Source organism: Cupressus sempervirens, chromosome 11 (assembly GCF_028749045.1).
Source record: "Cupressus sempervirens isolate cs-2001-9-10 chromosome 11, ASM2874904v1, whole genome shotgun sequence".
NCBI classification, from domain to species: domain Eukaryota; kingdom Viridiplantae; phylum Streptophyta; class Pinopsida; order Cupressales; family Cupressaceae; genus Cupressus; species Cupressus sempervirens.
In genome coordinates this window covers 822,576,285-822,720,463 of record NC_143128.1, presented here as the reverse complement: position 1 = coordinate 822,720,463, position 144,179 = coordinate 822,576,285, and the positions used below count along the sequence as shown (strand labels likewise).

Genomic DNA, 144,179 nt, shown 5'->3' with positions numbered 1-144,179 from the left:
AAAAAGGCCCAAATAATTCAAGACCTCCCCATACCTTCAACCCAAAAAGATGTATGGAGTTCGCTTGGTCATGTTGGGTACTATAGGAGATTTATTCAAAACTTTAGTAAGATTGCTTCTCCTTTGTTTGCTCTGTTAATTAAAGATGTTATTTTCACTTGGACCCCTGAGTGTCAAGAAGCCTTTGAAACTATTAAGACCAAGTTGGTAACTACTCTTGTTCTTAGAGGTCCTAATTGGGAATTACCATTCCAGATTTACACCGACGCTTCTAATTCTTCAATGGGAGCAGTACTTGGACAAAAGAAAGACAACATCTTCTATTTAATCTACTACATAGCAAGAACTTCACTGGTGCTAAGGTAAATTATACGGTAACTAAAAAAGAATTTTAAGCTGTTGTTTATGCTATTAATAAATTTTGCCACTACATTATTGGTTATAAAGTGTTTGTTAATACTAATCACTCAGTGATTCAATTTTTAATGAATAAACCTATAGTAACTGGTAGGGTTATTAGGTGGTTTCTTTTATTACAAGAATTTGATGTCACTATACTTGATAAGCCTGGTCGAGAAAATATGGTTGCAGATTTCTTGTCCCAGTTACAGTAACCTCATAATGAAGTTGTTCCTACTAATGACTCGTTCCCTGATGAACACCTCTTTGCAATTTTGGCCAAAAGTCCATGTTATGCTAACATTGCTAACTATTTGGTTATATGCAAGTTTCCATCACACTTCTCTCCTCATGAGCACTATAAGTTGGTGGGCCTTAGTGGATAGTATACTTGGATCAATGGTCTTCTATTCCATACTAGCATTAATAACATGATGCGTCGATATATTCCTAAAGAAGATGTCTTTGATATTCTCTGTGCCTATCACACTGAACCTTGTGGCAGACACTTTTCTACTCAACAAACTGCTTAAAAGATTCTTACTACAGGTTATTACTGGCCTACACTCCATAAGGATTGCAAGCGTTATGTTCAACATTGTGACTAGTGCTAGCATATAGGTTGTCCTATACGATATGATGGAATGCCACTTCACCCTCAGTTCTCTATTGAACCTTTTGAAAAATGGGGTCTCAATTTCATTGGACCTATCGACCCACCTTCTAAAAACAAGGAATATATTCTTGTTTGTATAGATTATGTTACAAAATGGGCTGAGGTGGTTGCACTTAAGCATGCTCGAGATACCAATGTTGTTGAATTCCTATATTCTGAGATCTTTACTCGCTTTGGTGTTCCTCGTGAGATTACTATTGATCAAAAACCCCAATTCACTTTAGACCTCATTGTTGCATTAATCAAAGAATATGAAATTCACCACAGAAAATCATCACCTTATCATCCTCAAGCCAATGGACAAGTCGAAGTAACTAATTGGGAACTAGAGAATATTCTTACTAAAACTATTGCAATTCATAAGCGTGATTGGGCCTCATGGCTTCCTAAAGCTATGTGGGCCTATCGCACCATGTGGAAGAACACCACTAGCCTAACCCCTTATGAAATGATTTATGGTAAGAAGGTAATTCCTATTGAGTTCAAGATTAAGACTCTTCGAACTGCCCTTCAACTTAGATTGAGTCTCTCTGATGCTCAAAAGGAATGTATAATGTGACTCCACTTCCTTGATGAGTTATGTCAGGAAGCACTTCTTCAAATTGAATTTGTTCAGGATCAACAAGCATTGTGGCATGACAAACACATTCGCAGGCATTCTTTCTAGCCTGGGGATTGGGCACTTCTATATGATTCATGATTCCAAGATTTCAAAGGCAAGTTTCATACAAGATGGCTTGGACCTTACGAATTTAGCATGTATATGACAATGGTGCAGTTTAGCTCTGCACTATGGACTCTGAATGTCACAAGCTCCTTGTTAATGGTCATCGATTGAAGCTATACAAGAAGCCTCTCTCTAAGGAAGCTTTCTTCCTGGAATTTGTAAAGGAACTCACCATGGTTCCCTTTGGTCTCCTTCAGCATTGCTAGCATATATTTATATATTTATATTAAAAATAAATAAAAATCCAATAGTGAAAACCAGTTTCTAGCATTGTTAGCCAACTACTTGTTGAAAACTGGTTTATCCAATGACTTGTAGTTGTCAAATTCCCTGGTAGTGAAAATTGGTTCGCCAGTGCTTCCAGGTGGCACTTGATTGAAAACTAACTTCTTTGTGGTCTAGTGTCGTAAGTAAATTTTTTTTAAACCTCTAGTAATAAACTCTAATGAATGTGATAGAAAGGTCTCTTTATTCTTGTCACCCTGCTCTTAGTGTCCCTTACTCGTGACCCTCCTATCGCTCTGGGTTTTGAAGTGGACTCCATTGCTATGCATTCCACATGTTTCTAATTGATATCTTCAGCTTTGATGCTCGTTCCTTCTCAAATATTTTTGCTACGGGTCATTATTTACTCCTCTCATGTGACTATTATCTCTTCCCTTGGGGTTGGCAACAATCTCCTTTCCTTGATGGGCAATCTTATTGGATTTACTGACATCTTCAGTTCTTCCTTCCTCACTATTGCCATGTTAGGGAGTATCTTGTTACCTTATGCTTTGTTTTATGCATTTTATTTCTTTTTGATGATTATTTGGCATGACCAGGATGGATCTGTCGCTTAAGTCAGGGGGGAGCAGGTTCTATGCTAGGTCATTCCTTCCACATATTCTCATGAGTCTTTTTGGATCACGATATTAATTATGATCCCCTTTCCATTATTATCATTTGTGGGTTTTGTGCTCGGTCATTTCTTACACAAGTCCTTTGTCTTAATATTAATTAAGATCACCTTGCCATTATTACCACTTTTCATGGTACCATTCCCATTTATTCTATTTTGTATTGCTAAAACTATTTGCACTTCCTATCATTTTTGGTATTTCTTTCTTTCCTATTTCCCACTGTGTTAAATTCACTTTGAACTCTGTCGCTTGTCACCATGGGGGGTAAGCACCTTCATTTTCATCCAGACTCATTGGATAAGTTGAATGCTGATGAAGAAGCATTAAAAATCTTTTTTCATTCTGGATGGATGAAGTTCTTTGAATGTTTGTGTGGTTTGATACTACCATAGCTACGAAGTTTGCTATGGGATTTCAGGGAACTAATGCTATGGTCTGAGGACTACAATTTCCTGTGAATTAGCAAACTATTGCAAAGGTTGTCGGCCTACCCCAAATTGGTGACCATTTCTTTCCCAATTTTTCATTGAGGGTTATAGATTTAAATCCTCATAAGAAGTAGTTTCTTTAGTGAGGTGAGTTAGTTGAGAATGTCCAAGGGCAAGGAGTAGCGCAAAAATCTCTGCCAACGCCATGGGATGTCGTTGCTAAATTCCTAATCAATTACATCACTTGTGGAGGACACTACAAAAATGTATTTGCCCACCATTTTCATCTTATGTTACACTTACGATATGGTGTTCTTGTTAATCTTCTACATTATCTATTCTGTTCCCTGAAGCAATCTTGTGACTAGTGTAATCGGGGTCATGTTCATTCTTTAGCTAACCATGGGTTAATTAAGCTGATTATAGACCATAACCTCTATCTAGCTTAACCTATCCTAGAGTGGGATGCCTTTGTCAAACAAACTAATATAGGAAACCCTTAACTCCCTACTACTGATAATATGTGAAATTTTTGCCTTCTCCAGGCCCAAAGAAACATAAAGTCATTAGACCCAAAATTTCTAAAAAATAGATGAGAAATGATGGAAATTCTAGGAACAAAGCAACCTTAGACAAAGAATGATTAGTTTTTAAGAAAATTGAGAAGTCAACAGCGTAGGAACAAAAAGAAACGGTAGGAAAAAGAGGACCTTACAACTGAGGGTCTAATTTCTGAAGAAGAGGAGGCACCTGAATACTCAAAAATACCTCAAGAACAACGAGTCGAAAATGAAATTGAAGACAATGAGAATGCTACTCAATTTGGTGAAGGAATTGGTGAAGAGATTGAGGAAGAGGCTCGACAATGTAATATGAAAGTTACTAAAGATGAGGGCACTCTAGAAAATCAACAAGAGAATCCTGAGATTGAAAAATTATAGGAAGATGCTCGAAAAACAACCGAAGAGGTATGCCCTACTTCTCATGAGGAAAATACTCAACAAGATGAGGCTATAATGAAGGAACATCCAACCACCAATATTAATATGATTCTTTACCAAGATACACAAATTAAGCATCCTCTTCATGAATCTGCTCTTGCAATGGTTAATCTTAGTGGTAATACACCCCCTGTCACTTTTACAGTTTACAATGATTTCAATCCAATTGCTACAAGAATGGGTGGAACTCATAGAGTTCCTGAAGTAGAATAGGGCATGCCACTTCTCTCTAATACACAGTTATGGAATATTTTTACTGAACTCCAACAATCCAATCAACAACTACAGTTGCAATTGCAAGCATTTGTTTCTCAAAACAGGGGAGCCACCGATTCAACTGGAGTTGAAGAGAATACAAAAATACTAAATGTCAAGCCTATTGGATCTAGCCAATCAGCTCATTTGCATGAGGAAATGCAAAGTCTTTAAGATGAGGAGAATGATGATTGTGCAAATGTGCTTTGTTTTTGTACATTCTTTTTACATTTTTGCCTTGCTTTAAGCTTGTCCTAATCCCTATTATGCCATTAATCATTAAATAATATAATGCATTTAATAAATTTTTAAGGTATGAAATATTTCTTGAAGAGTGGGTGGTTAATGTAGAAATAATGATACATCTTGATTTATTCTACTATAGAAACTACAGATAATGGACGGATGAACATGGACCAATCACGTGAAGTAATGAATAGCTAGGAGCTATTGTTTTGTTATTTCATTTTGAGTAAATCATTTTGTAAATGATTGAACAGAATGGTTAAAGACTTCAAGATCGGTTATATTTTGTTAAAGACTTGAGGCCAAAGGCCAAACCAAATTGTTGCTTATGCATATTTAGGGTAACTACGATTGGCCATTAGAATTTCGGTTGTTAGTTAGTTAAACAAATAGGAATCTATATAAACAAATGTCAAGATTGTAAGATGATATGCATATGATATATGAAAGACTCTATTTAAACTTTCTCTGAAATCCTTGGCATTAACAAAAGTGAAGTCTTTGTAGCAGTTGGCATTAGAATATTGCTCACCACATGGACCAGAGGAAGGGCCCCCTCTTGGGAAACTTGGTGAGATCATTTCAAATTGTGTTACATTGTGTGCTTTTACATATTGATTGGTTATCTGCATTTAAAGTTTATTCCAAATTGAATTGAGTGTGTGCATTTATAAATTGATTAATTTTGTGTACCTATTAGGAAGCTTATTGCATATATGTTTATCAATTAAGTAAGATCTATATAATGCTTGTTGTTGTTAATCAAGGATTTAATTGTCTAATGAAGTAATTAGTTGTGGCATTCTTATTGTTCAACTTATATCATTACTCTGCTACTACATAAAATACCAAACTCTCATCTATTATACTTTCTACTACATTCTTCCTACCGCATCCATCCATTCATTGAAAAACCTCTTGTCGCCATTTATCATACTTCCTGTCGCACTCTGTACCCAAAACCAGTATGTTGTAAACAACTCTGTACCTAGAACTAGTCTGTTGTAAATAACCTCCTGTTGCCACTCAATCTCCTATCGCACTCAAAGTAAATTTCAACTCTTAATCAGACAAATCTTTGCAATATCATTCATAAAAACATTGTGCTTGATGGTTAATTGTTTAGAAGTGTGTTAATGAGAACCTAAACTTTAGATTAGAATTCATTTGTGGTAGTAATCTTAGATGTGTGATAATTTGGATAGTTTAATTTATTAGCAAGCAATAATTTGCATTCATAAACCTCTTCATTATTATTTTCATCCCTTGAGCAAACAACCATTATATCTCTCACAAGTTTATGAATCTTGGATTGACATTCTTAGGGTATTTTTCATTCAATCATATATATAAATATACCATCAAATTGAACCTTAGTTTTACCCTACATGCACCACAAACACTTGTAGAGAAAGAGCATATACCTAGGCAAGAAGAACGTACCATAACACTAGAGTCATGGAGTACTTACGTGAAGCAATCAACTGGCTGACAAAAATAAGAGCATTTCTAGGTTAGTTGGTTGCATTTGAATGCAAGATCACCATATCATCTTTGTTTGGTAGGCCCCAAGTAGCTAGAATTCTGATTAATCATGTGCAAGAACTTGGTGAAGTGATAGTCATATCCAAACAACCATGGCTCATCATAAGTTTTAGGCTACAATATCTTGCCATCATTTTGAGTGAAGTAATTTATATCACAAACAATCGCATCCTTCTCTTGGGAAAAATAGGATAAACCATGGATGAGGTAGGCATAGGGGAAGAGCCTCATAGAAGCTTTCAAACTAGATCTTGGAACTAGGCCATCTAAAAGTCCATCTCCCATAAGTTCATTAGAAACTTCACTTTTAAAATAAAATGCCTCCAACATTTGGGGTGAGATTAAACAAGAAAGTCACGTACTCAATCTTCTCATCAAATGCACAAACTCTAAATTTTGGTTCATCAATTATCACATTATGAATAGCATTGGACTCAACAAAGAAAGCACCAATATCTTGGTATTTGGAAACTAAGGCATCAAGCTTAAGATATCATTCACCGCAACCATACATAGGTTGTCTTCACCATATACCTCGATGATCTTTTGGACATTACCCACTATGTCATCTTCAGTTGTCTCAAGAAGCCGTGGATTATTCACTAAGGGAACTTCTAATTGGCCATCATGTTTTGGACTGGCTATAGTTTCCTTGCTTTATTGATGCATGCTCATGCTTCTAGAATTTTCAATATGATCTTGTTCTTCTTCATTATTATCACATAAACTACAAGGAATGAAGAAAGGATTATCCCTAATTTCAAAATCCTCAATATGTCCAATAGGAGAATACAATGCATTCATGTTGCTCCAAATAATCTCATCATTGAGCTTCTTTAATTGATTCTTACTGATGTCATATCAGCCACATTCTTTCATTGACATGCAAAAGAAAAATTAGAATTCACAGTTTCTTCATGCATGTTACATCCTGAACTATCCTCATGACATATATTGAAGAGCAATGGTTTTTCAAAACTACTTTCAATAATCATAGGACCAAGCTTTGTAGGAGAAACTTCCTTGTTTGAAATGGAATTAAAAAATTCATCTGGTGAAAATACCATCTAAAAATTACAAGTATTCACCTCTTTATCATCACTTACCAATGATCTCTCCATAGTATAAGGTTCTTCTTGCACATGCCACTCTTCTTGTTGAGTCGGTTGTTGACTTCCCTTTTGCTACTGATTGAGATTCCAAATCATGGATGATTCTACAACTAAACTAATTTTTAGGAATTCCTTTGGTTCAAGAGATGATAGAAATATGGACATAATTTCTTCCTCTTCTGAAGGCAAAGCATTGTTCAACATCTACACTGTGGGTGAAACAGGCTAAAAGTTCACTTCAAAATTTCTTACCTCAAAAAGATTTTTCGCATGTAAAGAAAATTTGTCGAGAGGTGTTTTATGTTTGCAAGATTCATTTCCATAATTAAAAGTTTCCTCCATGGGCTAGTCATGAATCTTTATGCCTAGAGAAACCTCTTTATTTACACTTCTAGCATAAACCAAAATTTTAGCTTTTGACCTGACGTTGTTCTGCAATTCTTTTCCATTAAAATGCTCCAAAGTAAGACAACTATCATCTTTTCTAGAACTTTCTATATCAAAAAGCAATAAATTTTTAGGAAAACTTTCCTCTTTATCTAAAGCTTCTTGGGTGTAGATTTGATCATCAAAGACTAAGCAAATGTAAGAGATGGTTATGACTAGAGGTTCTTCATCATCAACCATCAACTCTTCTTTCAACTTTACCACCCATTTTACACATTCTTCAAGTCCTTTAATTTGTGAAATCTCACAAAGAGACTTTTCCACAACAACCAAGATGTGGAGTTCTCTTCCATGCATATGTTCTTCCTAACAGCTGAAGAGACACTTTTTTTTATAGTTGTCCACAAATTCACACAACAATTTATCATCCATTGATAAAGTTCCATGAGAGAGGGATTGAGCTTTGGTCTTCTCATGGCTTTCATATTTGGAAAGGTCTTTATACAGAGTCACATATCTCCTAAACACAGAGATAATCATACAACTAAGGAAATAATTGTTAGGCACTAAATCTTCGATTCGATCTTCCTAGTAGAGTCACCAAAAATCTGTTGGTAAATATATTCGTATTCACACAAAACTTCCAAAATAACCCTTATTTTCCCAAAAATGAAGAGACAAAAATATACCAATAGTTAGGTCACTTTGCCATTAGATTGTGCAAGCACCCTTTGAATTTTATAGGGTATAGCTCCCCGATAAGATTTGCAATGAATCAACTAAACTAAAATTGATAATGTTTTTAACCTCAAAGCAAGAAAGGTTTACAAACATCTATCCATAAATATGACATAGATGTGAAGGGACTAACTAATTGAAAGGAAACAAAAAGCAAATGACATGAAGTTCATTTACCCATATGCTACATGAAAGTAAAGATAGAAAGAAAAACATATCATTCTTCCCAAATACATGAGTAACTACAACTCATAGTTTGAATGATAATCATGATGATGATCATATGTAATAGGTACATGTTCAAAGAAAACCATTATCATCCCAAGATGAATATTAATTAGAAAATAAACATCTAAACTAAAAATTTCAGTATGTTGATATTTCCCCTCCCTAAACACAACAAAATAATAGAGATTTGTTTGTTACTCTACATAATCACTATCTGAGAATAAGATGTTAGGAATAAGGTGTCTCAACGTTGGATAATTTCTATTCTTATTATTTGTTTTGTAAATGTATTTTTTGCAAATAATTTAATTAAGTGTGAGTGTACATGTCTAGTTGGCATGTTGATGTGTCACTCCACTTGCATGTGTCAACATCTTAAATAGTGTGTAAGGAGATCAAGATTGAAACGATTATGATGGATTCCTATGATGTGTAAGAGCTATCTTTGGAAGATATGATGATGGGTGAAGACATGAAGACATGTGGCAATTTATCATTGAGTACTATACACTCGAGTCTCCATCTAGCGCATGGGGTTGAGGGCATTGCCTCAAAAAAAAAATTGGATTCCTACTTTTCCAAAGAATGGTAAAAACCCTAATATGGTTCTTCTTTGGAAGTTCCCCTAAAATGGAAAGTACATGATATAAGTGACTCTAGGGTTGCAGAGAGGAGAGATTGAAAGTGTATTGTTGGTAATGTTTTTGTTGTGATTGGATTTGTCTTCTGTGTCCTAAAAAAACTTACATTGCAAGTGTGTTGTAATCTTTGTGTTAAAGATAATACATTGTGCAAGTTTTGGAGGGGTGGGGTTGTTTTACCAAAAGGTTTTTCCCCACTGACATATCTTTGTGTTTGTGTTTTCTTTCTCTATTTGTTTTATGTATTCATGGTTGACTGCAATATTGTTGTTTACATAATATCGAATCTGAAATTGTAAAGATTTAAATAGAATTTGCACAATATTTTCCTTAAGGGATTAGTGTAGGAAGTTGTTTTCGCACCTGAGTTTCCTTACAACTGGTATTAGAGCTTGATCAACTTTTGATCCTAGTTTTTGGCTAGGGTTTTTCGAGCTAATCTCAAGTTGAGTGAGAGTTTTTGTGTAGAGCATTCTGAATCTTATTTGCAGATTGAGATGGCTGGTTCATCATATGGAAAAATGGAAGTGGAGAAATTTAATGGTAGTAATTTCGAGTTATGGAAACTAAATATGGAAGACTTGCTTGAAGATCATGATCTATGGGAGGTGGCTTCACTTGATGTGAGACCCGCAGTAATATCTCAAGTGGATTGGGATCTCAAGGATTGAAAAGTTAAGGTTCTCATTGGACTCTGTCTATCTAATTCAGTTCTCCTTAATGTTCTTGATAAGAAGATTGCAAATATTTTGCGGACACAACTTGGATCTAAGTATTAGGCCAAATATCTTGTAAACAAGTTGTTCCTACGGAAGAAGTTTTATTCTCTAAGAATGGAGGAAGGAGGATCTATTATAGATCATCTAAATGTTTTTAGTTTACTGATTGCACAATTGGTATCATTTGGTGTCAAGATAGAGGAGGAGGATCGATGTATGACCTTGTTATATTCCTTTTCAGATTCATGGGACCATCTTGTGATGGCCCTTGGGAGTACTTTAGTCACTTTCAAAATGGATGATGTGGAGTCTTCATTGTTATCTAAGGAGGTGTAGAGAAAGTCTTTAGATTCGGCTAAGGAAGCTCTTGCTATTCATGGTAGATTGAATGACAGAGGAAAGCAAAATGACAACAAGTCTAGAAAGGGTGGATCCAAATCCCATGGAAAATCAAAGACTCCTAGAAAGTCCAAGGCAAAATGTTGGAACTGTGATAAGACTGGGCATTTCTATAAAGATTGTAAAGGGATGAAGAAGAAGAAGAAGAAGGCCTCAGATTCAAGTTTAGAAAAATCTCAAGAAGATGGCAATGATTTCATTGCATCCTTGGTAGCCCATGCATCTAATGATGTGTGGTTGATAGACTTGGATGCTTCTTTTCACATGACCTCTCATCGAAGTTGGTTCTCAAAGTATGAAGTTTTTGATGTTGGAAAGGTGTACTTGGGTGATGATTCTCACCTAAAGATAGTTAGACAAAAATGGATCACTATCAGATTCCCTGATGGACAAGTAAAAGAGAATCAACGAGGTAATGCACATCCCTAATTTGGCACAAAACCTATTATCTATAAGTATAGTGAATGATATAGGTGTGCAAATTTTTTTTTCTAAAGATGGATGTAAGATGATGAGAGGAGCTATGGTGCTTGCTAAGGGTAATAGGAAAGGTACTCTATTTCAGCTTGATGCATGCATTTCTCAATGCAATAGTTCTTCTTTTTCAAAGAAGAGAGTAGCTATCACTTCATCTCCACCATCTAAATGAGCAGTAAAAAGGACCATGGTTATCGGTTCCAATGATAGTACAACATGTGTACCTAAGGGTGCAAACACATTGGAAGGAAAGCTTCCTACAAAAAAGACAATGTTGTGGCATATGAGATTTGGCCACATTGGTGAGAAGGATCTCAAATGTTAGTTTGTGGTGATTGATCTGGAAAGTACTGTACATACTTCATAAATTCAAAAAAAAATTGGGTCATGGCCAACATTGTGGCTGACATATGGCCAACGTATGGCTGACATGTTGTAACCCTAAAGTGGCATAAAACTACTTGTATAAAAGGGCTTAGGGTTAGGTATTTTTTATTATGTTGTGATGCAAAATTGGTTCTTGAGGTAGTATTGAGTTGTAAGGGATTACGGATTGTAATTAGGTTATAATCACTAGATCGTAATAATATCAGACTTGTTGTTTGGTGGACGTAGCCCAGGGTTTGGGTGAACCACATTAAATCTTGGTGTCTTATGTTCTTTTATGTGTGATCGATTATTTTTTGTTATTGGTTATATTTGCATGTAATTGTTATTTTTGTATGTGGTTTAGTCGTAACATTAGAACCCTAAAAAAAAGAACCTTATTGAGGGGTTAAATGATTGTAATCTCGAGTTTGACTTCTATGAACATTGTGTCTATGGTAAACAAAATCATGTTCAATTTTACTCTAGTTCTCACAAATCTTCTAATGTTTTGGATCTTATTCATTCTGATGTATTTGGTCCTACAAAAGTTCCTTCAATCTCCAAGTCTATATTTTTTGTATCTTTCATAGATGATTACAGTAGAAGGACATGGATTTATTTCCTAAAAAGTAAGACACAAGTCTTTAGTCAATTCAAGGAATTTAAAGCTCTTGTAGAGAAACAGACTAGTAAGAATATTAAGTGTGTGAGAACTGACAATGGTGGTGAATTTTACTCAGTAATGTTTGAACAATTCTATAAAGAATGAGGTATTGAGAGGCATAAGAAAACTCCTTATACCCCATAGCAAAATGGATTTGTAGAAAGAATGAATAGAACACTGATGGAGAAGGCTAGGAGTATGCTTAGTGGAGCTGGTCTTGAACAAAAGTTTTGGGTTGAAGCTGTAGCCACTGCTTGCTATCTGGTTAACAAATCTCCTACATCATCCCTTGTTGGTAAGACTCCCATGGAGGTGTGGTCTGGTAAGAAGCCTTCAATTAGAAATCTTCATGTTTTTGGTTGTGAATCTTATGCACATGTTCCAAAGGAGAAAATATATAAGTTGGAAAAAAAAGTTGTCAAATGTATTTTCATCAGATACGATGTTGGTGTAAAAGGATACAAGCTTTGGGACCCTGTGACTAGTAAGGTGTTGTATAGTATAAATGTTATTTTTAGAGAGCTAACATCTTCTCCTATTGTGTTAGAACTAGATGAAAAAGAAAAGAAGGAAGATATTGTTCAGTTGCCTCCTACCCCTGAAAAGACTAAATAGAAAGACCTTGTTGGGTCTAATGATGAGGAGAACTTGAGTAGCTCTGATAGTTCAGAAGAAGAGGAAGAACAGCCTCAACCTTAGCCCTTGAGGAGATCCATGACAGTAAGAAAGTAGCTAGAAAGGTTTGGTTATTCTATGTTAGATTTTAGTTGTTCTTTTGCTTTGATTACTAACACCGATGAGCCTAGATCTGTGAAAGAGGCTTTGGATATGGAAGATGCAAGTTCTTGGATTGAGGCCATGGATGATGAGATGGATTCATTGGATTTTTAAAAAAAATTGGGATCTTGTACCTTTTCCTAAAGGACATAAACCTTTTGGTAGCAAATGGGTGTTCAAGAAAAATTTTTGTGCATATGGTAGTGTTGAAAGGTACAAAGCTAGATTGGTTGCAAAGGGGTACTCATAGGTAGAGGAAATAAATTATGGTGTAATATTCTCTCCTATTGCAAAGTTGACATCTATTAGATTTCTTTTATCTCTTGCTACATCATATGATTTAGAGATAGAATAGATGGATGTGAAGATAGCTTTCCTTCATGGTGATTGGAGGAAGAGATTTATATGTCACAGCCTAAGCACTACATTGTTAAAGGTAAAGAATCTTTGATTTGTAGATTAAAGAAGTGTCGATATGGTTTGAAACAATCTCTTAGGATCTGTTACCTTAAGTTTGATGCCTTTGTGCTGTCAATTGGATTTGTAAGATCAAAATAAAATCATTGTGTTTATTTCAAAGTTGTAAACAATTGCCTTCTTATTCTTACATTATATGTTGATGATATGTTATTGTTTGGGAAGGGTAAGGGTATGATTTTTGATTTTAAATCTTAGCTATTAGCACAGTTTGAGATGAAAGATTGTGGGGTAGCAAGGTACATCTTGGGTATGTTATAGTTTGGGAAGGGTAAGGGTATGATTTTTTATTTTAAATCTTAGCTATTAGCACAGTTTGAGATGAAAGATTGTGGGGTAGCAAGGTACATCTTGGGTATGGAAATCAATAGAGATAGGTTTAAGAGAAAACTTTGTTTGAGTCAAAGTAAGTATGTGAAGTTTGTATTGGGCAGGTTTAGCATGGCAGATTGTAGACCATTGTGTATTCCTATTTCTATGGGAACAAAGTTATCTGTAGATGATTGTCCAAAATCTCCTAGTGAGATGGAGGACATAAGTAGAGTACCTTATGCTAGTGCAATTGGAAGTCTTATGTATGCTTTGGTCTGTATTAGACCAAATATTGCCCAAGAAATGGGAGTTTTGAACCATTTTATGGCTAATCCTAGATAGGTACATTGGGATGCAATTAAGCAAGTATTCATATAATTGAGGGGTGCATCAGATTACTCCATTTTCTATCATGGCAACTCTTTTGGAGCTCCACATTTAGTTTGTATTTATAAGTTTGTGGATTCAAATTGGGCAGGTGATATTGATAGTAGGAGATCCACCGGTGCTTATGTGTTCACTGTGTTTGGTGGTGCCATCAGTTGGATGAGTAAGCAACAACATGTGGTTGTGTTGTCCACTACAGAAGCTAAGTACATGGCTGCTACTCATGCTTGTAAGGAATCCATTTTGCTTAGGAGATTGTGTTCTAATATTGGTATTGATATAGGACAGATTACTATTTGGTGCAATAGTCAAAGTGTTATTTGCCTTGCAAAGAATCCAACTTTCCATGCCAGAATGAAGCACATTGATGTGGAGTTTCACTTTGTGAGAGATATGGTGGAAGATGGAAAGGTAAATTTGGAGAAGGTAGATACTATAAAGAATGTTTCAGATGCATTGGTGAATCCAATGGGCATAGAGAAGTTCAAATGGTTTTCGGACTCTATGGGCCTTTTAGCCTATAGCAGTTAGTTCCTATTATGTTCTTGTTTCTCTTACAAGGTGTTTGACAAGTGGGAGAATGTTAGCAATAAGGTGTCTCAACCTTGGATAATTTCTATTCTTATTATTTGTTTTGTAAATGTATTTTTTGTAAATATTATAATTAAGTGTGAGTGTACATGTCTAGTTGGCATGTTGATGTGTCACTCCACTTGCATGTGTCAGCATCTTAAATAGTGTGTAAGGAGATCATGACTGAAATAGTTATGACCGATTCTTATGGCACGTAAGAGCTATCTTTGGAAGATATGATGATGGGTGAAGACATGAAGACATGTGGCAATTGATCATTGAGTACTATACACTCAAGTCTCCATCTAGCGCATGGGGTTCAAGGCATCATCCCAAAAAAAAATTGGGGTTCCTACTTTTCTGAAGAATGGTAAAACCCTAATATGGTTCTTCTTTCGAAGTTTCCCTAAAATGAAAAGCGCATGATATAAGTGACTTTAGGGTTACATATAGGTGGGAGAGAAAGTGTATTGTTGGTAGTGCTTTGTGGTGATTGGATTTGTCTTTCGTGTCCTGAAAGAACTTGCATTGTAAGTGTGTTGTAACCTTTGTGTTGAAGATAATACATTGTGTAGCTTTTGGAGGGGTGGAGTTGTTTTACCTAAAGGTTTTTCCCCTCTGGCATATCTTTGTGTTTTTGTTTTCTTTCTTTATCTATTTTCTATATTAATGGTTGACTACAATATTGTTGTTTACATAATATTGAATCTAAAATTGTAAGGATATAAATAGCATTTGCACAATATTTTCCTTAAGGGACTAGTGTAGGAAGTTGTTTCCACACCTAAGTTTCCTTACATAAGATACCCCTTTCCCTACATTATAAATAAAACTAAAGCTTCTTCCTTCCTATGGCACAAAGTCTACCTTCAAAAACTAGAACCCTAACCTTCTCTTCCTCTTGCGTATTTATCCTCTTTTGTTGATCAACATCTCCCTTGTCAGTTTTTGTAACTTTCCATTTCTGGAAAAATGACTGGTTCTTGATTATCACCACTTCTTCTTATATGATCTAAATTTTATGAATGTTATGTCTATAAATATTATAATGAATATAGCTGGTATATAATTTTAATTAAGCTTTATATCATCACTTAAGTGTGCATTCTAAACATAATCACTGAGCCACATAGATTCCTACTCGACATCTTCGGGAGATTCTCACTTGTAGACTTCTCCATATGCTTTATTCAATGTAACAATCAAACTTAGTCCTCATATAGATCGAGTCCTTTACTTCGATACACTCTCTATACTATGAGACACTTTGTGATTTGGTTAATCTCTTCATTGATTACCTCCATGGCTTCTTGTGCTCATTTACACTTTATAATATGATGAAAGGGGTCGCAACTTCTTCCTACTTCTTCCAGCTAACAAGGTAAAGTCAACCATCCATGCTAAGTGTAGGAGAGAGCATTCTATAAAACAATTCATTAGGATTCTCCATGGACACATGTGCAGCTCATTTCTACAGAGAAGACTGAAAGAAACCCAATTGAATGGATAATTTAAGATTGCCTGATCGAGTGTAATCGTGTTTAAGAATTCTTGGTGAGTGCATCTGGATGAGCATCCTGTCAAGCAGTTTGCTTATCATCTTACAATGTATCCCCATTCACCATATGAATGATATCATGTTTAAAACTTCTGATATTGACCATTACATCTCTCAATATCACTATTCCTCCCAACTGTAAGATTCAATCCATTTCAAGTAAAATATCACTTATGCCACACATGTCTTCATACATGCTGAAATCACCACTATCAAGAATCAAGTCATAAGTTCTTGGATATGTTGAAAAGCCTCACACCAATTGTGATAAGTACCAATCAATCCACATTTGTAGATGACACCAAGAGTATTTAGTTTTGCATCAGGTAGAACCACATTCATGAATCATGAGCGACAATCTAAGGCATTTGATTTCTCCTATAGAATTCTAGAACAAAGCATCTATTTTCATTTTAGCTTGGAGTTTGATAGTTATTTTGAGATCAGAGGGCTTCTGATGCTTGGTTGATCATGTCTTCTTGCAATCCAATTGTCTTATTTCCATGTAGCACATCGATCTCCTTGATTATTCACGACATCCACTAATGTATGTTTTCGCTACCAAATACTTAGACAGAAATTTTGTACATGAGACATATTCTTGAATGATTTGCACAACTCCAAGGACTTCCTACCTTCCCTATTTTCATGAAATCCATGTGAGATTCAGACCAATGGGACAAAGTGATAACATCATCATACAATACATTAGCAGACTCGATAATTATCACTATTAACAATATTAGGATTGATTTTGTATTATTTTTGTATCCAAGGTGATTGTGCCACATGAGTCTTCTATGATTCTATCTGTTGCCTTGATTAAGAGTCCCTCTTAGTCTATGGCCTGAATTTCTTAAATAAGCTGCCATGTGGGCCTACTCCATGTCATTCACTGCTATTATCAGATGAACTGGGTCATCATCGATCCTCGAACTTCTCAATCTTTTCATCATTTCCATAGAACTTCCTATAGGTTATACTCAATTGATCAGATGTTTATTATGTAGGAAACTATCAACTGAGATAAATTAATTCATAAAAGTTGTAAAGAACCACATCTAGACTAACTGTGCCACATCAACATTAACCAGAAATTGCAAAAGAAAAACCAATTGCATAAAAGTGGAAAAATCAAACTAATCATCAACAATAATTAATGAGTACAACATTTAAATGCTGAGAATCGATTACTCTTTTATGTATCCATGTTATGGCATGCATCATTTATAAATTGTTGATCAAACATACAACATTTACATGTATTTACAAATTTGTTGATCAAACATACAACATTTGCATGTATTTACAAATTTGTTGATCAACATACACCATTTACATAATTTGGGTTACAATGACATAAATAATTACATTTCAAAGATGAACGATGCAATCAAACAGAGATGACATTTTTGTTGTATTCTTCAGCAAATCTAGTCTCCAAAGTTATAGGATGTCTCCCACCTGCTTCCTAAGATGGAAGTGTGGCCCAGGCACTTTAACCTCACCAACCATAGAGTGAAGTACTCCCCCGGGATTCTTCCTAACATGAAGAATTCCCCGACCTTGGCACAAGAAGCCTAGCTTCCCAAAATAGGATGGATCAAATGGATCTTGTGTGACTATGAAACATTTCTACATTGCAACCATGTGCCTAGTAGTCTAATCAAGGAATGAAGCAAGGAATAAAAATAAACTACACATCTACACATATGTAGTAAAACCAAATAAGCATAACCATGTACATATATACAATATCTGGAAACAAAATGGCTTGGCCAAGCACTTTTAAAATCTAGAATTACCTGTAGAAGAAACAAAAACAACATGTATCCATTCTACAAAATTGGTAGATAGAGAAACTAAACATGAAGATATCCATCTATCTGTCCCATAATTGCTACATTACACCCAGCCATGAAGGAAATACATGTCCACACGCTGATTTTCAACAAGAGTTTTGAACTTAAGCTATTTCATGACTAAAATTATACCATGGAATGTGTATCTATTTTTCCTATGTTTCAGTCTAGCACAACAATGTTGATGGAATAATTATGCGACTAAAGACAACCATAATATCATTGAAATGCATACAAAAATAGTCTCAAACAGCCATTGAATGTTCCATTAAACATTTGATATTAAAATGTTGAATTGCATATGGAAAGTCTCAAATGGACATTGTCTATTCCATTAGCATTTGATTGTAAATTTTAATGAGAGAAAAATACTCACAAAATCATTAAGAACTTAAATGATTATACACTGGAATATCTAACAGCGAGACTTTCTAAAAGCTGGAAACATAACCTTTGAGGTTCACTCAAAATTTACTAGTGAAGTCATAATATTGTCAATAGTAATCATTAGAGAGGCATTCAGACTCTTAATTCAACTATCAGATCATTGCCTACATCTATCATGCAGAGATACTTGTTTCATTTCCATACTCTAACATATAGTTGATGCTCATGACTATCCACTTAAGTAGAACTAGAGTTTGTGATCATATAATTACTCACAGTGTCTATAATAAAGTTAGTAACAACAATATTTCTAAGGGAATATAGTACATATTTTTAGCAATAGCACTTCAATCTAATTACTCAAATTAATATGTTATGACAAGCTCAGGTCAGAAAACTATAATGCTCCCAAGAACGCTTCATTTCATAGAGGGTGTCCACTTCCACACACGGCAATGGAATTACTTCAACTATCACTAATGTGAGATATGTAGAGGGTTTAAGTGCAGAAATAAAATGACAATAGGAATATTGCCTTGATATTGGGTAGGGGTTTTATCCCATCTTGCTTAAGTCCCTAAGGTGTTGCTGAATATAACACATAACCCCGACTACATATCAAAGAGACCCTAGTGGTTTTTTCATTAGTGTTAAGACATATAGAACATATCTTCATAATTAAGGGTTCAAATTTCACAATAGCATTACCAATTCACCTTAAGAACCTAAATATGTAGTGAGTTATTAATACCCACTTTCAACTATGGTTGAAGCATACAATGGCATAAGACAACTGGAATCAACAAGTCTAGCATCAAGCAGAGCACCCAATCATAGCACAAAAGGAGCAATATATAGAAAACTAAGAGAAGCCATGGTTGGAATAAGACTCCAATGGTGGCATGTTCAAACTCAAAAAAAAAATTGTAATGGTGTTAAGAAGAAGAAAGAAAACTATAGCTCTCCAAAGATGGTAATAAAATGCAGAGATTAAACCCCAGTTTTGGCCATTGAAGTGAAAAGAATGGAGAAATTGTATGCATAGGAAAATTTTACTCTACTCATCCATTTCCAAAGAATAAGTTAATGTTGCAATTTTAAGAGAAAGTTCAATCGAATCCAGTCTTTTTAACACAGCCTTAGATAAATAGAGCATAAAGTTAACACTTCTGTTACTAACTAAGACAATTGTTTCCACACTGAGCGACACTATTTCTATAAATAATCTTCCAAAAATTGATTTGCATTACAAAGAAAAATGATTAAAAGAAAGGAACCTATTTCTCCAGTTGCTGCCACCACTACTGTTCCCAATCTCCTTTCGTTTTCTTCTTGCTGTATGTTTTTCCCTTGCTGCCGCACACACCTCTTAAACCCTCAACCTCCTCTTTTAACATTAACTCCCCAAAATGATTCATAACTAACCTAATCTTTTTGGCTTTCCCCCATGAACACAAAATATATTTTTGTTTTGGTGTTACAAACATAACACTATTTAAATTATGTATTTATTATTTGGAAGGTTTTTAAAGGACAATCAATATCTTAATAAAAACATACACACACGTATAGTTATAAAAGAACATTATTTTGCTAAAATCCTTTCCAATAACCAATTTAACTTTTACATATATGTATATATCAAAATTAAACAACAAAACTCTTCCATTAGCAAGTCATTTATTTTCATGTTCTATCTAATCATCTTAAATATACCATCTTTAAATCAAATTAAACATCTAATTCATTTTGATCTTTCAAGGTTAGTTCCAAAATATAACAAACAAAAACATAAATGCTACGTGATGTGTGTGTGGTCGCATGGACATCTTACACATCCCCTTCCACGAGGCTAGCCTTCTCTATCTCAACCACACTTTTGTTGTAACGATCCCTACATCCACTCAGACACTCGCAACCATAATAAAGAGTCGATATCAGTTGAAATCAATGTATCACAACTTAATTACATCATCATTAAGTAGTAATCATTAACTAAATCATAGATATAAACATGACATTTAAGAATACATCAAATTCCATTATCATCGTAATGTAATATCTCATGCACATCCATAGAAAAATAAATCATTTCATTTTTGGAAATCTAAAATATTAACTTGCATTTATTTGAAATTAAGTTTAATCCATTTGACCAAGTCAACATTTGCCACATAAGCAAGAAAAGAAATGATTCTAGGGCAAGACGTGAGAAAGGTGAATAACTCTGACAATCATGTTTAGTAGCTGCTTGTTTATGGATATAATAGGAATGTGGCATTTCCCCATAAAATGAGTGATAATACTTGCTTACCCTGTAATGAGTATGTCACCTACTAGCTTGGTGAGTAAAAACCATCTGATCCCTTTGAATATGAACTATGTCTTTGATCCCGACAAAGTCATGGATTTATAAACTTCTGAATTCTAGGGTTGAACCTAGATTTGGAACTTTACACCTTGAACTTCAAACCTGTGCAACATCGAGTTCTTGAGAGACTTTTAGTTCTAAATCATGCATCTCAAATTTTGAACTTGGATTTATACTTCAAACTTTGAACTTTGAATCATACATTTGAACATCAGGAATCTGGATCTGTATCTTGAATTTGAAACATTGAATTGAACCTCTGAACTTATGAAATCATTGCATATGAGGATCTGACAATGGTCTTGCATATTCTGGAAACAATCATTTGAACACACCCATTGTCTCATATTGAACCAATGAACCTATTTGAAATGTAGATTGAACCTTTGAACTTTTTGAACCTCTAAACAATTAAGTCTTGTCCAATGAGTACAAAGTGGTTCAGGGCCACTTTGAACCTACCTCGATATAGTTCCAAAATTACAAAGGAGAGGCTTGAACTTTAGGCTTGACTATTTTGGTCCACTTTCATGAGATTTCATCCAAAACCTGCCTTCGAAAATATGAATTTACACAACATTTTCAATATAAATTAGAGGAGAATCGTTAAGAAGACAAAAATTCCAAGTCAAAAATTGGGGTTCAAAACACTAGCTAACATGACTCCCTTATCTTTCTACAACTAAGTTACTAAATGTTAATACACATAATATCTCAAGATTGCTTTGTTACCCTAGTTATAGTGAATATCTTGTTCTAACCGAGTTGTGCAAGGATTTGAGTTAATAAGAAGTTTGTACTGACATATAAGGAATGTGGAATTATTTTAGTGGTAACTAATTTACCCGTCCCCTCTTAGTTACTCCTCTTATATTTCCAACTAAGTAGGGTATCCCATAGACAAAGAGTGTTGGTCATTGCATCAAGGAGGCTCATTGTGTGTTATTGAGTTTTAAAGGGTTTTGTATATGTTAGTTAAGGTATTTTCCAAGACAAAGAAGACCATTGTTTGGTCAAGAAAGTTGGTAGAATATTGAGACATAGAGATAAACCTTATATTTATGAGAGAATAAAAATATATTTGTACAAAACCAATTATTCCCTGGATATCATTCTAAATTGCTTTTAATAACTAATTGTGTTATCACGTTCACAACTACCTAATTATGCAATGGTAACCATGATTATGTATTTGGTTTACAGATTCAAGTCATTTGGTATCTACAATCCTTAAAAGGTTCATGAATTAATTGATATTGTGACTACACTTACTTCTCAAAGATACTTCATTCTTTATAAGTCTGGTTGTATCTAATATGGCCCCATTTTCTCAAGACCATTATAAAGATACTAATAACTAAACCCAGAGTTAATTAAATGGATTCATCAAAATACAAATATTTTCTATTAAAGAGTTAATGGTAATTGACTAAAATGAGATTTAAAAATCTTTATAGCCTTTAAAAGGTGGAGGAAGGGGATTGAAACATCTCCAGTTTTGTCAGACAGAAAATTTTCCTTGTTCTTATAATACATAGGTCTTATCAATCATATTGTTTTGTATTCCTAAGTTAGTGATAGAGAATCAATCATTTTATGAATGATAATTCATCTTCTAAATGGATGTTTATATTTATTTTAGAATCTTTAATTTTAGGTTCAACTATATGTGGAAGTCAATGCATAATACAAATGAATAGTTTTTTTTAACATGCTAGCATCAATAGAGGAATATCAAATTTGTCCCTTATAAATTAACTAGGGGACATCACGCTTCTTATTTCTTTATGTGATATAAGTGTTGGTGTTTGCAAAGATTACACCAAATGAGATAAAGATAAACTAGAAACAACTTGGAACGAAACATAAGGGTCTGTTTTAACTTGGAAAGAAACCAATCAGGTTTCTCTTATAGTTTTAACTCAATTTCCATGTATGTAAGACTCCCATAGCCTTGTATGTTTTTAAATATCAGATCTAAAAGGAAAGAGAATGTTGTGATGATCATTAGAAAAATTAAGCCGCTATTTTATGACAATGACAAAAGTTGATTCATGGAAGGATTTTTCCAAGGTACTAGATTTGTGTTGAGTAAGTCATGGAAAATTATGATAATCAAGTTGGAATGAGGTGTTTATTTTTCCTAACTTTTGTAGCTTTGACTTTGAATCTTTCGTATTACATTTTAATAATAGATATGTGGAACTAGAAGGAAACAATTGGTAAGAACATTGTGTCTCTAGTGCTAACCATGTCAGCACTAGTCTGCAAAGTGAATTCACTTAAGATCTCAAAATGGCATATTAACCATTAGGACATTTTCCATTATACTTGAATTCATTGAATCCCATTGTCATAATGGGCTTCAAAATTGCATAGTTTAAACTTGTTGTTCCTACCTTGCCTCTTTCATGCCTTGATGCCTCCATGTTCCTTTCTCTAGTATTGGGTGAAATATCCCAAGTGGATATTTACTCTGTTGCTGCTATAAATTTTATTTAAATAATTATTTTCTCCTGTAAGTGTTTTATTTATCTTGCAGAACTAGATGGAAGTTGTAGAAGGAATGATTTTATTTGATATTTTCAAAATAACTTGGTACATTGTAAAGGTAGTAACAACACCAAGCAAATAACAATAACAATAGCTTGATATAAGCATACGAAATTCTGGAAATGCTTTTATCTATGCCAATTAGTTTGATATCAAAAATAATCAAGTTTGGTACCTCAAATACAATCAGCATCTGAAATAAGAAGCTTCTAACAGCTGTAATCTTCAATAATTATTCCCACAAAATCCAACACCCAGCTACTATAGAACTATTGCACAAATTTGTTAACAATGATCAACACCCAGAATGATGCAATATGTGGAATGTTGTACAGATAGTCTTCACTTTCCCATGCCAATGATATGAACTATTGTAGGAACTCCACCAATGTTGAAACCTTGTGCAAGAATCAACAAATCTGATCTAGTTGAGGGCTACGTCCCAACTCAATCAACTCTCATCCTAGGGTTTGACATCCTAGTGAGGGAATGCTCAAATCAGAGCCAAATGCCAAATTACATTTTCCAAAATGTTCAAAGATACTTTTCCTTTCCTTGCATTGGCCTTATATCATCTTCTCATGTAATTTGAACCCTAAAAGTAATACTTGAGAACTTTATAATATAAAGTTATATTCTTTAACAATTGGCGCCCAATTGCTTGAAAATCATTATTTCACCAATAAGAATAGTTTCAAGTGTTGAACAGTTCCCTAAAGATGATAATTAAATAAAAAGAGGCTGAGCTCTTTTCAATGGACTATCACATGATGGAAAAAATCACTCGATGGAGCCAGAAAACTCCTTATTTGTTCCTAGTGGCTAAAAACTTAGCCTTATTTAAATTAGTAAAGTGCTAACTTAGGATAATATTTAAATATATTAAAATATTTCCCAAATAGTGAACTAATAGCCAAAACACCTCTACGAGGTGAAACTGAACTCATCACCTCCTGTGACTAATGTTGGATAATCTGAAATAACTAACAGTCTCATCCCTCAAAAATAGGGATACTCCTAAAAAAATAGGAACATCTCTGAATCTCTTGAAACTAAAACCATAGAATGATCTCATAGAGGCTCAAGACTATAACCCATCTCCAACTCCTAAAATGTAGGAAACTCCTCCTACAATTAAGGAACTGCTCTCAACTACCCTCCTACTATCAGAAACTCTAGATCTAAACACTATATACCCTGACTGAGTCTCTAAACACCACTGCCAGCCTACGAGACCCCATAATAGGCTAACTCTCATGTCACTGCTAGATAGAGCCAAAGAGGGGACATGACAGTCCTCCCCTCTTGGAGATGCTTTCCCATAAGCAACTACAAAGCTAGATGTTGTAAAATAGTCTCACCCTCCCAAGTGGCATCCTCTATAGGAAGACCTCTCTAGCAAATTAGATACTCTCAAATCACCCTACTTCTCAGATGGTGTTCCCTCTCTTCCAAGATCTCTTCAGGAACCAATGTCAACTTACCTTCCTCATCCAATGTAGGTAAAACTAGAGATGGTATAATATGTTGACCTAGTTCCTTTTTAGACATGACACGTGGAACACATTATGAATCCTACTACCACATGGTAACTCAATCTCATATGCAACCTCTCCAACACATCTAATAATCCTGTATGGTCCATAAAAATGAGGATTGAACTTCTCAGCACTACCCCTTTTAAGGGTGCTCTAGATTGGTAAGGCTACAATCATAGGTAAACCATATCTAGCACCTCAAATATCCTTTCAATACTATATTGATCAACCTAGACATTTTGCTAATTTTATGCCTACTGAAGATTCTCCTAGAGAGATCTCATGATGTCTTGGTTCACTTGCACCCAATCCTGTGCCGAAGGAAACCTGCTTTCACTAACCAACAGATCAACAAAAGATAGAGAATTGTAACCATAGAGGGCTCTAAATGGAGTCATAGCAATTGACATATGGTATGTACTATTATAACAATACTCACCCAAGTGCAACCAATGCACCCATGTCCTTTGCTGCCCTGACACATAAATGTGTAAATACCCTTCAACCCATTTATTAACAATCTTGGTCTGCCCATCTATTTATGGGTGGTCGCTGGTATTAGGTGTCAATTTCATACCTGTGAGCCTAAAAAGTTCTTGCCAAAAAGAACTCATGAACTTGCTATCCCTGTCACTCACTATGGTCTTGTGAAGACCATTTAGCCTAAAAACTTCTCTGAAAAATAACTCTGCTACCTGAGATGCTGTGAAGTCAACTACAATAGGAAAGAAGTGGGTGTATTTAGTCAACCTATCAACTACCACATATATGCAGTCTTTCCTTTGTACTCAAGGGAGACCTATAATGAAATCCATGGAGATTCCTATCCATTTTTTTTTTGGTATTGGTAAGGGATGCAATAAACCAATAGGGTGAGTATGCTCAACTTATTCTATTGGCAAGTCATACATTCCTGAACATGATGTAGAACATCATCCTTGAGACCCTTCCAAGAGAATCTCTCCTAAACTACCCTATAAGTTTTACTATACCTCAAGTGCCCTATTGAAGGAGTATTCTAGTAGGCTTGCAGAATTTTTTCCTTCAATTGAGAATCCAGAACAAGGAAGACTTTGCCTTTGTAATAGATAACATCATCTACTACACTGTACCTATCATCTGAAACTAATCATCCATGACCTCACAAGCATGTTGATCTTTGGAGTACTCAATTAAAAGTTAAGCCTTCCAATCTGTTGAAATCTCACTTAATGAACATGGGGCGACGACTGATGGTTTCTTGGAAAGTGCATTAGCAATGGTATTGTTTTTTCCCTTAATGAACTCAATGTCAAAGTCATAAGCCTAGATCTTTCTCACCCATTTTTGTTGTCTATCATTGAGTTCTACTTGATCAAGGAAGTATTTTAGACTATTGTGGTATGTTCTTACCATGAATTTACTGACAATAATATATTGTCTGAACCTGGCTAATGCATGCATGATAGCCAACATTTCCTTGTCATATATTGATCTATAAACTCCTTGTTATAAATCACTTAGAATTTCAAGATTCACTAGGATACAAATATAATAGAAAGATCGTAACTGATGTTTCTTGTGAACTAAGCAAATAATACTTAGCAATGCAAAAAAAAAACTAAGTAGACAAAACATGCATCAGAGAGAACAAGAGACAAAAGATTTGATTTTGGAGTTCACCCAACTCTGGCTATGTCTCCAGATTTACAAACTCGCAAGATCGATGCCATTATTATGATGCAAAACTTATACATCACCATGGTCTTCCATGGAGTTACAATCTGCTTCTCACTTCTACACTGTAATGACAGGAACTTGCTAGCAACATGTTCGTGCATAACTCCTTCACCACTTTTTACAATGCTAAGCAATAAAACTGCAACTCTCTCTCAATGGGCATTAAGTCTTTACAAAAATGACTTTAAAAGTCATGAAAACTCTCTCAAGGAACTCATCAAGTTTTTATCTCTCAAGAGACCACTTAGCTTACTTACAAGAAAAACTCTCACTTCTCCAAAACTCTTTATCAAGAGTAAAATAACTCTCAAAGAATTTAAGAAATAAGAATACTCTCTCTTCTAACAAGAATTTTCTCCTTAAGAATTTTCTCCTCTCTAGGCTTGTCTTTCAAAGGAAAATAAAATTCCCCTTTTATACTTAATATTGACTATATTTGGCTTAAAACCATATAACCAATATAATTACTATTTTCCTTATTTAAAATAACCAAATAACCCAAATCTCCCAATTTTACTACTATCCTTGATAAGAATGGCCCTTATAATTTTGGACTTACATTATAATATACAAAATATAATAACCCATCCAAAATCATATCCAAGTAAATAACCTCCCTTTTTGGCTTTTATAATTTTAAGTTGTACAAAATAAACCAACCTCTTATCAAATAACAATATATATCCCCTTTTTATAAAATAACAATCATAATAATATATGGTTCATATTAACCACATATTATATTTACGAGTGTACGTTATTTTGAAACTTGTTAAATTATTAAGAGTATAAAATGAGGATGATGATATCATGATGACATCATCAAAACTTGCATTTTTCCTCCAATTTCAAATGATTATAACTTTCACATATGAACTTTATTTTCAATGAAATGAATGTCATTGGAAAGCTCTCAATGGGCTCTTTAATTTAAAACCTATTGTTGACCACTTTGGAGATGGTCAAATTTCACCTTTTTAGTCAACCTATTTGACCAAACATATCTCGAGCAAATACACTCCTTTTGATGCACTTCAAATTGTGTCAGGAATGATTTGCCATGCTCTATACATTGATGCCAATTTGGGAGATTTTGAGTGGGCTGTATTTTTGAGGTCTTCAAGATCCACCTAGATCATATGTGGAATAAAACCTCTCATTATCCTACAACTTCCTACTCTCATAGGTGATGGGGTGCCTGTTTTGCATCAAAATTACTCCTATGCCCACTATAATGCCATGCCCAGAGATCCTTGGAACAAGAATTCAATTTAAGCAAAGATTTTTTTTTACAAGTATGAATGCACATGTCAACATCATACAAGGATCACACAAATCACAATGAAAGACTTCACCAACAATCCAAGCAACCAACGAATTTGCAAACGCCACTATGGAACAAAATGACTGAAAATGAGAGACGCATAACTGAATCTGAATTGGAACATTACGAGTTCAAAATGCAACTCCAAAGGATGGAAGAACACCTAAGAGGGTACCCAAAACACTCCTCGAAAAGTCTAGGTCTTACCGAAAAGTGCTCGCTATCTACCCACACAGGTTTTCACAAAAGCCAGGTGATACTTTAAATCAACACTGGGTGATACTTTATAGTATCACATAACATTTCTCAAGGAGGGTGACACTTTTAGGGATTGGGCAACACTTCTCTTAAGGATGTACGATACTTTACAAGTATCGTACGATACTTCTTCAATGGGGGAAAGTATCACACAACAAAACTCTAAGAGGCATGGGACACAATTAGAGAATGCACAACAAAACTCCAATAGGTGTGTGACATGTTATTGTATCACACCATGCTGACACATGGTCACTTAGGAAAGCAAGAAAACTGCTCTAAGGTTCAAAATGAGGAATGAAATGAGAAAACAAACCTCCACTCTAGGGAGTACTGGATCCACATAGATCGAGGAGCGAACACTCGAGTGCATAAACAACAAGATGTCATGAAACAAGAAAGAGGAACATCTATCCATCTAAACCAAAGTAGAAAAGAACGTACTAAAAGCAACATTGCAGTGAACATAAGCAATATTGCAATGTATAGAAATAACATCACAATAACTAAACAACCAAACTAAGTACATGGTTCCTCCCAACTGTCAATAGCATCATAAGACCATCATGGATCCTAGCCATCTCCTACACGTAACATCCCAAGCCACCGATCAGATCGTCGGTACTATTGTAATAGAGACGTCAATACTAAAACATGCTACAATATAAGCATAAGAAAATCTAACATGCTAGTAGTAAAGCATAAGATAATCCTACGAGTAGATAAAATCACCTATCACGTGCTAATCATCATAATAAGAAAATCTAACATGCTAAACCAATAAGCAATAGATAATCCAATACAGAAATTCACATCATCTAGTCATATGCTAATCATTATAACATAGGAATGCATCAGATAAACTAACATCATCTAAATATAATATCCAAGTATTCCAATGAAAGCATAAATCACAAGAAAGCATACTCTAGAACCCAAAGTACTAAGTGAAAATATCCAGCAACGGTCACACTAAAATAAAAGGCTATCTCTGTACACTAGTCCCTAGCAGTGGTGAAGGTAGCTATCCCTCCCAACCATGTGGCACTCGTAGATCCACACCCACCATGCTGATGGAGATAACGATCTAACCACAAACACACATAAAGCACAACATCCAAGGCTAACACTCATGCCAGATAGTATGATGGTTGTAACCAAGAACCTAAGACAATGCAAGGAGTATAGGTCCTGGTCAGACACTCAATAGGCTATTAAGTAGGAGTTGACATCATCGAGAGTCGCTTGGCATCGAAAAGCCCAAGCTTAGATCTTGTGTCCTCAAACTTAAATAGGTGCTCACAAATTGTGTCCTCAAACTTAATCAAGTGCTCACACATATTATTATCTTAAGTTTTATTACCATGCACACATTTTATTTAGTTATCACTTATATAAAGTTTTCTCTACCAACCCATGGTGCCATGATTGTCGGGCTATGAGATAGAAGCTCCCTACATATGTTACCCTACCCTACCCATGCTCATCCTATGACAAGTGCCCGTGGGCATGCATATTCCCAACCCAACCCCAATGATCATAGCTTCCGAAAAAATTATGAAAAGTCGGGACTCACAAGTCACTCAACAAATGTACGTGCACATACTTGTGTGTGGCGCACCACCATCACGAAGATCATAACATAAAGACTGGATGAGAACACAATGCAAAATAACATTCAACCGAAAACAACTCAGGACAATGGATTCTACATGAATCCCAAGAACCAATAAAACCATACATCATGAAATCACTCAATCAGCCTCAATCTGGGAGTACGGATTCTACACGAGTCTCAATGATGCAACAAGACCAAACATCATGAACTCACTCAACTAGCCTCAATCTAAGAGTATGGATTCTACACGAATCCTAGTGTCCATGAAACAATAACAAAGGTCCAAGAGAAACCATAACAACAGGTATAAAATTACTCAACCAAACACAAAGTCAGGAGTACAGGTGTGACACACATCCAAATGCAACATAAAAGTGCAATAGTGGTCTGACTAATATCCAAATGGATCATCCAAGTCCATGACCCACATTGTGCCAAGAAAACCCAACAAAATAGGGTGGCACGCAAAATGAGGTAAAAATCTTAAATTTTGGAAAAACTTTGAAATTAAAACCCATTTGACTTTTGGGTACAAAAGCCCCAAAAATCCAAAAATAATTGAGTTCAGACACCATATGCAAAAATGGCCAACATAACGATGCAAAACTCCAAACCCTCAACTTGAAAAATAGAGAAATGCACATACCCGACCAACTGGGTAGAACCAACAAACAGAAATGGAGGGGAGCACTAGTTCTCAGCCTCCAAACAAATGGCTACCAAAAAAAGAAGCAAAAATAGAGTCAAAACAATAAAATAGGAAAGCCCTACCTCACAGCCAAAAGGGAAAAACAGGAATATGATCCATAAAATAAATAGCTCGTAGAAGTAGCTGAAAATCACAATAATCCAAAGTTTCCCCAAGCTGGACCCAACGAGCTCAACCTCATGACGATCCCACGCACGTAGCTCCCACAATGAACAAAACAGTAAATCCTCATGAAGAGGATTTTGGGTTTTACTCTCCAACTTTCTAATTCAAAAGTGAGAAGTGAGGAATTAAATTCTTTTTGGATATTTATTCACTTTTCAAGTGAATAATCAATTAGGGAAAATAACCAACCAACCTAGTTAAACCCCGAATCGACCCAAATGAAAATAGGCTATTCCTATAAATAGGAATTCATCTATGAAAAAGTTGCCAGAAATTAAAATAAGTCAATTAAAAAGCCTAAAAAACAAAAAACACATAAATTTCCTTAACAACTTTCGCAACGATGCAAACCTCTAAAAGCATAGACACACTCACTAGGCTAACCACATAATGCAAATGAGTTGGGATTTAATAATCACCAAAAGGTTTAACTTAAACAATTAATTAAAGATACATCAACCATACAGGGATGACATTGGTAAAATATGAATGGCTGAATCACTAACTCCATGTGCCACTGCCAGGGATATAAATCCTACACACTACACAACACAATCAAGTGCAATTGCATATAATAACATAGCCAAAGAAATAAATGCATTAAATCACCTAATTTAACCATTTATTTAATTATATCAAAATACTCTATTTACATCACTCACGTTTGCATAAAGCATAACAACGTAGGAATGAAGTAAATAACCATAGCATTAAATCCATCACATAACATAATCAAGGATATGTCCAAATACCGGATAACCAAATATCATCATAAAACACATTGTCATCTCAAAATGGCATCCACATGCAATATGATCAACTGAACAACATATTAGTCTAACATCAATGATACTAAAATTAAGGCATAACATTTGACCCTCAGGTCACCTCCAATGTAAAACATAACATGAGTAACAAAATATCTCATGGATCAAAATATAACAAGGTAAATATCCGCAACAGATAACCAAATAATCCAACATGGACAATCCATTCATAATTATTTAAGCATTTAATAATGGTTGTTTAAATAACACAAAAAGGCACTTAAAATACATAAGCAAACAAAGTCATAAACATGACTAACCACTACTATAGGAACCTAGTCTAGTGTAGCATGGTAATAGTACGCAATGCAATCTTTGCACACATCTCAGGGTAATCATAGAACAACCTCATGAGACCACATCGATCCTGGTAATTACTAGCACAAACCTCAATGAACCATAAATCACATCATAATCTCATAAATCAGTCAAAGCCTAATCAAAGTAATTGATACATAAACATAAATCAAATCACCTCAACAGTGTAGACCACTCATGGTCACAATCATGATCCATCACAACAAAAGATCAACAAGGTTGCATCCATCAGGATGACTTATAGAAGTCAAATGGGAGAGGCACTACATCATCCCCCCCAAAGACTAGGCTTACTCCTGGAAGCCTACAATCCAAGAATAGAAACCAAACACACCAAGAACCAAAAAAAATCAAAATTGAGCAAATAGGAATGACTCAAAAAACTCTCCACAAGTCAAACTAGATCACTACAATGTTCTCAAACCATCACGTCAACCCCCAAATAGGTCAACCACAAGAGAAGGGTGTCACACTGACACAAGGTCCTCCAACAAGGAACCTTTTATGTGCCAGGAAAATCCATCTAGCCATAAAGTCAACAATACAAGGTAAGGAAAAACCCACTCTACCTCATCAACAGGTGCCCAACTACGCCATGCACCTACCACATGACCACAAAACAAGGTCAAAACACGATGCACTTCCAACAAGAGTTAGAATCATGGGGAATAACAATCCCAATATTCCCAAGAATACTATCATGTCACACACAAACATCCTTGAATCCACATAAACTCAACCTCTGAACAAAATGGATGACAGTTTACCAACAAAATTACACACTCCAAAAGACTACTCACCACCAAGCGTAGGAGCACAATGCCTCTCCAAGGTAGAAAAAATCAACTACCATTGGGAACTAGGGTTACACAACCCAGCCAGATAAGATATCACCTTTCCACAAGGTTGCAATGAATTTTCATCAGTGGACACAATCATGTAATATCTGCATACCAACTCATAAGATGGTAACATGTGTCTAACGATACCATGTCCCTCTAGCACCATGTTGGGAATACCAAACCCAACCTGTCACTAAACTCAATCTCTAGCCTCAAGTCAATGATCAATGAGAAAACTTAACTGAGATAATCCTCTTGAAGATATAAGCTTAGGGAGAAAGATACTACAAAGTATTAGGACTGAGAGGGTGTAACTCTCAACCTCTGCACTAAATCATCCCAACACGCATTAGGGAACTCACAATTCCACCAACCATCAACATACTCAAACAACACTAACTGGGCTAATGGAATAACCATGCTAGCCTACTTTCTCAAGAGAGAAAAGGATACAAAGATATGCCAAAGTCAACATCCTATTGGTGTAAATAAGTATTTACTTATTACATTTACTTAAGTTTACTTAGGTTAATGCATTATTTAATTATTTTGTATTATTTTATTTGTGAGACACTTAGGAGTTTGTGTACTCTTGTGAGTTGTCTTGATGACATCATAGGGGTCTGCACCTCTTTTAAGCACATGTTGTTTACAACACAGGAATCTTCTACACACATATGACACTTTGTCATTCTTATCCATTCATCTAGAATGTTGGATAAGGTGCTTAGTTGTCTTATCTTCTGGTTGTTTCTAGAGACATTCTAGGTGCTTCTTGAGAGGCCTTTATATACAGGCACTCCTAGTGTGTTTAAATATCACATTCTGAATAGAGCAATGTATTCAGACATACTCTAATTAATTGATCATATCCATTTTTGGTCTACTGTGTGCTTGTGTCTAAGTTCTTAGTTCCTAGGTGAATTTTGCCCTTAAGCAAATTCTTACATGGTATCAAAGCAACTTGGAGATTTTCTCATCACATAGTTGTTTGAGACCTTTCTTGCTTCATCACCTCAACTCGAATCTAGAGTACTACAAAAATTGGGAGTGTCCAACATCAGATCTAACCTCACCATTGCATCCGGAACACTGATTTGGTGAAAATCGACTACAAAGCTGCCTACCCTAGGCCAAAGTCGATTGTGAGGCAAATTTTTTTTGCAAATCGGCACCTGAAGGACTGATTTGCAGAATTGGTATGATCATTTCAGATTTGTACATTTAATTTTTAGATCTACATTTATTTTTTCATCTGCATCTCTGTTATTTTTTTAGATTTGCATCATTTTTCAAAAAAAATTTAGGAGAGATTTTTTGCAGGTGAAGATATAAGCTTGTTGGTGCAAATTTGATATTTGCATCACATTTAGAATGTTCAAAAACCCCCAGATCAGATTTTGTTTCATCCAAATCAGACATCTGAGGCAAAATCTAGAGCCATTTGTTTTTTGGAGGCGTGGGGGCGATTCAGAAAAAATAACAATAGCAATGATTTTCAAACAGTGATATCTTCCTCATACGGACTCCTTTTTGTGAGAAACTTTTTTTGTTTTGGGGTAGGATTTCATGATCTACACATTGGTGCAGGTGGTTTGAGATCTCTATTTCTAGAATTTTTTTACAACTCCAAAATCTCAAATTTTGCCACTTAAAATGCTTGGTACGAGCTCACCCGAACTCCAAATTAGGTTTCGTTTTTTTTGAAAGTGCATTTTTTTTGTCTACTTTCCAGATCTGCAATCACATTATAGGTTTTTTAGACAGAAATACTATATCAAAAATAGGCCCTAAATTGGCAAGTGGCTTTCAAGTGCCAACAACATCTTTTTTAGGGGGGTTCTTTGATTCTTTGGGGGTTCATTGATTGATCTCATGGAGTCTTGTCAGATTTGTCAGTTTGGTATTAGACCACAATTGACAACAAGGAACTATTACAAATGGTGGACTTTGATAACTGACCATCTAAGAGAACATCCAGGATTGCTTCCTTATCTCTATTCAATGCCACCACATTTTGATTGGACATATATTATCAAGTTTAATCAATTTCTACGTAAAAGTATGAGTAGGGAATCTTTTGGTCCTCTTAGATTGGCACATTTTCCTTGTGATATTTGGTGGTCTATTTGGGAAGCATATGGAGATCCATGTGATCCTCCATCTCCAGTGGACTTTCTACATCCAGTCACTCCAGTTATGGTTTCTTCAACCTCAAATGAGATCACACCTCTAGCTCTTATTGCTCCTACTGATCCTATTTCAACCACAGATGCTTCAAAATCAGTGCAACAGGATACTTTGTGTCTTCCTACTCTACCTTCATGCGAAGACTTCCTCTCAGACATTGCACCGTTATTCGTGGAGTCTCACATTGAAGATGTGGGAGATATTCTTGATGACATTCATCTTCTATTTGAGGTGGATACTTCATCCTTTTTCGCAGTGACAAATTCATGTACTTCAGCACTGTAGGGTACTCATGGTCTTCCAAGTGACGATTTCTTGCCAAACATTTCAGTTTTGTTCTTGGAGTCACGCACAATAGATATGGGAGACTTTTATGATGATTTCTCGCTTCTCTTTGCTGAGGAGTCTTCTACAGTTGTTGCGAGGGCCCACTCTGACCCTAAACTCCATGCTCTACATGATCAATCCTTCCAAATTGGCATGATTGTGGATTCTTCTTTACAGCATCTGCAGGAGGTCTCTTCATCAATTGAGAAGACTATTGGTTTCCTACGATAGGTTCTACCTCTTTCCTTGTTTGATTTGCTCTTCTCTTCAACAATTTTCGAGGAAGCCATACTCAGTATCAACACAGGGACTTTTGAACAGGTTTTAGAGATACCAGTCATCATAGAGATTCCTTCTCCATCCAGGGGATGCATCTCATAGGTACCCTTGCTCTTGTTTCTTCCAAAGGGAAGGAACATCATTCAAAGTTTGTGGATCAGCTTCTACATAGGAGCATTTCTCACTGTTCGGCACACTACTTTTAAGGGGGGGGGACTACTACGTTGTCTCCTTCTTCTCCTTTTTGGGGGGGACTTTTTCCTCATAGGAGGTTTTTTCCTACGCCATTCTTTCTTGTATATACATGGATGTATGTCATAATGGGGGGTTCTTGATTACTCCATCCATCCATGCATCCCTTTTATCTCTCTTTTTAGGGGAGGGTTTTTCCCATGAGGTTTTCCCTCTTTCCCTGCTTTATGAGAGATTTGCATCTTCATTATGTACATGGGTACCTAACATGGCCTAGTAGCCGGGACCCACTTTGCATCTTCATCCTAGTTTTGTGAGCTTAAGGGCATTCCCCTAAGTTGCACTTAAGGGGGGGTGTTGGTGTAAATAAGTATTTACTTATTACACTTACTTAAGTTTACTTAGGTTAATGCATTATTTAATTATTTTGTATTATTTTATTTGTGAGACACTTAGGAGTTTGTGTAATCTTGTGAGTTGTCTTTATGACATCATAGGGGTCTACACCTCTTTTAAGCACATGTCTACAACACAGGAATCTTCTACACACATATGACATTGTCATTCTTATCCATTCATCTAGAATGTTGGATAAGGTGCTTAGTTGTCTTATCTTCTGGTTGTTTCTAGAGACATTCTAGGTGCTTCTTGAGAGGCCTTTATATATAGGCACTCCTAGTGTGTTTAAATATCACATTTTAAATAGAGCAATGTATTCGAACATACTCTAATTAATTGATCATATCCATTTTTGGTCTACTGTGTGCTTGTGTTTGAGTTCTTAGTTCCTAGGTGAATTTTTCCCTTGAGCAAATTCTTACACATCCAAAAAGGAGAATCTAGACTCATCAAAGAATTGAGTCACTCCCAAATGACAAGGCAACATCATCCTTAAACAAGGAATGCTCACAAACCACACTTCACCTCACAAAGGTGGGTCGGTGCAATAGGAAACACACAACCCAAGCATGAACTCCAAAAAGTAACTAGTAGATTATGAAGACTAGACAACTCTTACATTATGAATAACATGAAGAGTTAAACTTCTCCAATGGCCATAAATATGATATGTCATGATTGAATTGGCCTCTATTGGAAATAGGTACTCAAAACATCGATCAACAACTCTAGAAGTGTGAAAGAGTTACTTCTTGTTCCCCAGGTAAAAATTTGCATTAGCAAAGTCTCACGCAAAGTTTCTTAGTAAACTAGGTGAGAAAGTGCAGTGAACTAGTTGAGAAAGTGCATGACCACCAGTTTCTCACACGAAATTTCAAATCAGCACAAAAACTACCTTCACTCCAAAGACCATAACTCTCACATTTGGAAACGGATTGACTCCATTCGAAAAGCATCAAAAAGATATCAACGAGGAATACAACATGATGGAGCTAAGAGAGTCCTAAGACCTAAGAGTTTGAGTCACCACTCAAGACAAAACCAAATAGGCAAAACAACAGTCTCGGTTACCAAGACAAGCAACAACAAAATGTCCAAAACCATTCAAGAACACACATGCCTAGAACAACATAAGCCATGGAATGACAGGTAATTCACACACTAAAACCATCATTACTTCTCTTTCAAAATTTTATTAATTAAACATAACATAAGCACTAATGCAAAATAAAACTAAAAGGTTTTCAAAGCAAGGTTTCAAAGTCACCATAAAACAAGTACATATCTTTTCAAATTTCTTTCCAAAGAATCATTATGTTTAAATCCACATTTAAACCATCCAATTACTTTAACAACTTTAAATCTATCAAAGACACACTAGCATGTTCTCCATGATATTATCCCTTATACATACTACTAGAGGTTCGAGATGAACATGATAGAGTCACAACACACAACAGGGCAGCAGTTAAAACACATTCATAATAGTCATCATGAACCAAAACAAAAATCCCAAATGAGGAATTGTCAATTCCAATAGTAAATATCAAAAAGTGCACATTTCAACAATAAGTCAAATGTGACAAATATTACAAAGAGAGCAATAGATATAATTTGATGACTATTCCAAGAGAGGAAAATATTGAAAACCAATACTAGCCCAACAACATGAGGAGAGTACCTCCATGCAAATAAAATAAGACATCAATCAAATCACATTACATGTGATGACTAAGGACAGTCACATAAGAGGGATAAATCACCGCACAATGCTAAGGAATACATCATCCTAGCAATGTTAGAGAACACACACACATCAAGCAATATACCTTCAGTAATCTCATGCATATGTAGACAACAATAATTTCCTTAATTATTTTTCCATGCAATGCAATATTTAAATATTCATCAATTTAATGCAAATTTCCATAAGCTTAAGTAGTCAAATTGGGGACTTAAGTCATTAACCCAAAAGATCTAATGCAAGGCCTACTCCTTTGCAATGATTCACAATAAACACTCATTTCTCAATGAAAGGAACCATTTCATTACTATAATGATATAACATAGAATCAAAAATAAGATTCATTTATTTACTTACAATTAGGAGAAAACAAGGAAAATAATGCACCTTTCTCCACAAGGAGAAACAAAAGAGGCACTCAAAGCCAACACATATACACCAATCAGTGGTTCCATCCAATAGGGTCACACAAGAAACCAACCAAACAAGGCACATCGATTTCATCTACAAAACAAGGGAAGACTCACTTCCTTCTCCTCACACTGATCTAGTTGCATCTACTAGATAAGCAAGTCCATCCCAAGTGGACACTGAAGCAACACAAGATCATGAGCTCTTCTCCAAGACACTCAAACTCAACCAACGTAACAACAACAATATGGGCAACATATATGCAAAGATCCCAATGTTTGAACATGGGCTCTGATACTAGATGTAATGCCCTGCCCGGAGATCCTTGGAACAAGGATTCAATTTAAGCCAAGATTTTTTTTTTTACAAGTATGAATGCACATGTCAACATCATATAGGGATTACATAGATAGCAACGAAAGACTTCACCAACAATCTGAGCAACCAACAAATCTCCAAATGCCACTACCGAACAAAATGACTAACAACGAAAGATGCATAACTGAATCTAAATTAGAACATTATGAATTCAAAATGTGACTCCAAAGGATTGAAGAACACCTAAGAGGGTACCCAAAACACTTCCCAGAAAGTCTAGATCTTACCAAAAAGTGCTTGTTTTCTGTCCGCACAGGTTTTTACAAAAGCTAGGCGATACTTTAAATCAGCATTGGGTGATACTTTATAGTATCGTGTGACATTTCGCAAGGAGGGCAACACTTCTCTTAAGAAAGTACGATACTTTACAAGTATAGTATGATACTTCTTCAATGGGGGTGCGATACTGGAAAGTATCGTATGAAAAAACTCCAAGAGGCATGCGACACAATTAGGGAATGCATGACAAAACTCCAATGGGTGTGTGATACTTTATTGTATCACACCATGCTGACACATGGTCACCCAGGAAAGCAAGGAAACTACTCTAAGGGTCAAAATGAGGAATGGAATAGGAAAACAAACCTCCACTCCAAGGAGTACAGGATCCACATAGATCGAGGAGCAAACACTCGAGTGCATAAACAACAAGATGCCATGAAACAGGAAAGAGGAACATCTATCCATCTAAACCAAAGCAAAAAAGAACGTACTGAAAGCAACATCACAGTGAACATAAGCAACATTGCAATGTATAGAAATAACATCACAATAAGTGAACAACCAAACTAAGTACACGATTCCTCCCAACTATCAATAGCATCATATGACTATCATGGATCCTAGCCATCCCCCGCGCATAACATCCCAAGCCACCAATTAGATTGTCTGTACTATTATAATATGGATGTCACTACTAAAACATGCTACATTATAAGCATAATGAAATCTAACATGCTAGTAGTAAAGCATAAGATAATCCTACAAGTAGATAACATCACCTATCACATGCTAATCATCATAATAAGGAAATCTAACATGTTAAACCAATAAGCAATAGATAATCCAATACAAAAATTCACATCATCTAGTCATATGCTAATCATCATAACATGGGAACATATCAAATAGACTAACATTATCTAAATATAATATCCAAGCATTCCAATGAAAGCATAAATCACAAGAAAGCATACTCCAGAACCCAAAGTACCAAGTGAAAACATCCAGCAACAGTCGCACTAGGATAAAAGACCATCTCTGTACAACAGTCCCTAGCAGTGGTGAAGGTAGCTATGCCTCTCAACCACATGGCACCCGTAGGTCCACACCTGTCATGCTGATGGAGATAATGATCCAACCACAAGCACACATAAAGCACAACATCCAAGGCTAACACTCACGCCAAATAGTATGATGGTTATAACCACAAACCTAAGATAATGCAAGGAGTATAGGTCCTAGTCAGACACTCGATAGGCTACTAAGTAGGGGCTGACATCATGGAGAGTCACTTGGCATTGACAAGCCCAAGCTCAGATTGTGTGTCCTCAAACTTAAATGGGTGCTCACACGTTGTGTCCTCAAACTTAAATGGGTGCTCACACGTTGTGTCCTCAAACTTAATCGGGTGCTCACACATTTTATTATCTTAAGTTTTATTACCATTCACACATTTTATTTAGCTATCACTTATATAAAGCTTCCTCTGCTAAATAATGGCACCATGATCACCAAGTTGCAAGATAGAAGCCCCCTCCATATGCTACCCTACCCTACCCTACCCATGATCATCCTATGACAAGTGCCCATGAGCATGCATATTCCCAACCTAACCCCAATGATCATAGCTTCCAGAAAAACCACGGAAAGTCAGGACTCGCAAGTCACTTGACAAATGTATGCACATGTACTCGTGTGTGGCGCACCACCATACTGAAGATCATAACATAAGGACTAGATGAGAACACAATGCAAAATAACACTCAACTGAAAACAACTCAGGAGGATGGATTCTACATGAATCCCAAGAACCAATAAAACCATACATCATGAAATCACTCAACCGGCCTCAATCTGGGAGTACGAATTCTACATGAATACCAATGATGCAACAAGACCAAACATCATGAACTCACTCAACCAACCTCAATTCAAGAGTATGGATTCTACACGAATCCTAGTATCCATGAAACAATAACAATGGTCCAAGAGAAACCATGACAGTAGGTATAAAATTACTCAACCGAACACAAAGTCAAGAGTACAGGTGTGGCACGCATCCCAATGCAACATAAAAGTGCAATAGTGGTCTAACTGATATCCAAATGGATCATCTAGGTCCACGACCCACATTGTGCCAAGAAAACTCGAGAAAATAGGGCATCACGCAAAATGAGGTAAAAACCCCAAATTTTGGAAAATATTTGAAATTAAAACCCATTTGACCTTTGGGTACAAAAACCACAAAAATCCAAAAATAATCAAGTTCGGACACTGTATGCAAAAGTGGCCAGCATAATGGTGCAAAACTCCAAACCCTCAACTTGAAAAATAGAGAAATGCTCATACCCAACCAACCGGGTAGAACCAACAAACCAAAACGGAGGGTAACACTGGTTCTCAGCCTCCAAACAAATGGCTACCAAAAACAAAAGCAAAAACAAAGCTGAAACAATAAAATAGGAAAGCCCTACTTCAGCCAAAAGGGCAAAATGGGAATCTGATCCATAAAATAAATAACCTGTAGAAGTAGCTGAAAATCATGGCAATCCAAAGTTTCCCCGAGTTGGATCCAATGACCTCAACCTCATGAGGATCCCACGCCCATAGCTCCCACAACATGACTAACCACTACTACAGGAACCTAGTCTAGTGTAACATGGTAATAGTACGCAATGCAATCTTTGCACACATCTCAGGGTAATCACGAAACAACCTCATGAGACCACATCGATCCTAGTAAACACTGGCACAAACCTCAAAGAACCATAAATCACATTATAATCTCATAAATCAGTCAAAGCATAATCAAAGCAACTGATACAGAAACATAAGTCAAATCACCTCAATGGTGTAGACCACTCATGGTCACAATCATGATCCATCACAACAAAAGATCAACAAGGTTGCATCCATTAGGATGACTTATAGAAGTCAAATGGGAGAGGCACTATACCCACACTTGAAGCGTCACACTCTAGCACAAATGGCTGTGAGAAATCAGGAAGTGCCAAAACTGGACAAGTACTCATAAGCTCCTTGAGTTTGTCAAAGACCCCCTATGTTTGTTCTATCCATCTGAAAGCTTCTTTCTTTGTGAGGTCAATCAATGATGTTGCCAACTAAGAGAAACCCCTCACAAGTCTCCTGTAATAAGCACATAAACCAAGGAATCCACACAACTCAGTAATGTTCTGAGGGTAGGGCCAATCATGAATCGCCTAAATTTTCTCCTCATGCACCTTCACTCCATCAACATTGATCACATGTCCCAAATATAAAGCATCTCTAAGTCCAAACTCACATTTAGATAACTTAGCAAATAAATACCGACTCTCCATGATGCTAAGTACCTCCTCATGTTTGAGATGGTCCCCCCAAGTATGACTGTAAATCAAAATATCATCAAAGAATACCAATATTGATTTCCTCAGCTACTTGTTGAAGATGTGGTTCATGCATGATTGGAAGGTGGCCGGTGCATTAGTAAGGCCAAAAGGCATCACAAAGAACTCATAATGTCCATAGTGGTAGCAAAAAGTAGTCTTGTGTACATCCTCTAATCGTACACAAATCTAATGATAACTTGAACAAAGATCAATCTTAGAGAAGTAGATAGTTCCATGAAGCTCATCTAACAACTCATCAATGTGTGGGATTGGCTATCTATTCTTGTCTATATTTTTGTCCAATGCTCTATAATCTATACACATCTGCAAGGTCCCATCCTTCTTCTTGACAAGTACCATAGAAGAAGTAAAGGGGCTAGAGCTGGGGTGTATGAAGCCCATGTCCAACAACTCATGAATGGTCTTCTCAATCTCATCCTTATATGCCCTAGGATGACAATATGGAGTGGTGATCACTAGTTTAGCTCCATCCTCCATTTCTATCCCATGCTCAAACCCTCTATCTGGAGGTACACCAGGAGGTATGTCACCAAAAACTCTGCCATGTTAGTCCATTACTGACTGAATATCAACATGAAATGTTTTTCCATCCTAAGGAGTAGGTATTTTGGACTTCAAAAAACAACATGTAGCCCAAATCATATCATCATGTCTAATAATAGACTCAATCCTATGAGAAGTCACCTCCTTAGGTCCACCATTTGAAGTTGCTCTCAAGATCACCTTCTTCCCCCCAGACAAAAACTCTAACTGCATGTGGTGGTGATCAGTAATATACCTTTTGATACCCTGTAGCCACTGCATACCCAAAATAACATCATAATCCTCCAAGGGTAGAATATAGAAGTCATCTGTCAAAGTAAAATCTTCCATCTGAATACTTAGCTATGAGATCCTCCTAGTGTAGCCAAAAATTGCACCATCTACAACCTTTACTCCACAACCCTCAAATATCTCAGATTGTAGCCCACATTTCTCAACCAATTTCTGATCAATAAAGTTATGTGTAGCTCCTATATCGACCAAGCTCATGATTCACTGGCCCTATAATGTACCTTTCAGCCGAAAGGTGTGGAATTTGGGATAACCAAATAAGGTAGTCATAGTCACTTTAGCTGCAGCCAATGAATCTGGCATGTCTAATTCCAACTAAGATTGCTCCTGATGAGTCTCCTCAAGACTATCCTCAGTGTTAGTGTTAGGTATCTCCTCATCGCCAAACTTAGATGTTACCTCAATCAAATGAACCTTGCCCTTCCCCATGCAACGGTGCCCAGGCTCCCAAGGTCGTTTGCATGAGAAGCATAATTTTGTGAATCTCTGAATGGCCACTTATCTAATTGATAAGTAGGAGTAGTGTCCAATCTCAATGTCACATCAATAGCATCCTTAAGAGTGGCCAACTAGACAGTGCAAACCAAAACCTTTAAGCATGTCCTACAATCCCTCAATGAATAGCATCACAGTACACTTCTGGGGCATATTAGGTACCATAACTAAAATGTGTTGGAACTCATTAACATATGCCTCTACATGTCCAGTCCATCTAAGATGTGCCAACTCCCTGTAGTAGAGTTCGGTGTCCTTTCTGTCAAACCAGGTAATTAACCACTCAGTGAACTTAGCATAAGAATGAATCAAGGTGTGATCCTAGGTAACCAAACCATGGTGCCACTAATCATAGACAACCCCATTCTAAATGCAATACAACAAACTATATAGCCTCTCTCTCTGGCATAGGTTGTAAGGATAAATAAATGTCCAGCTTGTGAACCCAAACTCGTGCACCAGAATTACTAGTTCCATCATAAGTAGCCAATGAAATCTTCCCAGTTGCTCTACTAAGATCATTTTTCTACTGTGGCCTATTAGGTCTCTCTCTCCTCTGAACCTGGTAGTATCCCTGCACTATGAACAATATTGGGGAAGAGGGAAAATATCCCTAACCTTTGGGGGTAGAGCTCTCCACTCAATTGTGGTTGCCATGATGGATTCCTGGAATCCCATCTCAAGTGGATCAACCTGTGTTGGCCGCTCACCAGGTAAACATTGTGGTTGCAAGGGTCTATCTATAGCGATTATATGAGGAAATTCCTATCTTTGGGAGTGAAGGGAGCTCCCAACCGATGTATGGGATCTATGACTTCTAGCAACTGACATAGATCTGTTGTATCCCTGTCTGCCTCTTCTCCTATCCAATGCCATCCGCTCTAAATTTTCTTGTAGCCTCTCAAGTGTCTGGACTATTATAGGTTGAGTACTGATGAGATTCCTCAATAATTATTTTTCATCCTCATTAGTGGTGTTTTTTATGTTTACTCTTTGTTCATCTGCCATAGTATTTCCCTGTTCAATTCCAAAACCTTACTCAAGTTGAGCTCTCCTACACATATAAAATCTGTGTATCTTAGCTCTTGGATGCATAGATTTGTAATCAAATCCATAGGTTGGCAAGATTAGACTCGAATAACACTAAAATATCCCAAGTGGATATTTACTCTGCTATTGTTATAAATTTTATTTAAATAATTATGTTCTCCTATAAGTGTTTTAATTATCTTGCATAACTAGACATAAGTTGTAGAAGGAATGATTTTATTTGATATTTTAAGAATAACTTGTTACATTGTAAAGGTATTAATAGCAACAAATAGATAACAATAACAATATCTTGAAACAAGCATATGAAATTCTAGAAATGCTTTTATCCGTGGCAATAAGTTTGATATCAAAACTAATAAAGTTTGGTACCTCAAATACAATCAGCATCTGAAATAAGAAGCTATTAACAGCTACAATCTTCAATAATTATGCCCACAAAATCCAATGCCCAGCTAGTATACAACTATTGCACAAATCTGCTCATAATGATCAACGCCCAGAATGATGCAATCTACGAAATGCTACATAGATACTCTTCACTTTCCCATGCCAATGATATGAACTATTCTAGGAACTCCACCAATGTCAAAACCTTGTGCAAGAATCATCAAATCTGATCCAGTTGAGGGCTACGTTCCAACTCAATCAACTCCTAGCCTAGGGTTTGATGTACTGGTGAGGGAATGCTCAAATCAGAGCCAAATGCCAAATTATATTTTCCAAAATGTTCAAAGATACTTTTCCTTTCCTTGCATTGGCCTTGTATCATCTTCTCATGTAATTTGAATCCTAAAAGGAACCCTAAAAGTAATACTTGAGAACTTTATAATATAAAGTTATATTCTTTAATAATTGGCGCCCTTGAAAATCATTATTTCACCAATAAGAATAGTTCCAAATGTCAAACAGGTCCTTGAAGATTATAATTAAATAAAAAGAGGTTGAGCTCTTTCCAATAAACTATCATATGATGGCAAAACTCACTAGATGGAGCCAAAAAACTCCTGATTACTTCCTAGTGGCTAAAAACTTAGCCTTATTTAAATTATTAAAATGCTAACTTAGGAGAATATTTAGCCAAAAAAACCTCTACAACATGAAACTAAATTCGTCACCTCTGTGACTGATGCCAGATAATCTGAAATAACTGACAGTCTCATCCCTCAAAAATAGGGATACTCCTAAAAAATAGGAACATCTCTGAATTTCCTAAAATTGAAACCATAGAATGATCTCATAGAGACTCCAGACTATAACCCATCTCCACCTCCTAAAATGTAGGAAACTCCTCTTACAATTAAGGAAATTCTCTCAACTACCCTCCTACTATCTGAAACTCTAGATCCAAACATTGCATACCTTGACTGAGTCTCTAGACACCACTGCCAACCTACGAGACCCCATAATAGGCTAAATCTCATGTCACTACTAGACAAAGCTAAAGAAGGGACATGACATTGGGTGATCTTACACTATTTATTTAATGAATATTTTAGTGCTTAAAATGTAATTGGAAATGTTAGTGTTGCAAGATAGATGATGGTTTAAGGTGCATTTCATTCAATATCATTTCATTCTTATCCAAATATTCCTCGTAATAAACCAAAGGGATACAAAAAGATGTTGAATAACTAAACTTGATTTGACATCAATTATGGTGCAGAAGCTCCATGAGGCTAAGGAACACTCCCAAGATCACATGAAGGAGATAATGAAAGTATTTTGCAAAGAGTGACATTTTATGTGGTGAATTTTCATTATGTGGATCTCACAGTAATTTCTCAAAGGGTTTTCACCATTTCTTTGTAGGAATTTGATTGGATGTCTTAACCCCGCGTATCAACATTGTTTTACACTTGAGATCCATAGAAACAAATGGCTATAGGAATGTTGGAATGTGAACCAGACAAAGTGATAGGTTACTATAACATTCGAAAGACTCATGCATCACAACTATAACCTTCAAATTGAGCTCTTTAATTAAATCAACATACTTGCATACCAAATACATGCTATTAATTTAGAGGAAGTTATTCAAAAAGCCCTCAATATCTAAATTTATTAGCCATCCCAAATAAAGTTGCCCAAAAGTTTACTTTGAATCAATTTCCATCTCAAAATCACATTGCAATTTATTAGTTCCTGCATAGCAAGAACTATTGCTTAGGCTCCACCATAACTAGTGATTAATCTTCCATTCTACCACCAATCAAATTGTTTCATTATCCTTTTGCATTGGTTGCTTTTAATTTTTTTTCTCTTAAAATAGACAAAAGATGAATGACCATTACCGATAGACTGTTCAATATGCTTGCTGGTGAATTTCTTTTTGTCAGATCATTTTTTTTCATAGATTTCAATGAAAGAGAAGAGGCAAAAATCAAAAAATCATTGTTTAGGTTGTTGTGCTTGTTGGCACATTTTGGCATGAGGGAGCAAGTACCAAAGTGTTGGGCCTATCATTCTCGCAGAAGGTGCTCCTGAGCTTCCCATTTCTACAAATGGTGTGACATTTGTTTAATTGCATGTTTAGTTTGGCATGTAGATGAGCATGTGTAATATTTTTCTTGCAGATCTATTTATTTTTCTTGTAGGGAGACATAGCATAATAAAAGGAAATATAGTTAAAAGTACTTGTTTAGAGGTCATTTTCAAATTGTTTGAAAGATCACTCAGGTCATTGTTTAAATGTATGGATTTGTGGTTTTTTCCTGTCAATGCAAATCATGTTGTTGTTAGTAGGCTTAATTCCTTTTGATTACTATCTATGGCATTTTTTCATCTTCTTCACAGGGGTAGGAAAAGCCATACAAAAAGTTTTAAGCAGTCAGTGTAGCTTCTATTATTGCTCAACTAGTTAACAATATACCAAACAAATGCATCATTTATCCATCTATATATTTTTACTAATTTTCTTAAGTTGACAATGCTTCTGTTGAATCTATTTATGTTAAAGCAAGATGTATCAGCATTGACTGTAGTAGAAAAACAAGTTACATAGATGAAAACTTCCATTGTTGCACTTACAGCTCACATTTGACACTTGGAGTTGATATGCACTTTGAGGTGGATGATAACAAAGAGCTCATTGATTTTCACTCTATTATCTTTTGGCTACAAGTCTACACCATTCTTCACTATTTTTTATTTATAGCTAATACAATTTTATTTTTCAAAATGTCTATCATTGCCACAGTTTTTGACAGTTGGCTTCTTTGTATTAATGCCTATAAGGAGCCATTAGATATTGGAAGGTAAAGGTTATAAATCTCAAGTAGTTTGTCTGCGAGATTTCTTTTGGATTTGGCTATGTTACATGAAATGCTGAAGTAATGTGCATATCAAATATATAGTTGTGGGTTTTGTGTTATGTCCAACTTAGACATGGGCATTTCTACCTGTGGTTACGATTCTATGCATGATGAGCTCGACTTCATTTTTCATGCCTGGCAATGGGAATTGTTGTATGTGCCTCATAGCCTAAATTTAAATCTGGTTTAGGAGTTTGACAAGAGAATTGTGTAGAATATTACAACTTTTGAGTCTGTTGTACTTGGTCTCACTAACGTTGATAAGCTTATGAGATCTAGGCCCTAGTGCCCCAAACTTTGGGTCCAAGATTCTAAATCATTTTCCAAACAATAATACTAATTAGGGTTTTTTTGATGGATTTTTTGGAAAATATTTCAATGGCAACACATATAAATTTTCAAGTGGCTGGAGATGAGCAATTAATCAATTCTTGTTTTATTGCATGTTTTCTCTCCTGCTAGTTGGGATTTGTTTCTCAATTCATATTTGATACTACTCTTCATCTTTCTTCATATAACAATTTCTCACATAGTCTTTTTTAAGTTGTTGCTTGAATTCCTATTTATCTGTTCGTAAGTTGCCTTTGCCTAACACTTTTTCTACCTTTTCATTTAGTTATAATAAACTGAAATGTCTCCTATGAACTTTATATTCAAGCCTCAATCAAAGAACATATTAAAATATTTTTCATGCCACTGACATGACATATAAGTGACCTGAAACTAATTATAATTTAAAACAAGAATCCATGGTTGCCCTTCTCTATTACGTACTCTTTGAGTTTTCCATTATTAATAGTCATATTAAGTTCCTTGGGATCCTAGTAGGGTATCTTCAAAAATGACCTGTATTTTGACAACATTATGCCAGCTAACTGATTCGATTATAAGTTCTTAGGAGAACAGGAGAAGAATATATAGTCCAACAAGGAAAGCTTAAAGGAAACTAAAACTTTGGCAAAAATAAAATTAAAAAATCATCTGAGTTTATCCAATTTCTAGATTTCTTGGGAATTCAGTAGAAGCTCCTCTATTGTCTTGAGTATTTCATGCCAAATTATGGGCTCTCTTGTTAAATGAGCATACACAGTTTAAATGGTTTACTCTTACAAACTATTAGCTCTTTTGTTGCTCGCTTAGCTAAATTCCCTATAGCTATGAGCAAAAATTAACAATAAATATTTGACATATTATCAGTGTTGATCTTCTTAAGTTGGGCACTAGTTTCAACCCATTCTGATTGATTTGTACAGATTCTTATAACTAGTTCCATATATTTAATTACATTTAGACACTATTTTTTAATGCTTTATTTTAGTGTGCTACATATTCTATTTCATATTTGTGATATATGTGCAAGGAAGCAAAGGTGTGCGAAATCGCTTCCTACGCTAATCTTTGAGAGGATGATTATGCACATTCAACTAACTATTGTAGAGATCTCAAGAAATGCATAATAACATAATCAAAATAACAATGAACACATAACATAGTAATTATTGTGGGGAAACCTTTCCAAGAGAAAAACCCCACCCTCCAAAACTTGCACAATGTATCATCAAACCAAGATGATTACAATACACTTGTAATGCAAGTTCTTACAGGAGCGCATCACCACAACTCAAACTTGGAGAGAATCCTAGCACCAGCCTTGCAAATTGAACTCAATTAAACAAACACCTCCCCAAGCCCTCCTTTTATAGTGATTTTACAACCTAGAAACCACTTGTGGTTTTACAAAACCATGGGCAAAACTACCATGCCACATGTTACCCATTTTTGACATTTACATTTCCAATATGGAAAAACAACTGAGTTAAAATAGTAATCCCGTCCACAATTTTGTCTCTTAGTTTAGACCCCCATAAAAGTCATAAAATAAGCTAACTATGCTCCAAAAATGGCCCTCCTATATTCTACTATGGATAGGGCACCTTTTGGTATTTTATACACTCTTTTCCAAGATATAAACAAGTGGAAAACTTCCACAAACAAATTCTAGAATTTTCTAGAAAAAGATTGCAAGGTTGAGACACATGTTCTCAACATTCTCCCACTTGTTGAACACCTTGCAAGAGTCAGGGGATCCTAAATATCATGAACTTAATTGCTAGGGGCCAAGAGGCCCATAGACTCTGAACACCATCTGAATTTCTCTGTGCTCACGGGCTTCGTTAATGCATCAACAATATTCACCAAAGTCTCTACCTTTTCTAGCTTCACCTTGTCGTCCTTGATCATATCTCTCACAAAATGATATTGTATATCAATGTGCTTGGTCCTCGCATGAAAAGTATCTGAAAACTCTTTTTACTGCATCCCAATGTGCTCTTCCTAGATTAGACATATAACAGGAAAGTACTCCCACTACTTGGGCAATGTCTAGTCTTGTATAGACCATAGCATACATCAAACTTCCAACAACACTCTGATATGGTGCTTGACTCAACTCTTCCATCTCTAATGGGGATGTAGGACACTGTGAGCTAGAAAGCTTTGTTCCCATAGTAACAGGAACACTCAATGCTCTTGAATCTTGCATATTAAACCTTTTCAAAATAGTACCAACATACTTACTTTGGCCTAGCCAAAGTTTTCTATTATGTCTATCATATTGTGTGGCTAAAGTCAGATTTGTGGGCCTTGACTTTTTCTCATCAATCACATCCCATAGATCCTGATCAGTCAATACATATTCCATCTTCAACTTCCACATCTCAAAGTTCATGCCAAAAAACTTTTCAACATCAATTTTCCTTGACATGCTTGCCATCGTTTCAATCCTGCAACACATAAATGAAATACTTTTCATAAGCTCCCACTCAAACCTTAATTAGCTCAAAAACCCTTGTACCCAAAAAATAGAACCAAAATTGGCCAGGCTTTGATACCACTTGTAAGGAAGCAAAGGTGCACGAAATCGTTTCCTACACTAATCTTTGAGCGGACGATTATGCAAATTCAACTAACTATTGTAGAGATCTCAAGAAATGCATAATAACATAATCAAAATAACAATGAACACATAACACAGTGATTACTGTGGGGAAACCCTTCCGGGAAAAAAACCCCATCCTCCAAAACCCGCACAATATATTATCAAACCAAGATGATTACAATACACTTGCAATGCAAGTTCTTACATGAGCACATCACCACAACTCGAATTCAAAGAGAATCCTAGCACCAGCCTTGCAAACTGAACTCAATTACAAAAACACCTCCCCAAGTCCTCCTTTTATAGTGATTTTACAACCTGAAACCACTTGTGGTTTTACAAAACCATGGGCAAAACTACCATGCCACATGTTACCCTTTTTGACATTTACATTTCTAATATGAAAAAATAACCAAGTTAAAATAGTAGTCCCGTCCACAATTTTGTCTCTTAGTTTAGACCCCCATAAAAGTCATAAAACAAGCTAACTATGCTCCAAAAATGGCCCTCCTATATTCTACTATGGATAGGGCACCTTTTGGTATTTTATACACTCTTTTTCCAAGATATAAACAAGTGGAAAACTTCCACAAACAAATTTTGAAATTTTCCAAAAAAAGATTGCAAGGTTGAGACACATGTTCTCAACAATATGATGAAAGTATTATTACATATGGAGGAACAGTCCATGAGTGGCGTGGCCAATTGAAATGGTTTTAGGTTCAATTTTACACCATTTCATACAAACAATCAGTTTACCAATCGACCCCTAGGTTCATTCCATTTGCAGTAAAATCTTCATTACATAGAAAATGTTCACAAAATCTATGTCAATGCTCACACATCTTCTTGGACTTACACAGGAACTATGCTGCCCTGTAGCTCTTGTTTCAATATTATTTCATTTCAAGATTTCCATAAAGAACTGGTACTAATTAAAGTGGAATCTAGATCAAATTTGATAAAGTTGATTCTATTCCAACATATTCAAATTCTCAACACATGTTATCATAACATGCATCGGTTTCCATCAGTCAACACAAAGTAATCTAATATCGAATCAATTCCCATGTTGGATTTATTTACCCAAAACTTCTTAAATTCCAAATTTGAGATTAGACATACTCTAACTTATGAACCACATTTTAATATCCAAACTGATAGAAAACAATCCAAATTAGGCCAAGCATCCTTAATCAACATAAAATTTGATAGACCCAATAGCATGCATGGGTGAATCAATGCCACATTATAAATTTGTAGTATTCTAGAAACCAGTTTTATCTCTTCACATGTACATTTTTACATGGCGTGTGGCTTAGGGTCAGAGGATATATTAAATAAATATATGAATGTTATAGAATGAGTGTGTTGTATAGATGGGCCAAGGGGTTGTGCTTTTATTGCAAATCAGTGCCGACAAGAAGTCATCCTAAAAATATTAGCATCACAAATTGTGTCGCTAAAATAAGACAACGGTTCTTAGAGCATAATTGATGGTATTTTTGCACAAATGTTTTACAATTTCAAGGGATATGCATACTATTTATGCACAGTTCTTTCAAGCGTCATTGTTAAGGAAAGGGTCTTGTAGAAGGAATATTTTTTCGCATGGAGCGTAAGTTGTCCTTGTGATAATAAAAAAATGCAGGGAGAAGAAGAAGATAAAGAAACAATAAAGAAAAAATAACAGAGGTACTTATAATTCCCCAAAATCCCCAACATTCACCAACAAGTTTCTTACTTGAAAACAAGCCTTCAGTGCCTTGAGAGCTTTAGCAGACTTTGGCACAAGAGATTTTGTGTGCAACTACAAAAATAAATTTGGGGGTTTCTCTTTTTTTTTAATGTTCTCCCAGGAATGTCAGATTTATGATGATCCCCAAAAATGTTGTCATAATTCTAACATTATCAGGCACAATTGGGAAAAAAATCACAAAATGTTCCCCTCTGTCAGAACTAGCCATCAGAAAATGGGCCCAAAAGTATTACTGGAAAGGGACCCTTCTATCCCAACCTCCTCGAAATCAAGTCTCAACCACGCTTAGCTTGGCTTGGTTGGATGCATGATTTTAATATTCAAGGGAGTTTGCTTGTTATAAGATGAAAAGCCAAATAAGGATACCTAAGTTGGTTGTAGTGAAATATTTTGATGATATATACTTCATGGTAGATATTGATTTTATGTATGCACAGGTAATAATACTGAGGGTTGCATGGCTAAGGCTAATGTAATATGAATTAAATGTTGATGACGTTACAAAAATAGTAATTGCATTGCTATTTGAAGAGATTGATACAAATGTCAAGCCATTCGACACATATGTCACAGCCAAGGGTTCAATGATATTAGAGATAAAAGTATCCAAGATGGATCGAAAAAGAAAGAAAATGATAAAGGATCTTGAGGGGAAACTTGGCGAACATCAACTTTAAATCACTAAAGGAAAAAGGAGAGGATGGGGAATCCTAAGATGAAGCTGAAGCCGAGTCATCTAAGGGCAACTAGATTGATGTTTCTAAGCTCAAGGCAATAAAGTAGAAGAAAGTAGTAATTGTTGATCCAAAAGTAAAAGAGGATCTAGAGAAGGTTGTTACAAAGGTTATTATAACACTTGAGCTAGAGTATAAAAGAAGAGTGATCACAAGGTCAAAGGCAACTCAGTTCCCAACTATAAATGAGAAAGGAAGTCCAACAAAGAGGAAGTCGACCAAGACACCAAAGTAAAATATACCTAAGAGGCCAAGGAGAAAATTGGTTGTAACATAAGAGGAGGATGATGATGAAGAAATTGAGAAATTGAGTTTGATAATCTAAGAAAACTTCAAATTGTACCTAGACCACCTCCAACAATTGTTGACCAGGTATGTGATAAAATAGAAGAATCAATAAATATAGCAGTATTAAAGACAATAAGTTTTGATTTTTTAAATAAAGATGACCAAGAGAAGCTTGAAAAAGATATAATAGAAGTGAATGATACAATTAAAATCTACAACTATAGAATTAGGTCAAGGCATTCCTGAGAATTTGTATACTAAAGTTGATGCTAAGTGAAAGTGTGCATTATCCATTGAAAGACATATTAGGATAACACTTTAGCACATACAATGCTAGATTTAGGGAAGACACATATGTCTATAGCCCTAAAAGATTTTGTGAAGAAATTTATGCCTAAAGAGAGGGCTTAAAAAATTTTGACGAATAAAGCTCATGAAGTTGAGCAAGAAAATATTCTTATATGGAAGGAAGCTTTTGGACTGCTTATTCCATTGGCTAAAAAAGATGAAGAATAAGAAGAAAGAGGTGAAGAAGTAAAAGAAGATGAGGATGATACAGAAGAAGTTACAACACTTGCAAAAGAAATAAGACAATTGGTGAAAGGGTGTAAACAATAAGATGTTGTAACAATTGAGGAAATTCCTGATTTATCCCCACATAATAAAAAAGTGTTGACTGAGGAAGATCTGAAAAATGCTATACCAGATGTCTTAGATCCCTCTCCACCATGCACTAATCCAGTGTTACTACAAGTACAAGACTATCCAAGGATTGAGAGTGCAAGTACTGAAGGTTTTAATGTTACATCAGTTACAACTATTTCTGGCATGAGTGTCGAGTAGTGGGGCAAGGCCATAATTGTGTTACCACAATTTACTCATGTCACAATGGGCCAATCAAATGAGGAAGTGGTAGAAGAAGAGAAAGAGATGACAGGGAAAGAAAAACCCAAAGAACACGAGGCTATTCAAGCTCTCATACAACTATCAAGTGCCATACAAACAAAGACACTAAATGTCACACCTATCAATTAGATTAAGTCAACTCAACATAAGAAGACACCTGGATTGAGTACAAAGGGAAAATAACTACATATATCACTACCTAGTGATATCACCACTCAATCTCAGATGATGACACAACAAGATGATACAACAAAAGAAATATTGAGTTTAGATGAGGTCATCACATTACCTGTGTATAACCTAAATAACATGACATTGGAACAAATAGAAGGATTGAAAACCTTGCTAAGTTGCAAGACAAAGCAAGAATAGTTGAGAAGAGAACACAAAAAGAAACATGTATTGCACAATATAAAGGACTTTTTTGTTGATGCATTTGAGATTTTTGATGTTAATGTGCAACTTCCAATTTTAGATCAGCTAGTATATATAGTTGGTAAAGTTCAGACATAGTATATAGAGGCCAATGATAAATTGACGAGATGGTCTGAGAAGAAATTTGAGCACAAAGTTTTGCAGAATGTCTCAACAAAAATTTCAATTAGGTAAGTTGAGCTTTCTAACGTTACCACTTAGTTGGAAGGAATTTTGAAAGTCATTCATTCTCTATACATGAAACTTTGTGATGTCAAGTTTTTTCACATTGGAGAATCAACATTCTATTGACTTGATACAAGCAAATATGAAGGTGCGTACACTTTCATTGATTAAGAACGCAAGTTCAAGCTCGCCTTCATATAATAAGTTGACATTTGATCAACATAGATTAGCCAAGTTAATGGCTAGAGACAATGGCATAAGGAACAAATTGAGCTCTATTCAATTCACGTTACTACCCCATTTTGAGATAATTCAGAGGGAAATATCTATAGATTAGAATTTAACGAAGAAATAAACACATCTTGCAACAATAGAGAGCTTAATTGATCTAGCTACTCAACCAGAGATTCATATTCAAGCCATGGAATCCACAAGAGACAGATGGAATAAAGGACTTGAAGAAATTTTGTCTAGTAATCAAACATTTTTGGATAAATATACATTAACCCTTGTAAACCCCAAGCCATAAGTGAAAAAAACAAGGGGGAAATATATTTATGACCTACATTAAAAGGGGGAAATATTCAAACAAGAGGGAAGATGACACAAAGGGATAGACAAAAATTAAAAGCAACATCATCAGATGAGACAACATCAAAGTTTACATATATGTATGTACTGTATAGTAGAGATTCAATTTTGAAGACAGAGTTACAATATCAGGGGAAGCATTATTTTTGCATGGATAACTAGTCATGAAAAAGTGTTTTTGCCACTAATGTCAAAGGGGGAGATTGTTGATCTTTAAGCCCAAGTTGCCTATTAGTGTCTAACATTTAGTCATTTCCAAGGCAATGTTGGATGATCATCACTAGGAAAGAGCCATCCAAAGAAGGCTGAGCTACAAAGGACTTGTTTATTATTTATAATATGTTAAGCAAGTCAATGGTTGCTGAGCACCCTAGTAGAGACCAAGTCAACATACATGCTGAGTAACATAGAAGAGACCAAACATTTGGGAAAGTTAGTTAATGTTGAGTGAGTGAGTATATGTTGAGCATATATAGGCCGAGTGACAACATGAATGTTAGTTATGATAGCACGTTAGAACATTTAAGTGTCAAGTAAACTAGTTTTGACATATGAGTTTGTAATTGCACAAACACTTATGTAGATCATTTTAGTCGACTTCTACAAGACATTTAAAGATTGTAGAGATAATTAAGGATAAGATTACACATTAAAAAAAGGCATTAATCCCAAGAAAAGAAAATGAACCAATCAAAAGATGAGAAGGGTAAAATGACAAAATGATGAAATATGGATCGTTGATCCTGATCTAGAACTTCCTACGATTACCTATTTAAGAAGGGTTCCAACCCTAGGACGATAACGATGAATGAGTTGAAGTGAAGGAGTGAACAAGCTAAGTATAAAGCAAATGAAGGCTAAGTTTGAAAGTAGAAAACAACCAGACAAATGAAGGACATAATAGAGATATCAGATAAGGAGATCATATTGATATATTGAAGAGAGGAGATTTGTAATTAGCTTTTAGAGAAAATCGAAGGATCAAGTACTAAATTAGTTTGATGGATTGAGTCAGGGCAAATCTCTTAACAGAGTGGTTCTAACAAACCTTATTTAAATCTCCTAATAGAGTCCTTTGTGTAAAATCTTTTAACAAGGTAAGACCTAAGAGTCTTAAATGCTTTTGACACAACAGACCCCTCATAGGGTAGATCATCAGATATGATCAAATTGTAGCTCTAACATGCAAACTTTGTTGTTACAATAGTAAAGATTTGTGGATTTCATCCCCACCCTAGTTTTACCTTTGACTTGAAGTGTTTCTGGGTTACCAAAATCTTTGTGTTATGAGTTTATATTTTCATGGATGTTATGCTTAAAAAGAGTTCATTTCAACATTACATGTTTATATTTGAGATATGAGATATGAGATGGATTAGGCGTGAACCTAGTAAATTGTTTTATTAGTGAAATTTTTTATAGATCCTAATTCACCCCCCCTCTCAATATCTTGTTTCCCATTAAGATTTCCAACACTTCCTACATCCAAATAATACTATATTATTCTTTACACTTGATATTCAAACCATTGTAACAAATAACTTACATGCATCTTAAATACACAACAATGATATATATGGTTGTTATGCATGACTTTAATTAAGGTGGTATGGTTACACAAATTATATTAAGGTATTTGTTTTGAGTGTAGGATGGTTTAGATTTGATATTGACCATTAATATCATTTTCTAGAGATAGTAGAGAACCATAAGGAGACATTGAAAAATGCTGACACTTGCAAAATTTGGAAGATTTCCTTCCAAGGCCATTCAACATGGAGATTTTTTCTATGGCACAAAACTATTATGTGACAATTCCATACATCTACCAATTTTGTTCACTTTAGATGTTCAATTAAACTGCAAATATATTAATATTAATAGTTTGATCACATTAAATGGAAACATATTACATAATGTATATTTTATCACATGTTGAATAATCTAGAGCTTGATTAGATTGCTTTTATTATGTTCCACATATAGTTATTTCATCTCAACGTGACATGAAGATTTATGGTGTACACTACACAAATTTTTCATATCAGTTTTAAAATGGGTGATATTTTATATTTAGGCTTCTCTCAACATTTGTTTTATAAATGGTTGAGTTAACTTGTTGTCTCTAAATGTCTATATTTTATAATTATTAACACATACTTTTAATCGAAAACATTTAATTATATTGATGATTTCTATGGTTAATAGCTTCAAATAACTATGATTGAGAGGTAACCTATCTAAAATTTAATTAACCTCAAGTTTTTTTAATTTCTATGTATTGAGGCTTCCAATTTCTTCAAATCATCGACTACTATATGTGTAGCTATTGGCTTAATGAAGCGAGTTTACTAAATGATCTACTAATAATCATTTTTTACCGAATACCTTGTGCACCTCTTTGAGATTATCATTGCACAACAATGTGCTAGATATATTTTCTTTCAAATTACTTTTTGTCGAGGTCTGGAGGTGTCCATACGTTTCACCAGTTTTTGCACAAAGAAAGTCGATAATCTTGGAAGGTCCAGGAAAATAAAAGAAAAACTTGAACTGAATGAAAATCAAGATCCCACAGGAAACACAAATTTAGCTATTGAAGTCGAGAAGAAAATCTAACAGACCACTGCGATTCTTCGCAAGATGAACACTCCTCCTCAAAAGTAGCGGAGCTTTGTAAAAATTGAAGGACACTAATTATTAATCTCTGCCCTTATTAATGATGTTCAGTGGTGATTGTTAAGCCAAACTCTCAGTGGATAATACTAATAATATGGGCGCAGCAGATTCCAAGTTTAATGTTTCTCAGGCATGCGGATTCAGACTCATGATATGTTTCTCATGAGATTTCCAAGTTTAATGTTTTACCCTTTTTTTCAACTGCATTAACGAGGTCTCTGATGCTTTTACAATGATTTCCTAATTTTTGTTGTGTAGAGAGCCAGAGATGAAATTACCACGGTGAAGGATCGTGTCGAGGAAGTTGATCCCTCATTGGAAAAACTCAAAGCTCTCAAAATTGTAAGGATGCTCCTTTAGTCATTTTTTCGTGATAGTGTTAAACTAGTGTGTAATTCTTTAACAGTTGAGTTTCGATTAAATATGAAATCAGCTTCCGTTGAATAGTCGCTTGCATATACAATGGAAACCCCAATGCTAAAAGTCGACATTATTCATCTATGATAAAACCCTATGATAATAAATATCGAAGAAAAATGAGTTCTGAATGTTGTTATGTGTGATGCAGGCTCCACCAATACTGAAGTCTCCTCCAACAGAAAGCACCCTTACTGATATTCTCATTCGGAAATCTTCATCGACCTCAGAATCTGGTCAGTATTGCATCAAAAAAATGAATACCCTGGCCTGTGCATTATTGCTTTATAATTGTCAAATAGACACGGTAAAGGTCGTTTTAAGGTCGCTGCCATTTGAGATACTATTGAGGTGTATATAATGAGCATTTCACATGGGATTGTTTTTCAGTCTATCTTACAGACAATTTGGTGTGCGGAACCCTTCTCGAATCGTTTTCATTTACCTTACATAGAGTTTATATATTGTTGAACAAGTTCTAAAGCACTATCTTAATCGAGATCTATGCTACCAAACACGAGAAACGAAAATTGCAACAGCAACATGATAAAAAAGGGGATATTTTAAGAATTTCTATATATCTATCTGTTTTTTAAAACTATATTATATGTCAAAACAATTAATATCATTTTTTTTATGAATACTCTTTTTTCTATTAATTAAAATATTAAAGTTACTTATTTATAGAAAAAGGACCAGGGGATACAAGATCACCTCGTGAGAGTTCACATGACACAAAGGCTGGAAAGCTATAAACTATACATAAAAAAAATAGTAAATAAAAGCCCTTAGGCTGTAAGAGCTTTATCAACTGAGGGAGGAGGATCATGGTAGTCATCGGAACCTCATACATCAGCAGGGTTAACAGGTGGGTCGGGCAGAGACCACCCATCTTCAGTATGTTCCTTCTCCTCTCTCTTTTTCCTCCTCGGCCTTAGGAGGCGAAATTGCCAAGGCTAGGTGAGGGAACGACCATTTTGATGAAGTGGTCTCAAGCCATGTAGAGTCACCACTAGGGGTGGACCAACTAGCAATAGGAAAACAGGAGCAGCAGGTGCACGCGGGGACCAGCCAGAGCCGTGCCACGATGGAGAAGCCGAGCAACAATGCCATCTATCATTCCCAACGACAGGAGAGTGACAGGGAGCCTATGACCAAGGAATTTGGGAGTGGCGGGCAAAGGAATTGCGACCTTGGTAGCAGCCACAAGGTGGAGTTTGGTTGGCAGAAACAAAATCTGATGATACTTTGACCACCGTACAAGGGCCATTGCCCTAGTAGTTGAGCAACTCCTGCAGGTGGGCCACCTCAAGGGCCATCTTATTGGTTTGTACTTGAATTTGCATTATTACATTATTGCATATACAAGCTTTAGTGTACATAGAAACATTTATATCAAGAAAGTCGTGAGTGAAAAGAACAATATTTCTATCTTTCTAAAGAGTAAATAAAATATCCATCCTGAAAGCATGCCAAAACTAAGTGTATTTGTAGGGGATTTTAGGCGAATAATCCAACAAAATCATATGCCAAGAAAAAGGCTCAGGTGGAAAGGGTTTGAAGAAATCATAAATCCAGGGCCAATACTGGTGAGCTCTTCGACAAAACTAGAAGATATAAAGAAAGGTCTCAGGTTGCCCACAAAAGGGACACTCAACCCAGGGGCAAGCTCTGGAAAAGAACACACCATGCAACATGTGCAATCTTCGGCTCAGTGATGGCGGTCCAAATAGTGTTAAATCTCAGTCTCTAGTTTTGTTGAGAAGATTGCAAGTGCCAACGTTGGTTGAGAGTATCAACCATAGGCAAATGTGGCACCAACCAAAGGTTACCCATCTTAGGCTTGTAACTAGCAAGAAGAGTGCACGGATACTATTTCCAGGCCTTCCACCATGACTTAATAGGTTGAATACCCAACTTGTGAAGCATGTGCGGAGGCAAAGTAGAAACCAACAAGTCAAAAGTCTACTGATTTGGGTGAGAGACGAAACTAGACCTTGACGTCTTCCCAGTTTTTGAGGCTCATGGTAGCTCTGGAGAATAAAGCTTTAGGTGTCTTGATGCCACGTTTATAAAAATGCAACACATTGGCACTCTAAACCTTAGCAAGCGGGACCCCTTGAACATCAAAGAGGGGAGACCACCAAATGTTATGTTGGTTCATAGAAAGCCCATCCTTGAAGCTAACCCCGAACCAGCGAAGCTATGACTTGATGGCTTCCGAGGCTTTAAAATTGCTTTTAACAACAAAAGTTCCCTTGATTTGCACTGGTTCAGTAGTGATGAGAAGGGTTTGAAAGCCAATCCCCTTCTACGTCGGTCTTTTGACCTGGAAACTCGAAAAAATACAATGCCTGAGAAGAATTTTCCAAGCCTCATCTCTAGAGAGGTCACGAATAACCCACTTGGCACATAAAGCAATGCCTTGCTTTTGAGTGGAAAGAAGGCCAAGGTCATCAGACTTCTTGGGAAGACAACAGTACTCCCAGGTAACTATGCGAAAACCATGATGGTCAGATCTAGAAGCCCAGAGAAAGTCTATAAGAAGTTTCTCCAACTATATGTAAGAGGGCCTTGGACAGAGCCCAACATGAAGAATAGCAAGCATGAGTAGCCACCAATACTTTGGAGCAAATTTGGAATTTACAAGCCAAAGAGAGAGGCTTGGTAATCCAACAATGAAGCTTCTTCTCAATCTTGGCAAGAATAGCATTCCAAAGCTCCATAGGTGAAGCTTGGAATGCAAAAGGAATGCCGAGAAAGCGAAAGACCTCTTTGTGTTGAATCCCTTTCCAACTGGGAAAGACTGTTTATAGCAAAGGGTCTTGTGCCATTGAGTAGCCGAACCAGAGGATAGACAAAAAGTGTCAAGACACTACAAAGCACTGGAGACATTATCCTCATTCTCAATGAGGGAGAGAAAGGAATCATCGTCGAAGTGCCCATTAACCAGCTGGGTAGGTGACTTAGGCAAGGAAATACCTTTGATAAGGCCAAAAGAGATGGCATTGGCAAGAAGGTACCCAAATCCTTTTGTAGCAAGCACATAAAGAGTCAGAGCCAAGGGATAACCCTTGCAGATGGATTTGAAAAGGCCAAAAGCTTCAGATTGTCTGCTATTAATGGTGATACAAGCAGAAGCGTTGCCGAAGAGCATTTGGACTGATTGGATAAAAATGGGACTAAACCCAAGAGCTTGAAGCATTGCCAGTATGAAGGGCCATTCAATACGGTCATAAGCTTTGCCAAAATAAATTTTGAGGAAGATGGCTTGTTGTTTAGACTTTCGAGCCCATTCCATACCTTCCCAAACCACAATAATACTATCCAGAATAAATCTAGATTTGATAAATCTAGTCTTCTTAGGGCATACAATCAAGGGCAAGAGATGGCAAATCATACCTTCGATACTAGATATCTTGAGGCTTAATCGGAGCTGATAGTCAAAAGATATTAAGTGTCTAAAATGAGGGGTTAACAAGCTTAACTGCATATAAAAAATATTGGCTTTATATTCTAATGTTGAGTTGCCCCTTTTGAAAAATACAACTTAAAAATGACTTTATGTTATGTTTTGAAGTTACTTTATCACTTTAGATTTCATTTAAGTGATTAAACTCACTATAGTGCACTTTATGTTATAATTTGATGTTGAGTTGCTTTTTAATTTATCACTTAAGTGACTTTATGCACTTAATAGTCTAATTTGATGTTGAGATTTACTTTAATGTTTTAACTTAAAACATTTAAATGAATCTCGCTTTTTGAACAAATTTATATATAATATTTAAAATATGTTAGTGTAAATATGTATTTGACCTCTTTAAGTGAGATTCACTTAAGTGAATCAATAAGACATGCTAAATAGAAAACTTAAGTGATGCAACTCCATTACCTGTTATTTTTGAAATGAAATACATGTAATGTATCCACAAGAATCTGATCTTCCTCTTTGCATGTAAATGCATTACATGTAATGACATCGTATAACCATGATTTGCCAAATACATGTAAATACAAGTCATGAAAATATCTAATGTGCCATTCTGACCTAGATTTTGGCTTGGGTGTCCAAATGCATGCAAGTGCATTGCATATTTAAAATATGTAATCACTTCCTCTAACCCCAATTTTTCGAAGAGTTGAAGTTTTGGTCAAACACATGAATTTCATTACACGTAAAGCTCTTTCTAAACTTGATTTGAGCCTTACATGCAAAAACATTGACTTGTAGAGAACCCAATTTGGTCTCCAAGTGAAATATATGCATTTGCATTACACATTTTAAACACAAGGTTGTCTTTGGAGAACCTGATTTTGCTCTTGGAGGAAAAATGACGGACTTATGCATTGCCAATGCATATTTCAAATATGCAATCCAATTAGATAATCCCATTTGAGTCTTCAGGGTAAAAATACTGCATGTTATACACTCTTTTAAACCCAATTTTGACTTGGGAATGAGTTATATACATCTTCATTGCACATTTAAAACATGCATTTGTCTTTGGAGAACCTGATTTTGCTCTTCCAAGGCAAAAACATCCATGCAATAAGAGTTGCTAAACCCAATTTTGGTCTTGGAGAAGAGGCGTTTCATGCAATGGGGCTTTATAAGCCCAATTTTGCTTAAAAATGTTGGAAGAAAAGGAACTTTCAAAGCATTTGCATCAAATACATGCACATGTAATACAACTCCTTGACCACGATTTGCATTGAAGAGGAACATTTCAAACATGCAAATCACTCCAAGAAGTGTGATCTGCACTTAGGAAGACATTTTCAACAACATTGGCAACATCTTGCACATGTATTTTCATCTTCTAAACCCAATTTGAAGCTAAGGTTTGAATTTCTCAAAGGCATTTGATCGTTACATGCAAACACACTTGCAAAATCTGATTTTGGAGAGAACAAATTCATTCCAACTTCTTCTTTCAAATTTTGCCCTTCGCTCTCCAAGTAAGTGCAAGGATCTGGTTTTGTTTGTAGTTCTTCATCACTTTGTTATTTTGTTGCATTCTTTGGCTCTTTATGATGTTGTTCAAATGCAGCCCTAGTTTTTTGCTTCAAGTTATTTAACAAAGTTTGGAACTTTCATTTTTGGCAAATGCAAAAGGTCTCTCATTGCAAAAACAAAATTGCATGCAAAGTAAAGTTTTGAAGTTTATCAAGTTTGAGTCAAAGCAAGAGGTATGCTTTTCTTTTTCTTTTTAAGTTTTTGTATATATTTTGTTTCTTGTTTTGGTTTGTTTTTGGAGAAAAAGTTGGAGATCTTCCCTTAGCAATGTAAGTACATTTCCATGCTTTTACCTTCCATTTTCATCCATCGTCCAAATACATCCAAACTCCATATTTCTAAACATGTAATCTCAATCTCAAAACCCGATTACATATTTTTGTCAAGTAAGAGTTTTACCACATGTAATTGCATCTCCTAACCCCGATTCTGGTCAAAACTCACATTTTTAAACATAAAATCTCTCGTCTTACACGCATCCGTATGCTTCCCACTTGCATTCTAACCCATTCAAAGCAAAAGGCCCATTTGGCCTACATGTAATCCACCATCCAAACCCCAATTTTGGTCATATTTGCCCAAAAACAAGCTGTTCCATTCATTTCCAGCCTTCAAAAGCGTTCAATAAATATCTAATCCATACTTCGAACATTTATCCCTTTATGGATCTGTTGTTATTTTTCGAATCTTGAAGCTTTCATGGATCCAATCCCACCGGATGATGTTTTCATTATTTGGAATCTTCATGTTGCAACAAATTCTTCAAGTCAAGGCATGTCATAATTTCTTCAAAAAATTGAGACATCTTGTGAAGAAAAAATGCTTGGAATAAAAAAAAGCAACATTTATTTGGTCTCCACTTTCCCAATGGCGGCCGTAGAACCTGAGTTCGTGTGGGAATGTGCCAAAGTGGAGAGAGAGAGAGAGAGAGAGAGAGAGAGAGAGAGAGAGAGAGAGAGTTCAATTGAAGATGCTGATGGGAAAATTGTTCCGAGTTTACATCTGGATATATTTGAGAAGGTTTTCAAAGTGTCAGAAATTCCAGAATGTTGGAATCTAACAAAGAAGAATTCACAAGTGTGGAATGAGAAAAAACTTGATTACATCTCGTTTCAAATGACAACTGACAATTCATCAAAGATAATGCAGTGACACAGAATTCAGGAACTCCCAATTTGGAGACCATCCATGATTGCATCATCAAGTGCAAAGCCTTTACTGATAATCTATTAAAGTTGTAGCTTCAATCAAATTGATTTGATCTGATATACATTATTGTTATTGGTAAATCATCATTTGCTATATATACTTATCCATGTTAAATAATATATATTATTGCATATAATACATACATATATATATTATAGTATATACTATATATTATATATTATATATATATTGTTATACATATTATATAATAATATAAAACATATATGGTTGTTTATATTACTAATATATTAATATGTTAACTAGTGACGATTAACCGTAGAGACATGTCTCCTTCTCTCTTATTTGTAAGCCTTCATTTGCATTTGGAACACAATCAATAGAATGGCAATTGTTGGTACATTTGCAACGATCCTAGAAGTCAACATGATATCAAAGCCAACTACAAATGTAAGAGGAAAGATGAACAGTTTATGGTGAGGCTTGTCAATCTTTGTCATTACCTACTGTGGACCAAAGTGACAATGAGTGTGGAGGGACAACACATTGGCTGTTTCGTATAAAAAGTGGGGAGAGCAGAATTACATTATGGTCATTTCTTTGATATGCATAATTGATACTTGACAGGAGATATCAGAAATTAATAAAAGAAAAAGTCAGACTACTCCAGTTCGACAATACAACTACTGGATAATCAAATGAGGAGGCAATAATATTCAACCATTGCATCAGATAGAACAATATATAAGAGGCTATTCAAATCAGAAATGTATTGTTAAAGTGGTCACAAAATTAAGGGGTATTGTTGAAGGGAGTCAAGGATATAAGTATACATCTATTCAAGTTTTGATATGGAGATACATGATCATTATGCATTTGTTATTGTTACAGAGTGATCATCCAAGTTTGAGGATAGCGAGAAAGAGGGAAACAGATGTAAAATCCATATACACTATGATTATTAAGTCCCTGCCAGACTCATAGACATAACACTAAAATATTGAATGAAGTATCAAAAATAAGGTAAGACTGATCTTAAAAAAGGAGGAAAAATAAGAAATGCACAGTTTGCAAACATGTCAAGATAGATATTAATATCAAGTAAAGAAAGAGTGAAAAGATATATACGCTATAAATGATGAGCTTGGAAACCCTCTGAGAATACACAAGGAAGCCACGAGTAAGATTACTGAGGCATAGAGAATGGGAGGATTACACAATGAACAATTGATAAGAGTTATATTAATAAAAGTCAGCCCTTATGAATTTTGTGGATAAGAAGACAGAAGCAGAGGATGATTAGAGAAGTATAAAAGGGAACACAGAAAAAAATAAGACCTTCATATCACTATAAAATGATAGTATCGAAGAGGAGTTACAAAACATGGAAATCGAAAAGGAAGTCAAATCAATATTATGAATATTGATGATTTATAATCATACTTGAAGCAATTTGTTTGATTCTCGACAATATTTTTGTAAGCCTGAATATTCATATCTCCTGTTTGGGCACTTGAAGACACTACTAGGTGTTAATTTCTCTTACAATAAAGGGATCACAACCTATCCTTCGTGGAAGGTCTCAGCAGTAGAACAAATGCTGTTGGTGGAACAACAATATGATTGAAAACAAATATATCAAAGGGAGATCGAATACCAAATAGAGGATAAAATTAAATAAAGACATTATAGTCTTACAAATAACGCACTTGCTACATGGCCCCACATGAATCAAAGGTAAATTAGGATGGTGATGTACAAGTCTATAGACCACATGTGTTATTATTTGATATCGGCACCCATAGTCATATCGAGATCAAAATAAAACAAGTAATGTAGTGTGACGTTTAACGATATTGGGGGTCCACATAGAGTGAAGTAGCATTACCCCATATTTACGCCACTGCATCAATGACTGAAAGGATATCGAGGGTAAGTTAGCCACAAATAGGTAAATAGTTGTTAATGATCGAAATTGGTTGGAGATATTACAAGCATGCAATATATACAACAATGTATTTGCGAATTAAAAGGTATTTTGGGGTACTTCCACCATAAATGGTGTTGATTTTATAAGAAGTCCCTAAGTACACATTAGTAGAAATAAAAGGTAAAATAAGGTATAATCATACTTGGTTTAGTATATATTATATAATGAAAGGTATTGGTAGAGTATAAGTGTATTATATAGATACAATTTATATCATAAAGATATAAATATGCAAAACTATTTATTATCCTTGAGCATTATATTATTCTTTCTTATTTTTTATTTTATTACTTCAATATGTACTATGAGAGCTATTTTCCTTTGAGAATGTTGTTGCAAGAAGAGGGAGATTGAGATTTAGAAGGAGCTTGACATTTCATTAGAGGCAACCTTGAAAGAGAGGGAGCATATAGAGGATATGATTCAACCTTTGGCGATTCAGAGGGAGTAAACCATGTTGAGATGGATTCTCCAGTGATCATTAAGTTGTAACAGTCAAGAGGACTGTGATTCATGAATATACCTCGTGACTGTGATTTTAATGGGCCTACCGCCTGTGTACATCATGAGGAAGTGATGACTTCTAAATGATTTCACTTGTATTTGCTGAAGTTATTGAAAGGTTTAATCAAAAGATCAAACAAATACATTTGCATGAACAAAGGAAATTTGAGATGTTGTGAGACGTTAATGAAGCTTTTAAGAATTCATTTGAACCATCTACGAGTCTCTCTTTGATGAATGAAACTCGACGTATGAGTTGTAGATTCATTCATGTGGCACAATCATACTAAATCAAGATATTGGCATATTGTGGACAAGTTTTAGAAAATGGAAGGATATGTTTGCTTCTACTGTTAAGCTAAATGAATGTTGGACCTTTAATGGGCGAAAAGAGCAAGTTGGAACTTAGAAAGGAGTTGTCAAATTTGATACAAAATTGTTCAACAATATAAGAAAAAGTGGAAATCTTACATTATAGGGGAATAATAGTCAATTTTCCATTCCCACTTGAACCTTATTTAGAGGGGAGATGTTCTATTCTCAAATAATCTAAGAAGACAATTTCTAAATCTTCATCTGTAGATAAGTATTTTTATCTTTTACATTTAACTACTCTTTGTAGTCTCTCTTATTTGTAATTCTATACATACTATAAGAGTTATTTGCCTTGATCTTTTCCTTTATGTTGAGGATATTCTTACAGGAAAAGAATGTTGGTACTTTACATATGCTACCAAATATTGTGCAGACTCAATCTAATGATAGTAGCTCCAAAGACCTTGATGATCAAGATGGATAAAGTGATGCTCTTGAAGCAAACATCTTTGATGATTGAGATTATGAGATTCTTCTACATAAAGAGGGAGTATGATACTTCTTCTAAAGCAATGCAGGAGTTTAGAAGATTGATACTCAGAGGGAGTCTAGAAATACATGTGTGTGATCGCATGATTTTGACCGGCCTACTCCTATGTATATCACGAGGAAGTGATGACCTATCACTAGAAAATCAGAAAATTGATATCAGATTTAGAGTGAGTTTGACAAGAATCCTTTGGGGAAGAGAGCCTCTAAGGGAGTAACTATTGGACCTGACTTCCCAGGATCGTTGTTTAGAGGGAGAATTTTGAGGTGCAATCCTTTGTAAATGATATCTTCTCTACGAGGAGAAGCTCTAAGTGAAATTCTTTGTAATGCATTCTTCTTTATGAGGGAGAATTGAGGTGAAAGCCTTTGTACCACCCTCTAACTTGGTTCATGGTGGTTACTATTTCACATATGATATGTAATGAAAGTTGGCAATTTTGATTGTCATATATAAACAAAAAGTAATCATTGTAAGATGACAATCTTATAAATGGTAGACCTATTATCATGACAGACTTCATTAAGTTGTTGTCCCAGAGTGCTGAAAGTCATGATAACGAATGTAACATAACAAATTTCATTAAGTTGTTGTCACTGCAAGATTAAATTTTTGCATTTGTATATTATGAAAGGTGACGATCTTTCATGTGTGTAAGGTCACTATTGTAAGGTGACGACCTTATCAATAGTTTGACCTATCTCTTAGATACACTACATTCACTTGTAGTACCTAAATGTGTTAGGTGTCTAGAAGCAAGTGTTATCATCGTTCTTTGGGCCGGATTTGCCAGACACCATGATAAACAACTCATCATGGTTCTTTGGGCCAGATTTTGTCGGACACCATGATAACCAACTTGTTATGGTTCTTTGGGTCGAATCTTGCCAGACACCATGACATAGTTCTATTATAGACCACACTTAAGGTGGTGTTTAAGCTTATATTAAAGTTATGGAAATTGCTTCAATTCCCTCCTTGCTAAAGAGGGAGTGTTGAGAAATTTAGCCTTATGGTGAATTGAATATCATACTAAGATGATATCTCTTCATATACTTGAGAGCATAATGTTTTTTACAAATCTTCCCTAGCTACAAAGGAGTGTTAAGGTTGTAGCTTCAGTCGGGTTGATTTGATTTGATATACATGATATACATTATTGTTATTGGTAAATCATCATTTGCTATATATACTTATCCATGTTATATATATATATATATATATAGATATATTATTGTATATAATATATATAGGATAGTATATATATATATATATATAGTTATACATGTCATATAATAATATATTATATATATAGTTATTTATATTACTAATATATTAATATGTTAACTAGTGATGATTAATTGTGGAGACAGGTCTCCTCTCTTATTTATAAGCCTTCATTTGCATTTGGAACACAATCAATAGAATGACAATTGTTAGTACATTTGCAGCGATCCTAGAAATCAACATAATCTACAGGATTGATTCACCAGTTTCAACTTTTTCTTCAAGAGCATTTTCAGTTTGTAGTTGTAGAAGATAGATTACGTGTAATGCAATTGCATGTAATCCGATTACGCAAACCTTTTATGCATGTAATCCAATAAATCTTCTTTCCTAGTTTTTGATGAATAGACCTTTCTTATTAATTAAATATTAAAGATACATATGCACAAAAAAGGGGGCCAGGGGATACAAGATCACCTTGCGAGTTCACTCGGCACACAGCCAGATAAGAGAGCTATTCATTAAAAAAAAACATTAACATAATAAATAAAGCCCTCAGGCTGCAAGAGTAGTGCCAGCCGAGGGAGGGTCTTTATCATCAAAGCCTTAAAGTCCGTAGGGTTGGCCCAACCATTAGCAGGGGCGACAACAACATCATCAATCTCTTTCACTCCCTCCGGCCTGGGCAGAGAGATAGCTAAATCCAAGCGAGGGAAAGCCCACTTAGGGTCTGTGCGTAGAAGGCCAGCTAGCATCAGGGGCAGCAGGAGGAGCCACTGGGGACTAGCTTGGACCCATCCTCCGTGGAGGTGAGGCCGAGTGGCGGCGATCACCGAAACTGCCATTGGGAGAGTAGCGAGAAGGTTGCGGCTTGGGAGTATGCGAGCGGCACATTGAACTGCTCCGACCTCTCCAATGATCGCGAGGAGTACGATCACCGGATAAGGTATCCGGTGGTACTCAAGCAACTGTGCAAGGGGCATTACCCCAATGAGCTAAAAGCTCCTGCAAGTGAGCTACCTTTAGCGCCACCTTATGTGTTTGTACTTGAATCTGCATCATGACATTATTAAAATACATGCTTTAGAGTACATAGCAACATGTATACCAAGAAAGCTGTGAGAGAATAAAACAACATTCAGTCCTTCCAAATAGTAAATAAAATCTCCATTTTAAAAGCATGCCATATTTGAGAGTACTTAAAAGTAAGTCTGGTCGAATCTCCCAGCACATCCATATGCCCAGAAAAAGCCTTTGGGTGGAAAAGGATAAAATAGTCATGAATCCAGAGCCAATAATTCTGGGCTTGTTTGTAGAACCAAAAATATGCAAAAGAAACTTTCCGGCTGGCCACAAAAAGGACATCTAGGGTCTAGGACGCCTAGATGTCGGAGCCGAGGACCCAAAGGCAACCCTTGAAAAAGAAGACACCAGGCCAAGTGAGCTATTTTAGGCTTCGTGATATTTTGGCAAATTGTGGCAAATCTAAGGCTCCAAGTCTTGTGAGAGGACTGCGAACGCCAACGCTGGTTGAGAGTGTCAACCATCGGAAGGTGGGGAGCCAACCACCGATAGCCCAACTTGGGTTTATATACTTGGGGAACTAACCATCGATAGCCCAACCATGCCAAGGATACCACTTCCAATCTTTCCACTATGGGTGAGATGAATGAATACCAAGCTTATGTAACAGATGGGTAGGCACTGCAGAAACTAGAAGATCAACCGTCTGTCGATCTGGATAGATAAGTTTGAATTGCACCTGTAGGTCCTCCCATTAGATCTTTGGGTGTTTTGATTCCCCTTCAAAATATGTGCAACGCGTTAGCTCCTTGAATTTTAGCCAGTGGAACACCTTGAACAACAAACAAGGGAGACCACCACAAATTTTGCTGGTTCATGAAGAGCCCATTTCTAAACCCATTGCTTGCCCAATGAAGCCACGACTTGATGGCTTCCCAAGCTTTCCAAATGCTTTTAGCAACAAAGGTCCCCTGAATTTGCACTGGTTCAATGGTCACAAGAAGGGTTTGAAAGCTAATCCCCTTCCAGGCTGGTTGGTTAACTGGAAAGCCTGAAGAAATGTAATGATGCAATAAGATTTTCCAAGGTTCATCGCTAGTGAGAGCCCGAATGATCCACTTAGCATAGAGGACAATCCCTTGTTTGCGAGTGGAAAGCAGTCCAAGATCACTGGAGTCTTTGGGCAGATACCAAAAGTCCCAAGCAACTCTGTGAAAGTCGTGATGCACAACATTAGAGACCCAAAGGAAATCCCTTAGGAGGCGTTCAAGCTTGAGGTGTGAAGCTTTGGAAGTGGCCCACCACGAGGAGTAATAGACATGTGTAGCAGCCAACACTTTAGAACAAATCTGAAATTTGCTTGCAAGAGAGAGAGGTTCGGTGATCCAATAGTCCAATTGCTTCTCAATCCGCGCCAGGACAACATTCCATAGCTCGACAGGGGAAGCTTGAAAAGCAAAAGGAATGCCCAGAAATCGAAAGATTTTGCCATGCTGAACCCATTTCCACTTGTAACACTGTAGCCATTGAGGGCTTGGCAAGAATGATTATCTATAGCAAAGGGTTTTGTGCCATTGAATAGCATACCCTAAGGCGTTGGCAATATTATCTTCATCCTCCAGAAGGGTGAGAAATGAGTCATCTACAAAATGGCCATTCACAAGTTGCGAAGTGGAATCCGGGAGAGTGATGCCACACACAAGACCTCGAGAGAGAGTGTTGGCAAGAAGATAGCCAAACCCTTCGGTGGCCAAAACATAAAGAGAAGGCGCTAAAAGACAACCTTGACGGATAGATTTGTAAAGCCTGAAAGCTTCAGATTGCCGACCATTTACGGTAATACAAGAAGAGGCATTGCCAAAAAGCATCCAAACTGATTGTAGAAAGATTGGACCAAACCTCAGGGCTTGAAGCATGGCCAAAATGAACAGCCATTCAATCCGGTCATAGGCTTTAAAGACAACCTTGACGGATAGATTTGTAAAGCCTAAAAGCTTCAGATTGCCGACCATTTACGGTAATACAAGAAGAGGCATTGCCAAAAAGCATCCAAACTGATTGTAGAAAGATTGGACCAAACCTCAGGGCTTGAAGCATGGCCAAAATGAACGGCCATTCAATCCGGTCATAGGCTTTGGCAAAATCAATCTTAAGAAACAAGACTTGCTGCTTGGACTGATGAGCCCACTCCATACCTTCCCAAACAACAATAATATTATCCAGAATACATTTGGATTAATGAAGCCAGTTTGTTTAGGACGAATAATCTGAGGGAGCATATGTCGGATTTTAAGGGAGAGAGCCTTGGCAATAATCTTGTAAGACATTCAACAAAGTGATGGACCTCCAATTGCATATGCCTTCAGGATCGCCGACTTTAGGCATGAATTTGATATTACCCTTATTATTAATGCTGCCTAGGGAATGAGAATTATAAGCTTCTTGATATCTGATGTAGATCCAATGTCCTCCCATAAAGCTTTGTAAAATTCACACAGGAAGCCATCACATCCAGGGGCTTTATCATCAGCTATGGAGATGACAGCGTCCTTGAGATTAGAAAGCGTGAGCTTTTGCTCACAAAAGAGATATTGCTTTGGAGCAAGCCCATTGGGAGTAGTGGCAAGGTAGGCTTGTAATGCCTAGTCATGCGCAATAGAGGACCCCTGCGCAGTGAAGACCTTCTCATAATGACGCACAAAAGCGTGAAGAATGCTAGGCAAGTCAGAAAGAACCTGCTTGTTTTCCTGTATGTGTTTGATGCCTATCACAGAATGGCGAGGCCGTACAACATTGAAAAGTTCCTTAGAAGCTTGATCGCTAACCTCCAGCCCAATGGAGATGGGCTTTGATCTGAGCTCCTCTAGCAGCATAACTGTCTGCAACTTGTTTTTGGTGTCGAAGGTTGGCAAGCTGGACTTGTAAATCCGTATCAAACGGATTCATGGTGAGAGCTTCCGAGGCCGTATGAAGATCTTTAGTAGTGGCTTCATAAGATCTTCTGCGGTATGTGGCCAACTATCTCCCTTAAATGCAAAGAAATTGTGTAGTACGTAGGATGACATTATTCCACCATTGAATCCACCCAACATGGGTGTGGGGTCTAGGCTCAAGGTTCCAGACTCAAAGAATGTGAGCAACATAGTGGGCTGATGGGACAACAAGGAAGTATTGAGACAAAAATGAGTTTTGCAAGGACAAGGCTGAGCGGTGTGCCAGGTGATAGAAAAGAGGATGGGGTAATGATCTGACAAAGTCACATTTGACAAAGGGGTGACAGGTAATGCCTGCTCATGTGAAAAAGAAAAAAAGGACTGTGCCGAAAGCATAGCCTTGTCCAGTCTCTTTAATACTCTATCAGACCCAACTCGAAAGTTGGACCAAGTATGCCAAACCTCACCAAACTGACGACGGTTAGCATGGAATGAAAAAGGCCTAGCTTGTTTCGCATGTAAAACTAGGCTTCTCGTTCGCCAACTGCCCATCAAAAAGGAAGAAGCCCCTCCTTGTCAATAGACACATCATATTGAAATCCCCACAAAAAACCCAGGTGGTAGGTGGAAGTGATCTGCCAACCAACGTGGTGTGAATGCTCAACAACATCATTGGGGGCATAGAGGTTAACAATACCATAGGAATGATTCCGAAAAGACAACAAAATCCAAACAACCTTCTGCATGGGGTTAGAGCCATGGGAAATAACTGATGAAAGTAAACGAGGAGAGAGAAGAGTGACAACACCACCTCGTCCAGCCTCATGCTGAGAAGCAAATAAGGCACCATTTGGCCAAATAACACGATAGGATGAGTGAAGAAGAAACCCAACAACTTTAATTTCTTGAAGATACAGAACATCAAGATGACCAAGCCAACGCTTGGTATCACGAACAAAATATTTTCTAGGGAGGTCTGTGAGCCTCCGCACATTCCATGAGAGACAATTCATTGTAACACAACTTGCATGTCTTCCTTGTCCCCAAGAGAGGAGCTGTTGTGCAAAAATGTGGAGGCATCAAACGAGAAGTCTCCAAGAGAGATAACTCGTCGTATCTTCTCCCCATTATTAGATACCTCATCGTGGCCTTTTGGGCTGTGAGAACGACGGAGGGAATTTGATGAAATCATCGAAGCCACCTACGGCGCTTGAACCCATGAAGGGCGAGAGTTAGGGGTATGAATGCCTGCTGACCCCTGGGCACCAACGTTTGAAACAGGTGGAGGCGGGAGCAAAGGGATCGAAGCCTCTGATGGCCCCAGGCTTGAGCTGGGACAACCATTATTCTGAGGCAAAGAGCCTGCCTTAGCTACAGTCGAGCCTTTGCCTTTTTTCACAACAGTAGTCCATTCATCTGTTTTAGCGACCAGAGCCAGTTTGGCTTCCTGGATTGGTGGACAATTGCGTTCCAGTAATGGACAATCCTTAATCTTGTGTTCCATGGACTGGCACTGATAGCAGATATTCGGGAGGTTTAGGTAAAGCACCTTCTGGGTGAAGGTGGTACCATCTATCTAGATTTATACTGATTCTTTGAGGTCCTTGGAGAGGTCGACCTCAACACAAACCCTATGCATTGTCCGAGCATTGAAAAACTTGTCTAGCTAAAGGCAAACAACCTTGTTGACAATTTGCGCAATGGCTTGTAGGACCAGCAAGGGATAGGAAGCCCGAGGAACTCTACCCATACAGAAACCTTGAGTTTGCGGTCATTAGAGACATCAAAATTGCGAGACCAACATTGAAAAACTAGAAGAGAGGACTTGACAGACCAGGGGCCTCGAACAAATACATGCTTAGCTCTGCTAGGATTGCCAAAGGGAAAAAGAAAAAAAGCCTTTGGTAAGGCTTTGAACGCCTTCAAGGCGGACACCTTGAGGTGTCTAGACCTTGGAAATCCCTTCCTGCAGCATGCTTTCAGAAGGAGTACGACCCACAAAATACCTAATCAGGGTTTTTTGTTCTAGCCAAGTGCATGCACTAGCAAATTCCTTGACATTCAAAACAATATCAGGAGAGGAGTTACCTTGTGGAACAACTAGGGATCGAACTTGCGCAGGTGTTTGTTTGGCGGAGCCATTTTCTCAAACAGCAACAACTCCAACACCAGCATCAACTGTTGGGCTGGAGAAGGCCGATGGGCCGGAGAAGTCGAGGCCATTATAACCTAAAGTAATTCCTGCAGTAAATGCGGTATGATAGGCGGCAAACGAGCGAGGATTCAGACGGAAGTCGTACCTTCTTTCCTAGTTTGACTTAGTTAAGGTGGTTGAGTTCCTCCCACCTTTTTCTCTTTTTTTCTCACTCCTTTTTCCTATATAAAGGAGTACCCCTTATTGTAAAAATCATCTTTTAATATATGCAAGAGAGCTTTGCCAAACTTGTGCAATCATAATTGCTAGTGTAGTGCAAATTTGAAAGAAAAGTGAATAGAAAGAAGCAATTGAATTCAAAGCTTTTGACTGGAAGCAATTACGATAGAACAATTTGGAAGTTGTGACTTTGATTTGTTTCTATTATCTTTCGTTCATGTTATTATTATGTTCAATAGAGCATAGTGAATATAAGAAACAATTGGAGCCGAAGCTTTGACTGGGAGCAATTTTGGTAATATATAGAGTAGAAGCTTTAATTGTAGCTTATATTACTCTCTTAAATTCTTGCAAATAGTTAGAAATTCTCTACTTTTGGAAGTTTGTGTGCCCCAATGGTAGAGATTTTTCTTATAGAATAGATAAAATTAGACGTAGATCTAAGCCGATACACTTAATTGGCCTTTGAGTTGGTGTTTGGTATCAGTATCACTGATTCTTGCTTTTAGATATAAGTGAAGTGTAAGAGATCGAACTTGACCATTACCTGCTCCACGAGTAAGTGGATTCTTTCTTGAAAGAAAGAGGAAAGAATATTAGTAAGAACCTTTAACACATCTCTTAACTTTTTGCTTACCTTGAGTTGATCCAAGGAATGGTGAGAAGGGGGAACCTTCCCTTAAAGGTAGGAGAGACTCTATCTCATATGCTGTGGCTGGTCTACCTATTTTGCGATTGAATTTGCATAAACTGTCAGTTGCAAAATATCTACCTAACAGGTCAAGGCCATGTTAGAAATAGGGAATACTGAGAAGGGGGGTGAATCAGTGTTCCACAAGCTTTTGCCCAACTATGGATATCATTAACAATCTTTAAACTTGCATAGATGATCAACTGAAAAGTAAACATAAGCATAACACAATGAAACTCATAACACCATTATTGTTACCTAGGGAAACCTTGGCCAAGGGAAAAACCGGTGGGGATGGTACCCACAAATCAAAAGTATCTTGTGAAAGACTTGACCTTGTTAGGATCTATTACATCCGTATAGTGTACTTGTTCTTGTTAGAAATCTCAACGCTGTTAGGAGTTGTGATTACAATACAAAATAGGAGCTCATTGCTTATACAAATCATATCCAACTTTACAAGTTATATAGACTAATACCAAAACTTGACTGCTGCTGATATCTTCAATGTATGATCAGTCCTTGTACTTCTTCACAAAAGCAATCATACTACCGTTCTGCTCAGTACATCAAATTCTCAGTCCTTGTTCTACTTCACAAAAGCAATCATACTACTGCTCTGCTCACTACATCAAATTCACATCTATACCAGGCATACAAAGTGCGCATATAAACATCATATCATTGCAATACAATGCCATACTTCGCTTATAAAAAAGATAAAAATCTTGTATGCCAAAATCTTTGGTCTAGTCGGCCTTGTGCTACCTTGCACAGTACCAAATCTTCAAATTAGGGTCTGCCACGTATTGGTTAACATCTAGGATGTCGTCCCAACCTTGTTAAGTAATTTTTTTGGCAAGCCAAAATAATTCTTTAACCAAAATGCCAATTCTTTGTTGTTTATCCTGTTCTGTCCTATCAAATTTGTCTCTTGTAAACTGCCCATAGCTCACCCAAAACTCAGCATTACTTTCCGCAGCCTTGAACACATGTACTATGGTGCCTGTACTACCTTCCTCTGAGCCCGCATAACTCATGTGCTTCTAGTGAAGCTCGCCGAACAAAGCTCTCTAACTGTTCCCTGTTGCTCTACATTATACTTAGTCAATTTTCTAAGTGTACGAACACCAAACTTATCCTTAAGTTATGCCATCTCAAAATGAGTGATATGTTTCCATAAATGACAACCATATAAAGGATGTGATTGAAAACTTTATAAAATGGAGCAAGTAGGACTTTTACATTGTGGGGGGAATAACCAATATTCCATTCCCATTGTTTGACAAATGTTTATATGGACCTTCATTGGAGCAACTTGTATAAAGGATGTTGATGTGCAAATACATATTTATTATCCTTGAGTATTACATTTATCTACTCACTGTAGTCTCTCTCTTATTTGTATTTCTTTCTATACGTAACATAAAGAGCTGTTTGCCTTGATCTTTTCCTTCGTCTCTAGGTTTTCTTGCAGGAAAAGAAGATTGGTACAATAGGCATGGTACAAAATAAATGAGGCTCTTGAAGTGAATATCTTTGATGACTGGGATTGTGAATTTCTTGGATTGGACTTGGACAAAGGGAGCAGATATAGAGTTACAACTTAGCCCTTCTCTCAGAGTGGAGGGAGAAACTAGCTTAAGATAGCAATCCCTGCAATTCCAAAGTCAGTGTTGAGATAAACTTAAAATTTCATTGGTTGATGAAAAACAAATTTGGGAGGGGGGGGGGACTGTAGGAAATAGTATCTAATAATAAATAATCATTATATAAACATAATGATTATCTTATCTTTCTTGCTTTGGGGTGTGTGCATTCCCTCTCCTCTTGGTCTCTTTTATTTGGTGAGCCTGTGCTAAATTTGCAACTTACATTGTTTTACACCTCTTGCTCTCTCATCCTGATGATGGATCACGTAGTGTGATTCGAAACGTTGATAAAAAAAATCTTTACACTATCTAATACCAGAAACTTAGTACCATATCAATCAATTAATTAATCAAATAATCATACATCAAATAATATCATTACAATATAATAAATAAATAAATATTAATCAATATATAATATTTATTAGATTAGTTTTGTTAAATATAAGTTTGAAACACATGAATATTATCATAAATAGTTGAATAAAGATTGAATAATTAATAATATAACTTAATTATAAATAATAAATAATAAAATATGAACAGTAAGAAATAATTAAGTGATAGCATATTGACCCCATATATAGAGGCGACTACTATTAGAAGACATTCTAGGTGTCAATGACTGGTATGTGTTGTGAGGTTTTCACACCATTGCCCCAAAACTTTGGGGACCCCCCTTTTTGATCGCCTTGGCAAATTTTTGGATTGTCCAAAATTTTTGATTTTTAAAGAATTTTGAGTCTTGAACACTTCAAGCCAGTGGGAGAGACTTAGCTTATTTTCACCCAGTTTCGCTTGATTTTCCAGAGCAACCAATTTCATCCTTAGGCCAGACAAAATTTAACAAGTAATGCTTGGCAGGATAAAATTGTAAATTTATACTTAGACGCTTTCTTTTGAAAATCCAGATATAACTGTGTAAATTTGAATAATTTTCAAAAGGGAAATTTTGCTAGACTTGAGTTTTGGAAAATCTTAAATTTTTTCTTTGGTGAATTTTTTTTAAAATTTTGTGGAAATGAGGCTAAATTGCAAAATCGATTTTTGACTCTAGAGGCAATTTTTTTTTTTTGTCATAAAATTTTAAATGGCATATTGATTTGGAGGAAAATTGCAAAAATTGGCTTTAATAGATTAAAATTGCCTTGAAAACTTTTAGCCTTTAATGAAATTGGTAATTTAATATTGAAAAGTGGCTTTTGGTTAGCCAAAATCCAATTTTAATGACGTATTAATTACTAAATCCTCATTAAATGGAAATATTTAACATCTCCAAGGCACCATTTAATTTCCTTTTGCAATTTAGAACTAATTGGCAATTTTCCTTTTGGCAAAATTAAATTTTAGCTAAGTATTTAATTGTGAACCATAACTTTGATTTAATTTTTGTTTTTTCTCCCCTCCAGGTCCAAGTCGGCCTGCTAGGAAGACATGTGGAGTTGGGTATAAGAGGAGGTCCTTCCCCTTTTCTCCCTCATTCCTTATTCATTCTTCTCCATGCTTGGGCGAGTTTTTTAGTGAAGAGCAGATTTAGTGTTTGGCGAATTTGTTTCAAGGCAGATTTCTCCATTGTTTGGCAAATTTTCTTCTTGGATCAGCTCTCCATTATGGGGCAATTTTCCTTGCAAGTGTAGAATTTTCTCCATTTTTGGCGATTTTGGTCTTGAGGGCAGATTTCCCTTCCATTGGCGACTTTTCTTAAGAGCAGATTTGGCCCTTGTTTTGGGCGATTTTTGGTGAGAAGGCAGATTTTTCATGGTTTTGGCATTTTTTGCAAGGAGATGTGATTTTTGCCCTAGGTTGGGTAATTTTATTTGGAGATGAATTACAAGGTAAAATTCTGATTTGCAAGTGGATTTGAAGTTCTTGAGGTCTAGTCCTAATTCCGAAAAGTCATTGTCCGGTTATTGGTTAAGGTGAATTTTAATCATTTAGAGTTGAAAGGGGTCCTTAAGCTAACATCCTTCTTTCGTCTAGCCTAAGAATTGCTTCCCTTGGTTCTACTTGCCTTCTGGTCCACCACTTAACCATCCCGTAATAGGGCGACGAGTATGGAGGATGTTAGTGCAAGTAAGAATCTCAAGCGGACAAACACTAAAAAAGACAAAGAGGATATGATGCCCAAAACACCCTTCTTCTCGAAAATGAAACAAATAACATCAATATCGATGTAGTGGACATGATACGGATGAAGGACAAACTAAATGAAGGACAATCCCCCTTGGCAAAGAGGATATACAAAAGTGGAATTGTACACGCGGCAACTTTTCCTCCTACACTGCCGTGTCCGGAATTGATTATGGAATGTGCATCCAGATTTGATCTAAACAGTAAATCCATCATTTTTGATGAAGGGAAGAGTTATATTAGAAGATCATTTAATGTAAGCCCAAGTGGCAAATTTCTCTTTCTTCTAGAATGGGGCAAGTGTCTATTTTTGATTGGCCGTTGTTTTGGTGTCTTCTCATTGGTTGCCACTTTTTGCACTTTTTTCATTGGTCCATTGACGGGGTGGCAGCTTCTCATTGGCCGATGGGGTGGCAACCCTAATTAGGATTTTGAGGATCCAATCTGGATCATTGATCTTGTTTTGATCTCCACCGTCGGTTGTATTTTTGGCCCCTATAAAAGGCCATTTGCTCTCATTTGTAAAGTGTTGGAGAAATTGTTGTAAAATAATGCCAAAATTCGCTATTTCTTTCTCATTGTTGTGACTTGCATGGTGATTAAGAGCCTTTGGCATTATTGCATGTTTTCTACTTCTAAAAAGTTAGAGTTAGATTTCTTTTCAAGTTGTTAAAGTTGGTTACATTTCAAGTTGTTTAAGCAAGAGTAAAGTAGATGGATAGTTGTATGGTAGCATTAGTAGATGTTTGATAGGGATCAACACTATAGACCTCTAGCATCCTAGTGGCTGGTTGGGAAGCCTTGTGTGGTAAACTAGTTTCTTTTCTTTTGAATCATTGCATCTATGGAGGTGGGGCTGCTGGTTAGCCTTCATTAGATTCGATCCCCGTCCATTTGCTAACCTTCCATTCATAAGAGTAGGAGTAGAATAGTGAATAGCTAGGTAGTCGAAGTTTAGAGAAGGAAGTTAGAGACGTAAGTCAAGTATTAGAACACACCCATTCACCCTCCACCACCATCGCTTTCTCATCAACATCATCATTGGCAGAGACATCCTCCATCATCATCACCATCAACATTATCTACCACTCGCATATTTCACAAACCCATCACCATCTCTATCATCCCACCAAAGTCCAAGTTATCCTCAACAATTTGCGTAAGGCCGCCTATGTGATTACTAGCGAATCACATCGATAAAACTGAGTGAATATCCACAAGTGTAAGGAACATTGGAGTTATTCTCATATCCCATGAGCAATAACTTTTAAAGAGAGGAATTGTATGTTTGATATTCCGTATCAGATATCCAATTACTAATATGTTATGTAAGTGATACAAAACTCTCATCAACAGTATGAAATGGAGAATTATCAATTAACCATAGGGGAATAACAAGAGCAAAACGAGAAGAGTCTGTTGGCAGTGATTACACAATGCATTAATAATATTGCTTAAGACAAAAAACTGTTCGGTATCATAACAAGTCAATTTTCTATGCCTTGACAATTGTATCAATAATAAATAAGACAATTAGAGTAATTTGGAATCAACTACCAATTAGATTTGAAATGGTGTGATTAGTATGAAGGAAGGAAGACATTGATCATTCCATCTTGCAATATATAATAAGACATTTTAATCTCACTTCAATGGTAGGGCTGGCGGGAGGGGCTGGATGAGCATAGACAGACCAAGAAAGCATTAACATCAATTATTTAAAAAATGATTTAAAACAGTGTGATATAAAGTAAGATCATATCAGTCTTACATAGTGAAGGTTATCAACTGTGCTATTGGATAATGGTTTCATCTATAGAGGAAGTAACTAGAGAAGAATCTATGTAGATTCGCAACATATGAGAAAGTTATGAAAATCTGCAATCTGTATACACCAGCAAATCTCTCTACAGGATGGTCATCGGATATGAAGTAATGGATACAGTAATAACATAATAATCATCTGTGGTGATTAACTCTAATGCAGTCAATAAGATATATTATAATAGATTATGATATATTAAGGGATCCCAATGATCTAAGTCTTGCCAATCTAAGAAATTGGTCCCATAGACGTAAGACTGTTTTCATGGGGACATTACATAACCCATGAAGACTTGGCTTGAGTAAATTATTGGCTACAAAGATACTTGATATAATACAAGTGCTGCTGCTAATAATTACAATCGGTTCATGGCAATTAGCGACTATATTGAACAACAATATTAAATTTAAAGTAGGTTTGAGTTAATGCTAATGATGCCAATGGCAATATCGATTACGGCAAGAGATATTTTCTCTGTGAACTGTACAGACTTAACACATATTTTACTGTGGGCGACTATAGCTTGGGAGGAGCCTCATTATACTTCATAAATAGAATTATTAATGAAGAACATATATAATTGTTTTGGAGTGATAATATCAGAGGCCTAACATCAGAGAACACAAATTGCAAATGAATACTAAATTTGCAGAAATAAAATAATATGAGACTCGCTGAACTCTTGTTGCAGTCACTCATAGGAAGGGTGTTCAACTCATATATATATATAAACTCTAGTCAGTAAAACTCTATTGAGCAATAGAATTACAAATAGGGAAGCAAATAATCGAATAAATAACATTGGAAAAGGTTTTACAGTAGACTGTGTGCTTTTGAGGAGAATAAATAAGGAATGTGACTAGAATTATATCATAATGCAAACAGAGATATATGATATATCTAATGCGGACTTCTAAGATTAATAATAAAAAACAGAAAACATATCCAAATAAAGATCGGAGACTATATTTGTTTCTTATATATCAGTATGGTATCCAGCTGAAGACATCATGCACATCAAACTCATCTCAGCAACTGAAGCAGAGTCATTCATTTATCATTATAGCAGAGGATATATAATTATTAGTCCCTGCCTTATATAAGGCAGGGGACTAATGTTCCCAGTAGCCCTCCCCCACGAATTGGGATTAATTTTCACTGCGAGTAAACTAATGTTATATTTGAACTTTGAAAGGTTCAATTTTAAAAATCAATTTTTATGTAAAAATTCTGATTTTATGATTGGTCTGTGCATAATTTCCTGGACTTTATTTGAATTTTCACTACCAAAAAATTAGAAAATTTAAAAGCTGTGCTATGGAATAATAAATAAAGCTAATTTATTGCTTGTCAGGTTGTACGCTGGCATCACAGAGATTTTATTTTTGCTGTACGCTGATATCACTCGAATATCCAACTTCACACATTAATTTGACTCTCCATTATTATTACGGCTGTAATATATTACATATTTTTGCTTGAGAAGAAGTCTCCTTTTCAAATTGCATCATATAGTTCTACAAATATTTTAAAGAACTAGTGTAGTTTAGTGCCGGCACTAAACTAAACTACTCGTCTCTTTGTTTTAGACTATAGTCTCAGCCACCATAAAACTATTCACTTCATGTCCGTGGTGTATCTCAGCCACCCTTACTCAATGCACAGTAACTGGTGAAAGGTAGGAGCTTAGCAGCTATTAAAGTAATGGAGTTACCAATAATATGACATGTAAAAATATAATAATTATATTATATAAAATAAATTAATAAATAACTAAATATTAATTTTTTAAACACATTAGGAAAATATAATTGAAAAGACTTTATCATTTTAAATGTGTTAGGTATCACTTTTATTGTTATGATCTCATTAAAATTTAATTTTTAGATAATTCAAAAATATTGTAAAGGGTTTATCATTTACTTTATTAATTATAAAATAGATTTTTTTGTGATGTCTACAAAATTTATTTTTTCTTAAAAGATTTGAAAGAATATTGAAAAAGATAATGAAGGTAAAATTATAAAACACTATATATCTTGATAAGTAGGAGATAATTTAAAGAAAATAAAAATACCAAAAAGTTAAAGAACTAAAATTATGAAATCTATCCTTAAAGACTATTGACAATGATTTTTACATATAAATACTATAATAATGATATTGAATTAATAAAAATATAATTTTATAAATATAATATTTACCAACTCTTGATATACACAATCACAATTACAACTATCAATCCAGAAAGTTATATTCTATTTCACACAAAGGCAGGGACTCTAGCTCCTCAAGAGCTCTTGTTATATCCATTGTCTGAAATGTTCCATTTGGTCAAGAACAGATCTAGTGGGTTTGTCTACTAAAGTCAAATTGGATAAATGTATCAGATACAATCCTTTAGAGTTGAGCTCGAACATATCAAAGTAGCAGATCTGGTAACGATCAACTTCTATAATATTTGATTCATTAAAGTAAGGATGTCATTGCAATAACAAATGTTCAATTGTGACAAATAAGAGAATTGTGTACAAATTTTATGGGAAGAAGTCTCTTGCTATATAATATCATTACCGAATCTTATTGGATGGGACGGGGAATATGATCATAATATCAGTCCCAATTCCACCTTAACCTTTAGTCCTAGGAATATGATCACAATACTTCCACAACGGGTATCTACCCCCACTTGACATTCTACCCAAAAAATAAAAACTATTATCTAATCAGATCTATTCAGGTCTGTTGGCAAAATAAAATTCTATATTCTATATTTTAAATAATATATGATTTTTTTAATTCATTTGAATCATTTCAATTTTTCATTGTCCAATGAATGTTGTTCATTCATTTTTTAAAATTTAATTTTTTATTATTAAATTGAAATTGAAATTTTATGCTGCCACATTTCATAGCAATCAGCACTGAGTAGAATCATAGATGCTTCCACATGTCGCAGACATGTCTGCCAGTGCAAGTCAGCTGGCAAACATATATGTGAAGTGTGGAAGCATTCACATACATGTGTGCCAGCGGACCTGTGCTGGCAGACATGTCTGCAACATGTGGAATCCTGACCACCTAAAATGGTGAATAAAAAATAGGAAGCCCCATCAAACAAAACACAGCCTAGTTGAAAATCAAGCAAATAAAAGCTTAGGGTGGAAGCTCAAGCAAAAACTAAATTTAAAGTTTTTTAAACCTACCTTCCAAATGCCTGTCTCCGGTTAGGGCTTCGTCTGATTGCAAATGGGAAGTTGTTGGGCTTCTGAATGACTAAAGTGACAGTCGAAATAAAATATTTTCTTTTTAATTCGCCTTTTTCTCCAGAGATGTGCGGGAGACTTCTAATTTTGTGGCCACAGACTTGGAGAGTTAGGAAGACTTTGACATGAAGTCTCTAGGCAATTTAGAAGAGTCTGGATTCTCGAAAGGTCTCGGAGATGTGTCTCTATCTTTGAGACATTTCTTGGAGGGCGGGGGGGGGGGGTGGGGGGCAGGAGATGTGTCTCCGGGTGACCTTGTCAATCTTCAACTCTATTCCTGTAACAAGCAAGAATAAAATTTCAGTAAGAATGAATGATATTATTGTTTTCCATTTAGAATAAGAAAAATGATTTGTTTGTCTTCAAAATGTCCTGAAATCCATGTCTTAGGCATTGGGGTGACATTTTTGGGTTTTTGGTGAAAGCCAAAAGTCAAATTAGATGATACGCTAAATTCACTGGATGGGCATGATTGGCAGCCGAATATGCTGTGGGTTCACCTAGGTCAAACCTTCAGGTTGGCACAGGACCTAAAATCGCCCCCCAGTTTGGCTTGGATCTAGATCCATATTTGGGCCAGATTGGACTTGTACAAGCAGGCTTCAACATCCAAATTGGTAACACAGCCTCCTTGGCACGTTCAGGGCAATTCTGATATGCCAATTTGTTGTCTTGCTCAACAGTGACCTAAAAATTTAAAATGCTGGCCACAGTAAAATAGTAAAGAGCATTATGTGTTTTCGGCCATATCTTTTAAGGTATAGCACCTTAAAATATCAGAATTTAAAATTTTAAGGTCACTGTAGCTAGTGTTTACGGCCGTCATATCTTACTGTATTTCCAAAGAGCATTATTTGATAACACCTTGTCAAGAGTTCCATCTCTGCATGGGCTTTCCACTTGTGATGTTCCCAATCTGAATTTTTATGAATTATATGTTTTTGTAATTTCTGATTTTGAAACAAGAAATAAAGTGGAATGGCAAAGCGAACTTGAAATCAAATGCTGATTACATATACAAGTTACTGGGAACTCTGCAACAAACCCCCAAATGCCGGAAGCTTTCAATAAATGCTTTACAAACAACAGAACTGATTTATATATGTCAAATACATTGAGATTCAATGCTTTATCATTATTGATATAAACGTCAGGTTACCAAAAATACTCAGATCTGAATTTAAACAGCAATAGGGGACCCTTGAAATTGATTTTTTCCTCAACTGCAACCTTTAGAAACAATTATAAAGCTGATATGCAAACTGGAAAAACAAATTCTGAAGTTACAATGAAGCATACTCACTCATAGTGTAAAAAACAAGCAAATCTGAATCGTTGATTGATCATATGACTGAAAATGTCTAAATAAACTGCTGGTACGGTTGGTATGGCTATACCAGGTCTTCACAAGACTGGAACAGCAGGAAAAAATCTTGTTAAAATGTCACAAACACAGCTGCAACAACTCTCCAGGGTCAGCTGCTTCACTAAGATGCATCACTCATATGCTGTGCAGACATTCCCATATTTGCCAGAAATTGGTTTCAGTTCTCCCAAAATATGATAGTGCATTCCATAATGATGGGTGATCAACAGCAATGATGTGTGCAAATACTGGCAGCAATTTATGATGATGATAATTCTTTCAAAGTATGGCACTCAAGATCTAACAATGAAATGATTTTGATCGACAACTATTAACTTTATAAATCAACAACGAAGCTCTCCAAATCCTGAATATAATATTCCCTTGCAAATCTAGTTGCTCTACATCTGAAACTTAAGATAACTGGTCAAAATCTGCTCCAATGCAATGCTCATGCAGAGATGTCCTAGATAGAGATGAGGACATTTGTTCGCAATTCTAGTAATGGAAATCCAAGAGAGTTTTTGTCCTTTAATATCTTTGAAAGCCCAAGGGTTTTTGTCACTGGATGTGAAAATTGAACAGGAAGCTTAAATGTTTCTTATGAAAGGTCACCAATTTAGGCCCACGAATTGAAAATTCCTCCAAAATTATTTTAACATACATTGTACTATTAAATGTTTAAATTTTTTTCTTAAAATAATTAAAACAATATTAGCAAGTTGCCTCTTAAATATACAATTACAAAGCCCCGTTTGAAATGCTGTTATTAGATTTCAATCATTTCCTTTGCTTCATTCTTTAGACTATGGGAAATGAAGATAAGCGAGGTCTTCTCCACAGCTTTAATATAGAACAGAGGACAGGAGTATTGCAGTTTGAAATACATCACTAGATATGATGGTCGTAAACAGGCTTTGGTAATGAACATGAGTAGCATTTTTCTATCAGCCTTGCAGGGCACAAGTAAATGTTTACGAGGAATTGATATAACTAGATCACTTAGGTTATTGCTTGCTTATGAATTTCTTGGCAAATGTCATGCAGCTTACACTGTCATTAGCATTCTTGGAACTTCATAGTTGGAATTCCCCTGTGGGTTGTTTTGCTAGAATTTTTGTAACAATTTTCTGGTTACTTCTTAGATTTCAGTTGCACCATATTAGGTAAACTCTATTATAAGCTACAAAAGCAGAATTAAAGGATTTATTTTTAATATGAAGCTAATTTTCTCTTGTATATTTTACCTTTAGTGTCTGCTTTTGCTCCGAGTTGTGACATATGGACATTCTGAATTTTGTATATTATGTGTTTAGGTGCTTTTAGTCCCAAAATTGCAAACGAACTCTTCTCCCTTTATCGGGAATGGCAAGAAATGACAGCGAAAAGAATCAGTGAAGGCCAGGTTTCTTTTTGCTTTTCTTTTATTTGGTCAAAGAAACAAGAATAAAACACAGATTTTTTAACAGTTGCACCATAACGAAGTTAGTGTTGTTTGGATATAATACACAAAGGACAAGGCTCCATAAAGAGAAATGCATGCTTTTGAGTTTCTTAAAACTAGACATTTCTGTTTATCTTTCTATTGGGACATGATAAACATATACCCCTTAGCTATAACATCACACGGAACATGTATATCAATACAAGTAAAACCTGTTATAGCATGCACAAGTACAGTTAGACAATTCCTCAAAGAGTTATTTGCAAATTAGATATGCAAAACAACACCTATCTAATGATTTGTCTTGTGGTAAGTGAAGTAGTGGCTATTTATGCATCCCTGGTAAATATTATCACCAATGAAGATGAAGATCTGTGTATATTACTTTCAAGGATTGATTGAATACCATATTTAATTCTAAAATCTTCCCTTCAATGACCCATTTTTAATGAGTAATTGTTACTTTTAAGATAAACTCTTCTTTCTGATGTAATAGATTCATATATATATAATTTTTAAGGAAATAAACATAGCTTATCCTCTAAAAAAGGATGGAATGGGATTGTTTTGAAGTCATATAAATTGTGTAGATCCCAAGAATTAAGTCTCACTCGTCTCCAGAAGAATAAAACTACAAAAAAGATCCTTCTCTACAAATAGAAAGCATGTGTTCACAATTTCATACGATAATTTGAAAGTTAAGCAGCCGAAATGATTCAGATTGTATCAGGGGCCTTCCCAATTATTTGTGTCACCTAGCATCCATCAAACTAATATTCTCCCTCATCAATGCTGTCATTTCCCCCCTTTTCCATTAGACATCGTGATGTTACTTAAGCCTAGTTTCTTTTTCTTGTAAATTTGAGGAACTAAATTAGGAAATGGCTTTGTAATGCTTAAGTGTGTACTATTTTAAGAGTGCCTAGATTATGAGGTCTTTTGTGTTATGTAACAAGCGTGAGGGAGACTTTGAAATATGCCTTATTGGGCCCACTGTGCATATTTAATTAAAGCCAGTGATCAAAGGTTGTTTTCTTGTTTTCTTCAAATAATTTGGACATCCTGTTCATCTATTGTTAGAGACTGGAGGACAAAAGCCCCCCTAATTTTCTCAAATTGTTTAATGGACAAAAAACTCTTATCTAGCATTGTGGTATTTCTGTGTTCCACGTGGACATGATCCGACTTCTCAGGCCCCTGTCCTCACTCCTTGAGGCATTTCAACGATGGGGGGCATCCCCTAGCAATTAATATATCACAATTCAAAATTCATAGTTGATGCTATAAGTTATGTAAGTTTATAACAGTTAACACTAACAGCAATAATTTGGATTTCTGATGTCATTGCTCCAGAAGTTGCAAACTTCAAAATTTTTGATATGGTGTTAAAGCTGTATTTTCCATAGTGTGATATTGGGAGAAATGCAAACAAACAATTTCTTTCTGGAATGTGGATGGTGTCTAGATTTATGAAGATGCTGCTTAATATGATTTTAACATTGTAATGCTATATTACTGTTGTCATATTGCTGTTCATTGATTCAAAGAAATAATGACTCTATCCATGTGTGCGTGTTTGTTAATCTCCAAAACGCATCCCCTGCCGTACCCAAAATGCCATGGTCCATAGGCAATGCCACACAAGGATTCTATTTGAGCCTCAACAATCTGTTTGGGAGGCATTTATAGGGTTTTTTTTTTTTTGGGTGATATGTGGCTCCCTTATGCCTAGGGTTTGTAAGTTTTATGGTGGCTCCTTTAGTGGCAATTGCTGTTGATCTGCTATATTTTTTGATAATAAATACCTGCTATGATTGTTCAGAAAGTTTGATAAAGCCCAAATTAATTGTAAGTTGAAATCACTTTAAATAAACAAGGAGTATTTTTTAAGTTTTCTTGTTGTGTTTGTTGTTTGCACTCAAAGGGAATCCTTATCCATTTTTATATCTTATATTGAGAATAGTATATGCTGCATTAGACCTGATCTTGTAATAAATCCAGACATTTGTGTTGATTTGAATTGAGTCGAGTAGAAATCATATAATATTTTTATCGGGGGATATAACAATTGGTCTCCAACTAGTGGGAGCATTGTCTTCATGTTCTTGAGGTTGTGAGTCGGAAACTTCAAGTTAGGTTGAGTCAATGAAGCATTTTTCTGCAGTGAATTGGCAACAATTAAGTGAGAGATTTTGTCCCATCTGTTTGGAGGGGCCCACCTGTGTGAATGAGAGGGTGCAGATGAGTGATTTGTAGGTAAGTAATCAATCCACATGCCATCCAACTGGAAATGACTAACCAGAAGGCTGCATGGCTGGTTGAGGGGAAGAGTGTTTTTGGAGACATTGCAAATGGCATGAGTATAGTCTGAATTGTGACTTCCCTGGCCCTATTGGGAGGATCTAGTGTGGAAGGAGAGGATGGTGGCAACATGGTGAAGAAAGATGGGGTATATCTTTGGTCATACAGTAAAGTCTGGAGGTGCAAAATATCTAAAGACACTTGAGAATGTGAGACACCATCAACAACTTGGTGTGAGTAGAAAAAAATATAACAAAAAAGCATTAGTGAAAAGATAAGATAAAACTATTAATGTAAAACAAAAGACCACAAAATGGGTCCACGGGACTGCACAAGGGACCGACCCAAAGCAGGGACACCAAGTGCTAAGGACTTAAGAAAAATTTCCTCTATTTCCAAATGCTAAGGACTTAAAGTTTCAACAAGAACCTCCAATCTGAAAGCAAGCCATAGCTAGGTGAGTTTATTCTGAAATCTAACTCCATTTCCCAAAAAGCTAGGTGAAGTGCTATGGTCAAAACAGTTTGAAGAAAGCATGCATATGTTAGCAGTGCTTTCTGCAGGTTGAAAAAATCTCTGAGATGGCAACTTTTCTTTCTTGTCTGGTCAGAGTTAGGGTTCATGTGTGTGTAGTTACCATGAGAAATCTTCTTGAAAGATGAGAAACCCTAGCTAAAGGATAAAAACCCTCCAAATTTTATGTTTTAAAGTTGCTTTTTATGTAACTAAGAAGAGAGCCCTTATGTCGTGAAAAGGAGTTCCCCTTTTACCTAATGTTTTAAAACATTATGTCTTGACCCTGTGAAATATTTCTTTACAATCGCGTCACTTAAAATAAGGGTCATAATTTCATGTGTTGGGTTCCCCTTATATCCCTAGGCGTTCACAACATTGGTTTATTTTCATCGTGGTCCATACCTTTGTATTAACCTTGGTGAATTTTTGTTTTAAGCCTTTACTTGTGCAAACGAAGTGGGACCAAGATCCAACGATTGTCATATCTTCGCATGACTGGTAGAAACTCATGCGAAGATAGAAGATGCATACGTGTGTCGCATGGCCCCCCCAGGTTTTCAAGTGATGACTCTTACTTAAAGGAAGATCGGATGACTCGTGTTTTCAGGATGTTCTCTCTCCTCAAATGTGAAGACGCAAGATCTTTCCACGTAGCAAGGCCCTGAGTTCAGAGGACTATTGTGGGACTTGGTGAGTCAATGGAGTTATTCCTCCCTCATTGGTCCATCTGGCTCTAGCTTGGATACGGGATGGTGGGTCCAGCACACCGTTGCTAAAGAAGGAAATCTAGCAGCCATCATGTTTTTGGGTTGTTGCCAATAATGAGGCAAAAACACGGGATCATGCCATGTGTCCCTAGGGTTGGAGGAGCATTGTTCAAAGAGGGACCCCATAGAGAAGATCAAATAGTCATTGCATTTTTTGGATGTTTGCAGAAGATCGCACGAAAACTTGAGATCGTGATGCATGTCCGGGACTAATGTGAAGGAAGTGCTTGGTGGGACCTGAGACATTATTGGTTCTTGAGACCTGAGGAGTCAGCTGGGAACACATGAGCTTAAAGGAAGAAAGATCAATGGTTCTTGTGTTTTCGTGAGGTTCTCTCTCCTCAAATACGAAAACACAAGATGTCCCCATGTCTCCTCACAACGCTAAGGGAGTTTGAGCCACTTAAAAGGAGGATTATGCACATGCGCCAAATCAACGGCTGCGATTTAATCATTCACTGAAAAAAATTCAACGCTAAGCAGACATCAGGGATGAAGATCGACGACCTGCGTGTTTTCGTCAGACCTAACATTTGTCTCATGAAAACACTAGATGAGGACACGTGGCCTCTCTTCCCAAAGATGTTGAAATTTCAAAGGAGTCTATGCGGCATCTCTTCTTGTTTCTCATTGGTCGAACAGTGGGTCCCAGATGATGACAGTGACTGTCAACACGAGTCAAATAGAGATAATAGCTGTCAAATATTGGAGGAATGAAAATCAACCATGGAAGTTCAAACTTTATACCAGACGAAGGGAAAAGCTATTCATTAGCAACTGAAGTTATTTTGCACGAATTTAAGAGTTAATGCTATGTTGAAGGATTTAAAATTGTCATATCATTCCGTCATTGCCATCTCAATGTAGTCGAAATCTTGGAAACAATTGTCTGCGCCCTCAACAAAAAAATCGAAGCAAAGTTTAGAGCGAAATTTCTTAGCGAAAAGGCAAGTAACAAAAAGCCGTCTTCGAATTCCCAATAATTATTTTCACAAAGGATTGAAATTGTAGGATTTCTCTTGTATATTTGGTTGCTGTCAAAGCCCTAGTTTTAATTGACAAACCTTTGTGAAAACCTAGTCTTCTTAGCAACCCAAAATCGTGAAAATGCTGCCCAAATAACACTTTGGCAAATTTAATTATGAGGATAGGAAGGCATAACACTTTGGCAAATTCAATTATGAGGATAGGCAGGCTGACTTTATTGATCAATTACCTTTATCCAAGGAGGGTAGGGCTGCTTCAAAGCAATGGATAACATTGAAGAATGAGGTACCCACGGGTCTGAAAGATAAATATGCCTACATCTGTGATTCATTCATGCCAATTAAGGGTTTATATGTTTTTAGGAGGTGGTATGAAGCCAATGCAGAAAGCCCTTTCTACAATGTGTGGTAGTATGACCTTGGGAAACTGGTGGTTCCTACTATTTTCTTGGATATAGATTTACTATTGGAATTAGCTACAAAATATGACCCCATTACACAGACAATTAGGGATTTGGACAGAGAAGTTTTATTTAAATTTGATGCCAAGTCCATTAGAAAAGCTTTTGATCTTCATTTTCCCTAGATGTGATTGATGAAATTGTTTCAAAATGTTGAGAATGCTTTCAACCAAGCTAGGCCAGATGTGGTACAAAGCTTAATAACCCCTTTCTTAAAAGAGGTGGATGGGATCAAGCTAACACCTGCAATTGTGCCATATACTGTAGGTAATGTAGAGCACTATGATGACACCCTGTTGAACACACACACTGCTTTATATCAGGTGCTAGGGTTAACTAAAAGTGGGAAATTCTGCAAGTCAACAATTAGGATGTGCTCGGGGATACAAAAATGTGGATTTTCCTGGGGATACAAAAATGTGGAATTGCAGTGATTTATGACTTCCCTTAGTACCTAGAGGCTAGAATTAGCGGGGTTGGAAACATTACACAGAGGAGAGACAACAAATTTTAGATGGTATTCATTACTCATGCATATGATCCTCTTCCACAACAGAGACTATTTTTCCAGCATATGTATATGGAGTTTGACAGGGATGAGATGATGTTACCAGTGCAATTATGGTCAACCATCTTGTCTATTGATTGGAATGAGCGAAGTTTTACATTATTTGAAAATGAATTTGGAATGGTTCTTAGAAGGAGACTGTTGCCATTTATTAGAGATTTCCCAAGTTTCTATTGCCATTTGTTAGAGATTTCCCAAGTTTCCTGTTCACATTTTTGAGGCCACTTGATTGCAATGCTACCGCAAAATTATGCCACCAACGGGGAGATGTTTACTTCTACACACACAACTTGTTTCATAATCTATGGTTTCCAAGGGAGACCTTTTGTGTTGCCAAGGTATGTCCCATTAAGGATTAGACTTCTTGAGGTCATGAGACAAATTGGTACACTCCAAGACACTGATTTTCCAGCAAAGGCAAATAAGGGAACCTTTTTCCTAGACCTCACAATATTTCGTCATTTTGCAATGATTAAAGGGGGACAAAAGGATATAGTTCAGTTGCTTAGACCTTTAGTTCCAAAAGGATGAATGACATAGAAGGGTTCTATCAGATGCTAATGCACATGATAAAGTTGACGCCAAAGGGTGAGCATAAGTTTGATTTTCCAGAAGACATTATTAGGAATGATGATGACATGAAATCTTGGAGAAGAAAGAAGAAATGTTGGCATGCTTACCAGGAATTGTTAGATGAGGTGCATGAAGTGGACCCAAAGTATGATCCGCTCCCAGATGCTAAGAGCTAGGCTCAGAGTTTAAGCATAATTTTTGAAAATTTCTCTGGTGTGTATGAAACCATAAATGAGAAACTTGGCTGAGCCAAGAAAGCCAAAGTTACATTTGTAGAAGATGTTGAAGGGTTATACCTGCTGTCGAAAGCCTCTAATATGATTCCTCAAGAGTGAAGAGGAGAAAAGAGATTGAGAGATGAGCCAAATTCTCAGGATGACGAGCCTGCAAAAAAGAGGACTGAAAGTGGTATGAAGGTATATCATAGGAAGAAATATGTTAGAAGACCAATAGAACCAGTGATCCTTGAGGGTCAAGAGGCCGAAGGTCCAATGAGAAGGACTCCTTCCCTACAGTCACCAAGGCCACCCACTCCACCTTCACCATCTAGTAGGAACCATGACTTTGTGCCTTTGAAGAATAAGGAGCCTCGAGAAATATAATGCCCACTCAATGTGTGGAGCAATTAGGGTAAGCGAATATCCTTGAGGAGGACAATGAGGAAGAAGATTACATCTATATTCCAGAAGAATTGTTAACAAAAGGACTTCTTCAAGTGCCTAGGGCACCTGTTTCCAATATCACTACACAAGATAAAAGGGAATTTTCCCTAGAGATGTTAGAACAGAGGCTTGTAGGGAGTTTGTTGAAGATGATGAATTCATCAAATCAGTGGCTCTCAAGCAATAACTTGGGCAATATTATAGGCCAGAATGTCATCAGAAAATAGAAGAAAAGAAGCTACAAAGGGCTGGAACTGATGTTGAAGAGCTCATATAAAAAATTGAGGGAGAGATGATGACTAGATTTGAGTCTATCACCCTAGAAGAAGGGAGAAAGTTTGTGAAGGAAATAGAGGTCCTTTTGCTACCAAATCTTAATATAGCAGATGCTGTAACATTTGACTCAATCATGCAAGAAATGAGGTCAAAGAGACCTATCATCAAGCAATCTGATAAACCTGCTAGAGGGATGCACTACAGTGAGGGTCTTGCTGCTCTAGCTACTTGGTCTTTCTTTGCTTCTACTTCTGGAAAGGAAATTGTTGATGAAGATGCTGGTATTAGAGGTAATATAGTTTTACAGAGAGTAAAAGATGCAAAGCTATCTGAATCAACAGGTGACTTAAAAGAACATCTCTCTTATGTGCATGATGTGGCCAAGGGAAAAGAGAGGAGGTATGAAGTACTACAATAGAAGTATAGGCATATTTTTGCTGCCTATGAAAATCAATCAAAGATAACCACTAGTCTGAAAACTCAAGTAAGTTTGTTGGAACAAAAGGTAGCTGAATTAGAAATAGTAAGGCCTCCAAGTGCAGGCAGGACAAGCTCTTCAAGATAGTTTAGTATTATACCAGCTACACTAGCAAGTGCCATAGTGCCACTTCAGCAGATTCCACCTAGCGAAGATAAGGATGTTAATTCTTTGATTAAGGAAGTGGTTGATTTACAATTTAAAATTGGAAATGATAAAAGCAGTTCTGATTTTAACAAGTGAATTATTGTTCGAACTGCATTGATGCATTTTGCATGAGAAAATAAAATCTAGAATGTTCAGACTGTATCAGGTATGTTCATTGTTATATTTAGCCATTAGCAAGTTGGAAGATGATAAGATAAGATAATAATATTAATGTCCATATTAATGTTCACAAGAAACCAACAAGGTTTATGGGACTGAGCATACAAATAGAAGAGCCGGCCAAAGCAAAAGCACCAAACGGTGACTGAGAAGAAACAAAAGCAAGAAACAAAACAAGAAAGAAGACAAAGTAATAGAGGGGTAAACCTGTGAACGATCCATAGTCTTAGAATGCCATGTAGAACTGCTGTAGGACTGTCACTGCTTGGAGAGATTGGTTCAGTGTCTAACCGATCTGGAATGAGAAGTATTGGAAGGCCTTTTCAAACCCCGTGGAGGAGACAAGGGATAGAAAAAGGTAGTAATGAGCTGGTCTGAAGTACACCCCTGAGGTATAAAAGACTGTAGGGTAATCTCTTGAAGATGGGTGGCCTCTTAAACATAAAATGCAAGACATTGCTAATCAATATAGCTGAAGAACATCGAAAGAGAAGAACAATCTCTAAAATGGCAGTAAAATCTCCCTTTGATCTCATAGTAAAGAGGACATCGAAAAATGAAGTGGATCTCAGTCTCAACCTCTGCCAAAGTACATAACTGACATATCCAATCAGCCCGATCCATATGGTGATCGGTCCAAGCCCTGAGGCGGTGAGAACCAACTCTGAATGAGCCTAAAGAAAATTGTAAGGCATGATTCCAACACTGATAGAGATAAGCAGGGCGAACAATAATACCATCTTGAATCTCAAGGAAATGCTCAGCATAGAAGGCCATCCTAGGTCGCAGACCTCCCAGTGGAGTACTCCAGGTAGTGGTAATGTACTGCCTATAAATATCCTGTCTGACATGCTCGTTCAACTCCTGATGTGAGGGGAGAAGATGAGTAGGAGCATCAAGTGAAAATTGGTAAGGAGGAAGACGATCTATCTCAATACCAATCGAACCCAACAAAGAGTTGGCCTGGGCATATCGACAACGAGACCTAGTAGAGGTGTCAGAGCTCATAATCTCAATAGAAGAACAATATGCCAGATGAGAGTATCTGTGCTGGTCAACACTCGACTCCATAAAACCACGAAGCCGATGAAGAAACCAAATCAAGTAAAAAATGGCAGCAAGTTTGAGAGGATGAGCTCCAAACTCAGCTAAGACTGTTGTGAGGGGTGAGTCTGTGACATCTTATGATACGTTGTAACATCAACGTCTGAACCCTCTCTATAGAAGCTCAATCAGAAGCAATAAGAGAAGGCCCCCAAACCACTGAGCCATAGAGAACTGTCGGACAAACCAAGGAGTCCAAAAGGGACAACTTGGACGAAATATCCTGGAAATGATGCCTGAAGCATTGTCTTTCCAGCAATGGGTTAGTAGAATTGAGAAGATGAAACAGATTGAATTGTGTGTAAGAGTGGACCCAAATGCCCCTCCAGATGCTATGTCCAATGTTAAAATTGTTAAATCACTTAAGAATTTTTCTGTTTTGCCAAATTATATTGAAACTAAAATGGTGGAGCTAAATGACAATTTAGAAGGGTTTCGAGGCACACTTGTACCACCTATTCTGAAAGAGGACAAGAGTGTAAAAGAGTTTGTTGACTAGAGAACTAAGTCCATCACTAAGAAAATGAGATGGTAAAACACTAAGAAAATGAGATGGTAAAACCAGTAGCACAAGATATGAATATGATACTTTTTCAGGAGTGCATCTCAAAGTCTATAAATTCCTGGATGTTTTATGAAATTTTTGAGAAAGAGGTTACACAAGCCACAATAAAATATAATTCATATAGATAGGTGGTAGATTAGAGCCTCGAACACAAATGGCCAACTGATGATGAGTATGAGGAGTAGGTAAAGAGGTACACTTTGTTGATGACTTGAACAATGAAGGCCCACTTGAACAACAATGATTATCAAAGATATTCCCTTTTGATAGTGACATGCGGTTAAGAAGGAGAAGCAAGGAGTTGCGTGAATCAGAGATGTCACACTAGGCTAGTGAAAGGCTAACTGCACACGCTTTCCATAATAAGTCATGTTTTGTTGTAACTAGAATACTTTTGTCAAATGAGAAAGTGACATGTGTCTTTTCCCTCCAAGTCTAAAGCTTGTTGCAACTCATCTTTATAAATGAGTTTCCAAGACTTGATGGGGGGTCCAAATTTTGAAGAATGAAATATCATGTTTCTATTTTAAGTCGGTCTAGTATTGTATATTGCTATATTTTGATTTTGCTCATGCATGGGGGAAAATAGAGTTGCAATGGTTTGAGTACATCTTGAGTTGTTTTGATTCATAGATCTGAGACTTTAATTTTATTATTTCAAGCAAATTAATACAAATGAAGAAGTAATTGGAGTTGCCTAGTTTGGATTATACCCCATTTCATGTTTTTTTGTTAATTTGATTGATTAATTACATGCTTAATGTGTTATGAGGGAATTGAAGGGTTTCATGAGGAGATTTTGATAAGTATGAGATCTTAATTGTGTATTGATCTTATCCACAAAGTGAAGGAGTAAATCTGGGGTCATAGTGTTAGATTTATACATAAAATCCCCAATGGACAAAACACTGATCATGGTGTCATTCTGAGCAATCTAGGCTTGCACAACTTCAAAATCCTTAATCAAAAACCTTTGATTTTAGGTTATAGTGTGGATCTGAAAGAATTTGCCCATACTTGACTTAAAAATCACCGAATATGGAAGATTAGCTATCTTGCATTTCTTTTGATTTTTTTTTGAGTTAGAAGAATTTAGGGCAACTATTTGCTTCATAGGGATTAATATTTGTATGTTGTTAAAGAAATGCCGCCTAAACTTTGCAGAGTTTGAAAGGAAGAAGACCACATTGTCTTGTCAGTTGGTCCTATTGGTTTGATTGGATATACTTATCATGGTTTGTAGCTAAATCCTAGGAATATTCCACATTCCAAAAGGTGATAATTCCTATCAAATCAGGAGCCAACAAAATGACGACTCTGCTGGGGACACATTACGTAGGTGCTGTGTAAAAGAATCTATGGTATGTGTGTCAAACCAGTCTCCTTTCATCGTGTAATAGAGTTGTTTTCTTCTGTAGTACATTGTGTTTCATCAGGTTAATGCATTTTGTCACAACCAGGGGTAAGTGTGGAATATTTTATGTTATAAGTGTGCCAGTGAGGATAGTCACGTTCTTCACAAGTAAAGGGTTTGTTCCCTAAGGGGTTTAGCCTTTTTGTAGATTCTCAAGGTTTGTCATTAGAAAAGTCTTATTTCCCTTAGTGGGGGGTAGCTTAGTCAAGGATTCCTAACCAGTGTTCGGTTTATATTTTAGTAAAATGGTTGACAAGAGAAAAAACACAAGAGCTTACACAAGAGCACTCCTTGAGGTCCAACTACAAATAGATTTACCACAAGGTGGTAGAAGGAATTGGCATAAGAAAAAAGGAGAATCTAGTCATGCCTGGAGACCTAGGGATTATGTTAAAAGGGAATTCCCAATATCAATCCATAGAAGAGGAGTCCTTGTCCTTGAGCTTTGAATTTGAGAATACCAGGGTTATGGGTGGACTTTTCATTACTCCTTTTCAGGAGGAAAGAATCTACTAGGATAAAATAGTTTCATCTACTGGAGATACTGTTTTTAGGCAAAGTGGTTCTAAAGGAATGGATTAGCATGGGAGATCAAGGAGCACCTAGCCTAGACGATCTCATCCATAGCATGTTCCTTATATTGAGAGAAATCTTATAGATCTTGATGATACCGCATAATCATAAACAACCACTATCAATCCTGATGATCTCTTCATGAGTTAGATGTTCTCAGAAGGAAAGTAGCAGAAGAAGATGCCAAGCATATACGTTTGGAGAAAGAAAAGGAAAAGATAACTATGAACACCCTCATAGAAAGAGAAAGTCTACTAAGAAGGATGGCCTTGTTGAAAGAGCAAAACAAGAAGTTGGAAGAGAAATCTACATCTCTGCATACGGATCTTTTCGGGGTCTTGGAGCGTTAAGGTCTAAGTGTCAAGAAGAGGAACGTGCTTTGCAAGAGAAGTAGGGATCTCTCTTAAGCCAGATTCACCCATACAAACCTGCAGAAAATACCAAGGTTGAAACAAGTACGATAGAACCTATGGCTAAAGTTGCAGGCAAAAGGCAAGCAAAAGGTGGTTGGTGTACAGATCAATGAGCCTACAACATCTTCGAAAGGTGCACTAGCCATGTCCAAGATTGATTTGGAGTTAGAAAAGGCTAGAAAAGAGCGTGAAGATATTGCAAAGGAATTGGAGAAGACTGAGAATGAAGCCCAAGCTGTAGAAATGAGAAGAAAAATCCGAGTCTTGAAATCTTCCTTAGGCCTTGCTGCTCGACAGGCTGCATCTTCTCGAGGTATGTCCTCTGGTGTCTCTTGTGGTCCATTAACAAGCAATGCAAGAACTTCCCAATCTAGTCCAATGGTTCTTTTGCTATAATTGGTCAAAATGTGTCTAGACAAGAGGCAAACACTAATTTAGGAACGATAGTTAATGTTGTTAGTGGTGGCTTAGGTTTTCAAAGAAGACCTGTATATTTAGAAAGATACAAGAAAATAAGCTTTGTATGGATTCCAAGATACCCTAACCCTGTTCCAAATGAGCTGAAAGATAAGGTTATAAAATTTGTTGGTATCAATGCCATTAGTGGAGAGGAACACCTTAGAAATTTCATTGATATGCTGAATGACTATGAGGTAGAACATGAGGACATAGTCATGAAATTGTTTGTGCATTCCCTCATAGAAGATGCCAGAGATTGGTTTAGGAGACTCTTTGATGATGGTATTAGTTCTTGGGATGACCTCGGGAAATGCTTCAAAGAACACTGTGGGGATAATACTAACGTGGGCTTTGTGTTGAATGAGTTTAACAACATCAAGAAATACTATAACGAGTCTACCTTTGATTTTAACGTTAGGTCTCAAAAGGGGATGTACAAACTTTTTCAAGTCATGAGGCTAGATGAAAATGTGTGCTTGGCAACCTATTTCATTGCATTTGATGAAATTAGTGATAAGAGAAGTCATATCAGCAGCAGCTTGCTAATCCCATTAATTCGGGGAGCACTAAAGGGTTGTAAGAGAACAAAGACAAAGAAGAGCATCTCAAACACCTTTCCGGCTAACCCATGATATGATGAAGAATGCAAGGCCGCAAAAAGAAAATTCAAAGAGAGAAAGGAAAACAAAACAATCATAAGAGAATACAAACAACTGATCAATTCCAAAAAAGAAGAATATGTGATTAATCAAAGGAAGGAGCAAATCATGTTAGAAAAGCACAATCCTAAAGATTTTTGGAGGAAGTTGCAAGCAGCTAGGAAATAGGTTGAAAATAAAATTACAGATTCTCAATGGTTAGAGTATGCAAAGTCGCTTTATGAGAGACCAGAGGATGAAGCTTCACCCCCCACAACCAACAATTCACATGAACTATTTTCTGATGAAGAAATTATTCTAGGGATAAGGAGATTAGCGAGTGGAAAAGCTCAGGATATTGATGGGCTGCAGGCTGAATTTCTAAAGTGGGGGACAGATTTGTTGACTCCACACATCAAGAACATTTTTAATATGGTCACGCAAGGCTGCTTTCCCATGGAATGGACCACCAGTGTAGTCAGTCCTCTCCATAAGAGCGGAGATGTCAACAACCCTTCCAACTACCGCACCATCATGGTGAACACCCTATTAAGAAAACTCTAGGGGAGTATGGTAGACCGGAGAATCAACAGATGGGCAAAAGAAGGGAAAAGAGCTATGGGACAGGTGGGTTTCAGGCCAAAACATTCCACCATTGATCACTGCATTACCCTAAGGTTCCTCATTGAAAAAGCGTGGGATAAACAGGGGGAAGAGGCTTTTTGCTGCTTTGTTGATTTTAAGAAAGCTTTCGACACTGTCCCTAGGGATAAGTTATGGAATAGGATGGAAGAATTGGAGGTCCCAACAGAGTATAGAGCTGCTGTTTATAAACTTTACGAACAAGTTAAAGCGAAAATCAGAACCAAAGTGGGCATGTCAAAATGTTTTGATAGTGACATAGGGGTCAAACAAGGTGCCCGTTATCTCCTACCTTGTTTGGCCTCTATATTGACAAGTTAGAGGAATGGCTAAACAAAGCCAATGGAGAAGGAATTCAGCTGGCTGAATATGTGATCAGATTGCTTTTGTATGCTGATGACCTCATTCTCATTGCTAAAACAGTACAAAGGCTGAGGGAACATTTAAAGAACTTAAAAACTTTTTTCACAAAAGTTAGGGATAGAGGTCAACACTTCTAAGACCAAGGTCATGGTCTTTTCCTTGAGGAAGAGAAAACAACAATGCACTTTCATATTTAATGACAAAGCGCTAGAAATTGTAGAAGAATACAAGTATTTGGGGATAGATTTCCATTACCGGCTTAGTTGGGAAACATGTAGATCAAAAAGGATATGGGGAGGATGGAAGGCTTCTTATCGTCTTCAAAACAGGTCCAAGACAACAGAGTTATGGGATTGGAAGACTAAGAAAACCCTCTTTGGGTTGCTGGTGATACCAGTTATTTTATACGGCAATGAGGTATGGGGGAGTAGCATATCAAACCATAAATGGTGACAAATTGAAAGAATTCAGAAGCACTTTATCACAACTAATCTCAAAATCAAATCCACAGTTCCATACAAGATTAGTTTACTAGAGGTGGGCATGTTGCCGGTGGAGGCCTTAGCAATTGTTGGATTGTTGAGCTATCTAAAAAAAGTGAGTAAAATGGATGCACAATGCTGGCCTAGTAGGGTGGTTGACGGAGAACTGGCTCGTTGGAAGAAGACATGGAAGAAATAAAACGATAAATGGTTCAACAAGTGGAACATTGACTACCAAGAGTGCCTGGAAAACAATTCTGAAATAAAAAAATGGGTGGCAGGAAAAGTCAGATTTGTCATGTGGGCAAATCAGTTAGGTAGAAAAAAAGCCTATTATGTCAAAGAATTTAATCCCACATGCGAACATGACAACAAAGAATATTTAGGAGCCGAGATCAAAGGAAAGGCAAAAATCCTAATCGCTCAATTGAGATCTGGTTCCCACCATTTGAGATGTGAAATTGGTAGATGGAAGGTCCCTAAGGAAGAGTGGGAGGACAAAATTTGTAGATTTTGCAATGAGGGTGTGGTGGAAATAGAGTGGCAGTATCTGAAGGATTGTACAACATATGAAGACATTCGCAACCAACACAAAGAAATGTTAAAAGTGGACAACATAAAAGACCTTTTCAAAGGACCAAGACTCCTCAAGGGGGCCATTTTACTTATGTAGATTCACGACAAAAGAGACAGGTTGGAGAAATCACATCAGACTAACTACTAGTTTGTGTGGGTCCCTTAGGCTTATGGCCTCGTGGACGTCATTAAAAATCTTTCATTCATTCAGAGCAAAATGGCATACATACTAAGAGATAAAGATCCCAAGACATTGAGGAATGCCTTCAGAATTGCAGTAAATATTGAGAACAATGGAAGAGCATTAGGAGAGTTGGGGAGAAGAGATGACCCTAACCTATTTGCTTCTCGAGGGAACAAAAGAGAATGACAAGCCCGTCGGAAATAAAAAACTAGAGGAAGACAAGATGGATAAAGTCTTGAATACGCTGAAGGATCTGAAACCTGCTCTTGGTAACACTAATAAAGTGTCCACTAGTGATAAACCATAGTTTGGTAATAATAACTTCAGCAAATAGAATAGGCTACAAAACTTTTCTTATAATACTCAATGGAAGGATGGTAAGCCTATTACCAATATAGCTAAGGGTAATAATGAAAAGGTTACACTTGATCCATGGAAGAGGAATTCAATAAATGTTGCAGAAGATGTCCCTTGGTGTATGGCTTGTCAATCTCCTCATTCCCCTGAGTATTGTGTAGTTGCCCAATCAATTGTTGCATCGCAACAATCTGAACCAGAAGAAGTTGCTGACGAGCAAAACCTAGATAATATAGCTTGCAACTTGATGAGTTCTTATTGTGCACAAGATGATGACTCAGATCAAGATTAGTCAGAGTTGAATGTAGAAAACCTAAGAAATAATTATGAGAGGTTCCATTAGTAAATTTTTTCTGACAATTATGAAGAAATGGATGATAGAGCTTGTAATATAGAATCTGATGTAAGCCACACAAGTTTGAGAAAGCCATCAAAAGAGGAAATTGACAGAATAAAACCAAATATGGTGGCTCAGGTGCAAAGCATCTACAACTTGAGGAATAGGGTTGTAAATGGTGATGCTAGCAAACCATTCGGGATATTCATTAAGGATATCGCTCATAAGATTTTTGATGCAAGCAAAGCCAAGGATCCATTGGTGATGAAAGTAAAGGAAGTGAAGGTGAAAATGTGGGAACCTAAGAAGGTTATAGTAGCTCAGAATACAAAGAAGAAAAAAGATGCTCCAGTAATGACAGTACCTGAGGTGAAGATAAATAAGCAAGTGGAGATTGCTGCAAGCCAACCAATGGAGGATAAAGGTATGGTCGTTGAGATTCCCCCTTATATTCATTTAGAGATGTTATCCATGCTTTCACAAATCATTGTAAAGGTTCCTTTATCTGAGATGTTTAGAATAGAGGAGCATAAGAATAAAGCTTTAGCATGGTTGGGAGCTATTGGAAAAGTTGATGCTATTGAGGATACAAAACTTCTAGAAGGGTAGAAATGTTACATAAGAAAAAGGAAGATGAGGGGCTAGTATCTCAGATCCCTCCCATGTATCTTGATAATTTTGCTGTTGCATATATTGAAAACATCGACCCATTCTTTTTGAGCCTCATCATAAATGAGAAGATAGTGAAGAATTGTATAATTGATTCAGGTACTTCAAATAGTGTCATGCCAATCAAAATTATGGAATCTCTAGGATTAAAAGTCGATACAAAACAAAGAAATTGTTGTGCCCTTGGCTCTAGGGAAGTTCCTGTCATAGGGACTATTAGTGTATTACCTTATAAATTGGCTGCATACTCAGAAAGTGATCTCATCATGAGTGTACTAGTAGTAGATATTCCCCCTCAATATGGCATGATGTTGTCTAGAAAGTGGAGCACTGCAGTGTGAGGTAGCTTACAATGTGATTTATCATTTGCTACTTTTCACATAGGTGACAAGGTTGTGAAAGTAGACAAAGAACTGAGGGTTAAATATATGATTGAGGAGAATATAGACAATGATGCAACATGCTTTCTAGATACAGACATTAATGCTTTCAAAGCAGAAGTCATTGTCCTAGAAAAGGAAAGAACACTTCCACCTGTGACACAAGAAGCCAATAATAGCTCTAAGAATGAAAATTTGTGGACTATGTATTTTGATGGAGCAAATTGGAAAGGAGCTGGTGCTGGAGTAGTGCTCATTTCACCGAAAAAGAGAACTTTTAGATTTTCTTTTACTCTGGATTTCACATGTACAAACAACATCGCAGAGTATGAGGCACTGCTCTTAGGCTTGAGATTGGCTACAAAACATGGAATTAAATGCTTGCATGTGATTGGAGACTCAAAGTTAGCAGTGTCACAAATCCAGATGTCATATGCTTCAAAAATAAAAGGCTGAAGCAGTATAGGAATGTTGTATGGGATGAGATAGAGGCTTTTGATGCTTTTGGCATTACATTAATGGATAGGTCTAACAACAAGATGTCAGACTTGTTGGCAAATGTGACTATTAAGCCTGATGATCTAACTTTTGCAGGGATATCCAAGGTTGAGGTGCAAACCAAACCTTCAATCCCAAATAATATTGAAAGTTGGTAGATGTTTGAAGATGATTCGAACATTCTGAATTTTCTTAATTGTGAAGGTAAGTATCATGGTCAGGTGTTAAATTGCAATGCACTTGTGGATATTGTAGATGGGAAGGACACCATTTTTGGAAATGAAGTAATACAACTCAAGACAAATAAGGTGCCTAAAGGTTTGGTTGTACTAGAAAGCATTTGTGATAACCGGGACAGGGGCAGCCAGATATGAAGGATAAGAAGCCAGAGGAGCTGGAGGAGATAAATTTAGGCACAAATGAAGCTCCCAAGAAGGTATATATAGGTGAAAAACTATTTGCTACTATAAGAAAACCTCTGATTGAGCTATTAAGAAAATATAGGCATGTTTTGCATGGTCATATGATGATTTAAAAGCCTATAGGGAGGGCCTTTTCAAACATGTTATTTCTCTCAAAGAAAATTCTAAGCCATTTAGGCAATAACAAAGGCAATAGATCCCACTCTGGCTCTGAAGATGTAGGAAGAGTTGATGAATCTCAGAGATGGTGGTATTATAAAACCATTTAGGCAGTCCACTTGGGTCTCAAACTTAGTACCTATTAGGAAGAAGAATGGAGACATTACACTTTGTGTTGATTTCTAGAATTTAAACATTTCATCATTAAAAGACAATTATGGACTACCTAACATGGATGCTATGGTGCAAAGAGTAACAGACTCTAAATTGGTGTCAATGGTGGATGGTTTTTTTTGGATACAACTAGGTATTGGTGGATGAAGGTGAACAATACAAAACTGCTTTCACTACACCATGGGGCACCTGTGTATATGTGAGAATGCCATTTGGACTCACTAATGCTGGAGCAACTTTCCAAAGAGCCATGGATGTAGCCTTTGCAGATTTTATAGATAAATTTATGGTGGTTTATAAAGATGACCTCGTTGCCTATTTCAAGAAGGAAGAGTATCACTGCAAATACCTTGAGATTTTTTTTGTAAGGGCATTGGAATGTGCATTTGGAGTAACTCAAGGTAAGCTCCTAGCTCATTTAGTATCCGAGGAGGGGGTTAGGATAGATCCAGAAAGGGTTGCTGCAATTGATAAGATTCCAAGGCTCAAAAATGTGAAAGGGATTCAATCAGTTTTTGGACAAGTAAATTTCTTAAAGAGGTTTGTAACAAATTTTGCAAAGATCAGTAGGCCTACATGAAAAATGCTCAAGAAGGGAGTAGAGATTAAATGCGATGGAGAACCATCAGTTGCATTCCAGAATATTAAGGAAGCAATCAAGAATGTACCGGTGTTGAGGACTCCTAACTATGATAAGCCAATGTACATATTTTCTTTTGCTTCATTTCATACAGTTGCAACAATATTACTTCAAAAGAGCGAAGAAGGTTTTGAACAACCTATCGCCTTTTTTAGCAAATCTCTTCAAGCTACAAAATTAAAGTATGACATAAATGAGAAACAGACATATGCCTTGGTGAAAGTAGTCAAAGCATTTAGGTGTTATTTAATGGGAGCAACATTGGTGGCTTTTGTCTCTAGTGTTGTTAAAGACATTATCTCTCAACAAGAGGTATCAGGTAGAAGATGCAGGTGGATTAATCGAATCCAAGAGTTCAATATTAATGTTAAGATCACCAAACTTATAAGAGTTTAGGGATTGGCAAAGTTGATGGCATAGTCAAACCTAGACACAAATCAAAAGGATGAGGACCATAGACCGTATGTATATGTATGTGACATGGATCCTTGTGACTGGTACAATGATGTTGTTCATTACTTACAATACACGTGTGCTCCTACAATGAATGGTAATGAAAAATGAGCATTGAAGCTTCAAGCTATCAAATATGTCATTGTTAATGGCAAACTATGGTGGAGAAATACAGAAGGTGTGCTCTTGAAGTGTATAGATCAAGAGGACTCAATTAAGATTTTGAGTGAAATGCATTGTGGTGTATGTGGGGGTCATTACATGGCAAAGACCATAGCTCATAAGGTGATAAAGGCTGGGATTTGGTGGCCCACTTTGTTTAGGGATGCTAATGAGTTGGTGAAGAAACGTGATCCTTGCCAAAGGTTTGCAGGCAAATTGAAGTTCTCTGGGAATTTACCTTTAAAACTAGTGGAGGTACAAGCACCTTTTCAACAATGAGGAATAGATTTCTAGGTGAAATTGCCAACAAATCTAGTGGTGGTTGGATATTGGTGGCAACATATTACTTCACAAAATTGGTGGAAGCTGTACCAACTAGGAGATCCACTAGCAAAGTAGTGAATGATTTCATTCTGAATAATATCATTATTCGATAAAAAATTGTGACAGACAATGCTATGTGCTTTAGATCAGACAAGTATATCCAATTTTGTGATAAGTATGGAATAACCAGATCCACTTCTTCTCCATACCATCCTTAGGGGAATGGGCATACGGAATCCTGTAATAAGAGTATTTTGAAGATTATCAAAAGGATTCTGGATGAAAATAAGAAGGCTTGGGATTCCAAATTGCCTTTAGCAGTGTGGGCAGATAGGGTAACAGTGAAGAAGGCAATTGGTTCTGCACCTTTTGATTTAGTGTATGGAATTCATGCAAGGTTACCACAAAATAACTTGATTGGGATGTATAAATTCATTCAAAAATATGAGGATGATATTACTGATGAAACATAGGATAGACTAAATGATATCCTTGAGCTGGATGAAACTAGGAGAAAAGCATCAACCATAAATGCTAAATTGCAACTGCAGATGAAGCATCTCTATGATAAAAGGTCTACAAACAAAAAACTTGAGGAAGATGACTTGGTTCTACTCTGGAATGCCAGATTGGAAGATAAAGGTAAACATGGAAAGTTTGACCCCATCTGGTTAGGACCTTATATGATTCACAACAAATGGGGGGAGGACTCATATATCATTAAAGAGCTCTCTGGTGATCTTCTTGAGCTACCAGTTCAGGGACAGTTTTTGAAGTACTTCTGCTAGAGATACTAATCTTGCATAAACGGTAGATAGGGTTGTACATTTTGTAAATCCTGTATGTAGGTGTGTTTTCTCTCCTGTTCTGTGTTTCCTTGTACATAGGTTGGTTTGTTTCTTTCCAGGCTTGTTAATATGTTGTTCTGCCCTGTGCTCTCCATATGTTGTTAGGTGTGTGGTCTGCTCTCCTAGTGATTCTAGTTTTCTTGCATGAACATTTGATTTGGGTCTAAAACAAATAAATCTGACGTTAGAAAAAAGAAAATCCATAATCACAAGGCAATTTTGCCTCCTTATTTTGAGAAGAAGAGGTTGATTTAAAGTGGAATTTAGATGCAATTTCATTTCATTCAAGCTTTAAGTTTTCCTTAATGTTTTCTTATCCTTTCTATGAGCTTAGTACAATCTCTCTTGTTTTTGCAAGGTAAACTTCTAAAAGGGAGAAGCTTGGAGGGCAAGGAGGTGATGTCAAGGACAAGCAAGATGCTATAGGATCAAGCTCGAGGACTTCAAATGAGAAGGAAGTTCAAAATGAGATAATTAAAGTGCAAACTCGAAGATCAAGATCAAATTGGAGTTTGAAAAAACCAAAGTTCAAGTTTGCAAGCCCACAGGAAAATCAGAGAAAATTTTCATCAACTTGAATTTCCTTTGGAAATCCAAGTTCATTTTGAATGATCCAAATGCATGAAAACTTCATCACTCCAAGAAGCTCAAGTTTCAAGTTTACAAGTACAAGCTAGTCCAAAACATGGCAATAAGAAAATTTCCAAGAACGAAAATGGAGAAAATTTGAGAAGATGAAGCAATTTGGGAATACAACATCACAATGGAAGGCTTGATAATGTTAAGATCAAGAGATATATTATAATCACCAAAAGATTGATCAAGTCTACAAGATAAGGATGGCCCTTCATTGTAATGGAACAACTATAAAAGGCCAAAGACTTCTCATTTGTAAAGAGTCAGATATTAGATTTATTAGTGAGAAGCTAGTAGTAAAGGTAGAGTAGGAGAGAAACGTTGGTGAAATTGCTGCAATAATGCTATCAAATTAATTGATGATTCATTGCTGGTCATCATGGTGGATTACTTAATGTTGCTTTGAAGTGTTGCATGGTTTCTTCAATTTCTCTCCTAGATTTTGTTTCATGTTGGGTAGAAGTAGAAGTAGATGAATGGAAGATGTTATAGAATGGTGATTAATACTGAAACTAGTGTCCATACCTTTCAATACTTGCTGATTGTAAGTAATAGGGTAAGGCTAATTTGGGCCTAAATTGCAAGGGTTTAAATTTTATTGGAAATATTCATTTAGATTGTACCATCATAGGGTATTTGGATGAATATTGACAACGTGAAAATTATTCTCACATCCTTAGAATCTAGTACCCTCCTATGCCTAGTTGACATGGTGAAGTAAGGAGTGGTTAGAGATTCACCCCATCTTCAACATTATCTTACATTCTTACAGTTGGATAGAATTTTTAAATCCTTTCCTTGAATTTATTTGATTTGAAGAAGTTGAAGTCAAGTTGATCCCTATTGAATGAATAACGTAGGCCCCTTTGTGATAACCATCATATCACATCATGAAACTTAGTGAAAGTCCACAATAAGAAAGAACCTTGAGGTTTTCTCATAATCACACAATTCATCTACATTGTTTAGCATATGAACATCCTTATTCAAGAGAGAGTTGGAGATTTGGTGTTTCATCCCTAGAATACTAAGTATTCGATTCTGTATGCTTTAGTACTACAAAACTGACATAAACACTACCAATCAGTAGTCTGAATGTATATCCTATTAGATCCCATTCCTCAGCACAAAGTATCATCACTTGAAGATTTTATATCGCTGTTAGCACCATGCACCAAGGCTGCCATGTCATGAGTATATGGAGATTTATCACTGCTGTCGTAATTTGGATAATCTGATTTATCCCCATGCCTTCTAATGGTATTTTCATCATCAGGTAAGCTTGCATACAATTAGCAGCCACAACTTTTGGATCATCATTTTTTGGCAGCCTTCAACACAATTTGTTTACTTCCATGACTAAACTCAAGCTTTATTTTGAAATCCTGGATGTGTCTTGGTTCCACTGATTCCAGCCACATAGTGTTCATCATCAATTGCATAATCATTAATTGTATGCCCAACTTTGGTATTCTTCTTGTGCAATTGATTTTGGATCCATCCGCCAACATGACGTGAATCTGGAAAAGCCCTCTACTTGTATTTCTTCCTTGACTGTATAGTCCTCATCAAAGTTATGTGTAGCACCGCTATCCACCATACACAGCTCCTTGTCCCTTGACAATCCCTTTTAGTCCCAAAAGATGAGAATCACCAGATCAAGATGTAAGAGTTTGTTGTGCCCAGTCATCATGTTCACTATCCTCAACATTGTCCACATAAAAAATCACCTTAATAGTATATGCAAGAAAAACAAAGATTCCTTCTTTTTAACTCATCTCTTGGTTCTTTTCCTACCTTAAGAGACATGGTCTTGGGTTGATTAGGAGCATTCCTATCTAATTTATCATCTAATTTTTATTTCTGAAGTTCTTGTGTGGTTGAGAAGGTATGACCTCAGATCAAGCGCTAACTCAATGGAATCATCTAGCGTATTAGACTTATGAGCCTTAACTAATCCGTTCAATCTGTCGCTTAATCCTTTCAATCCGTCGCTTAATCCTTCTACAAAAAGCATTGTGACTTGCTTTCATGACATGTTAGGAATTATTCTTGATCTTTTTTTGAAACTCGTTAATGTATGTTTACAGGTGTCCCACCTGTTTCAATTGAGCCATGTCCCTGTAATAAACCTCTACGTCTTTCTTGACAAAACGTGTAATCAGCCTGCTAACAAATTCTTCATAGGAGTGAATCATGGCATGAACTTGCAATACCAATCGGTTGTGCCACTAGTCATATGCCACTCCTTCCATATGCTCTGTAACAAATTGAATAGTTGTATCTTCTTCCATAGGTCTAAGTGCAAAAAATATAATTTGTTCCAAGAGCACCTCAAACATGGTTGGATGTATTTAAGAGTGTTTTGGTTGTAATAAGAACCCATGGCAACAAATCTACTGAGATTGAGCCTATGGAGCTCAATTTTAGGTTGCAAGTCCTGAATGTTGCACTTGAGCAATTTTGGGTCTAGTGCCACCATGGGTGGTCAATGTTGAGTCATGATGTAGAGAAGGTTGTTAGGTGCCAAACAAGGTTTTAGGATGATTCTTAGGTGTTTTGGACCCACTTGGACAAGTTTGGGTCATGTAGACAAGGAATTGCAAAGTTGTTTGAAAAGTTGCAACTTTGCAACTTTGCAATGTTTGCAATTTTTGCATGTTTTTGCAAAATGTTGTAAGAATGCAACATCTGACCCGACAAACAGTTGGGAAGTGTCCTAACTAATCCAAGAGCACATATAAGCCTTGGAAAATTGATTTCGGAGTTAGTTGATTCAAGCAAGACAATTTTTTCTAAAGTTTTTTGCTTTGTTTCTACACTTTTCGTATGTATTTCCATACTGCATTATGAGATTTTGCAAGATTAGGGATTGTGGATTGTAGTGTTTGTTTTTAGCATTCTTTTGCACTTGGTGGCAGGCCTTGGAGTTCTCTCAGTTGAGAGCCGTGAATTTGAATGCAACTGGTCAAAAACCCTCCCAAATCAGGGTTTCGACACAAATGGCTCCAATCTAACATTCCATGGCTTGGTGGAATGTTAGGTTAGAATCTATAGTACTCAATTTTGTTAGTTTTGGCTTGCTGTTTTTACTTGGAAGCCCTAGGTTGATCACGTGGTAGTGTTGAACCAAGGAACGCTAGTAAAGACACCATTACAGTAGAAAATATGATAGAATGGTGGAGTTAGCTGATGTAGTAGAGATCTTTAGATCAATAGAGAGCCCTAACAAGTTTTGGATTGACAAGTTGTTGCATTTGTAGCAAGATTCGAAGTTAACAAGAAAGTGCTGTCTAGGGAGGCCTAATAAGCCTAAAAAGAGCCCAATTAGGGTTACCTTAGAAATAAAATCCATGTCCAAATTTGTGATATTGGGTGTAACTTCCAAATGGGTGTCTAGGATGCTGAAAAGATCTTAGGGTTGTTCAAAAGTTCTAGAAGTTGAAGGCGAAAAACTGAAATAGGAGGCGTAATTCAACCAAGTCTACTAGGTCACCTAGTGCAATTTGGTGAATCTTGAAATTGTGACCAAAATCCATTGTTCTTGTGAACAAAGAGTATCAAAACCACTTCAATGAAGATGACAGTGTTGAGTGACTTGGGATCTTGATAGGTGTTGTGGTCCCACAATGCATGCCCCATTTTGAGTCACAAAATGGGGACCCCCTAGTTTCAAAATTCTCTATGAGGTGTTTAGTCCAAAGCCTTGGTCATTTAGAACCTTCCTCTAGGTTTAGGTCAAGCTCCAGTCTTCGATTGGGCATAGGCGAACAGGTTAGAAAGGCTAAATAGAAGTCTAGGGGAGAAAATTTTGCCCTGCAAGTGGAGGTTGGCCTCCACATCTTTCCTCACTTCTCTCTCGCCTTCATTTGCGACAACACCTCTGCACCCAAGCCTACTGTGTTGCTTCGATTCCCAAAGACCGCTCCAACACTCCAAGGTAAAGACAACTCTTGGAGGTGCACCCCCAAGAGGTGCACAAGTGTGCACTAAAACACAAAAAGAAAAGTTCCCCCTCCACTACATAGAGCCATGATGCGCATGTGTGCAGTTGTGCACCATGCGCACCTTGAGCAGGTGCGCATGTGCGCTAAGTGCGCAAGTGCACACTTAGCCATTAGAGGCAAAAGGATGCACACTTGTGCACTTGACCCTTAGTTGCGCTAGTGCACAAAATTGGCTTTTGGGTGGGATTATTCACAATTTTGTTAGTTTGGCTCAATTTTCACTCATTGTTTTGTCAGTTTGAGTCCTAGTTAATTCTCATTTTTGTCTTCCGACATCAGTAGACTAATGTTTGTCTCTTTTGTGCAGATATAATGACATCATCATCGTCCTCCATGGTAGAGAAAATGACACCTAAACTTGTAGCATTCAAATACCAAGGAGCTCCTAAGAAATCTAGATTCCAAGACTGGCATGCAGATTTTTGGGATACCGAACTAGGCCACATCGACTAGAATGCCTTTTTGACACTTCGCAACAAACCAAAGGAGAGGTCAACAATGATATTTGCGTTGATCTGGAGTGGGTTGGTGAACGTAGTGTCACCCTACATTAGTTCAATCTTTTGAATTGATCATGACACTGGCCGAACATTACGTGCCAGAAGAGAAGGTCGTCAAGAGTGTCACAAGAGAGTCCTAGACCTCTGACCACGCAACATTGAGAAAGTTTTCCACCTTTTGAGGGTGGACTAGTACCTCCAAATATCCTATGATGGAGCGGACAAGTGGTATAGAGAAAACGAGAAAGAGGCCAAGGAACTGGTACAATCTACATTCTTGATTGAGAGGACACCTCTGGGCTGGAGAGTAGGCAAAGTGGACATGACCCGAGGGTACATGAAGGATAACATCGGGTATTCAATTGTTCTCCTTAGAAGAGCAATGGGCCTCCCTGTAGCAGGTCACTTACAAACTTGGATGGTTCACTTCATTGAGACCATCAAGATCGCAAAGATGCCTATTGATTGGGCCACCATCCTAAGTGACAACTTGGATGAGTAGTTGATCTCGGTCAAGATTGACCCACACTTCTATATGACATCTTATATGGTTGTACCTAGTGGCAGCTAGGACCACAAAACCAGGGCTATACATGAAGGGAAGCATGCAAGATGCAAATACTTGGCCCTATGTGGTTTACCCACAACTGGTGAAGAAGAAGCTCTCACTGTAGAGTGTGGAATATAGGGTAGTCAATGATGGATTCATTTTCGCCATCATTAGGTTTATAGAGGGACATTATGCCAAACGAATCTCAGTAGAGGTAACGGCAAGAATAACTGAAGTAGGAGCCTGCTAGATTCAATTTAAGACATTCACATATCTCCGGGTAGCTGGTACACTTTTGTGCCCAAAGAAGCTCCCAAGGTACCCTTCTTATCAGCTTATACTTTTGTAGATAGCCCGCCAACTCATTTCTGCATATGATAGAGTGAGGAAACAACACAAAGACTTGGGTCTGGTCAATCACCATTGGGGCGTTTGAGGTAAAGCAAAACCAGGATATTGCTACCTTTGATTTAGAATGGGATCAATATCCCTTGGAAGACTATCAGGCTCCTCGCCCATATTTTGACAATATTGGGATGGTTCAGCATCTAGTGGGGAAGCAGTTCGTTCATGAAGAAGCCTTGGAAGATCACTAGATGAATGCGATAGATGACTATGACGTACGCATTAGGGACTATTGTAGGATGAGTCTACATCTAGCAGAAAATTTGCTTAAAATAAAGATCCCCCTTAAAGGCCATAGAAAAGGATGTCTCAGAGGTAATGGATCCTTTGTATAACAGGGATAAAATCTATGACAGGCCCATTATGAACGCAGAGATGGGGCGCGAGGAGAATGATGACATAGATCATCAGGCCAGACATGTAGTAGTGCTGACAAGGGAATGGATCCAGAAGCCATTTCGGATGGATCCAGTTCCCCAAGCCATACCTTTACAAGCTATTGCCAGGCCTTAGAAAGGAAAAGGTGCTAAGGTCACCATACCAACCTAGCCCGCTAAATCACCAGTGAGGCTAGAAATACTGCATCAACATGAGCGGGAGGTTGAGTATTTTGAGGTTGACAAGGGCAAAGGTAAGAGGAAAAGGGCAGCCCCTAGGGCAAGGAAACAAGCGACCGGGGCCCAAACAACACAAGCCCAACAAGAGCCAGATCTAGTTGACCAGCCTCAACCAGAGCAAGCTCAGCTAGAGAAACAAGAGGAGGAAGTTCCAGAAGAGCAAGGGGTTCCACCACCAAGAACCTCAGAGGAAGAAGCCTCCCCGTCAGTGCCAAAAAGAGCCAGAATAGAAACAACGTTTGTAGGTGCCAGAAGGAGGAGATTGAAGAAGAAGAGTACTCCCTCCCAACAGGTTCCAGAGACCATTCCTGAAGTAGAAGATGAAGAAGGGGAACAAATAGAATTTGTGCCCTTAAGTTAGAGAATTTGCTTGACCAAGGCAGTAGAGGAGGAGAGAAGGAGAAGCTCTACCCAAACACTTCCATCTGCTCCAAGGGAGCCTATCCAGGTAGAAATTTCAGAAGATGAACAAGAGAAGTGGATAGCTAAGATGGAGGGTGAGGGAGCTGATATTTTTGACCTCTCGGATTTTGACTTCATGCTTGGAGGCATCGAGATGGTGGGTGAAAAGATAAGGGATACCACGACAAACGAGCCATTAGGAGAGGATTGGAATCAATTGCCTCCTCTACCTCAAGGACCTCTTGGCTTTCCACCACCACAACCATAGGATATGGCCACAATATTGGATAAAGGTTTAGTAGCTCCACCTCCTCCGATAGTCCAACCAGAAGCAGAGAGTCAGGGCATTGAGGAAGGAGAATATCAACAACTTCATGCCAATGAAGTATCTGAAGAGGGGCAAATAGTAGAGGAAACTTAACAAGTTCCCCCAGATACAGAGGTTAGATCCTTAGTCCAACTGAGCATAGAAACTCCCTCTGAAGAGCTTCCTCAATACAAGAAGACTCCGGAGAGAAGTAATAAGGGAAAGGAGCCTGTTGAAGGAGGTTACGTTCTGACAGAAGAAGTAGATGGAGCTAATAGAAGAGGAAGGAATGAAGGAATTGATAAAAGCAATAAGGAAGCTTGGGCCACCTAAGGGTGATGCTAGAACACTTGCCTTCATTATGAAGAATCAAGATCAGGACCTTCTAGCCCATATAGCCATTCCTCCTAATGTCGACATCAAAGCACTGACTCCTAAGGATCACCAAATGAAGGAGATCATATTGGGAAAGCCCACGGTGGACATGGCTAAAGTGTTGATCATTACAAGCCTTAAGGAGGTGTTCAAACACATAGATCAAGATGAGTTAGAATTGATAATGTTGCGAAAGCAGAACGAGTTACTAAGAGGTGACTTGAATGAAGTGGTGGGACCCATTGACTTGGAACATCCTAAGATCGCTCTTGGAGCTACACTGGGAAATAAACAAATGGGGACACAGATGGATTCATTTTTGGAAGCATGTTAGCGATGGTGTGACCGTTTTGAGGAAAGAGGAGTGCAAATAATACAGGGCAATTTGAACCTGTTGCACAATATCCAGTCTAATGTTGACAAGTTGGTTTCCATTATAAACTAAGATTTTGGGCTAATGGATGAAGTGCGTACAAGGGCTACCAATCTGCAAGCACTTAGATCAATAAAGGGCCAAAGATACCAGATGTTGATGGAAGTATACTCAGCAGAAGAGCTAGATAAGCTAGACGATTGGATAAAGAAGATATCCTCAGAGAATAAAGTAATGGAGGGATTACACGAGGGAAACCAATAGATAAAAAATAAAGCTCAAGAGCAATTTTTGGAAGCAGAAAGGTACTATAATGCCGCTAGCCTTGAGATTTTTGAAGATGAGTGGAAGACTAAGCTTTTTTGGGTGCAATCAGTAGTTCAACAATTCAGAGGCACATTTCAAAGACGCTGCATCAGAAGATGATGTGCGATAGGCATTTAGAACTGAAGAGGCGTTGTTGGAACTAGAGACCAAGCTTGAGGATTTTGCGGAGGCTCAGATAGAAGTAAGCAATTATCGGCAAGTAGTAAAGAACAAGTATGATGCATTAGATTTATTGGAGGCTAGTGAAGTTGCAGAGATAATAGAGAAGTTCAAGAATAAACATCCAGACATCGTTTTGGTGTAAAGGGGAAGAAAATCTAGATTTTAGAAATTCAATTGTGAGACTTACAAGATTTTTTGGTTTTTTGGATCATGTCACCAAGGTGCACAGGTATGCTTTTCTCAGAGGTGCGCCGACAATTTTGAAGAAGCAGTGTGCTGACAGTTAACTGCAAGTTTCTATTTTAGAGCATTCAATGCATTAGAAATGCATTATGATGACAGTTCAACTCCCAAAAATGCCTAAAAAAGGCCGAACTTCCATTTTTAGAGCTCCCAGAGACTTCCAGATCATCTCACAACTTCTATCTTCTTATATTCTATTCTTTCATTCTTTTATGTCATGTAAAGGCTCATGCATCCATTAATAGATATAAACAAGGGTGGAGACCTACTTAGCACCATTTAGAGAGTCAGTTTGTAAATAATTAGCTTTGTTTTATTAGTTTTTAGCATAAGTTTGCATTTAAAGAGCTCTCACTTTTAACACGAAAGGAAGAGATGATTTTTTATAAATACGAGGATGTAATATGTAGTCCAGGCCGCTATTTTGATGCAATAAGATATGCTATTGGTGCTCTCATTCTGAGTGTAGTTATTCTTGTTGTAGTGTGTTATTTTTGTGAATGCACATTAATGAATAATAATGGAGCCAATGGTTTTATTGTGTTGTTATGATTGTGTGATCTTTTAGTTCTGGTGTTCGCCTTGTGTTAACGAATTCCTCTGTTGTGACAAATTGGAGAAAGGATCATCTTTGTTCTTGTATAGCGTTTTGTCTCGCGTAAGTGCACTTTCCATGGCCTCACGATTTGATGAAACGTGAAACATCTTTCGGTTATTATTGAAGTTCCCATCGATGATTGCATCAGTGGAGTTGAGGAAGTGCTGCTCCTAATTTTATTGGTTTCCTACCAAGATAATTTAATTCGCAGGTGTGTTGTTACTTTGGCTTATGTCCCTTAGGAATTTCCCTTTTAGTTATTTGCTTTAAATCTCTCATTACTCTATCTTTGTATTTGCTTTTTAAACACTCAGTTAAAATAGGAATTCATATAGTTGTATCGATAAATTGTATTCATCATAAAAGAAAAATTACAAAAAATTATCTCTTTTGTGGTTACATTTCAAATAGCAACAGATTGCGCAGATTGGTTAGAACCAACAAAGGCCTCCTTGTGAACATACACATTTATCTTCAATTGAGTTACCTAGCGGGTTGAAAAGCAGCCATCCGGAACCTTGGAGTTGGTCCTTGATCAGCTTTTCAAGAGAGAGATTCGAAAGGATCTCTGTTCTTCAGCATCGTGCAAAATGACAGCTCAACAATAGGTAGAGCAATTGTGTTGATTGGTTAGTTGAAAGGGCAAAGGTGCTAATCCACACTCTTGGATTGTTGAGGAAGAATCCAACTTGTTCGAGGAAAGCCTTAGGAAGCTTGAACAAGGCTTTAAGAGGCCTTTGGAAGGCTCTTGGACTGCTAATCATTGGATGGTTACATAAGGAGGTGGATTAAAAGAAGCCTGTGTAGAAGTTACCACAAGTTGCTCTGCATCACTGTTATCTTTTGACTGCCATCAAATCTTGGCAAGTGAACTTTATTTAAGGCTTTCTTATACTCCTTGGGTTGAGTGCCCTGTCTGGTTGGGCTTCAGGCCCCCTGTCCTACCTATCCAATCTGTACCTTGTCTTGTCTTTTCGCTGGTTAATAAACTGCTTCAGATTCATTAAACCCCTAACTTGTTTTGGAAGTGCTATATAATCATCATAAGCTGCCATGACATCATTCATGATATGAGTCTCTTCTGCCTTTTCTTCAGGAACTTAGTTTTCAACTCCATTTCTTTTGGGTAAAAATGTAGGTCTCAGTGGTTTGCTGCCGTAATCGTCATAAGCTGCCATGACATAATTTGTGATATGGGTCTCTTCTGCCTCGTCCCAGGAACTTCCTCCTCATCTACATTTCTTCTGGGCAAAAATGTAGGTCTCAGTGGCCAACTAGACTTTGTGTCTGCTGTCCTAACATCGTTAGAGCCTTCTTTATCAGGATTCTCTTGCCAGACTTTACTTTCATCATCTTGATTCCTTGGTTGTGGTTGTACCCTTAAATTACTAATCACAGTCGGAAGTTACTGCTGTGTCTGCTTAAAAGTTTCCATCATCTGTTGCTGCTGTTGGGCCAAATGCGCTAGAACATCCTGTATATTAGGCTGATAATTCCTGCCATCATTCCTTTGCTCTACTGTGTTTAAACGATCTTGCTTTTCTGATTCCTCTTCCAGCTGTTCCTGTTCCTGTTGTTCTGCTCTACTCTTGGTATAATACCTGCATGGTCCTACCTCTCTATGGTGTAGAGTCAATTGAAAACGAAATGCAATAACCCACTTTCAGAAACTGTTCAAAAGTGACATGCAACCATCTGGGTATCTACCAAGCTTACATGCAACACATTGACTAACCAGGACTGCTTGGAAATAATGTGCAATGGTAACCTTCTTCATAAACTGCTCCCGAACTGATATGTAATCATTTGGGTATTCACCAAATTGCCATGCATTAACCTCCGACACATATGCAACTGCAAAACCCTAACAGGTTGGCAAGATCACCAGCTCAGATACTAATGAAATATCCCTTCCTTGATTCTTATGGAAACTCAGTCAATGTTCAATTGTATATTGAAATGGAAATTGAATCACAAGACTGGTCTACTATTCCCAAAAAGCAAACTGCAATATAATAAAGACAATGATAGGTGATAGAGCTATATTTTCCTTTAAAATTCAATAAAATTTACATTGTCTGCATTCACATATTACTAATTCCAAGTTGGATTCTTTCTTATACTACTGACCTTATTGTTGATAGATTACCTGCTTCAGACCTCTTGCATGCTTGTTGAAAATAGCCCTTATTTTGGCCATGATTTCCTCTCCCAGGTGCTGCGATTTATGTCTTGCTGCTGCCGTCCATCCTGGACAAAGTGAAATGCTGAGTATTATTGCAAACGTCACTATTATACCTGTAAATTACTTCAGATCATCTTCTATTCACCACCACGCTGCCACTGATATGATTAAGGCCCTTGTAGCTGGAACAGTCTTGCTGTGGCCTCCTCGGGTATTGTCCAGAAGTTATCTTCCACAGGTTTAGTTGTGAGATGAAATTGCTTTGAATTTTGATTGCAGAGAGTTTGATAACAAAAATGGATAGATAGAATGAATGCCCTCTCTCAAATTGATTCCCTTATAGGAGAAAATCCTTTTGCTGAAAAAGCTATTGAACTCCATTCCATTCACGACCTTGGCAACTTAGGGAAAATTGTATTGGCTCTTATACAATCAAAGCACCTTCCATGCTATGACTCCGAATGAAGAGTGGCTCCTTCTTAATGATGGCAAATGAATAATTAAATTCTTTTAACACAAGCTTTTAGCTTTTTGCCCAGTTATTTAATTATTGCCATGCCCCCTTTATGACTTAATGCTTTAACCTATGGAAAGAGAAAAAAATAATAGGCTAGCATTTTTATTCAGCTAATTATTGACCTTCTAAAGGAGAAGGGACATTACACTTAAAGAAAAACAAAGCCCAGGAAAAAGCATTTCAAATGAGAACTAACTACCAAAAGGGAAGATCTCAACTGAATTACCTTTATAAAAACATTACATAATTATTTTAACACTTTTAGATCTAATTTGCAATGCTTATGTAAATTTTTTGTTTCCTAGCTTGCCTTTGTGGTAGAAATCATCATCCAAATATTTTGGTTCTATTGTAATGTGTTTATGTACCAGGGTTAGAAAACAGAAGAAGAAAGCATAGCTTTTGTGTTTTACTATAGTAGTTCTATTGCCGTAAAATTCATGTTCTTGTGTCTTGTTATATTTGGCTTGTTAATTGATTATTTCTTTTCATTTATTGAGAACTAATTTTTCTTTAGTGAGCTTTTTTGTTTTTTTTTGGGCTTTGTCACCATGTCAAATATGTCTAATAGTTGACGTTACCATGATGGCTGTATTTATGTACGAACAGTAATTTTTCTACAACCTTTCTAACCAATGTGCACTAGTGGATAATCACATACTGCCTTAGAAGGCACTAGCGTGCATTGGTGAACAATGGGAGTGAATAATAAAAGGTCTCGCAAGCACATAAGCTCTTTTTATTGAACGGAGGAAGAAGTATGATTAGAAAATCCAATCACTATTCTTCCCTCATTATAATCTATTAATAAGATTGTTTTTACCCCTTTGCTTTTACAAGAATATGATAGTTATTCTTTTAATGTTCTGGCAGGAAGAATTGGAAAACAAAATAGAAATTGCAGATGCGTTAGCTACTAAGCTACTGCAACGTTTCAACTACTCAGTTTCTGTCATGAAAACTAGTGCCACGTGCTTTGAAGATGGTAAGGTTGACTTAACAAAGATTTTGAAGTTGTTCTCCGTAAAATTTATACCAGGAAGATCTCAGCTTGGTACAGAAGTCACAAAGTTTTTTATATTCTGATACGAATAACTTGTTTTGCCTGATCCCATATCTTATTTGGCAGTCTATCCTTTGCAAGTGGAAGTTGGTGAGCTGAAAGGGAAGCTGAAAGAGGTGCTTGCAAACTATGATTCTCTTTGTAAAAGGATCAGCGCGGAGGGACCAGATGTGCTAAAAGCCAGTGTTATCCCATTTTCCTCCAGTGAGCTACAACAAAGCGGTAACCTTGGGTGCACTGCTGTACAGAAATCACAATAATTATTGTCCTCGAGGACTTGTAAGCAAAGGACTTCAAGTTATCTCGTGCCTCATATTTAACTAATTCACATCTTTGATTGTTGTGATCTTTGCTTCCTTTGTAACAATTGCAAAGAGGTTGATTAAATCAACAAACAAGTTGGTCAAATTTCCATGCTCATGGCTATTGCTTTCAGAAAATAGTGAATGTACTTTTCTCAAGGGTCCTTCGATTCGCTGGGATTTGGGGTACAATTTTTGCGGACACTAATTTCTTTTCACAAAAAACTGGGCTAACATGGGGGTTGACTCTGTAAGATACTAATAAATTATGTTTGGGAAATTAATTATAAAACAAGAAGCTACGCAATTTATAATTATGCAAATTATAGGATGAAAAGGAAGATGCACTTATAGAGTTTTATGACGTGTCGCATGGGACACAACAAATTTTAACAAGAGACGCAACGCGTCATAGTTCCTACCTAATGCATAAAGGTTGTAGAGGTGTAGATGAGTGAGAATAAGGTTAAATAGTTCTAAATTAACATTGTGAATGCATTAATTTTTGCCTAGAAATGCACTTGTGATCTGATAGGATGACTCATATTTTGTTAAATTATCGTCTTAGAAATGCAGTTGTGATATGAAAGGATGACTCATATTTTGTTGTTAAGTTTTCGTGTTATATTATTATATGTTTGAGCATTTAAGCCCAATAATAAGAGGCCAAAGTCCCCAACTATGTATTATTCTCATCTTGATTATCAAATGGAAGTCGCACTATTTTTAATAAATTTGATGTTGATGAATAAATATGATGTAATAAATAAAAAATAGAATATAACTATTTAATTTTAATACATAGTTTATAAAATTTTAATAATAATTTACATTTCTTTTATAATTGAATTATTTCTTTTTTGTGGTTATTTCCTTTAAAATGTTTTTTTGATGTAAAATATAATTATTAATTTAATATTAAAATATATACTTAAGTTTTGAATATATTTAAACTAAATGATAAATTCTTTAAATATAAAATATTAATAATAATAAATGATATAATTTACAAATTGTAACACTTACCAATTATACATATTACAAACACTATTATAAAATATAATTAAAAAATAATATTGTTTAATTTATTTTTACAAAAGTAAAATAATAGTAATAATTTAACTATTTTTATTAAAAAATCAAAGTTCTAAAAAAATTAGAAATTAAAATACAAAGATATAACATATTGAAATTATATTGCTATTGAGAATTAATATTGATTAGATATGTGTGAGGTGGAAGATAAAATGATTAAAAAAAAATCACAAATGTGGAAAAGATAAAGTTGTTAGAAAATATTTGTATTTTTCTTGAAGAAAATTAATTTTCTTCCCCACCAAAAATAGTATGGACCAATAAAATGAATGAAAAATGTGATTTATAAACTAATAAAAAATTGGAAAAAGATTTGAACGTTTGAAATTTCATATAATCTTTTAAATTCTTTGTTTTGATTGGTCAGTGTCAATGCCATATTAGCATGACATGAATGCATAAGTATCCTTGCCTATGGCAAGAACTAATAAGGATCACTTAAGTATCCTTGCCTATGGCAGGAACTAATAAGGATCACTGGTTTTCATGGAAGGAATTTGCTGTGTCTCGTGTTTTTTTTAGGCATCTGTCTTGGGGACTTTGCTTTGAATTCTCGTGAAATTTCAACTCTGATTTTCAATGGATTTTGGTAATTCTTAAATTTAAAGGTAATAGTTTAAGTGTTTTGCACATTCTTATGTTTTAAGATTCTATAATGTATTGGTGCATGTTTTATTCATGTTTCATATGAATATTTTAATTTTTAAAACTTTATTAATTAAATATTATAGCATTCATTTAATTCAATTTTTGAATTAAATTGACCAATTAAATTTAAAAAATTAAATAAATTTTTAAATATTTTATTTTTTTTTTCATAATTTTATAAATCATAAATTTCACTTCTTTTATTAGATCAAACTAGTTTTAATAGAAAAATAATTAATTTTTTTTCAATAAAAAATAAATATTTTCCAGCATGAAAAGATGTAAATCCATTTTGAATTAATCATAGCCTCCATATTACAATACCTTTTTAAATTTTAGCTTATACATCCCGTGATTGAATTTTAGTGTTGGATGGTATATTTCACCTTTCCCAAAGCTGATATAAGTAATACATTTTAATTGCAACTGAGAGGACTTGGAACGATGGGAAGGGAATATAAAATGGACGACAAAAGGGGCAAATATTAAGGATAAACCGTAGGAGGGATATAAAGAAACAAAGGGAGAGATACAAAATGAAGAGATACAATAGTAGCGGATAAAGGGTAAAAGAGGCTCATATATATTTGGTGGAAAGACAATTATCTTAAATAAAAAGTGAAGTTAAATTTTTAACAATAATCAAATAAATACTTTTAAAAATATATTTAGAAAATATATTAATCAATTAATTTGTAGATGTTGTGAGTTTAAATTATTTAAAATCTTATTTAAAAAATAATTGTTACATTTTAGAAATGAATTTATTTAATATTTTTATTAAAGTAATTTTAATTTATTTTGTTTTAAATTCTAAATCAACTTTTGTAATTCAAAATCTATTGCAAGAGTATCTAGATAAAAATAAAAATTATATATATATATATTTATGAGTCAAAATTTATTATTATTTATTAACTCTCAACATTCAATTTAAGAAGCTCACAATTAACGTTTTGGTGTAGGTCTTTTCATGTATATATATATATATCAATAAAAAAAAAAAAAAAACAATAAGAGTTCAAGTGGGAGAGACCCAACCTTAACCACACGATATCACGAAGAGTTTGAAAGTTAATAACAAAGCATAAAAAGTAACATAATATGCTAGAGCATCATTATTGTCATCAACCCAAGTGGTCCAGCCCCTAGGGCCTTCCATCCAAACAATGCTTTTTCTTGTCTTGGATATGGGGTAGCATCGCGCTCTATTGGTCAGTGGCATTCTTGTTGATATTGACTTCTTTGGTGAGTTTTTTCTGAGTTTCTTCAAAATTGGTGAAGTTATCAATATGATTCCTCCAATCGTATCCATCTTTCAACTCTTACACAAACATGGTAGCATGCCCAGCTTGAAGGAACCTTCTAAGTTTCTTCATTTCCAAGGTCATGTTCACGTTCACCTGCTAGGAAAGCATATGCAAAAAAACATTCACATCATTCTTAACATTATCGATAAAACTAGTAACAATTTCAAAAGTAGTAACAAACATAGGGTAATAAATACCAAACATGCGCTAGATGCTTTTGGTAAAAGCGCAATAAAAAAAAAGTGCCTGCTAGTTTCCAGACTCGCATAAAAATTGCAGAGAAAATTACTGTTATGATCCTTTTTAATAGGAACTCTGTCGAGAAGCAACAACCATTTAAACACTTAATTTTAGGCTCAATAGTAGACTTCCAAAGTTTGTCAAGATGCTTTTTCCAAATGTTGTCATCAAGGTTAGAGTACTAGAGACTATTGAGATGAGCAGTAATATTATTTTTAACAATAATAATTTTATAAATGTTTTTAGCTTTAAGTTTTTCCATAATGGTACCATCTGGCCATTTCATTTTAAGAAATCTATAAGAGTCAACATGGTAGTTAGTAGGCAAATCTTTGCTTGCTTTGACAATCATGTTATAAGTTTTCTTTTGAGAAGGAGGGATATTGTATTTAGAACTGATATCCTCCCAACTGATAAGTTTATCATTTTCAAAGAGAGATATGAATTGAGAAATTCTCAGATTGTTCCAATGCTTGGCGGAGCAGCTTTGGGAGAGGGCGAGGGGTTTTCCAGCAAGATGCAAATTCGACCAAATGGATCGTTCACCATAGAAGAGATTTTGATCAAAGAAGGTTCTATTGGTAATCAATTTCTTAGTATGTTCCCAAGCTTTCCAGATAGTCTTAAAGACCGAGGATCCTTGAATAAGAATAGGGAAGTCACCCTCAATGATATCATAGAAGGGGATGTCCTTCCAGGTTCTAGCTTTTTAAGGGATCCCTCTTTCAATATTGCATCTAATAAGGACCTTCCAAGGTTCTTCACCCTCTAGTGAGTGAAAGATCCATTTGGTGGCTAATGCAATCCCTTGGTTTCTAAGATCTTTTAGGCCCAATCCCCCAAGGAGCTTGTCGGTTTGGCACCAACCCTACTTGACATCATGATGTTTATTGTTACCTTTACCATCAAACCAAAGAAAGTTTCTAACGGTCTTCTGAATCTCAAAAACTTGATAATTATTAAGCATCTAGGCAGAAGAGTAGTAAACATTGTAGGAGGAAATCATTTTTTGACAAACCTGGACTTTGCCAACAAGGGAGAGGGATTTTTTATGCCACTTATCAAGCTTATTAAAAATCTTATTCTAAACCCAGAGCCACATATTCTTAAGGGAGGGGTCAATGGAAAAAGGGGATACCCAAGTAACACAATTTTTTGAGGTCCTCCCCAAAGGAAACCATATTTAGCAAACCAGTCAAGGGGTTGATTAGACCAAATGAGGCAGATGGACTTAGTTTGAGAGATACGTGAGGCAAAGATGGAGCAGAAGGAATTGAGCTTAGTTTGGAGGGCATCAAAATTAGCCTCATTAACTTCAAAGAATAAAGAAGTATCATTCAACAAACTAGCAGTTAGTAAGATCAACATTATTGGGGAGGGTTATGCCTTTAATGACAGGGGAGAGGGAATTATCCTTAAGAGTGTAAGATAAGGCATCATAAGTTATGAAAAAAAGGACAGGGGCTAGGGGGCAACCTTGTCTAATAGATCTACCAAAAGGAAATGGGGTAGAAAGGGATCCATTGATCTCAACCTGAGCCGAGGCATCTTTGAGAAGGATTTTGACAAAATTACAGAATAGGGGGGCAGGGGAGCCAAAACCTTCAAGCACCATGTGGATGAAATCCCATTCAATATGGTCATAAGCCTTTTCAAAATCAAGGAGTAGCATAGTAGAGTTTTTATTTGAGTGTTTGGACCAATTCATGGCTTCCCAACTAATAATAAGATTTTCAAGAATATATCTACCTTTGATGAAGCCGGTTTGAGTATAGTTGATAAACTTGGGAAGAATAGATTCAAGCCTCAAAGCCATAATCTTGCCAAGGATTTTATAGGAGACATTAAGGAGGGTAATAGGTTTCCATTTTTTTAGGAGGGCCTTGTCTCCCTCCTTAGGGATAAGTTTAATAATGCCTTCGTTAATGAGGCAACCAAGAGTGCCTTTGTCATATGCACCAGAGTATAAATCATAAAGATCCTTACAAATCCAGTCCAGGTTATATTTATAGAATTCACTAGAAAGACCATCAGGGCCAGGGGCCTTTTCATTCTTCATAGTCTTAATAGTCAATTTCTTTAAGAGAGATATTTTGGTTAAGAAGATTACTGCCTTGGTTGGATATAATATTGGGGATAAGCTTTTTATAGCCATGTCTGAGTGTCTTAACTTCGAAAGAGTCTTTTGAAGAAAATAACTTATTATAAAAGTTGGTAAAAGCTTCTTTTATACCTTCTACCTGAATGATTTCTTGGTTGTCCACAAGGATTCTATCAATAGATTCATTAGCTTGTTTTTGTTTAAGAAGATTGAAGAAGAATTTAGAACCTTTGTCACCATTTTGGATCCAGTGAGCCCAAAATTGGATCTTGGCTCCCTTGATTTAGAATTGTTGATGGTGCCTGAAGTTGTTTCGAGCTTGAGCAACTTGTGAACATAGATTGATATCTTGGGGATTAGATTGGACATTAGTTTCATTAGAATGAAGTCTAGTGGAGAGATTTTTTTAAAGAGTATCTGTAGTCCTTAGCTTTCTTTTGACCAATGGTCTTAAGAAGGTTATGCCAGAAAAAGATATTATGATTCCATAAGTCAATAGGAGAGAGAGAAAGGAGAGTTTTTTGGTTAATAATTCTAATATGTTGAATGGCAACAAGAACATCTTCATCCAACAGGAGAGAATAGTTAAGAATAAACCTTGGGTTAGCAACCTTTTGAATAGCAGGGGCATTGTTAAGTCTAATATGGGTAGAAATGGGACGGTGGTCAAAAAGAGAGGTAGGTTAAACCGTGACCATATTCCCAATGTTATCAGGGAGGAAAGAGAAAGAGTTTTTATTAGCATAAAATCTATCAAGTCTAGCATAAATTCTGGAGGGGCTTTGTTGAAAGTCGCACCATGTGTGCCATCTGGCATTGTGATCATCATAGTTGCCAGTTAGGGGGTCAAATAGGGTCTTAGAAGACTTCAATCTGTTCCACTGAAGTTTTTCTTGATCCTTCCAAGTGAAGGGGAGACCACCAACTTTATCTTTCTGATTTTCAATCATATTGAAATCATCCCAAGGATCTAGGGGATATTGGGAAGCTTAGAGAGCCAGTCCAAGAGGCTCACCCATTATTTGTAGTCATTGGAGGCATAAATGGAACATATACCAAAAGGGATAGAATGACAAGATAGGGTAACCTAGAAAACCCTATTGTAGGGAGATATCCCTTTGTCCAAAATGTAAGGAGCCCACTTAGGACCAATAAGGAGGCCTGCACCCACTTTGCCTCTGCTGTGGTTGGAGTGGATCTTAATTGCATCCTTCCAAATAAAGTTCAAATTATTTTCAAGAATAAAGTTAGTGGCTTTTAGTTCTTGCATCATAAGAAAATCCATATGATTAAAAGAATCTAAGAAATACTTAATGACATGCTTTCTATCTGGGGATTCAAGACCCCTCACATTCCAGATAATACAATTCATGTTGTACTTGATGAAAGAGGGGGATGCTCAAGGTCCGTGGGCTCAACATTAACTGATTCAGAAGAAGGATTTCCATTCTTGCCACTTGTGTTTTTATTTTTGGAACCTAGGGATCAACCCCTTTTTTTTGACCGAGAGAGTAGATTTTTCATCCAATCCTTCATTATCGGATCTAGATTGCATTAGAGCTTCCATGTCATCAGCTTTAAATAGAGGGGTTTTTGTGCTAGGTGGCGAGGTGATGTGAGACGCATGGGAGGTGGATGTCGTATGTAGGAGGTGGTAGGTATAGTTTCAAAGGTGCAATCATCATCAATTTCTTTGAAGACCTTCTGGATGAAATCATATCCACTTTATTTTCAGTGGGTTTGATCTTTGGTGGGAAGGAAGCAGAGTCCGGAGCAGGCATAATGGCCAACATAGTAGATAGAGGTGAAGCCTTAGGTTCAGAGTTGCAGGGCAGAAGAACATTCTTCTTTCTACGCTTTTTCTTGACCACGGTTTGGAAATCATCTAGAGGGTCAAGATTTGAGATAGTCCGAGAAGAAAATAATGTTTGGGAGGAGATAACGATGGCCTGCGAATTAGGAGTGGCAAAATTATCAGATGACAAGGTTGACAGAGGAGGAGGAGGAGGAGCTTGGGGAAAGGATGAGAAAGCTGGGGGTGTAGGTGATTGAGATTTAGGGGGAGCCTTCCTAGAAAAAATAGGGCAGTCCTTCTTGAGATTACCTTTGTTTTTATAGAGGAAGCAAGCATTGAGCCCCCCCAAAACCTCAGCAGGGCAAGAAAAGAGTTCATTACCAAGGTTGATTTCCAAAGTAGTAGGGATTTCCATGCCCGACTGAAGTGCAATCAAGGCTCTAGCATTCATGTGAGGAACCAATTTGGTAGTATCATTCATTCTTATGAGTTTCCCTAAAGGCTCAAGGAGATGAGGTAGGAATCTCCATAGAAAGGGGGGAATATTTTTAACATGATCCAGCGAGCGGCTGAAAGAGCAAGAATTTCTTCATGAATGGCTTCCGGAGTCCAAGCTAGGGCACAAAAGGAAGAGGTTCCTACCATCCAAAATTGCTTATTAAGAACAACTTGTCATGCCTCAAGATTTTTAAAGAAAATGACAAATAAACCAGATTGTATTTGCCTATAAAAAGAAATATGATAACCAAGTTTCAAGTTCCAGTAGTTATGGAACCAGTCATCTAAAAACTTGTGAGGGTGTTTCTCAATGTCAATCACAACAAAGAAAATAACAGATTCCTTTAATCTTTCTTTTTCCCAATTATTTCATTGACCATATCCAAATTAGGAGAAATGGAGAGGGGCAACAAGACTTCCCTAGAAATAATAATATAATTTAATCAATAAACAAAAAAATATTTCTTCACAAATACAATTAAATTATTTTTTTGCTAAAAACATTAATAAAATTTAATTACATAAAATTTTAATTTTAATTTTTTTGTTTGTTATTAAATATATTTATCTATGTTAGCATAATGTGTGCAATTTTTAACGATTCACACAATTTGACAAACACTATTTTTAACCATTCTAAAATTTAGTAAGTTTGAGAAGTAATATTATTTTTACAATATCTCTAATATTAGTTTTACATTATCTCCAATTTTAAATAATAAGTTAAAGATGAGAAATGTAACTATTGCATTTATTTGTAGAGAAACATGGAAGGATCTCTAAAAATGTAAACTATGTTAGCATAATGTGTGCAATTTTTTATGATTAACACAATTTGACAAAAACTATTTTAAGCCATTCTAAAATTTTGTAAGTTTGAGAAGTAATATTAGTTTTACATTATCTCCACTATTAGTTTTACATTATCTCCAATTTAACATAATAAGTTAAAGATGAAAAATGTAACTATTGCATTTATTTGTAGAGAAACATGAAAGGATCTCTAAAAATGTAAACATAGCATATATAGTGTAGCTATAAAATTATTCACTAATCATGAAGAACACTTAGTAAGTTTTAATATGTAATATTACTTTTATAAGTTGTAAAAGTTTAAGTTTTATTTTCTATAAAAGGTTTACATTTGTCAATTGTAAAATGCTATTTTTAAAATAGTTTGTACTATGTTTTGCTAGCTACTTCTTTACAATATTGTTCTAAATTTTTGTTTAGCATTTGTACCCCCTCAAACTTACAAACTCTTTTGGTGGTTAGAATCAAGCAGTGAACAATTTTATAGTTATGTTGGTAAACGGATTTGTCACCATGAGATTATTTATAAAATCAACACTGTTTGCCCTATGAACAGTGACAAATGTGCCAACAGTAGGAAAGGCTGTAACTGATCGCTATCAAACTAGAAACTTCCTTTGCATTTGAGAGAGGCAACTCCCTTGTATGGAGGGTGTTTTTGGGATTTTTGTGCACTTTTCACCTGAAAGCATGAAAGGAGAGAAAACAAAACTGAAAGAAGATAGGAATATGAACTCCGATAGTAGACATACGACTACTGATTGAGATCCATAAAAGACAATGATTTACAAAGAATTTTGAGAATCCAAATGTAATGATGGTGAAAGCAATATAGAAGATCACAATATACGAAGTGATAAGCTATAAAATACATCCAAATCAAGATATCGTGGAATAGATGTGTTTCTTTGCACCAATTTAAATGCTACCAACAAATGCATAAGACCAATCAATAATTCAACCCACGATAAATCAATGATCGTAATCGCAAGAACATTTCGAACATATGAACAAAGTATTCTCCATTATCTTCTTGAGAGTACACAAACTAAAAAACACTTATAAATCACATGAAACCAAATTTATTCAAAGTTTCTCTAGAATTTCTCCAAAGTTTTCCCCCTTTGCCAAAAAGTGTCTCCCTCCTTTTACAATGCCAAAGCCCTTGTATTTATAGTGTTCTTTACATAACTAACTTCTCGAGTTTTTAACTATCTCAAAAGTTAGAATTCAGATATTAGCCATACTTTTTACAACTAACTCTATCTTCTACAAGAACCGAAAGCCAAAACCTTAACCTTTAATTACATTAAGTGACATAAATCACTTTTATACCCATAAGCTGTTTCAAGCTCATGATATTAAGATAAAACCAAGAGATTGGTCCTACGAAAGTGAGCTCTATGTCCTTTCTATTTTGATCCTCGAGCCATATTTTTATCAACAACTTAACCTTCAGAAACATGGTCTTGGTCTCCATCTGTATTTGATAATCATCCTTTTCCTCTATGAGACTAGTAAGCTCAATCAAATGTTTTGATTCCCCTTTGGCCGTTTCGAATGGGGAGTATGTTTTTGACTCTGTATTGTGAATGTGTGCTTATGCGAGTATTACCAATACGACAAAATTGTTATTATACAGTGCTTTGATGATTACTTATCACCTATTGCAAAGCCTATAACATAACATAGTTAGCCCGAGAATGACTCCAAAGTTGTGGATTTGCCTTTATGCCTACAGATTGTGATCTCTTTGATGTTCCGAAATATTTTTCAAAAGATCCATTTTGTACCTATAGAAATTGATGAAGTTGCATTCTCCCAAATAATGAATTTTCACACATCAGTTCGGAGCTCGCATATCAATTTGAGTAGAGAAACCTAATTGCATTTCATGATAGGTGCATATCTTTGAGGAACTCTATCAAATGTTTAAATGTGGTAGCGCCGCTATTTTTGCGCCTCTCCACCGCGATTTTCAAGCTTGAGAAAATGTTTAGGAATGTTACCATAATAAAGCATTCGGGCACATCATGTTTATTACTAAAATCAAGTCAAATTTATTGGGACATTTACATTGTTCCAAACCTTGCAATAATGTCACTCCGCATGAATACGTCTTTCCTATCGATGTTAATGAACACACTGTGTGCAATATCTACAATTTTGAGAGTCCATTAAGGAGGCATTTCCCTCTTCGCCGCTATTGATATTTGAGTATAATGGAGAAAAGTCACTCAAAGGATCTTCAAGGCTTACAAGATAGATGTCTCCTACCATTTCTTTGGGGAAACTGCTAGTACTGGGTGTATACCAGAACATTTTCCACCACAATATATTTAAATATGTCAATTGTTCTTACAAAGTTTCTAAGACATTTCGAACTAGCTAACCTTTGTTAATTTGGTGTCGCTTTGGGGCATCGAGTTGTCTCTATAACAATCACATATCGTGAAGGGCATGTTTAAGGATGATGCTCTTCATTTTAGTTACATGAGGATCCCTTTCTACTTTCAAACACATACCTATGGACATGTTTTCCAAGTGATTCATTGGGTTTTTTGCATCGTTGACACACCGACATTGTTACTTCATGAATGCGAGGACCCCCTTGATATAAGTTTGCGCATGTTGGAGTTCCACAAAACTTCCATCTTCAAAACAAACAACCGATGGTGATATATTGTGCGTGAATACTTCTCCTTTTATTCCACAACCGATACCCAAATGCCTTGGTTTGGCTTAGACGTATCAACAAACTGTTGGAATATATTTTAAATAATCGTGCATTTTCCTTGTCAATGCCACCCTATTTTAATATCAAAACATCAAGGCACAACATGAAGTGGCATCTTCAATTAAACATGCCAGATAATCACTCTGCTCAAAGTTAATAGGATTCTAATAATAATTGGAGAAATTATCTTACGCAACCGAAATTTACCTTCTTTATCCAAAGATGCATTTCTCTTTTTTTTTTCCACTTTCTAGATATAACCTCTTTGTGGTATTTGGTCAAACAGTCCACTTGTATTCTCAGTGCTACTTTATTTGGTTCCTGTATAGGATTTTCATCCAATAAGCTGCAAGTTTCAGTGTTCAAAGCATTTATGGGAACCGGGAAGCCGCTGGACTACAAAATCTCCTTCAATGAACATGCATCCATGTTCCATATGCATGAAGTGGGCTTGGTTGGGTGTCTTCAACACACATAGAAGATACAAAAGCTTTTTCAATATTGAAAACCTAGTAGACGTGACATCATATCTACAAGCTTCTCTATCTTCGAACAAGCTAAACTTAATCCATTCATCAACCAATTGTATTGTTGCACAATATTTCATCACCATAGCTTCCACATATGATATATATGTATGCCTCATCACTCGTTAGGTAGATGAGAGCTATTTCATGCAACTCGATAGAGAATTTTAATTCACTCACCAAACTGTTGAAAGTAAGTTCCAGACCCAAAAACTAATTAACAACAGAAACAAAACAGAACAATAACAAGACCAGAGAAAAAAGAACAGAAACAGAGACACCAAAATTATAGTGGTTCATCCAGATATTCTGGATTACATCCACATCACAAGCAGGGCCAATATCTCTATTAGAAATAAATCTTGATACAATGATGCATCAACTCTCAGCTCATAACATATATAAATGCATTCAAGCATCTCCGAGAATCAAGGAGGAGCAGTTACAATTAACGGTGATTGGGCTTCACAAAGAATCTCTGCAGAACTGTTACATTGCAGAACCATTACATTGCAGAACCGTTACAATCTCCCATTTGAAGTCCAATCAGCGTTACAAGAGGAGCTATTTAGAGATATCCCCCACTTGGTGCTTATGGCTACGTCGTCACAATGCCGAGAGAAGCTCTACAGAATTCAAATTTCTCTTGAGATACAACTTTGGTGAACATATTAGTTGGATTGACCGTTGTGTCAATCTTCTCTAACTTTAATCTTCCTCTTCAAGAGCATGACGAATGAAGTGAAATTTGGTTTCTATATGCTTGGAACGACTGTGGAAGGTTGAATTGTGGGCCAAATAGATGGCACTCCTGCTGTCTGAAAATAGAGTAAAAGTGAATTGTTTAAATCCCAACTCTCCAAACAATCGTTGTAACCATATCAGCTCTTTTGCCCCATCCGTGAGAGCAATGTATTCAGCCTCGATAGAGGAAAGAGTAACAACTGGTTGCTTTCGAGAAGTCTAGCTAATCGCTGCCTCGGCAAACTTAAACACATAGCCTATTGTTGATCGTCGTTTATCTAAATCTCCAGCCATATCAACATCAACATATCCACAGATGTAAGGAGATTTACTGTTAAAACATAAAACATGAGAGAAAGTGCCTCTCAAATATCGAAGAATCCATTGAATTGCTTGCCAATGAGTTTTTCCAGGATTACTCATAAAACCACTCACAACTCCCACTGCATGAGCAATATTCGGACGTGTGCTAACCATGGCATACATTAGACTCCCAACTGCTGAAGAATAGGGAATACTAGCCATCGCATGTTTTTCTTTCGGAGTAGAAGGACACAACTTAGAAGACAATTTAAAATGATCAACCAATGGAGTGGCAACTGATTTGGCATTGGACATATTGAATTTTTCTAAAACTTTAAGAATGTATTTTTCTTGAGATAATCTGAGTTCTCTTTTATGCCTATCACGGATGATATCCATCCCAAGAATCCTCTTCGCTGCCCCTAAATCTTTCATGGCAAAACGAAGAGACAAGTGTGTCTTCAGCTCATGAATGACTCTCATACTATTACTAGTAGTCAACATATCATCAACATATAATAATAAGATCACGAACTCACCAGTCGGAAGCCTTTTGTGGTATACACATGGGTCTGATTCGCAGCGGGTAAAGCCTTGCTGAGTCATAAAATTATCAAACTTCAAGTACCATTGACGAGGAGCTTGTTTCAGCCCATAAAGACTCCTCTTTAATTTGTAAACTAAATGTTCCTGTCCCTATTTGATGAAGCCTTCTGGCTGTTCTATATATAATTCTTCATCAATATCCCCATGTAGAAATGCTATTTTGACATCAAGTTGCTCAAGCTCGAGGTCCCATGCTGTGGCCATGCCAAGTACCAAACAAATTGTTTGCATTTTCACCACTGGAGAAAAAATTTCATTGAAATCCACACCTTGTTTCTGAGAAAATCCCTTCACTACTAATCTTGCCCTATATCTTTTTTGACCTCCGTCTTCCTCTTTGATGCGATAGACCCACTTATTTTTCAATTCTTTACGATTTGCTGGAAGTGGAACCAAATCCCAGGTTTGGTTTGAGTTTAAAGACTCAATTTCATCCCGCATTGCATCCATCCAGAAAACTGAATTAATATCAGAACATGCTTGTTTACAAGTTTGGGGCTTTGCCTGATCAGAACAGAGAGAAAATAACAGCTCATAGTCATCAAGTTTCCTGGGACGTTTCTTCTCTCTTGTAGACCACCTTAAATTAATATTGTGCGGTGTGGGAACCTCTGGATTTGCAGCCTCTATATTTGAAATTTTTTGTTTTTCAACCTCTGTGTTTGCAGTAACTAGTAACGATAGGGTAGTAGACGTCATAGTTGGAACAAGAGGCTGGTGAGGTAGCGTATTTGGCAGGGGATTTAAAATGACTTTGACACTAGATTGGGGATGTAGAGGTGACTCTACTAGTGGGTGAGGAGAAGTAGTGTGTAGTGCATGTGGTGGGGGTGACTGTATATAAATCGCAGGGTCTACATCCTCCGCAGCAACATGGGTAACAACTAATGGCATGGTGTGGGGAACCGGTAGGGGTTGTGGTGGGAATAGAGAAGCCTCTTTTTCAAATGTGGGTTGACCTGTGTGCGTGGAGGTGAGGGGAGGAGTTTGTTGAAACAGGGAACATGGCAATGGAGTAGTAAGAGATGAACTCACATTTCCTGAAGGCATACCAATAGTGGAGGGATGGAAAGTAAAGCGAGGAGAACGTGGAACAGTATTGCCATTATCTGATAAATCAAAGTTAATAAAATCATCAGAATTAGACATTTGATTACTCAAACCTGAGAATACTTTCTCATTAAATACAACATCCCTGCTCCGTATTACTTTTTGAGTGATTGAATCCCATAACCGGTAACCAAATTGATCTTCACCATACCCCAAAAATATACAATGTTTAGATTTAACATCCAATTTCGTTCGCTGTTCTTTTGGAACATGAACATACGCATCACACCCAAAAACTCGTAAATGAGAATAGGAAATCCTCTTACCAGTCCACCATTCTTCTGGAATGTCAAAATCTAAACATGATGAAGGAGCTCTGTTTATTAAATAGACTGCTGTATTACAGGCCTCTGCCCAGAATTCTTTTCCTAAACCAACATTTGATAACATACATCGAGCTCTTTCTAAAATAGTCCGATTCAACCTCTCAGTTGCACCATTTTCTTGAGGTGTATACGGGACTTTTTTAATCCTCTGAATACCATTATCTGCACAAAAATTGTCAAACTCCGTAGAACAAAACTCACCACCATTGTCTGTTAATAAGCATTTTATTTTTCTTCCAATTTGATTTTCCACCATAGCCTTAAAAACTTTAAATTTTGAAAAAACTTTAGATTTGTTATTCAGCATATAAATCCAAACTTTTCGAGTGAAATCATCAAGAAATGTGACAAAATATTTAGCACCACCAAGAGATGTTACCTCCGTAGGACCAAAAACATCAGAATGCACAAGTTCTAATTGAGAAGATTTCTTCTCATGACCCGTCCTTATAAAGCTGGTGCGATTTTGTTTTCCATAAAGGCAATGCCCACATAACTGTAAATCAACCGATTTTAGACCCGAAAGTTGGTCTCTACGAAGCATAACTTCAAGACCTTTTTTTCTCATATGACCGAGCCTCTTATGCCAAAGTTCAACATTACTATCCGCAACTGCCGTGGCTGCTCCCACTTCACCATGACACTCTAATGTGTACAAAATTCCAATTTTTTGCCCTTTTGCTAAAAGTAATTGACCTTTTGACACTTTCCATGAAGCTAAATCAAAACTAACATTGCAGCCTTGTGCATATAACTGACTAATAGAAATCAGATTACGCTTAAGTGTAGGTACATGTCTAACATCTTTTAAAATCCATTTGCTCCCATTTTTCAATGACAATAAAATGTCCCCTTTTCCCACTATGTCACATTCTTTATTATCCCCAAGAAAAACTTTACCGAACATACCTTCTTGGTAATTCATGAAAAAACTTCGACATGGAGTTGCATGAAATGAGGCACCGGAATCAAGGACCCACGAATTTGAATTTGTGTCACCAGCTGCAAGTACCAAAGCTTCATCAGTTGCAACATTAACTCCATCATTTATGACTTTATTTTGAGCCTTCTTGTAATGCCAACACTGCTTCTTTGAGTGCCCTGGTTTTCCACAAAACCAGCAAGACCCATTTCTTCCTCTCGATTTGGAGTGATGGCTCGATCTTCCTCTTGTGTTACTATTATTATTATTATTTCTTCCTCTCTCTTGACTTCTACCTCTATTGCTCGTGCTCACAACTGTAAGAGCATCACCGGAAGAGGGGTCTTGATGCTTCCTCCGCATGTCTTCACTAAGAAGTGTGGCTGCAACTTCATCGAATTTCAATTTGGCCTTGGCTGCAACTGAAGTGCTCACAACCATTACTACACCTTCCCAGCTGTTCGGAAGTGAACATAGTAAAAGAATAGCTTTGATTTCATCATCTAATGGTATACCAACTGAAATGAGTTGACTGGCCAATGTATTAAACTCATTTAGATGATTCGACATTACTCCCCCTTCTTTCATTTTCAGATTATATAGCTTCTTCATTATAAAAACTTTATTCGAAGCAGAAGGTATCTCATATAATGAAGATAATTTTTCAACTAACTCTTTAGTTGTCTTCTCAGCTGAAATGTTAAACAACACGTTACTTGAGAGTGCCAAGAAAATTGTTGCCCTTGCTTTCAAATCCAGTTTTTCCCAGTCTTCGTCTGACAATGATCCTTTTCCCTTTGTCTTACCAAGCAATGCAGGTTGTAATCTTGCTTGATGAGAAAAGACTCTATCTGCACTTTCCATAGCCCAAAGTTTTGCCCAGAAAACTTTTCAATCTTCCATTTTTTTACTTCATCCATGGTGCCGGCAAAAAAAAAACTTCACCGATTTCCAAAAAAAAATCGAATGAGCTTAACCAGGCTCTGATACCAATTGTTGAAAGTAAGTTGCAGACCCAAAAACTAATTAACAACAGAAACGGAACAGAACAATAACAAGACCAGAGAAAAAAAAATAGAAACAGAGACACCAAAATTATAGTGGTTCATGTCCAGATATTCTGGATTACATCCACATTACAAGTAGGGCCAATATCTCTATTAGAAATAAATCTTGATACAATGATGCAACAGCTCTTAGCTCATAGCATATATGAATGCATTCAAGCATCTCCGAGAATCAAGGAGGAGCAGTTACAATCAACAGTGATTGGGCTTCACAAAGAATCTCTGCAGAACCGTTACACTGCAGAACCATTACACAAACGAGCAATACTTTTGTTGCGAGCTTCGTTTTGTGCACACGGATTTGAAGAACAACTGTGAGGGCTTATAAATCTTGCTTTTAAATTGTATTATCTCTAGATCTTCTATTAGAGCACATCTGTTTTGGTATCCATCTCCGCTATGCGTGTTTCAAGCTGTGTACTTCTTTAGTTTCCATGCATTTTAACAATTTTCTACAATAAAATTTATAAAGCTCTAGATATATTTATGTTTAGTTCTGAATCTTCCACAAGGTGACAATTATCCTCAAATAATGGTTATAGTTGGAATTCTTGAAATCTCCAGGTTAAGATTACGAAAAAAATTTGAGGTTGTAAATATCAACTCAAACTTTTTGGAAAGGTAATGTTTGGGGAGAGAGAGTGTATGTAGGTTGACCATTAACTCCAATCCCCCAACTCCAACTCTCTGTAAGGAAACTTGGCAATAAAGAATATAACTGTTTCTACATAATCCATAATAAATTTGAAATAAACACGGAATTAAAATCCACATGCAAGAGAATAGACAACATACCCACAAAATTGTGACACAAGATATACCCTGGGAAACCCTCATTGAAGGAAAAATCCAGCCTCCAAAAGCATCCATCACCATGTATTATTCAGCAAAAATACCATTGCCATACAACCATGGAAGCCTTCATGGCCATAGCCACAACTGAGCAAACTATGTGAACACGCATAAATCCACACATCCCATGCCATGCTTTCAACTTTCACAAATGCTCCCTTGGCTAACCTGTCAAGCCTTGTCCTTCTCGACTCTTGCCTTTCTCTTGTCCTTGTCACTCTCTATACAACAACTACCCTTGTGGCTGTCATGTCCCCTTTTTAGCGACATAACTTTAACAGGGGATTTGCCTATCATCAACTCTCGTAGGCAAATGATTATGGGAAGAGGGTCATTTTTGTCTTCCGATAATTACAATTTTGCTCTCGAAGAATAATAATTGAGTAAGTGGGGCCTACTCGTCCTAATATTAAATTAAGGTTGTACTCTAACTTTATAAAGTTATTTATTTAATTTTATAAAGTTTTACATCATAAAAGATGATTCCGAAAAACTTCCAGAAACTTCTCAGCGAAGTGAATAAATAGAGGACATAGGGCTCCCATTTTGAACAAGCGATTTTGAGGATTCAATTTCTATTTCAATTGAGGCAATTTGTGGTCATTGGTCTGCAAATTTCCATTAGGTCTCTGGGAACGAAAACTCCCTTGGATCTGCATAACTGAGGAGGTGAAATATTCCCCCGAAGGGTTGCACATTGGAGATGGTCTTCAGCCATTTCATGTTGAAATTATTTGCGTATTCGGATTATTGGAAGGAGGACGTCTTGAATCAGGAAACCCTCATTTAGCCGATAACAACAGTCAGAGTATTTGTGAGCAATGATTTGTTTTACAGCCTGAATGCCTTGTTCCAAGAAATAAATCGATGGGTTTACACAACCAGTAAATCGCATCAAGAGCAGATTGATTGTGAATCCCCTTGGGTCATTCGATTCAAAGAATAGGATCGCATTAGACGGAGGTGCTTTTGGACATGATCAACTAACCTTGCAATCCGTTGACGTTATCATTGAGCACGATTACCAGGAAATATACTCAGGCCGAAACCAGTTCAGGAACCCCTCACCAATCAGATTGTCGCCAAATCACTGGGAATATCAAGGATGCGGAATGATGAGCTGGCCACCGTTCAAATGACTGCGATCTGCGTTTGTCTTGCGAGCTTCAAGCATTTTTGGAAGGACCTGCAGAAGAATCTAACGGTTAGACACTGGTTTCTCCTATCGGTTTCACCTCACTTTGCAATCCACGGGTCCCATCTTCCAAACGGTGTGGGCGAGAGACTATTAATCATACGAGCACATCACGAGAATTAATAAAATAAGGTAGCTGCGACAGAGGAAGAAAGGATCCAGTGACTAACGAGACAGGACCCCGTACTTTGCCCTTCCACAGAATTATGTAGAGGAGATACGGCACAGCATATCCTCTAAATGGTGATAACTCGAATCAAATTCTGTATTATCTGATTGCCAAGTTCTTTCTTTGCTCAGTTGTAAATTCATTTCAGACATTGTTATTCTCCCATTTGACTGTTAATAAAACAAGGCTATATCTCTTGCAAATTTTCCATTGCGTATAGATTTGGTCTTGTTTCATGTATCTAATGAATAGCTACTCTCTAGTATTGTTACTTCAGTGACTCTTTTAGAAAGGGTTCACTTAACAGCATCTAAACTTGAATACAAACTGCTTGATGATATGGTGAACTCCTGAAGTAATAAGATTTTGGGGTGTTGGAAAAGGAATAATAACCTGACAGGGCCATTTCAGTGGTATCAGAGCAGTAGTCCTGCCATCCTGATTGGGTAGGAGTATTTTTATGCAACCATATTACCAGTATTATATTCGCAAGAGAACCATATTTAAGGACGAAGATATGGGTGAAAGACAAACACAGAGTCCACCAAGATTTCTCAGAGTCGATGATGATGAAACCAGAGAGTTTTACAGAATCATGACTACCGGACAACAAGAAATAGCTCAGACACTACAGGCTTTGACTACCATAATGGAAAGAGTTGTTCAGCCCAGGATTTAGGATCAAGGAAGAGGCACATCTGATCATGATGATAGAAGTGTGGCAGGATCACAAGGTGCTCCTAGGCGCAGATCATGGACAACAAATAGGCCTACTCGTCCCACCTTCCTAAGGGAAGAGGCTTAGGAGATGGGAGAAGACGATGTACCAGAAGATTTCCAGGATGATCTCAGGACTGCTACTGCAGAATGGCAGGCATTACCCCCGCATGTGCGTGAACTATTGAACTTTGATCGCTATTTAAACCAAAGGAGAGAACATATGAGGAACAGCCGCCAAAATAGGAAGCCTAGAGGAGGTTATGATAGTGAGTTACAGCGAGCTGTTAGCAAACTCACTTTACCATTTTTCGATGCTAGTGGTCAGATGACAACACAAGCTTGGATTCATAAGTTGGACACCTTTCTAGCATTAAGGCCTATGTCTGAAATAGATGCCATCAGGTATGCCACCTTGCATCTGGAAGGCGCAGCTCATGATTGGTGGTCGCATGGAATGGTTACTTTGCAGCACAATCAAGTAACATAATACCAGGACTTTGTGGATAGATTGGTTGAACGTTTTGATAAGAAGGATCCAAAAATTTATTTTCGCGACCTTGCTCAGTTAAGACAGTTTGGCAATTTAGAGGTTTATATTAGTGAATTTCAAAGGTTGTCAGTCATGGTACCAGATGTGTCGGAAAGGAGGTTAGTTATCTTATTTACAGAAGGATTGTTTGAACCTCTCAAGGGATGGATTAAGGCATTTGACCCGCCAACACTGCAGGAAGCCATGAGGAAAGCACATAGTATGGAGCTTACAACACCCTCTAGCAGGTTCACTTCCAGGAGTACTACCTCTTTCAGAGACAATAAGAAGTTTGATAAGAATAAAGGGAAGAGCATTGAAACCAAAGGAAAATCTACTACACCCTTGGATGTAGAAGCATTAAACGACTTGCGCAGGAAGAAGTTATGCTTCTATTGCAAAGGTCCATATAACAGGGATCATGATTGTCCTCTGAGACCCAAAGGAAAAGCCAATAGGGTTATGTGGGCATATTATGAAGGATCAGATTCCGACAATGCAACAAAAGAGGATGATCACAGTAGTTCAGAGTCTGAGGAAGAAACAGGGAATTCAGAGCAAAAAGAGGAACTTGAATTGCATCTACAGTAGGGGCATTTTTCTAGCATTCAGCAGGAAGGATCTTTTAGATTACGTGGTGTTCTAGCAGGACAGAAGGTGATCACATTGGTTGATACAGGAGCTACACATAATTTCATCGATGCACGATTGGTCGAGTGCCGTGGTATTAAGACAGAAGAATTTGAAGGTCTTCGAGTACAGGTTGCTGATGGTTACAATCTTAAGTGTAACAGGATGGTTAGAGATATGCCTTTACGCCTAAATAATTATGAGTTCAAGGTAGATTACCATGTGGTCAATATGGGCGACTTGGATATCATTTTGGGAATGACATGGTTACGTTTATTAGGTGAGGTCACTTTTTGACTCCAGGACATGGAGATCAAGTTTGAAGTGAATGGGAAACAACATGTGTTGAGAGCTATCCAGAATAGCGACATCCGAACAATTTCTCTCAGACGATTAGAAAGATTGGTCAGACATGAGGAAATTGAATGGGCAGCCATGTGTACTCTCATGCCTACACAGGAGGAACAACAAAAAATAGAATATCATCCTGACATACGAACATTGAGGGAAAAATATAGTAAGGTATTTAGTGATATCCCACCTGGTACACCACCTGATAGAGGGATTGAGCACATCATCGAACTAGAAGAAGGTGCTAAACCAGTCATGATCACTCCATACAGGCATCCAAAAAGGCTCAAAGATGAAATAGAAAAAACCATCAAGGAGCTTCTGGCGATGGGACACATCAGACCTAGTAAGTCTCCTTTTGCTTCTTCAGTAGTCTTGGTTAAAAAGAAAGATGGTTCGTTGCGGATGTGTATAGATTACATGATGCTGAATAAAAAAACCATTAAGAA

General features: G+C 36.6%; 1 protein-coding gene across 1 annotated transcript; it reads left to right on the top strand.

The window, feature by feature from the left end:
* The first annotated feature begins 58,010 nt into the window (after positions 1-58,010).
* LOC149532085 (uncharacterized) lies at positions 58,011-122,765 on the top strand. The gene is made up of 6 exons (XM_089808464.1): positions 58,011-58,358; positions 58,487-58,570; positions 58,797-58,881; positions 87,995-88,083; positions 121,951-122,062; positions 122,207-122,765. Exons 1-6 carry the CDS (start codon positions 58,323-58,325, stop codon positions 122,398-122,400), a joined length of 600 nt encoding a protein of 199 aa, XP_089664590.1. The 5' UTR covers positions 58,011-58,322; the 3' UTR covers positions 122,401-122,765.
* The last annotated feature ends 21,414 nt before the right edge of the window (positions 122,766-144,179 follow it).

Bases quoted from the DNA above. Each gene is read 5' to 3' on its own strand.
- LOC149532085 (XM_089808464.1), top strand. From the start codon at position 58,323: ATGGGCGCAGCAGATTCCAAGTTTAATGTTTCTCAG. The intron at 58,359-58,486 runs GCATGCGGATTC...TTTGTTGTGTAG, and splicing joins CCAAGTTTAATGTTTCTCAG to AGAGCCAGAGATGAAATTAC. The intron at 88,084-121,950 runs GTTTCTTTTTGC...ATGTTCTGGCAG, and splicing joins AAAGAATCAGTGAAGGCCAG to GAAGAATTGGAAAACAAAAT.